Source organism: Musa acuminata, chromosome BXJ1-8 (genome assembly GCF_036884655.1).
Source record: "Musa acuminata AAA Group cultivar baxijiao chromosome BXJ1-8, Cavendish_Baxijiao_AAA, whole genome shotgun sequence".
In the NCBI taxonomy this organism is placed as follows: Eukaryota; Viridiplantae; Streptophyta; class Magnoliopsida; order Zingiberales; family Musaceae; genus Musa; species Musa acuminata.
In genome coordinates, this window is record NC_088334.1 from 11,389,582 (window position 1) to 11,531,376 (window position 141,795).

Here is a 141,795-nt window from a genome sequence, read left to right on the forward strand (position 1 = left end):
TCTTGTTGTAATGGAGATGACTTATAACGTAATGTGATGGGGCAGAGGGGACGAAGGCTAATGATAAGACGATGATAAGGGGTAATATCATCTCTAAAAGAATAATGAATACTATGCCAAAATAATACAAAGAATAAAAAAAGCTATGTTAGAAAAAAATTGAAAACTTAGAATTTTTGTTTTAGAATTTGCCCTTTACAATTTGTCTATTCCTCTATCCAGCAATATACATAGTTCTTGTATTATAAAATAAGGTTTCCTCTTGCATCACATAGTTCTTGTAATCGAGACATGCGAAGTATGAGATGTGATGGATAGAACTTGTATATTAAGAAGTCGGATAATGACAAGATAACTACCGATATAAGAATATAGCGCAAAATAATCGATTAGAATATGAAATTTTCCTTGAAAGAGAAAGAAAATATTAAAATTATATAACTACTTGTAGTGCTAATTCATTTTTCCGAATTAAGACATGGCGCATAGAGGCATAGAGCAGCAAACCATATTACGAGTTCTTTTACAGGAGTAATGATTTAGTTCTCGAATAAAGTCGTGAAGTTAGATGTTGGTTCCGAACAATGTGCATGTGTCTCATTATTAAACAAAGATCGATTCTCAATCAAAGTCATACATTAAAGTCCTTCACGTGATTGAAAGGCAAAGAAGAGATTACTCATATTCTAACTTAACCCATATCGTAACATCGATAAAGGAATGCCAAGGATACACGTTGAGTCTCACTCCGTAATTTTGATTGATAATTTAAACAGCGAGAGGCCATTTCTTTAAAATATTTTAAAATATTATTAAAATATATTTATTAATCTAGAGTATTTTGAAAATTATATGATATGATAAACCATATGATAACATCAACCGGTGGGATTGGAGCCAACTCCTAAGTGAAGGAATGCCAAGATCCATGTTGAGTCTCATTCAATAACTTCGATCGATACTTTGAACAGTGAGAGATTATTTCTTTAAAATATTTTAAATATTATTAAAATATATTTACTTATCCAGAGTATTTTGAAAATTATATGATATGCCATGTAAATAAATATTCTTCTTTCACATCTTTATACTTTATTTAGCTCCAATATCGAAAGGATTTTAGTTGACTGGTTAGCTAACTTTTCGAGATCATTTTGATCATTTTTACCTTTCGAGCTCATCTTTGGTGTGCTGATTTAATAATTACCACAAATGTTCGAATAAATAGTTTCAAACAAATAATATAATTCTTTTTTCGTATGGTTAAAAAAAAAAAGAAAAGAAAAAGGCTTAACCCTGGAGCACGACATCCAAACGACGAGAAGCAGACAAAGTCAAACAGCGCATCCTCCTCCATGTAACCGACGGCTGCGCAAAATGGAATCCTCAGCCGAAAACGACCGTTACGACTTACTTACCAATGGATAGTGGCATTGTCGTAAATAATCAGCAGATCGGTTCCCTTTTTTTTTTCTGTTGGCCTGCTCCTCACCACTCTCCCCTCCTCGCTGTCGGCGTCGTGCCTTTTTCTTTTTCCTACTCCTTTTTCCGTTCACCCCCTCTCCATCGTTTCCCTCAAAAAGAAAACCTCGGTAGCGTCAACTCACACCACATTCTCCACTCGCTTGCTCTGTCTGTGTGGAATTCTCAGATCCGCGATCGTCTTCCTCCGAAAAAGGAATCTGGTAATCTTTTGCTGGTTCTTGATGATGTTTCCTTTGGTTTCGGGTTTGACACTATGACGACTTTAATTGCTAGACATGGGGAAGCGGAAGCGGGAGTGAAGGCGCAAGCGAGACGGTGGGGATCGTTGTGATCGTCTTCCTCCAAGGGAAGAAATCGGTAAGCTCCCGCTCGATTTCGGGTTCGAGTCTCGTTCTTTTGAGTCCTTTCTTGCACTATGATGACTTTGATTGCTAGTCTTGGGTAAGCGGAAGCTGAAGCGAGGTGGTGGTGAGGGTTGGAGGAGATGGCTTCCTCTCGAAGAGGGGCGCAGCAGCCGCCAGCGCGGCAGATACTCCGGACGCAGACGGCCGGCAACCTTGGAGAGTCGATGTTCGACAGTGAGGTCGTGCCATCCTCCCTGGACGACATCGCCCCCATCCTCCGCGTGGCCAACGAGGTCGAGCAGGAAGACCGCCGAGTCGCTTATCTCTGTGAGTCCCCCACCTCGTGTTGCTCAATTTCTTGGAATCTTGGTCATCTTTATGGGCATCCGCTGATGGGCCTTTTAAGTTTTAACTGTTACTCTGCCTTGAAATAGCTATAGTTCCTTTGGTTTGTGCTTTGCGGTTTATGTGGGTTTACTGGTTCTGTGCTTGCTGCAAGCTTCTTGCCTGTTCTGGTGCACTACCTTAAAACAAAAAGATTGATTCGCAGGCCACCGAAAATTGCTTTTCCTTATTTCCAGAGCCTTACTGATTGTTGTAATAAATGAAGATTGATCTTGATAACTGCAGAAATCCATGTGTTTTAGGTTTCGTTGTTCGTACCCTTAATTACAAACCTTTCCTCTGAAGGTTTGATTTGGACTCCATGAAAGCAACCCATCTTAGTTTGGGACTTCACTAGTCAGAGGATTCTAAAGTGAAAATTACAATAAAAAGGAAGTGCTTGTAACAGCAAAAGTTAGCCAGATTGTTATCAGCATGGCCCTGATGATGCTGTGCACGCATGCTCTCAAGAAGCTAGAAACATTGATGTGCATTGTCAAATTTTGGGTGCCCTCCTGACATTAAAATTTTTGGCATGGTAATGCGTTTGTTTGGTAGGTGCTTAAGATGATTAGAAATGATGGAATTTTATCAGACCATGAGTGTAATCAACAACTTCTAGTCCTGGTAACTCTTGTACCAACCGATTCATTGTACACCACGAAACAATTAACTGAAATTTCAACTTTTTGACCTTTTAATCTCTTTCAGTATGTTGTTCTGCATGTCCCCCAACCCTCGAGTTAACCATCTTGTATGATGTAGTAGTTAAAAACAGACCTGTTTTTGACTGTCAAGGTTTGCATCACTGACTCATTGGTCTGACTGGTGGTTCAATTGGTCGAACTATAGATTTAATATAAAAAATTTCAAATAATATATTATATTCTTCATTTTTTTTGTTTTTCTTCTTCCTTCATATCTTTCCTTCTTGTCTTCTGTTCTTATCTCCTCTTTTTGTTCCTCTCAGACTCTTCTCCCTCCTTTCCTTCGCTCCCATCTTCTTTTTTCCTACTTTGTCTCCTTCCCATGTTTCTTTTTTCTCCTCCTCCTTTTCTTGCTTCCTTCACTCCTTTTCGCCTCCTTACTCTTCCTTTTTTTCCTTCCTTTGCTCTTCTTCTCTTCCTTCCCCACTGGTTGATTAAGGATTCGACCATGTTAACTGGTTCAAAATGTTTTTTTTTTTGACTTACCTAATCTATTGATAGGACCGGACAGGAGCGAACCCATGATTTCCCTTGTTACCTGCCACTTTGGTCTGGTTTTGATAATAATACTATGCAAGGCTGAATATTTTGTCCAAATTCTTTCATCTGCTGGTTTATGAGTAGATCTTGTTAGTAGATCATAGGAACATCTAAATCTTCATATCATTTTGGTTAAATTGGCTTAGCAAATTTGACCATGAACAAGAATAAGCTTATCTTAATAGCTTAACCAAAGGCTAATGTTTTCTCTAGGTTAGCATACATCCATGCTTTATTTCAGTATCATTAAAAGGCAATATTAGTGACAACATTCTAAGGAGGAAAACTGGATCCTCAAACATGGTTATGTAAAATGTTGTTTCCACTATCGTGAACAAAATAAAGAATGTAGACCAAGGGAACTTTTTTGGATGCTTTTTGATAAATAATAGGACTTGGAATAACTTCCAAGATATAATGGTTTCTCTTTTTTATTGTCATCTTTGCTTGTTGCTTAATTCCATTGCATTATAATTTCTTTTTATTTTTTTGACTTTTACCTTGCTAACTAAAAACCAAGCTATAGTTTTTACTGACATGAATATCATTGTCTTTTACTAAGTCACTTATTAGTCAAAAGGCTAATATTAATTTCACTGACATGAATATCATTGTCTTTTATTTTACTTTTTCATACCCTCGAGAAGAGTATTCAAAACATGTATTTTGGGGGAGGGTAGTAACTGATATACTATCTCTAATTATAGCCCACATCTGATGTGAGATTATTTTAGAGTATCACAAACTCCCTCTCTCAAATATTTGGTATCCTCATCTAGTTCGCAGACAATCACACAACAACATTAATCATTTCAATCCTGCAAGGTGTTGTGGGATCTTGGAGGTGTGATGACCTGTCATGTTGTCACCATTGTCTATAATGGTTCTCTACCATATTGGAGATTCACCAGGATGCACAATAAGTCCCGAGTGTCACATGGCAGAAATGGTTGTAAGCTTAGATATCATTATCGTCATGACTTATGCTTGGAAATCATGTAGGCCAAGCACAACATGGGAAAGAGGTACACAGAAGGTGTTCTTAGGTGTACTATCTCAAGTCATAACGCATACCTGGTGGGTCTATCTCTGGATATCACATTTTTGTGTCTAAAATCATTCTTTGAGAAAGAAATCAGAAATTTGAATTTTTGCCATTTTTCTTACATAATTTGATTGCATTTATTCTCCTCAATGAGATATATTTTGGCAACACCATCTGTACAAAACTCTCCTTTTAGAGTAGGTGTAAAAAACTACTTATAAAGGACAACTACAGTACATAGCCACTCCAAAAAAAAGGGACTCTGGGCTGACAGACATTCTCAATGTTTCAGGGAGAGCCAGTCCTTTTTGATGTGTTAAGTACCACAATCATTGACTTATTTACCTTTATTTATTAGTGGCCCAATAGAAAAGAAGACACAATCTTTTAAAGCATATTCCCTCCTTTGTCAAAATGGCATAAGAAGTCCAACAATTTCAGCTCAATTCTTGTAAGTGTTGCTTGTCTACTGTGAGAACTATTCTCAATCCTAGCTCTAGATTTTGCCATGTAAATAGAGTAATATACTCTTTTATCTTCCAAATATTTTCCTTCCCATCAGCTATCCATCTTCCACCATTAATATATTTTCCACCTTGCCACCAGGGTGCACACTTATTGGGTGTTGCTGTAATTTGTTGTCTTTCTTGTCTTTGGAACTTATATGGATTTGTCCATACTCTCCCCTTTAACGCTTCAGTATTCTTTTATTTCTATATATTATAAACATCACATGCAATTTTTTATGCATTTAGCAACTTCTATGATTTTTATGAAGGGCTGACATGGGCATAATAGAGGATACATTATGAAGCCTTTTCAAGGCTCAGGTTTCTCAAAACTCCTGAACGTCTGAAGTCTGAACCATATGCAAGCACCACAAGGTTGCCATTAGGTGTTTTTCTCAAGTTGGCCATGCCTCTGCTCTTGTAAGTTGCTAAGGTTTGAGGCAATATGATTGCATCATTGCCTTCAAGTCTTTGAAAACCCTTCAGCATTATATTTCAGCCTTTTCATAATGTATTAGCTATGTTGGAAGATCACTTCCTCTCTCTAGTTGAGCATATAGGTCTATATTTTCTACGTTCGAGAACTTGGGAATCCTTGCATATTGTACTTTCCTACTTGGTTTGCTTCCTACAAAGGGTTTTAAACTCTTAATTACCACAAGCTGTGAATTTCATCTTGTTAGGCATGAGTTCTTCCTAAGTCATGTCCATCCTTCCCATCAATAGGTATAATAATCACAGTGGTTATGACTACTAAAGTAACATATAACCACTCATTTGTTGACCTTTGCTGAGTTGTTATGGTTTGATCTTGTGAATTTATTAATTTCCCCCTATATTTTTAGATTTCACTTAAAAAATTGGCCACATATGTTCTTATATAGTTACAGGGACTCTTTCTCTTCTTCTTTGGCTGCATAGTAGGTGCTTCTAGCTTTGGTGTTTTCTATGTGATTCTTTTATTAAAAGAAAGTACTTTTTGTTTTTATTTATCAGTTTATTGAAGTACTCACTGTTCCGTTTAATATCACAATAGGAGAACTATTATCAATCCCTTCCATTCTATACTGACTACATCAGGTACTGGTTTTACGTTGGGTATCCCCGTAATGACAAAGAAGTGTGAATCTCACATGCTGATGTATCTCTTACTAGGAAATATGGCTGGACCATATGCATGAAGAACTTAAACAATCTGTTATGGGTGGTATGCCCATCAATTTTATGCATGCAGGTTGAACCAAATAACTTGTGATGCTCTCAAAATTCTCGCTACACAGACTTTCTTTCTTTGAATAATTTGGTAGGATTCATTTATTTATTGTATTTTATCTAGCAGATAACTCATGGAATAAAAATGAGGTGTAGGAACTTATAAGGTTCTTTTATCTCCTAATTAGGAACTCTACTAACTGCTTTACAGGATAAATCATTTTCCTTTTTCTTATTCTATGGTTGCTGCTCATTTTTTATGCAACGTCCCTGGATTTTGAGCAAGTTTTAACTTTATTTAGTCAATCATGTGGATTGTACATGAAGATATGCACATCATAATATTATATTTGTTCCTTACATTAATTTGAATTAACTGTCAATTATTATTTTTTTGTTGAATAGGTCGGTTCTATGCGTTTGAAAAGGCTCATAGACTAGATCCAACTTCAAGCGGACGTGGTGTTCGTCAATTCAAGACTGCTCTATTGCAGCGTCTAGAAAGGGTTCGTTTCTTATACATAATAATTGCTGATAATTCTTGTAATTAAAGAGTATTTTACTTTTCTGTCAAAAATTTATAGCTTACCTTTTTGCCAAAAATGTATGCTGATTACAAGCTCTGAGTTATATAGGAAACCGTAGAGTTGGCATCAATTAATCTGGTTTACTTCAAACTTTTCCATTCAAATATATTATGTTATATTAATTTATTGATTTAATGTCAATATGAAGATTGGATTCCTTTAGGAAAGTAATTTCTAAATTTAAAACAATTCCATCGAGACATATTAAAATAGATATATTATTTCTTTATTTACTGTCTTTATTTTCTTTTTTGGCCCATTTAGAGATGATTTTAATAGTAATAGTGCTACTGAAATTCCCAGTTTGCATTATTCATAATTTCATATATACTGTGAGGTTATCACTGTTGTGAGACCATGTCCTTTGGTTATGATTTCTAAGAATAGGAGAGACCGAGAGTCTAAGTAAACAACTTTCAACATGCTTATTTCTTACTTGATTCTTATCCCTGATTCCTGCTTCCTTTATATCCTGCCACGAGCTAGAGGAAACAACTGATCTATTGCATGATCAATCTGTAGTATCATGAAATTGTGTATCAAAACAACCATTAAGATGATGATGCATTATGTTTATAGTTTTGTGATATTTCTATCAAATGGAGCTTATATTCTAATTCTAGCTGCTGTAATGTCGTGACAGATCGTTTGAATCTACTTTAGATGCCACCAATAAACCCTTTTTCTTCTTCTGTTTCATCTTTTATATATTTTAAGAAGGCTTTAAGAATGGTATAGGTCTACCCTTGGCACCTTGTGACGTTTGCTTCACTGTGACATCAGTGTCAAAATCTTGAGTCATGAAACAACCTTCTGAACATCGCTATATGATTGCATGTCTTTCCCTTCGCAGACCTTCCACCAGGTTACTCTTTTTGTTAAGTTACAGGTTTGATGCATAGGTATTCACCTCCTTTTGATAATTGCAATTTCTCTAGAATTTTGTCACTTTCAGCTCATTCTTTTGCATGAGTTCAGAACAGCAACAGACATTCTTTGCTGTAATCTAGGTAGTAGCCCAAGTAACGTTTGCTTCACTCTGACTTCAGTGTCAAAATCTTGAGTCATGAAACAACCTTACTGAACATAGCTATATGATTGCATGTCTTTCCCTTGGCAGACCTTCCACCAGGTTGCTCATTTTGTTAAGTTACAGGTTTGATGCATAGGTATTCACCTCCTTTTGATAATTGCATTTTCTCTAGAATTTTGTCACTTTCAGCTCATTCTTCTGCATGAGTTCAGAACAGCAACAAACATTCTCTGCTGTAATCTAGGTCAGTGATTGCAAAAGGCGCTCGGGCGCTCGCCTAGGCGCTCGGGCGAGGCGAGGCGAGGCCCGAGCGCCTCGCTAATGTCCCAGGCGGCGCGCTTCAAACAGGCGCCGCCTGGGCGCTCGCCCGAGCCCAGGCGCTGGGCGCTTCGGGCGAGCGCCTGGGTAAACCAAGGCGACCGAACCAGAATTTTAGGTCTGGTTCGGTCCTGGTTCGGTTGTTAGTTGGTTCAATCGAACCAACTAAACCGATATAACCCCAACCCTAACCCTAACCCAACACTAACCTGCTGCCACTGCCGCTCTCGATCGCGATCGCGATCTCGTCGCTCGCTGCCGCTGCTCCCGCTGACGCTGCTCGCCGCTGTCGCTGCTCGCGCCTCCCGCGAGCCTTCCCGCTGCTCGCGCTTCCCGCAAGCCCTCTCGCTGCTCGCGCCTCCCTCGAGCCCTCCCGCGAGCCTTCCCTCTGCTCGCGACTCCCGTTGCTCGCGCCTCCCGCTAGCCCTCCCTCTGCTCGCGTGTTAGAACCCTTGCAGATTCTAAACTTGGGGTTGATCTCTTTAGGGGATCGGCCTCCTTGGAACTCTATAGGGGTTCCTCCCTCCAAGTTGCTGCTCAAAGGCTGCAGAAAAGATTCATCTATTGCTTATCAAAAGAGAAGGAATACATGACTATTTATAGGGCTTCTAAACCCTAACTCCTAATAGGGCTCCTACTTAAGACTCTTACTTCTAACCAACTCATAATAGGACTTCTAGTCAAGACTCCTATTCCCTTACAACTCCTAATTCTTCTCTAAGAAAACACCTCCTACATGAATGCCCCTCTCAATTAGGACTCTCCTAGCTAGAGTCCTAACAGAATGTCCCTCTCAATTAGGACTCTCCTAGCTAGAGTCCTAACAGTTTTACATGAATGTCCCTCTCAATTAGGACTCTCTAAGCTAGAGTCCTAACATACCCGCCCTCTTCAAATCAGCCTTGTCCTCGAGGCTGATGATTCGTGAATTCTGGGAATTTGATCTTCAAGTCGTCATAGTTCTCCCAAGTGGCATCTTCTATTGGTAGGTTCGTCCACTGTATTAGCACTTCATTAGTGGGTCGTCGTCGTCGAGTCACGATCCGTCGATCAATAATGACACTTGGCTGGGTCTGGAGTTCTCTTTGGGTAGTCATATTTGGTGGGTGGCTTTGGGCTGTCTCCAAGCACCTATTTAAAACTTCCGTCTGGCTGTTGGTTTGTGAGTGATATGTCGTACTCCTTTTCAATTTAGTACCCTGCATATGGAATAACTTTATCCAAAATCTGCTCTTGAAGATGCAAGTAGAATTTGTCACAAGCACAATGTGTCCCTTATAGCATAATTCTTTTGAGTCCGATTGTAATGAGCCACGGAGCTTGGTGCTTCCTCTAATTTTTTTGTATCTTACTGGTCTCCGAATCTTCCTGCCATTCCATCTTAATATCCTCAAGGAAGTCGCTGGTTGGAAGTAAAACGATCGAAAATTCAGCTTGCTCGGGTAGCTGCGAAAGCGCATCTGCAAGAACATTCTCTTTCCCCTTTTTGTAAGTTATTTCAAAATCAAATCTAAGAAGTTTTGTTACCCATTTTTGCTGCTCAGGGGATGGTATCTTTCGCTCTAAAAGGTACTTAAGGCTTTTATGGTCGGTTTTATTTTGAAATCGTCGACTAATCAAGTAGGGTCTCCACCTCGTTGCTGTGCGCACAATGGCGAGCATCTCCTTATCATATGTTGACTTATTTTGATGGGAGGGAGATAATGCCTTGCTAGTGTATGCGAGTGGTCGACCATCTTGCATGAGAATGGCTCCAATTCTGACTCCAGATGTGTCGGCCTCAATAATGAAGGGTCGGTTGAAATCTGGTAGTGTTAGCACCGGCGTTGTCGTCATGGCTGCCTTAAGTTTGTCGAAGGCCGTGGAGGCTCTGTCCAACCATTGGAGGACATCTTTTTTCAGTAAGGAAGTAAGTGGTGCACTGATCTTTCCATAGTTTTTCACGAAGTTACGGTAGTAGCCTGTTAAACCCAAAAAGCCATATAGCAATTTTATTTTTCTCGGGGTCAGCCAGTTTTGCATTGCTCCAATTTTGAAGGGGTCCACCGTTACACCTTCCTCTGATATGATATGCTCAAGATATCCCAACTTTTGTTGAAGAAAGTAAAAATTTCTAGTGGCCGTTGTGTGTTCGAAAGGCGGTTTTCGGTATGACTTCTTCGTACACTCGTATTTGATAATACCTGGATCAAAGGTCCATCTTTGTGAAGATTTGTGCTCCCTTTCATATAGCAATTCATCTAGTACTGGAATAGGGTATTTATCCTTGATGGTTATGCCATTGAGAGCTCGGTAATCAACGCATATTCGCCATGTTCCGTCCTTCTTGTGTACAAGTAGCACCGGTGAAGAGTAGAGGTTGCAACTCGGCCGAATAACTCCTGTTTCGAGCATCTCTTTTATAATCCTTTCTATTTCATCCTTCTGGAGATGTAGATACTGATATGGCCAAGTATTTACTAAAGATTTGCTTGGAAGAATCGTTATACAATGATCATGCCGACGGTTAAGAGGTAGGTTGCACGGTTCGTCAAATATATTTGAAAATTCAGCAAGCAAAGGAAGTAGATTTAGATCTTCAAATTCTATTGGCTCTCCCTTAGTTTGCTGCTCAAGTTGTACCAAAAAGCCACTGCATGCTTTATGCAAAACATTCTCCATTTGTTGTGTGCAAATCGTTGTTATGTCGCCCCCACGTTTCCCGTACAATGTCACCTGTTTCTCCTTACTGTAAAATTTCATAATTAGTTTCATAAAATTCCAGAAAATATCACCTAATGTCGTCAACCATTTAATTCTGAGCATGGCCTCATGATTGTTAAGAGGGAGAAGGAAGAAATATGCAATTATCTCTTGGTCCTTCAGCAATAGTTTCTCCTGCGGGCGCCTACGATCACAATTCAAAATCCGTCCGTTGATGACCTTAATATCAAACCTACAGCGATTCTCGTTAGGTAATGCTATCCGAACATCAAGCTTACTATACAGGAAGTTAGTAGTACTGCCCGTGTCGATGAGAACAGTGATCGGTTGTTGTTTGAGAAGGCCTCCAACTTTCATCGTTTGCGGGTTTGAGTAGCTGGCTAGTGCGTGTACTGTAACGTCAGTCGGTTGTGGCTCTTCTTCCGCATCTTCTTCTTCATGTTCAAGGCTCTCTTTTGGATGTTCAATGACCTCTTCTTCTATCGATTCAATCATAAGAAGTCCTCCTTTACTACAGCGATGCTCACGGCTCCACGGCTCGTCACAATGCCAACATAACCCCTTCGTATATCGCTCCCGAAGCTCTTCTCCTGTTATCCTCTTTGGTGCAGGGACTTGGTCGACAGTAGGGGGGGCTGAGGGCTTCAATATTACTGGTTGAGGAGTGACCCTAGTCCTCCGAGCTTCATGGTTCAATTGCTCCTCTTGATGTCGTGCGAAAGAGATGGCTGCCATAAGCGTATACGGTTGTCGCGCTTTAACTTCTCCTCGGATCTCCGGCTTCAAGCCCTCAATGAAGGTCCTCAATAGCTGTTTTTGAGACCAATCACGAGTTTGATTAGATAACCTTTCAAACCTGGTTTGGTACTCCTGAATGGTGGAGGTTTGTTGGATCTTTGCTAGTTGTTCGTCAATATTCTCGTAATCGGTTGGTCTGAAGCGAATCAGCAGTCCTTCTTTGAATTGACGCCATGAAAGGACTCCATAAGTATGTTCAAACCAGTCAAACCACTGTATAGCATCCCCTTCAAGATGTATAGCTGCAATTTTCACCATAGATACATCCGCGGTTTTGTGGTACCGAAAATATCGCTCCGCGCGCGAGATCCAACCAATCGGGTCTCCTTCTTCCCATCTAGGGAAGTCCACTCTCATGCATGGATAGTTGGGGTTGGTCATAGAGCCTGCCCTCCCTTGGAAGTCATCTCTTCGGGCTTGGTGTGATTGGGCAAAGCTCTCTCCTTCATAGATCCAACCAAGCTATGGCTAAAACTCACCATAGATTCATCTATTGCTTATCAAAAGAGAAGGAATACATGACTATTTATAGGGCTTCTAAACCCTAACTCCTAATAGGACTCCTACTTAAGACTCTTACTTCTAACCAACTCCTAATAGGACTCCTAGTCAAGACTCCTATTCCCTTACAACTCCTAATTCTTCTCTAAGAAAACACCTCCTACATGAATGCCCCTCTCAATTAGGACTCTCCTAGCTAGAGTCCTAACAGAATGTCCCTCTCAATTAGGACTCTCCTAGCTAGAGTCCTAACAGTTTTACATGAATGTCCCTCTCAATTAGGACTCTCCAAGCTAGAGTCCTAACATCGCGACTCCCGCGAGCCCTCCCGCTACTCGCGCCTCCCGCTCCCTTTCCTTTTCCCCTCGTCGCTCGCCGCTGCCGACGCTGCTTCCTTTCTCCGTCAAGCTCAGACTGCTCAGTATACTCTTAAATCTTAATATTAAGTTTATTTGAATTTTGAAATGATTAATTTTCATTAATAGATTAATAATATATTATTTTGATTTTAATGTTATTAATTTTGTGATTTTGTATCTTAGATTTTTTTAATTTAATAGCATATTTTTATTTAAAATTTTAAATAATTATATTTATTAATTATATTATATATTTTTATATTTTAGCGCCTCGCTTCGCTCGGACGAGCACCTAGCGCCTCGGGCGTTTTTGGACCTTGGCGCCTTTTGGCGCCTAGCGCTTTTTAAATCACTGATCTAGGTAGCCCAAGTACCATGCTGCTCCTTGTTATTGCTTTTGAGTTTTAGCCATTCCTCTTTAGTTTTCTTTTGCTTATCCTAGCTCCTCTAATCTGGACTGGCTCACTTCACCTCACTAGTGCATTTCAGATCTAAATCTAAATCTCAGTGGTTCTATTACTTCTCTCTTACCAGTTGAAGTTCTGATTCTGCCCTAGAAAACTTACATTGGTTCTTGTCCTACACATGGTAGACAACTGGTAGGTTCAAACAATTGCCAAATATTTACATATTTCAGACATCAAGGGTATAAAGCATATGGGGCCACTACATATTTACTTACTCTTAGGATTCGTATGGTGTATTATCCTGTAGTAAATGTATTTTTCAGAGTGCTGCTTATTGCAAAGTGTTTGTATGGATGAACGCAAAATTGCTTTGCCAATAATTTTTTTGACATTAACTAACTTCGCTGAACATAGTTTGCTTCACAACTGAGCAATCACTCTTTCTCTGCATTTTTGATGATAAAAGATGTTGCTTGATAAATGTCTATGACTCTATGCTTCACCACTGAACATACTTTGCTTCTCTTTCTCTTCATTTTTGATGATAAAAGATGTTGCTTGATAAAAGAGGTATCTAGGATCTATGTCTACTGTTTATTGTTATCAAATAATTTTTGTAGGAGAATGATCCCACTTTAGAGGGAAGGTTACAAAAAAGTGATGCACGCCAAATGCAGACCTTTTATCAACAATACTATAAAAGATATATTCAAGAGCTTCAAAATGCTGCTGATAAAGCTGACCGGTGAGTTTTAAACATTCAATGAGAGGTGACTAGATTGCAAGTGTGACTGATGTTTAGCCTGTTTTTCTTGTCAAAAGTTCCTGATTATTGTGATTTATCAGTGCTAAACTTTTCAAAGCATACCGAACTGCTGCTATATTATTTGAGGTCTTAAAAGCTGTCAATCTTACTCAATCTGTTGAAGTTGATCATGAGGTGATTGCTATTTCTTTTCTGTTTTTTTTACACACGCTGCTTTGTAGTCCACAATCCAAATTTTCAATAGCTAAATCTTTTTTAAATAAACCAAATGATTGGATTATTTTTAGATATTGGAAGCTGCCCATAAAGTCGAGGAAAAGAAACAGGCACTTGGACCTTACAATATTCTCCCTCTTGATCCTGATAGTGCAAGTCAGGCAATTATGCTGTATCCCGAGGTTCTGCTCCTATAATTGGTTGGATCTGCTTTTGATCTGAAGAAATAATCCAAGGATCCTCTAATTTTGCTTTAGATTTGTTCTGCAGATTCAAGCTGCTGTCAGAGCTCTTCGGAATACCAGGGGCTTACCATGGCCAAAGGGCCACACTAAGAAAGTAGATGAAGATCTTCTCGACTGGCTACAGTTAATGTTTGGTTTTCAGGTAGAGAAGCCATTGTTTCTTCTCATTTATTTTCATGCTGATTGTCTGCTATCAGGTATTGTTTAGTTTGAACATTGCAGTCAGTTATGTTGTCATATATGCAGAAGGATAATGTATCTAATCAAAGGGAGCATCTTGTTTTGTTACTGGCGAATGTCCACATACGCCAAAACCCGAATTCTGACCAACAACCAAAGGTTCACTTTGTCTTGTGCAAATTATAGAATGATGTGAAGTTGGTCTTTCTTTTAATATTTCTCTGGTCAATAACAAAAGTGTTTCATTTTCAGTTGGATGACCATGCATTAGATCATGTTATGAAAAGGTTGTTTAAGAATTACAAGAAGTGGTGCAAATACCTGGACCGCAATAGCAGCCTTTGGTGAGTTTGGAAATTCTCTACCAAAATATATTGTGTAGATTGTTCCTTTTCTTTTCTTGTCATCTATAGTTCTGCAAAATGTTAAGAAGTTTGCTTATGTTTACTACTACTATGCAATTACTCTCATCCTGAAGTTCAGGCTACCAAATATCCAACAAGAAGTGCAACAACGAAAGCTGCTATATATGGGCCTCTACCTTCTTATCTGGGGTGAAGCTGCAAACTTGCGATTCATGCCCGAGTGTCTCTGCTATATCTATCATCATGTGAGTTATCAGGCTACAAATTTTTGCTAGTTTCATGTTTCTGTTTGTAATAATACCTTTTCCCTGTCCTTCATTCTATTAATGTTCCTGAGATAGGTAAGTTTGCTATGGGATTGCCCTTGGTTCTTACTGCGACTTGTTTTATTAAATCCCTCATAAGATATTCCTTTTTGCAATATATGATCCATTTTCATTGGTCGTATACTATTATTTCTGTTGCCATAATATTTTCAAAGGCAAAGAAATGTATTATTGTTCAGATCAAAGTATCAGATATCGATATTGGACCAGTACTGGTCCCTAGTTAGACCAATACATAGCAGCATACCAATAAATGTTATGGCAGTGAACTCTTTGGCACAGACTAAGAGAAAGAGGGGAGAAAGGAGGGGCATAGGAGGAGAAAGAGGAGGAGAGGAGCAGAGTGGTAGGAGGAAGCGAAGGCAGAGTTTGACGAAGAGAAGCGAGATGGAAGAGGAGGAGACGAAGACAGGAGGAGGTGGAGTATCAAAGACAGATGAAGAAACAGTGGTAGTGAAGAAAAGGCTGCAATGAGGCAATAAGTGGCAGTGGCAAGGCAGCAAGCAGTGGTGACAAGGCACAGCGATAAAGATCGTAAGAGAGTGAGGAACGTGGGAGGAACAAAACAAAAAGACAATTGTCTGTATAAAAGAAAAAATTGATAGGTGTATTGGGCAGTAAGCTTACCTCTTGATATCCTCAGTTTTAACCTTTAAAATCGAGTAGTAAGTCTGGGTTTCGCCCAACTTGGGTGAAGTTTTGGTCTCTGGTTGTGGCGAAAAGAGGAGAAAAGGATACTGTTTAGGTGCAGGAGAAAAATGTTCTGGTGTTGGTGATAATGAATGTGGTGGAGCTGACATGGTAGAGGAGATGATGTATCAGGGAAAATGTCATGGTGGAGAAGGCAATACCGCATTGTTGAATAAATATCTGAAGCATCAGGAGCCCTGATAGGTGGATGTAGAGCTTTCTACCCCTCAGTACAAAATTTTTTATGCTAATCTTCTCTATATGGGTTAGATTAAGGTCTGACACTGTGAAAGTTCATAGAGGACAGAGATTAAAAACAAAATGATAGTATCCGCCCATTTACCCAAGAACTACATATATTGGTACAAAAGAACCTTATAACATAAAGAGTATTACAGAAAAAACACTAGTCAGTGGTTTAGTAATACTATCCTTTACATGATATTATGATGATTTTATGCCATTACAAACAATTGATAGTGGCTTTAACTGAACCTTATACAAGTACAGTTTAATAATATGATTGCTCATTCTTAATGGCCATTATGGACAACTTTTATTTAGTGCCATATGGGTTCTAGACTTTTAGGTGACTTTTACGAACAATTGATTAGTTTTAATAGGATAATTTACTTAGTCCCAAGCTTAGCTTCCCCATGTGTTCATAAAGCTAATCCAGTGGCATAATGCAGTTTACCCTTGGGTTTTGATTTCTCACTTCATCCCTCTTTCTCTTTGTATCTTGTTTATTGTCTCCCTTTACCTTCTCTCACCTAAATCCAGTGCATTTGGTGTTAAAAGCAATTTCATTACACTTTTCAAAATGTTAATTATAATATCCTTTACATGATATTATGATGATTTTATGCCATTACAAACAATTCATAGTGGCTTTAACAGAACCTTATACAAGTACAGTTTAATAATATGATTGCTCATTCTCAATGGCCATTATGGACAACTTTTATTTAGTGCCATATGGGTTCTAGACTTCTAGGTGACATTTATGAACAATTGCATAGTTTTAATAAGATAATTTACATAGTCCCAAACTTAGCTTCCCCATGTGTTCATAAAGCTAATCCAGTGGCATAATGCAGTTTACCCTTGGGTTTTGATTTCTCACTTCATCCCTCTTTCTCTTTGTATCTTGTATATTGTCTCCCTCTACCTTCTCTCACCTAAATCCAATGCATTTGGTGTTAAAAGCAATTTCATTACACTTTTCAAAATGTTAATTAACAAATATCAGTATGTAGAATATCCTTTTCTTGAAAGAGACTAGAAAGAAAGTGGTTTTGTTCTTCATGGATTTAAAATATATTCAGAGAAATACAGGTGAGTCATCTAAAGAAGGTTTGCACATTACAAGTACCATTAATATGCCATCTAGGATACTTGTGAGTAAGAAGGAGAGTTCACAGACATAACATTTTTGCGTTTCTAACCATTTAAAACATCAAAGCCAATAAATTTGATTGGTATTGGAATGTACTGCAATGAATGAATTTGCTGACTGAAAGCTATATGAGATGGGTCTTGTTTTTTAATTCTTTATTTTTCTAATTGTCTATACATATTCTTGTAGCTTTAGCACCTCCTGTTATATTTCTGAAAACTTTATGGTTGGTTGGTCTCTAGCTATAAGTTTTTTGAAGGATCAGCTCTTTAATAAGTGATAAATTATTCTTTATGATCATTCTTATTGTTTCTTTATTTTCTAGATGGCATTTGAATTATATGGCATGCTAGCTGGGAATGTGAGTCCAATGACTGGTGAGAACATAAGACCTGCTTATGGGGGTGATGAAGAAGCTTTTCTGAAAAAAATTGTGACTCCAATATATGAGATAATAGCAAAGGTGCTCAGGTTACTTGTTTCTAATTTCTTAATTGTTGTTATTATGCTGCATCTTGATTCTAGTGCACTTGCATTGGTATAGGAAGCTAAAAAGAGCAAGAGTGAAAGATCAAAACATTCACAATGGAGAAACTATGATGATTTAAATGAATATTTTTGGTAAGCACAGCATATAATGATCAGTTGCCAAAATACATATTGGGCATATGTCATTAATCTATACTTTATTTCCTCAGGTCTGTTGATTGTTTCCACTTGGGTTGGCCAATGCGGGCTGATGCTGATTTCTTTTGCAGTCCACAGAATTCACGTGATGAGAGAAACGAAGTAAGCTAGAATTTTCATATATCACATTTAGTATATGATCGCATCATATGCTTATAATATAGCAGATTATTATCTTTTTATTTTGTTTGCAATGGGATGTCACAAAACAAAATAGAGATGTTTAAAATAAATAATGCAAAAATGCCAATGTTAATTAAATGAGATTATTATTTAATTTTAAAAATATAAAATTGTTTACTTATACTGTTAAATGACTAAATGTTGATTTTATAACCTAATAGGTTTACTTGTAATCATTAATAATAAAATAGATGATTTAAAATAATACTAAATGAAATTGATGGTAGCTGTTATTTTGATAAAAAATAAATGTTGTATATCATGTAAATTTTGATTAAAATTTTAATATTTTTACTATTATATTCATTTCTTTATTTTCATGATTATTTATAAGAGATTTGGATTTTGCTGACCTGATCTAGCTGATATGCATTTTGTTTATGTGACTTATTTTTTTGCATAGGACCTAGTGATATTCTGGTTCAGAGTTGTTCAGGAGATCTAAATGACAATTTGGTTAACTAGTTTGTTTAATAAATTTTGAGGAAAAAAAAGCAGCCGATGAATTGAGAAGAATTTTGGTGTCGATTTATAAGAATAAGAGAGATGATGTTGCTCAAATTATAGATGAGCCACATTTTGAATCCTGGATAGAGAGTGACTGAACAAATACTGAAATTTGGAACTAGTATTTCTAAACTCAGTTTGATTTGATGTCTGGAAGATCAATAATAAAAGCTACTTATTTATTAAGATTGTTATTGGAGAAGAGGAAGAATAAAGACTTGCGCTTGGGTTTTTGGATTTAGAAAAATCGTTAATGTTAGATTTCATAGAGATTTATAATGTTTGGTGAAAGATAAAGGGGTATTTACTATTTAGTAGTCATTATTAGTGTGATAGAAGATATGTATGATTTTGTTGCCAGTTATTTTAGGACTCCAGAAGTGTCTTGCAAGTTCTCTATAAATATAGGCATACAGAAGGCATCCACTTTGAATTGGCATGTTTTTGCTTCTTTAATGAATAAATATACTTGCTACATTCAACATAAACTTCCATAGTATAACATTATATTTTGATGGTATTGTTTCAGTTAAAGAGAGTTCGGGTAGATTTATGTCTAAAATTAACTTTTTTGGAGTGAAATGCTCAAAAGTTGAGTATATGGAGAGAAGAGTATAGATGTAAATCACTTGTTATACTTTGGATTTATTATTCAGCAATAAGGGAATGCTGATCAAGATTTTGTTTAAAGAGCATTGGGAATCGTGTATGATAATTGTTTGCCCCAAGGTCTTTAATTTCGAATAATACTGCCCGTACCGAGTGGTACGTACTGGGTGGTACGTACCGGTCCGCCAATAGACCGGTACACGGATCTCCCGCAACCGGGTGATAGCATCGATTGAGGCTGTTTCCTCCCTGGATGGTGATTGAGGGAGAAGAAAGAAAGGGAGAAGGGTGGTATTAAGCGTGGGAAGAAAGAAAAGGGAGAAGAAGAGGAAAATCTGGAGATCGGCACCGCTCTCCCTCCTCGTCTGTCAGCAACTTCTCTCGGTGCAGGGAGAAGAGAGGCGATGTCACGGGCAGAAAAGAGGTGACATCACGGACAGATAATTTTTTTTTACTTATAAATATATATACATATATGTACATATAAAGGCGACGTCGCAGAATTTATTTTTACTTATATATATTTATAAATAAATAAATAAATAAATAAATATATATATATATATATATATATATATATACATATATATATATATATACATATATATACATATACATATATAAACATATACATATATATACATATACATATATATATACATACATATATATATACATACATATAGATACATATATATAAATATACATACATATATATAAATATACATACATATATATATACATACATATATATATACATATATATATATATATATAAAACAGTGATTTAAAAAGGCGCTCGGGCGCTCGCCTAGGCGCTCGGGCGAGGCGCTGTCGCTCCCGTGCCTGCTGCCAGCGCCCTCGTTGCCGCCGTCGCTCCCGTGCCCGCTGCTCGCAACCGCTGCCGCCGTCGCCGCTCCCGCTGCTCGTCGCTGCCGCTGCTGCTGCCGCTGTCGCCGCTCCCGCTTCCTCCTTACACTCCCGCTCCCGCTGCCTCCTTACACTCCCGCTCCCGCTGCCGCTGCCTCCTTACACTCCTGCTCCTGCTCCCGCTGCCTCTGTACATTCCCGCTCCCGCTACTGCTGCCTCCTTACACTCTCGCTCCCGCTGCCGCTGCCTCCTTACACTCCCGCTCCGACTCCCGCTGCCGTTGCCGCTTCCTCTTTTCTCAGTCAGCGGTCAGCACCCCCTTACACTCTTTCTTCTTCTCCTTCTGTATACTGTTAACAGTATACAACAGTATATTGTATACTGTTAATATTGTTTGGTTTATTTAAAATTATTAATTTTAAATAATTATATTATATATTTTTATATTTTAGCGCCTCGCTTCGCTCGGCCGAGCGCTTAGGCGAGTGCCTAGCGCCTCAGGCGTTTTTGGACCTTAACGCGTTTTGGGGCCTAGCACTTTTTAAATCACTGATATATAAACAAGGCGATGTCGCCTCGTTTTTCTACGATGTCGCCTCGGCTTTTTGTTCGCGTGGGGAGAAGAAGGTTAATTATATATATTGAGGCAAAAAGGGCGAAGAGGCCGTTGATTTTTTATTTTTTACTTTTATATATATCGAGCGGTATATCGAATTGTACCGCTCGGTATACAGTATCGTATCATACCGTATCGAGCGAGTCTCTGGTACAGTACGGAATTTCAATTCTTGGTTTGTCCCATTAAATTATTAGAGGGAATTTTATAGTGATATTGTAAGGCTAATTATATAGTATGAGTTGGAACATCTGGTAGCTAGGAAATATGTCCAAATAGTCATGAATAATCAAGTATAGGCTTTGTTATAAGATTTAAAAAGTGTGTATATATATACATATATACATATACATATATATATATATATATTTACATATATACATATATATGTATATACATGTATACATATATACATATATACATATATATACATACATATATACATATATATATATATATTCACATAAACATATACATATATACATATACATATATACATGTATATACACATATATATACATACATACATACATAATACATACATACATACATACATACATACATACATACATATATATATATATATATATATATATATATATATATATATATATATATATATATATATATATATATATATATATATATATATATATATATATATATGCCTCAATTAGACAAAGTGAGTTGATTATGCACAGTGGTGTAAGAAGTGATAGTTGGAAAACAAAGAAAACATATGTCGGAACAACAAAAATACTGCCTTTTGTGAATTTATCCATGTACACAAAGAGATAGTTGGAAAACATAGAAGGCATGCCTGTACCTGTACCAGTGACCCAGACTGGTATGGGTCCATTTGAACAAAAGTTTACACAAGGAAGAGTAGGCCTTTTGAAGTGTCCTTGTCCTTATCATTGCACACTATGCTGGCAAGTTCAACAGAGTTGTCCATGGTGTACTGTGGTGAGCAAGCTTCTTCTAAGGCAAAAGCAGCAAAGCTATGAACATAGTTCATTGAGCTGCAAACTCATTTCATTAAGCTCTGAATCTATTTCATTCTGCTGATGAAGCAAGTGCAGAGAAAAGCAAAGATAACAAGAAATATAAGGAGAACAGATAATCAACTAGGGACTGCAACTGTTTTTTTGACTCCCAGGAACCAGGGCATTGCTGCTTTCAAAAGGTTAAAGCCCATACAGAAGGTTCTTATGTTTTATCTATGTCTTCTAACATTTATTATGGTAGTTTGAATCAAGGTTCGTTGTACCGTACCATACTGGCGTTTCGACCCGGGCTTGGTACGGTATGGTACCGGTGTACCGAGTGGTACATCAGGGTGTACCGAGCGGTCGAGTAATTTTTTATTTTTTATTATACTGTAGCAGTGCTACAATATAATACTGTAGTACTGTAGCAGTACCGGGCGGTCCGCGTACCGGTAACCTGTCGGACCGGTATGTACTGCCCGGTACAGGCGGTACGCTTCGGTACGTCAGACCTTGGTTTGAATGGCCATTATTCATGACATAATTTGCATTGTATTTTTCACATGCAGTGTATATTTCAGTGTATTTTCGAAATTAAGCTTAGAATTAAACCACGGAAATGACAATTGTTGTTTTTGTTGAACATTTTTTCATGTTGCTAATGTTTTCTTCTGGTGGTTTCTTCTGTTTCTACTATGGAATATTTGGTATGGTGATACTTGACTTCTACATAATTAATTGTAACTTGAAGTTATGTAGCTTGTGTTGGATAGGTGACTATGCTTCCTCATTTTGTTTCTACTAATGATATAGTTATTAATGCTCCATGCCATTTTATATCAGGAATCCAAGCTTGCTAAAGGACAACAATGGATTGGGAAAGTTAATTTTGTCGAGATCCGTTCATTTTGGCATATTTTTCGTAGTTTCGATAGGATGTGGAGCTTCTTTATCTTATCCTTACAGGTTACATCTTAGCCATATACCATTTGTAGTTTCTGTCTAGTTCTCTAATTTATTTATTGCTATTTCTGGTCATGAATTCATTTATTTTCCCTTTGGGGTAAGGTCATGATAATTCTTGCCTGGAATGGTGGCTCACCAAGTGACATCTTCGATCCTGCAGTATTTAAAAAGGTGCTGAGCATCTTTATTAGTGCTGCCATACTGAAGTTAGGACAAGGTAAGACGAGAGTGTGCATGTTGTATTCTTATAATACTTTCTCTTCCTGGTTTGGTCAAGTAAATCTTATGTCTTGTTTGTTGATTTTGTTTCTATTCCACCACTTGTTTTTGTTTCTAATCAGGTTGTCCTTTAGAATTATCTATATGCTTTCTCCGTGATCCAACTCTCAAACACACATACATAATATGATATGCATGTGCACATATTGTATTTGACTGTGAAATATGTATAGAGTCACAGAAATATGTATGTGCATATATACCCCCCATTCATTCAAATGTGTTTGGACTTGAGCAGTAAAGTTGCAACTTGTTGGTACGTTATCATCTAATGTAGATAACTACAGGGGCTTGTAGAATTGTAGACAATTATGCAAATTTTTAACACTATATGCTTTCCGAATTGCTAACATAATGAAATAAGTATATTTTCTAGCCTCTTTCCTGATGGTCATGTTTTTCCAAAACTGTTAAACTTTATAATAAATGTTTTGCTCTAATTTTGGCTAGGGAGTGTTTAAAAGATTTATCCATCATTTTTCGTTCTAATTCTTTGGTAAATACAAGTCCGGTGAATGTCTTAGACAGGGTTCACTATTTCGGGTACTGGACCCATCTTGGAGATTTGTTGTGTTAGTATGCACTAGTCTGTACTGGTGTACTGACATGGTACACTAGGGTGTGCCAACAGAGACTCACAATCTGTCTTGGTTGCTAATTGAACTGGTCCGTACCATACTGACTCGAGCGGTACAACAAACTTCGGTCTTAGGTTATAAGTCTGCTGACTTTTAGGCAAGCAAGTGAAATCTTTTAGCATTGTCCATTTTATGGAACTTGGTGGATTGGTTAAGTATGAATGCAGGCAACATAAAATATCAAACTTAATTTCTTTATGTTAATAACATTGTACAATGTAAAATGCATCTTGTAATCATAATTTGCAGTTTGGTGGTGGCTATATTATGGTAAATTCTTATCATATTTTAAGAAAACTACAGTGCTCATTTTATTGAAAACCATATCATATATCAGTTGCAAGCAAAACTAGTCAACCTTCTTGATACACTAAAAAATTCACAATGTTTATAGAGCTAGTGCATATGTACTATAACATTTGTTTTAATCCAAGGATAAAGAATTTAAGAAGATTGAGGAAGATCCATTTTTCCAATTTGTTTATAATGATTCAGATACTCTGATGGACTAGTTATGCACAGCCATGGACAAGGTTAATCCACTTCTTGATAGGGCAAGTGATCCATCAAATCCAATGAAATTCAATTTTGAATAGGTTGTGGAGGACCAGCAATAATTCGAGGAGGATGACAAGATTGTTAGGATCAAGAGTGTCACTAAGAGGGGGGTGAATTAGTGCAGCGGAAAACTTTTGCGATTTCAGAAAAGTGTTCGTTTCGATTAAAACTTATTCCGACGAAAGTGGTTTCGATTCAATCCGTTTTGGAGAGATTATGAACTTGAAAGCTTTCGTAAAAAGTGCAAGAGAGGATTAAGGAGATTTACAGTAATGTAAATTGCTCAAATGAAAAGCAAACCAGGATTTAGAGTGGTTCGGTCAACGTGACCTACATCAACTTTCGGATTCCTCCTCCGACGAGGTCTCCGACGTCCACTAAAGGCCTTCCTTCAATAGGTGAAGACCAACCACCGCTTTTACAGCGCTTTCTCCTTTTCACGGGTTTAGGAGAGAACCCTTACAAGTCTCACACCTCTCTTGAATGCTCTCAACACTTAGAAAGGGAGGAGGAGAACTCTAGAACTTTTACAACTTTTTAACACTTCAAAGACTCAAGAATATACCAATACTTTCGTGCCCTTTCATGCAGAAAAGGGTGGGTATTTTATAGACCCCAATGGCTTCAAAATTGGAGCAAAAAGTATCACATCCCCGGAATCCGGGGTACTGGCGGTACCATCGTCGTTACTGGGCCGTACTACCGCCACTAATATGACACTCGGCGGTACCATCGTCGAACAGGGGCGGTACCACCGTTGGCAGCACTACTGCCGGCGGTACCACCGCCCAGAAAACTAGGGGCACTGCCTTCCAGGTGGTGCCACCATTGGCCCTGGCGATGCCACCGCCGGCCATGTTTTCAGGGGCTGAATTGGGTGCTCAATTCGGCCCAATTCAGCCCTGTTAAGGGCCCAGTTGGCCCATAATTAAGTTAGTGGGATTACCTTCCAATCCTAACTTAATTTACGCTCTAACTACGATAATTAAAACATAATTTACAGTGCTTCTTGTTCCGGTGCATCAATTGCTCTTCCGGCGTACTTCTGGCGAACATCCGACGAACTCTCGGCAATATTCCGGCTGACTCCCGGCAAGCTCCTGGACTTTACGACGATCTTTTTTCATACTTTTGGATGTTGTATAATTTTGTGGTATATCATTCATAATAAAGGTTGCAATATTAGTTCGGTACCACCAATATTTATCTACCCAACAGTCTAATTGGCATACGGACTAGGGTAAACTAGGTAATATGCGGGTATAGTACCAAATAATAACCTTTTTATTTTTCAGTCTTGTTTAAGGTCAATACTCAGTATGTACCGAAGTATCAACACATGGTACATTGGTATGGTTTCGGTCTGTACTAGTCCAAGCCAGGATTGATATGAGTCTGATAACCGAGATTAATGACCTTACTTAAAACTTAAAAGCAATGTTTGCTGTACCATTCGAGTTGGTATGGTATGGATGGCATGGGCTGGTCCGACTAGCAACCGAGACGTGGATTGCTCGAGTCTCCGTTGGCACGCTCAAGTATACTATGTGTCAGTACACCTGTATAGACCGATATGTACTGACCCGACAAATCTTCGAGATTGGTCCGGTACCCGAAATGGCGAACCCTGCTTAAAAGTATATTAAAGGACATAATTAAGGCGAAAATGCAATATAAAATTTATCTGACCAGTTCGGTATTGATATAAGTCATTTCAATTGGTTTTTAGATATGGTGCATGTTGATATCTAAACTCTTCTGCTGCAACAAAGAGCTGATATTGGTACTACTTGACTGAGATTTAAAACTGTGGTCTGGGCTGCATGTCAGTCTACTTTGTAATACTGAACATCCATATCATGCATATTTTTGAAGTGTGGTAATTTGTAATTGATTTAATAGGTTTGGTAAGGGTGCCTTGATGAGAATTGAGATACCATGGTTAGGGTTGTGTTTCAATCTATTTTCAATCATTGATATACATTTTCTTAAATTAGATTTTTTGCTGCATGTGATTTGGTAGTATGGGATTCAGCATGAAGGTATATGATTTTAAGCTGAGATTGTATAGGATGGTTTGGTGTTTCAGCCAAAAGATTTGATCTACATGTTGATGCAACACATCCAAGTTTGGTTGTTCTTGTTAGGATATTATAACTGTGGAGGGTATTCATTTTTTAGAATATCTTTTTTGGTATTATTTCAATAAACAAATTCTATATGTGTAGAAGATATAGTGAAAACTAGTTATTTCCCTGATTTCTTTCTCATCTTCTTTTGTGTTTCTGGTTAGTTTAACTGGATTGCCATAATATTTCTGTTCATGTCTATATGACTGGGATGATCAGCACTTGACTTGGATTATCAAATCTTGGGCAAATGTTCCAGTAAGTAGATATTTTAATCAAGAAACTCAAATATGTTGAGTCATGGGAAATGGTTAGCATAAATTATAATTTTCAATATGGCCTTTAAATGGAATATACTGGCAAATAGGACTCATATAAGTGCTAAGTATTTAGTTTAAATTGTCCCCTTTGAAATTTTCTCTAGACTTTCTTTGTTGTTATTAGTTTTTATATTTACTTTCTCTTGGACTCTTTAGGTTACTTGCTGTTTTTTAATTATACTATCCAGCTTGTATAATTGGCAGAGAAGTTCTTTAAAATATTCTTAAATTCTTTATTTTTTGCATTTTCATATTTTTCATATTTTATATATTCTGAGATTGTCGGTTCTTTCAGTAAACTTTTTCTTCAGGAATGTTGTGCTAAATTGATCTCCGAGAAACGGTTTCCTGTTTGTAACATACTGTAATTTATTTTGCAGCTATCCTGGATGTTATGCTTAGTTGGAAGGCAAGAAAAAGTATGTCATTACCAGTTAAGCTGAGATATATCTTAAAGGTAATTTCAGCTGTTTCATGGGTGATAATATTGCCGGTGACATATGCCTACACATTAGAAAGTCCTTCTGGACTTGGAAGGATTATGAAAGGTTGGGTTGGTCATGGACAAAGTCAGCCATCAATATACTTTTTGGCAGTTGTCATATACTTGTCACCAAATATGCTTACAGCTTTGTTGTTTCTGTTTCCATCACTGAGACGGTATCTTGAAAGTTCCAATTACAAAATTATCATGCTGATGATGTGGTGGTCTCAGGTACTTGAGCTAGTTATTACTTTGATTGTTGGTACTTGGTATGAGATGTTTTGACTTGTCACTATAATCTTTGAGATATCAGAAGATTTTGTACCTTTTCTTATATTCTTCTTTTCCCTTATGTGCCTCTCATTCAAAATGGCAGCCTCGTCTCTTTGTTGGGAGGGGAATGCATGAAGGACCTTTCTCACTTTTTATGTAAGACTGGATAAATCTTGATCAACCATTGTCCATCTTAAGGTGCACAAACAATGAATGGTTAGACATGTTTATATTGAGAAGCATTTACTTGTGTCATTGCCAGGTATACATTATTCTGGGTGTTGCTCATACTAACAAAGCTGGTGTTTAGTTACTATATTGAGGTACAATTTTGCATTGTTATTATTTTTTGATGGTCTGTCACTTTTTATTTGTATTACTTTTGAAATTCCAGATCAGAAACTATTGCCAGAGTTTATACTGTAATAGCATGTAATTCTATAGCTTGCCAGAGTTTGCACATCCTTTGTATGATATGAGGTAAGTTGTATAAACATGGACATAAGTGTGGGACATGGATTCAAAATGATATGGCACACTATTTAGAAAAACATAAACAAACTGAAATAACATTGGTCTTAAGACAACAATTTAAATCCGTGGTTTCTGTGTTTTGTTTTACTTTTATGTATCCATGTATTTTTCATTCAATTTATTAAACCAATTGTCCTTGTTTCCATAACCTATAATGACCATAGCAACATTCATATAAATAGCAAATCATTTACAAAAATACTATGCACATAGAAAATATTCATGTATGTTGTATGTAAAACAGTAAAAGTCCTACTATTTGTGCTTTTTGCTAAAGTTGTTCCTATTGGATATGCTGATAAGCTTTAAACAATATACCTATCTTGTGTGTATGGAATATTTAACATAAATATCTCTAGTTAGTGTGTTTTAAAGAATTTAATTCATGTTGATGGATATGACATATAGTTATAGGCACATCGACCATTTAGAAGCGCCCTTGCTTCATAAATGCTTGCATTTGTAGACAGGCTTTTACAGTGTATTTTATTAAATTTAATGCACTGGATGGATACTGTTCTGGAGGAAAACTTCATAGCTTTCTTGGTCTCTTTCCTTTGTTGACTTTTTGAGAGTTTGGCAAGCAAGAATGAATGCATTAATTTAGCAAATTAACAAGTCAATGCTGTTCTGAAGGAGGAAAACTTCATCGTTTTCTTGGTCCCTTTCCTTTGTTGACTTTTTGAGAGTTTGACAAGCAAGATTTAATGCATTAATTTAGCAAATTAATAAGTGCTTCGTTTTAGTTCGTGCACAAGGGCCCAGATTATATAAGAAAAACCTGAGTTCTCATTAGAATGAAATTATGAGGAAAATTTTGTAAACTTAAAAGATAAAAGGGAAATGAAAATTTAATTTAATTGTGGTTCTGGAAGATGAGTAGGTTAGCTGTTTGATACAAATCTTGAGATGCTAGTGGATGTTAACTTGTTAAGTCAAAAAGGTTGTTATGTTATTCTTCTATAACTTGAGATGCTAGTGGATGTTAACTTGTTAAGTCAAAAAGGTTGTTATGTTATTCTTCTATAATGAAAAGAGGAAAAGGGAAAAAATGAATAGGTTAGCTATGAATTGGAGATGATTATAGGAGAGAAGAATTTATAGGTTAGCTCTGAACTGCGATGAAGGTTGGGATGTGCCAAAATATGATGTTCTAAACTATATATTATCAAGTAGTTAAAAGAAGGTGAAACTTGGTACCAAGCTAAGCTTTATCCTCGACAACCTTGGCTACTAGTACTATGATTCAAGTCGTAGAAGGAGTCTCCTATTTAGGTGATTTGTCTATGTACATTAACCTTCCCTAGACCTTCTATTGGCGGAGCCTGTTGCACTAAGATGCTTCTTTTAGCTGACTTATAAAAAATTAAAAATGAGAATGTAAGAGAGGGAGTAGTGTTGAGTAAAAAATTTCTAAAATTCATGGCTGCAAATCAACGTGCCATAGAATGACAAGTAAGCAGTTCAAGATTAGAAAAAGGAGAAAGTCAACAGAATTGTAAGTATAAATATGGAAAGATTTTGGAGAAGACACTGACTTTAGAGGAGAGAAGTGCAGCATAAGAATTAATATTGACAGTGATTAACAGAAACTGGCTATGCAAAAGTTGGATGTTTTGGAAGACAGAATGGGAACATCCTTTTGATGAACAAAACTTTAAATTATTACTACGTGTGACAAACAAAATTTTGAAACCAAGTCAATCTTCTTGAGATGGGGAAAGGAGGTCCACAATCTTTGGGATAGACTTTAATGTTTTTATTGTTTGCTGAATGATACATTAAGAAAGATTGTAAGCACATCTGCTTGATTTGAAACTCTAATGCAAATTTAAAAAATGGTTACTTTTGCTTGTTATGTTCCAAGTTAGATGATATTTAGAGATTGGTGGTACTTCTAGAGTTTCTGCATTTTGAAGGTGTAAGACTATTTAGGGATTTCTTTTTGTTTTTATATACAGATTAAGCCTCTTGTTAGCCCGACAAAAGATATCATGAGAATTCCAATAAGAACTTTCCAGTGGCATGAGTTCTTTCCTCAAGGTAACAGCACAAACTGAATTGAATATGTGCTCTGGTTCGACTAAATGATTTGTGTTTGTGCCCTTTTCTTTTGCAGCAAAGAACAATATTGGTGTTGTAATTGCTCTTTGGGCTCCAATTATTCTTGTATGTTTTTTCTTTACCATTGTATGAAAGACACCATTTCTTTATTGTTATGATAACCATTTGGCTTGTAATTGTTATTGATCTTACATGTTTTGCTAGGTTTATTTCATGGATACTCAGATTTGGTATGCAATCTTCTCCACGTTAGTTGGTGGGATTTATGGTGCTTGTCGTCGTCTTGGCGAGGTTGGTGAAGCATCTCTCTTGATATTCTGTGCATATGTTTGTTCTTTATTTTTAGCCAGTTGCTTCATTTGGGTCGAATTTCGTATTTTACCCTTTATGATTATGATAATTAAATCGGTACAACAAGATTAGAAGACAAAGGTGTGATTGCTATGCTTGGTTGTTAATGTGAGATTTTCAAAGATTCATGATCCAAATTTTCATTTATTTTGATATTTTGAATCAAAATTAATCTAGTGCCACATAGCTTTAGCCTTGTAGCAAGATACAGACTTGACAGGTTGGTATATGCCTATGGGTTTAAAAGAACTAGCACATAAATCATTGAAATTTAATATGCTTTTTGTTAATGAACTAAGATAAACTATTTCATTTTTTATGTCTAGAGGATAATGCAAGAATTTTCTTTTCATTATTTTGTATATATAATATATGATATAACTACTTTGTGACCTAAGAGACTAGAGTTCGAGTCACGGAAACAACCTTATTATACTTAGAGAGGTAAGGTTGCATACATCGAAGCATTGTACCTCCATAGACCCTTCATTGGCGGGAGCCGGTATGCCCTTTTATTTTACCATATGTTCTATATATACTATATTGGGAGGGTTTATGAAATGTGAATTATGATATAATTCCATTTCTCCAAGCATCAACAATAACATCATGTTATAATGCCCCAACTATTTAGAGTCAATAATATGTATAAAGCAATATCCTTGGTGAAATTGTCTCACTGCAACTATTTAGAGTCAATAAAAGGTATTTAAATTTTTATTTAGATTTTTTCATTATATCCTTAATTTCTTATAAGGTCTCTCATTAGCTCTTCATATACTAAAAACACTTATTGTCTCACTGCTTCTAATTGCAGCATTTACAAGACTCCTTAGCATACATTCAGACATATGAATCAATTATTCCTCATTTTATCCTCTATTAAAGTTATACTTATTCCTATTAACTACACGCATCCATCTCAACATTCACAAATGAGTGAAACATATATTTTTATATATTTTATTTTTTAACCACCTAGTATTTAGATCCATATAGTATTATTAGCTTGACAAAAGGCTTGCAAGATCTACCTTTTAATTCAAAAGAAATCTAGTGATTACAAAATTTTTGGTGATCCTTTCCATTTTATTCATCCAATTTTTACTCTTTTTCAATAATATTTTTTACAATCCTTTCATCTTGTTAAATAATTAATTCACAATACCTAAAACTTTTAATACTAAAAATTTATTCATCTAACTTAACTGTAATCTTAGTTCATTTTCCCAAGCATAACATGAGTCTACCAATTGAAGGCTTGATATTTTATAATCTATCACATCGATATTGATCCCTCTCTAACAAATAATTGATATACTTTTTAAAATATCAGGAAACGAATCTATTAAAGATGGTGAAAAAGATATATATCAAATTGCTAAAACTAGGGAAAGAAAGTGTAATGATTTAGGTAATATTAGATGCATTAAAGACGAAGATCAAAGAACACTTATTAGTGATAGCAAAATTAAGAAAAGATGGAGAAATTATTTTTATAAATTATTTAATGAATATTCCACATAGGACTTAGTTTTAATTAAGGTTCATAAGTTCGTATCGTATCGGCGTTTCGAGCTTCGCTTGATACGATACGGTACAAGCACACCGAGCGGTATGCTAGGGTGTATCGCTCGGTACGTGTGTGTGTGTGTGTGTGTATTGTAGTGTGCTGCTCGGTACGTATCAGTGATTTAAATAGCGCTAGGCGCCAAGGCCCAAAAACGCCCGAGACGCTAGGCGCTCGCCCGAGCAAAGTGAGGCGCTAAAATATAAAAATATATAATATAATTAATAAATATAATTATTTAAAAATTTAAATTAAAATATGCTATTAAATTAAGAAAATCTAAGATACAAAATCACAATGTCACATTAACAAAAAGTTTTAAAATTCAAAACAATAAAATTTTATATCAAAGTCATTCATCATAATTAATATTATCGTCATTTTCACAGAAATTATTTTCATTGAATCTTTTTTTGATGCTATTGGAGACTCTATTGAGTTGTTCTGTCCACTTGCCATTTATCTTGAAACCTAGCAATAATTTCAAATAAATAAAAATTAACAGTATTAAAATTAAAATAATATATTATTAATCTATTAACAGTATTAAAAATTAATAATTTCAAATAAACCTAATAATATTAACAGTATACAGTATATTATTAACAGTATACTGTATAATGTTAACAGAAGGAGAAGGAAGTGTAAGGGGGTGTTGAGCCTGCTGACTAAGAAAAGAGAAATCAGTAGCAGCAACGGAGTGTAAGGAGGCAGCGGCAACGGCAACGGCAGCGGGAGCAGGAGCGGGAGCGGGAGCACGAGCGACAAGCAGCGGGAGGCGCGAGCGGCGACAGCGGCAGCATTTGCGAGCAACGACAACGGCAGCGTTTGCGAGTTGCAACAGCGGCGAGCAGCGGGATCGGGAGCGGCAGCGACAGCGAGGGTTAGGGTTGGGTTGTTACTGATATCGGTTTTAGTTGGTTCGATTGAACCAACTAACCACCGGAGACCGAACCAGGACCTCACCCGAAGCGCCCAGTGCTTGGGTCTGGTTCGGTCGCCTTGGTTAACCCAGGCGCTCGCTCGAAGCGCCCAGTGCTTGGGCTCGGGCGAGCGCCCAGGCGACGCCTCTTTGAAGTGCGCCGCCTGGAAGATTAGCGAGGCGCTCGGGCCTCGCCTTGCCTCGACCGAGCGCCTAGGCGAGCGCCCGAGCGCCTTTTTAAATCGCTGGTACGTATATATATATATATATATATATATATATATATATATATATATATATACATATATAATATAAAAATATAAAAATAATATAAAAAAAAGAAAAGGAGACGTCTGTTGCCTCGGCGATGTTGCCTCCTTTTCTTCTCCTCTTTGCATCAGGCGAGGAGGTCTTCTCCTCATTTGTGGTATTTGGTGAAGACGTCGAAGGCTGTAGATGTCTCCAGCCTTCGGCGAAGAACATGCCGAAGGCCACAGGCATCTTCGGCCTTAGGCGAAGACCGCGACGAAGAAGAAGTCGAGTCGTTACCTCTTTGTTACCTCCTGGATCGGGATCGTCAAGGGAGGGTAGCACCGGATCGGGAAGCGTCGAGGTTCTCCCGATTCTCCCCCTTCTTCACCCTCTTCTTCGAGTGCCTTCTCCCTCTTCTCCCTCGACGCTTCTTCTTCCCTCGTCGTAGCTAGACTGATACCGCCCAGTGGCGGGCAACGATAGTCGAAATCGACCGTTACCACCCGATACAACACTGTATCGGACCTAGGTCAACGGTACCACCCGATACGAGCGATATCATTCGGTATTATAATTCTTGGTTTTAATGATAAATAATAGTAGTAGATTTAATAATCATAGATTTGTTTGTGAAATTAGAGCTACTGAGGTAAAAGACATCTTAAAAAAGATTAAAATAGATAAGAGTGTGGGACCTAATGGTATCCCAATTGAGGTTTAAAAAAGTTTAGGGGATAAGGGAGTAGCTTAGTTAATTAGCTTATTTAATAAAATTATAAAATTAAAAGATGCTTAATGAACGGAGAAAGTGTTTTTTAGTGCTAATTTACAAGAAAAAAGTTGACATAAAATTGTTTAAATTGTAGAAGAATTAAAATCATGAGCCATACTATGAAACTTTGGTAAAGAGTTATCAAGAGTAGGATAAAGCTTGAAACAAATTTCTTTGTAAATCAATTTGATTTTATGCTTGGAAAATCAACTATAGAAGCTCTTATTAAGACAATTAGTATATTAATATATAGAAAAAAAAAGACTTGTGTATGGTTTTTATTGACTTAGAAAAATCCTATGATAGAGTTCCTAGAGATTTATTATGATGAGTTTTAGAAAAAAAAAGATATATCTACTAATTATATTGATATTATTAAGGATATGTATAATAATGTAGCTATTAGTGTTAGAACTTAGAAGTTAGAACTATAAGGAGTATGCCTAGTAAGTTTCCTATTAGTATAGGATTATATCAAGAATCTATTTTAAGTCCCTATCTTTTTACATTGATGATGAATGAATTTACTAGTCATTTATATGATAGACCTCTCTAGTGCATGTTATTTGTTAATAATATTGTCTTAGTTGATGAGAGCCTAAGTGAAATTAAATATAAACTTGAGCTATGAGGTAATCCTTCGAAACTAAAAGATTTAGATTAAGTAGGACTAAAACTGAATATATGAGATGTAAAATAATACCAGGAATAGGCAAGGGAATATAGTTAAGTTGAATGGACAAGTTCTGTTAAGTAAAAGCTTTAGGTATCTTAGATCAATTATTCAATAAAATGTAGAAATCAATGAATATATTATTTATAGAGGAAAAACATGATGGTTAAAATGATGAGGGGCATCACGAGTCTTGTGTAATCATCGGATACTTTTATGACTCAAGGAAAATTTGATAAGATAGTTGTGAGATCAGCAATGCTTTATGAATTTGAGTATTAGACAGTTGAAAAACAACATATACAAAAAGTTTGTTGCTGAGACGAAGATACTAAGATGGATGTGTGGAGTTACTAGGAAAGATAAAATAAAAAATATTTTTATTTATGAATAGCTAGGTATCGCTTCGATAGAGGACACGATGAGAGAGAGTTGTTTAAGATGACATGGACATATGCTTAGGAGACTTCCGGATGTGGTAGTTAGAAGAGATGAAATGATTAATATTAGTGGTACGTGAAGAGGTAGAGGAAGACCTAAATAGACTTTAATAGAAATTATAAATAAAGATTTAAGTATCATAAACTTAACTAAACACATGACTTTTTATAGATCCCACTGGCGGCAAAAGATCCATATGGCTAATCCTTAATAGTTGGGACTTGCGGTTTTATTATTATAGTAGAAAACATATCCATGGTTTATTAAAACTGAAGCTCGTAAAAATTTTTAAATGCTAATAGGGAAAATGAGTTAAGCTTTGACTAGTTAGAGGACTCCACACGTACAACATAAGAAGTTCTGCATGATTAGGTCCCTCTCCAGAAGTCATGTTAGAAATTTACCAAATTTCTGTATGAAGTTATCCATATTATGTTTGCAGGTGTGGGGAAACTGTGATGTGCAAGGTGCAGTGATGTGCCTGTCTTTAACCAGCGCGGGCCTGACACAGGAAACCTTTTTTCTTTTTTGGGCAATGGTTGAAAGCCTGCTAACTCATCTTTTTAAAAGGACTAAGTGGAGAGACAAAAAGGAAAAAGAAACATCATGGTTAAGGAAGTGGTTGAAGGAGCAGAGCAAGCTTCGAAGAATGATCACTGTGATACAGGCAGAATACCAAAGTTTTAGATTTAAGGATCTCCTTAGTTTCTCTCCCTCTATATTTGATCTAAGGTCCCGTAGTTTCCAAATTCCCCAGCAAATTAATCTTAATAGTCTATCTCAAAAAAGGCATACACACTTTAATTATGATACAAGTTGTTTGAGACACTGTAATTCTATATATATGGATCAATTTTTTAGCTATCATGTCTCTTTAATATAAAATGTGTTTAGATGTCCCAAGAACTTGCTGGTTTCGATTTGTTTTCTCTGTTCTGCTTTTCCAATACTTGCACACCATCATCTGAGCATGTAGAATAATGGCATATTGGGCTCTTATTTGGCCACATGCCAATGCATGCTAGAAGGGGCATAGCAACAAAATAAACATATCAGTAGTTGTGTTAGTTGACACACTAATGTGACCACTTGCCACTAATCTACTACCATCTAGTTTAAAGTAATTCATTTGGTTGCAGTACTGTTTAGGATAACGTTCATTGTGATATTAGGGATTCATCAGAAACCGGTATATGTGTTGGCATCACTAGATTAGGATAAAGTTATCATCTTATGTACTTTTACATGAATGATGGTGTGTGGGATAGAGATGTAACATGATTCTCAAAAACTATGCTATAGCTTTTTCATTATGGCATATGCCCAACAATTATGTCAATTAAATACTAAAGGAATCTTTTCTTTGTTTTGCTTATGATTGTTTCAATCTTAAATTCTTTGTTACATGAATCCATCTGATTTATTTGAGTATCTCAGTTCACTCTGTACAAATTGGGTTTTGTTCCTCCCAAAGGATGACATTGTTCATCTGTGGCTTATTCTTTTAGTCTTTATTAATTTTTTGTGTAATTAACTTTTGTTTGTTTTGGGCCCCATTACAGATTCGATCGTTGGAGTTGCTAAGATCCAGATTTGACTCACTTCCTGACCAATTTAATGCCCGTCTTATTCCAGTTAACAATTCTGAGAACAAAAAAAAGGGGCTAAAGGCTTCTTTATCCCGTCGGTTTGGTCAGGTTTCATCAATTTTTGGAAGCCTTTTTTCCCCAGAGCCCTTGTTCTTAATGTTTATCATATTCCTGATCACTTGTAACTCTATAATATTTGCTTGTTTCAGATGCCTAACATTGCTAAAGAGAAACAACCGTATGCTGATAAACAGATGCGAGCTAGATTTGCTCAAATATGGAACACAATTATCACAAGCTTCCGGAAAGAGGATCTTATAAGCAATAGGTAGCATTGACACTCTGACAATTATAGGTCCCTAAGTATTCTTTTTTTTCTGACAGACTTTAGTGTGGATCATTTAAATTCACACCTTGTGGTGAAGTTCCTGCAGCATGACTTGATGCTTAGGTATTTTTTTAAGCTAGGCATAAACCATGCTTTTGATGTACACGCTGCACATGGCCATTTGCTTGAAAATTTGGCTCCATGCGTGATCATCCTGCAACATTGTAAATCTTGGAAAAGTTAGCCTATCTGATCACTGTCCCTTAGCTTTCAGGTGCATGATATATGCCAAAAGAGAGAGAGAGGGATCAAATATTGATCAGGAGAGTTTGGAATAACGGAGCTAGTAAGGCTAGTGGACATGTTGGAAACAGTGATTAATAGATAGATAGAGATAGAGAGAGATTGTAGTAGATTACAAGGATTGCCATGTCAGATTGTGCAAGCTGGCATGTAGTGTACTGGAAAGGTACTAGGACTGACATGTACTAGCGCTAGTATTGGTAGTGTCTCTGAGTTATGGGCTTTTTTCAGTGACAATGCACATGAGCAACAGGAACAACACCGTAAGGCATGGTTAGCATGTGTCATATCATGTGCTTTGTTGACTTAGTAGTTAGTATCATCATGCCCGTTACATGTGGCATGTTAAATCATGGTTAATTGTACTCAACAGGAGAGTGGATGAAACAAAGAAAAAAATGATGGCTGATGGGAGAGAACAAGATGGAAAAAAGGACCATCGTTTTATGATCGGAGTTAGAGGGTAATATGTCTGGTATGTTTTGAAAACAAAGGACTAGTCAGTCTGGTTAATTGTACTCAACAGGAGAGTGGATGAAACAAAGAAAAAAATGACGGCTGATGGGAGAGAACAAGATGGAAAAAAGGACCATCGTTTTATGATCGGAGTTAGAGGGTAATATGTCTGGTATGTTTTGAAAACAAAGGACTAGTCAGTCTGGTTTAGTTCTAGCAAAACCTATGCTTAATCCGATTTTAGAGGGATGGATTAGGACTGTCCAATATTTGAGATTCTGAATGCCCATAATTTTCTGATAGGTGTAGAAAGATGATATGTCGAACTGGAGGGCACCAATATTTTTTGAGTAGGCTATTAGGAAGAGACCTTTTTCTATTTCATTACAAATTCTCCTATGTTTTGTCAATCCAAATTCCAAGGCTTTGCAATAGTCAGACCATACTTTTTTCTTTTGTATCTGTCTTGTAGGTCATGCTTGGATCTAAAAAAGTTGGTCTACTGGTGCTAATTTCCATCTATATTTATTAAGTTCTTGTATTTAAAATGATCACTACATTTGCAACATAGCATCTCCTGAATGGAGGTCCTTTTGATATCGGTCTCCACTGTGCCCAAAATGCATAATAGCATTGAATAGACAAGACTGCTTGGTAAAATATACATAAATATCTGAAACATAGTAAAATAATTAACTAAATTCAGTACTTTTCATATTGCTAAATTCCAACCTTCTTCAGTTACAAGTTCTTTTAAAGAAACTTGTATTAAAATGACCATCTAACGATGATTGATAAATTGAAAATCTAACTCCACATGTCAGGCCATTTTGTCACAGCAATGAATGCAAAAACTCTCCCTGCTAACCTGGTTGATGCTCTGTAAAGCATAACTGGTACGAATGAAACAAAGTAGGGGACAAATAAGTATAGGAACACAAAAACCTTTCTTATCTTATGTTGAACTAGTGTACAGATACATGGTATGTGGACATGTACTGCAGTGCCATTTTGCTTTGGGAGGGGAGGCTGCACCAGAGAAAAAGAAGGAAGAAAGGAATAAGGAGGATGGGTACCGATCCGTCAGCAGCAGGCGGACGAGCCCGTGATTCCCGTATCACGCATTTGCAACATGTGGCAAACTAGCAGACACATGTGAAACTCAAAGCACGGTTCTAAAATAAAATGTATATTGCAGTGGACCACTCGAAAAGGGGTGGTTCACATCCTGATTCATGCTCAGATTGATATTGTAGGTCGATGTGGACCAGTCCAGTCAAACTTGCATTTCTTGTTCTTAATTTCGATCAATCTTTGACTGGACTGATTGGTTTCCATCATGGCTTTTGATCAAAGGTATCTTTTATTTTTAAAATTGTTTTGCTATTGCCTACTAAAATTGTTAAATGTCCAGCCTTTAAATTTTCAATCTTTCGACCTTCTGCTGTATATGTGAGGATTAATTTGGACCACCTTTTAAGTCTTAGATTGTTCCTTTTTTGTGGATTTTTTGTTCTTTCATTGGTGATGAAGACTCAACATTTCAGATTTCTTTATTATAAATAATTTTGCTGTTGCCTTTTGGAAAAAATAATCATTGGTGAGAAACTATCTGGTAAATAAACATTACAATGAATAATGAAAAGTCAAAATGCTCAACCTCACTTGACAATTTTCTTATTCCAGAAATTAATTATGTTCAAGACTTCAAGGTAAAAGTGATTTATCATCAATCCAGTAGTATAAGTTAAATTTTCTTCTCCCGTTGATTATTTTGTACATGGAAAACACCTGGATTACTATCGATTACATGTGTCTAAATGATTTAACACAGGCCTCAATGTGTTTAGTATTTACAAAATATTTTTTATTTAGATCTACTGAAATTTCCATCTGGGATGGTCTACAGGGAGATGGATTTGTTGCTTGTTCCATACTGGGCAGATCGGGAACTTGACCTACCCCAATGGCCTCCTTTCTTGCTTGCTGGCAAGGTAAATGTTAAGCTCACTGAATGATCAACATTTTTTTAATATGTAATCATGTGGGCTTTTTTTGTTTTCAAGATTCCAGTGGCTGTGCACATGGCCAAAGATAGCAAGGGAAATGATCATGAACTTCGAAAAAGGCTCCAAACAGATGATTATATGCAATGTGCTGTTCATGAATGTTATTTGTCATGCAAAATTATTATTAGAAACATAGTTAAAGGTGTTCCTGAGGTGGAGTAAGCAATCATCCTTTGTTATATTTACATTTCATGCATAATATAATGTTTGGCAGTGCCATGCTTGGAATCAGTTTAACATTTTACTGTTTGTTACTAAATTCACATGTCTTTGTTTTTGGTTATTATAGGGTCATTACGAATATATTTGACATGATCGATTCACATATATCAGGGAAGACACTCATAAGTGAATTGCAAATGAAAGCTCTTCCAGATCTGTATGATCTATTTGTCAAGTTGATTAAATACCTGGTACTGATGCTTATTTTCTTCTCTCTTCAATTGTATTTAGCACTTTAGCGGAACCATTTTCAAGGTTGCCTTGCTTATAATTATTTCTTTCATATAGATGGATAATAATGCAGGAGACTTCAAGAATGTTATCCGTTGTTTCCAAGACATGCTTGAGGTTGTGACGAAGGACATAATGGAGGGAGAATTCCCTAGGTACTGAATTCTATCAGAGAACTTTGCATGGTTGATATTCTGTCATGCTATGCATGTTGAATTGGCATAAAACACGACATTGCACCTATGTTGTCCATCTTTCTATTGTAATTTGCAAATTATGTACCATGAGGATTGTTACATAGATTAAACACATTAAATTATAAAAGTGTCTTCGAGAACTACTAAATTTAGACCATGAACTTCAAAAATGATATATCCCAAAAGTGGCAAAAAACCTACCAGAAGTCTACCTATATTAAGCATTACACTTTGGACTTTCTTGAAATGATCTATATTATTTACAGTATGCCAATTGTCAAGAGATGTCAACACAGGAATTTAGCAATCTGATTACACCTATTTAACCACTTTTCACCAGAAGTGTCTTGATCCAGTTTGATAGGATAAGATAACTGGTTAGAACTTGATGAGTCAAGAATACCTTGGCCAAAGTCAATAGTTGTTCATCCACCCTGGCTCTCTATTCCAAGTTAATTTGCCTACCACATCCAACGTGGTACTAAACCTGGGGTTTCACAAGTAGTCAAGAAGTCTTGAATGGCCCAAGCTTCATAGCTTTCTTTTTTTAAAAATCCCTTAGCAACAGATTGTTAATAAATTGAACTCAGAGCTTTTGTCATCAGCACACCCATAAGAATGGGTTATCCAAATTGTATTGGATAATGTAACAAGCGCCCACCTGGTTATTAGGGTCAAGAAACATGTTCGTGTTTAATCCCCACCAGCCCAATTGGGATGCAGGGAATTCTGTACCAGTGCGAAATTAGTACCTGTGTGGTTAATTGCATAGTGTGTGACAAGTCATTTTCCATATGTTCCACAATATGGGCTTGTGGTTCTTATATGTTGGTTGGCATATATAAGGTGTTAAAGCTTGATGCAGTGGTTTACTTTCTCCAAACCAATCTAAAATTAAACTGCATTGGTTTACTTTCTGCACCTGGAAGCTGTAATCTTGTGATTTTAATGACAGTAGATCATCTCAAATATCGGCTATTCATCATCATTTCCTATGGTTGTCAAGAGTGCATTCCTCACCGCAGAAAGCATTAATAGTAATAAAATTTAATTTTACTTTCAGAGGTCTGATTTGTGCTATATCAAATTTGTTCCTAGTAATATTATTTTCCTATGTGATTATGCTTGACGCATCAAGTGTTCAGGTTGAAGCAAACTATGAAATTGACTTCAGGGAACAATTACACTATGAAAGGACAATACAACTAATTAAAAGGATAAAACCAATCTAAAATTAAACTTTGCACTGATGTGAACAATATGATCTGTATGATTTATTTAACTCATATATTGATTTAGATTGTAAGAAATGACTATATTGTCACTTTGAAATGAGCAGTTGTGGATTATGTCGGTATTCATCTATCTAATTGCTAAGTTGCACAATCTCAGAAAATCAGTCTCATGTTGCCTACCTCATGTGCCTGATTCTAGGTTGGTCTTTCAAGTTTAAATCTAAATCTAAATTTTGCCTAACACATTCATTGAACCTAAATCTGCATGTGTATGAATAGCTAAAATACATCAAACAATGACACAAAACAAAGGCAGTAGTTTTATCTAAGGTTGTTTAATTTGAACCGTCATTCTCTTTCCAGTTGTCGCATATATTCATGCAACTCTACATGTGTGTGACTAATTCACATACTTGAATTAATTTGAACTGCTATTGAATGTGATTAATTCACATTCTCTTTCCAGTTCTCCTTAATTTGAACTGCTATTGATTTGAATCATCATAAATTCAGACCATTACTGTCACTACACTCCTTTTGTAAGCACACATACATCAAACCTAAGTCTACATTTATGGGATTAATTCAGATACATCAAATGGCATACCATCAGCTTTAGTTTTCTTTCTAAGTCAACCAAGTCAAAGTTCACATTTTCTATTTCAACCATTTCTTTTGGGCTTCAATCAAGTGGCAATGATTTTCAAATTTTCCACACAATTATTTCAAGCTTAAAATGTTGCAGGTAATATGAACTTTTGAACCATGGACTATTTTCTGCATGCATTTTAAATTGTTTCAAGCTTGATGATGGCAGATTTATGAAAATTATAAGTCATGCCTACCTGGTTAAGCTACCAACACTAATGACAGGTAACCAATAAATTCTGCATAAATATGTAGATATTTGTTATTGAGGAACCTAAGAGTCGCGATGCTGGCCAAAGATCTCCAAAAGTAGTAACTCAGAACAATCATTTTCATAATTTTAGGAAAACAACTAAATTTAATGAAGTAGGCATAACAAAATTATTTCAAGTTTCCAGCCTACGAAAATGGCCTAATCTGGTTGACAGGTGTCCATTTTGCAATATTTTATTGATATTGCGAAACCTTAAATTCGAGTGGAAGCACGAGATCACTTTTCTTGACATGCAAGTTTGTGCTTTCAAATTTTTTTAATGTCATGATGAATTAGAATCATAATTTGGTATGTAATAATATGTTGTATTCCGGTCATCGGCCATGAGATTTCTTGAGAATGATTTAACTGATCAAATAGAAGTTCTCTTTTGAACCACTTGTGGTTTCACTAATTGTTAAGCTTCCTTCACTAGTCATCTGATCTTAAACAGAAACCAGTGCTAAAGCAAAAAAGATGTCCTTTTTGTTAGTTTGGTACATCTTAACTTTCTTTTTTCTTTTCTATTTTTCATGGTTGATATCAGGATACCATGGAATAATTAGTTAATTCTATTTAGATCATTGTCCTTAGCTGTGATATTTTCTTCTTTCCTGAAAATTGAGGCTATGTTGAGCATTAGGTTTTAATTCTGTCATGTTGCTCTTTCATAGTATGTTAGATTCTAGTAATGGAGGTTCAAATGGAATTCATGAAGGCATTGCTCCACTGGATAATCAGGCTCCATTGTTTGCATCAACTGGAGCTATTATATTTCCTTACCCAGTGTCAGATTTTTGGACAGAGAAGGTACTACTTGGTCGAGCAACAATGTACTTTCTTACTCTTGACTGAAAAATCAAAAGTAAGTTTTTTCTCTTTTGAATATCAGATCAAAAGGCTATATCTGCTGCTTACTGTTATGGAGTCTGCAATGGATGTACCAACTAACCTAGAAGCCAGACGGCGTATTACTTTCTTTAGTAACTCTCTTTTTATGGATATGCCTGATGCACCAAAAGCTCATAACATGCTTTCATTCTCGTGAGTATTGAGAACTCCATCCTAAAAGCACTGTTGTTGATTCAGCATTGATTTGCTTCATTGGTTTTGTTGCACAACACTTAGTCATTTAAACAATTTTTCTCATTTTTATGGCTTGTAAAGCATGATACATTTATGTGCACAAAATGTTCTCTTTGTATATAACTGCTTGGTTTATGTGTTTTTTTGCCGCTTGTAAATTTGATAGTGTTCTTTTTCTTGCAATGAAAAATGAATAATCTGATGTAGGGCAACCTTTAAGGATTTCTAAGATGCAAGGGAATTGGTTAGAAGAAAACTGAGTGAAAGCATATTTTGAAGAAAAAAAAATTCGACCATGAAAAGTACTATCAGAGAAATGTACAAACATTTACCAGAATTTGAGAAAACAGAATCGACCCTTCCATAGTAGTTCCAGTTGGTTGTGTTAAGCTATCTGTTTGCCTCCAATGTAGTAGAAATGCAGCAGCTTCCTGGCACTAAATATTTGGCAGTTTGGGGATCCAATTGGTGGTTGAAGAGCAAGGTTTTTTGTTAGAGAGTAAGGCTATTGTTTGGTTGTAATTTGGAGGGAAGGTTAAAAGATTTAAATCTTGGTTCAATGCCAGTTTTTGTAATTGGTTGGGCTGCTACTTTACCAGTGTACCAGATGGTATACCAATTCATACTGCTTGGTATCATCAGAAAAAATAATAAAAAAATCCAGCCATTATGGACCTGTATGATCTGGTATCATTCCTTGGTTGGACTGGTAAATACCAATTGGTAATTGGTAATATCAGTCCGGTCAGTGTTTGGACGGTAAACCATAAGACAAGTTTCTTGGGCTTCATGGCTTGTATAAAGAGGAAAAGTATAGACAATATAATTTGAATTTGAATGGTGATGCCAAGTGTGGTCACTTTGGGCTGATATTATCTTCGAAACTCATTTGAGGGGTTGATACTTGATAGTGACCTCCCACCAGTCACACACGATACAGAAAAGTGAAACTTTATTCATTCAGTCATCTCACTGATTACAATACTTCTTTATATAGAGCCCAAGTACAAGAAGAAAATTAAAACTAAAAAAATAAGGCAGAAACATTCTAGAAATCTTATTCCTTGAGTCAAGGTTAATCCACCGCAAAATGCGTCAAGGTGCCAAAACCCTCGACGTGCTAGTTGAGCGAAGTGAGGTACTCTCAAACATTAAAATATAGAAAAATACATATCGTGACTGATAAATATGATCACTAAAATAAAAATGACATCAAATTGTATTCATTTGAAGTACCAAATTACATTGTTCAATTCCAATAATAAAAATGATAAAACAAAACAAGATTGTGCTTCCATATAGGATCCTTTTTTGAGTTTCTTATTGATGATTCATGAAGGATTGCCTATTGTAGCCATGATCTAACATCCTAAAGCTGCAGTGACAATCCAAAACACTAGGAAATAGCAATGAGCCAATTACATATTCAATTGTTTACATAATTCATTGGTTATATTAAAAAAAATACAGCCAATCAGTTGGAAGGGGAGCACGAAGCAAGGAGGGGGTTGGTGGGGTATAGGAGGTGGGTTGGTGGGATATTCTTGGAGAAGGGGTTGGTGGGGGTATGGGAGGTGGATTGTTGTCAGTTAGAGGGGAGTGAGGAGGAGGAGGGGGCTATTGAATTTCGGGAAGGTCGGGGAGTTGTGCTACTAGGGGAGAATTAGAGGATGAGGCAATCGGGGTTCGAGTGACAAGTGTGTGGAGGAGATGGTCATGGTGAAGGAGGGAAGTGGTGATGTCGGGTCCGAGGAGGGGCAGAGTGCGAGGGAGTTATTGAGGATGAGGTGGAAGGTCAAGGGGAAGAGGGAGGGGAAGACACTAGTGAGAGAGAAGGCGACTATTTTGGAGAAAAGAAAGGAGTGTTGTCAAGGTCCGAGGAGGGGGAAGGTGCAATGAAGAGAGAATTACCGAGGATGAGGTGGAAGGTTAAAAGTTGCAGTAAAGGAGTGAGAGGAGACTCTAACAGGGGGAGGGAGGAGAGGCAGGGGATGGCGCTGGGCCGTGGGGAGGCAATTGGGGTTCAGGCTGTTGTGATATAGGAGAAGGGAAAGGGGTGTTTTCGGGATCTAAGGAGGGGGAGGGGTCAACGACAGAGGAGAGAGAGTGTGTGTATTATCGAGGAAGTGCTTGCCAAAGATCGCACAAAAACCCCTCGTTAGAGAAAGATACCGCTATTAGTTGTCGATGGAGAGGAAGACATCGTTGTTTGTTGATAGGGAGAAAGATGCTAATTGTGCACCCTTATATTTTTCAAGGAGGCAAGGGATCATGCATGCAACGAGGGATTAATGAGTCCAATTAATTTAGGCTCAAACCATACCACATTTGGCTCCATCAGGGTTCGCGTCGCTCGACGCCTACCTAGGCCACGCCCAATTAAAGGTGCTCGGGCCTCGCCTCATTTGGCGCCTTGACGAGCGCTTGAGTGCTTGGTGACTTTATTGGGTTAATCAATTGCTTATCTTTTTTTTTTCTTTGGAGAAGATCTACTTTTTATTTGTTTGACATATAGTCTTCCCTTCTTGGACAAAATCTTCAATCAAACTCAAAATCTTTTCATTTTTGCTTATCTCCTTGGAAAAATCTTCGTAATTAATGTAGTGACTAGTGATACATAATATGTTGTCTTATCATTTGACAACTTATTACATTTGAAAAAGGAAACCCTTCAGTAGAGAGAATACATTAGAAAAATAATAAATAAATAATTCCAAAGACAAACGAAACAGAATAGCTACTGTATATATAAACATCTATCATGCAAAAATTATTACTTCAGGTAACAGATATATAAACAACTTGATGGCATCCCTACTGGGGTTTGAAAGAGTTTGAGTGATCAAGGAATAGTTTGGTTTGGAAGAGTTTGAGAGATCTAGGAATAGTTTGGGTTCACTAGTTTATTTAACAAAATCTTGACGTCAAGAAGAATGCCTAATCAGGAGAGAAAGTATCTTAGTACCAATTTATAAGAATAAGGTTGATATCCAAAACTGTTCTAATTATAGAGGAATTAAGATTATGAGCCACACTATGAAACTAAGGGAAAGAGTGATTGAAAATCTGATAGCTATCTTTTTATGGAGGCAACTAATGGAGAAGGGAAGAGAAGGGGCTGGGCACGCATTAGACTTATCATCCAATATAGCTAGGTACTGCTCAGCAAACTGGTTTAGCTTACAACATTGTAAACCTGGGACATTAGGCTTACCGGCATGGTAAGGACTGTTTCAAACCAAATGGTGTGAAATTGCTAGGTATGTATACCAACCACCCAACTGTATTACGTCTAGTGAAAGAATCTTTCAGATTGGTTTCCACAAATATCTTTATTTGTTCTCGCTGTTTGGAATGTGACATCCAAGATACATGATAATAATGCATGGCAGTTTCTTTATATGTGCTTCTAGCCTTCTTGTTTTCTTTTGTTCATAAAATGCCAACTTAAAGTCCTTGTGCAGCTTTTGACTGGTGTCGATCACTGTGGTTTCACCGGATTTGTCTATCAGAACTAGCATGATTAGAAATCTCTCTTTCCTTAGACAAAAAGGAGTTATACCATATTAATTCTGTCAGAAATCAATCTTTAGATACTTCTTGTCTGCAGAGTTTTGACACCTTATTACAATGAAGATGTTCTGTTCTCTCTAAGTAATCTCGAAGAACCAAATGAGGATGGAGTATCTATTCTATTTTATCTGCAGAAAATATATCCAGGTTTCCCTTTATCTTCCACTGCTAGGAAATTGAGGATTATTCTAGATATCTATAGGTAGTCAGCAAACATTTAATGGTATTGAGTCAAAGATTTGCTGTTATGCATCACCAGAACAATGGACCAACTTCCTTGAGAGGGTAGATTGCAAAACAGAAGAGGAGCTAAAAGCTTCTGAAGAGCTGGAAGAGGAACTTCGCCTTTGGGCTGCATATAGGGGCCAGACCTTAACTCGGACAGGTATAGTATCAAGTCAACTGCTGCAGCAGTGCTAAGAGATGTTTCTCCATTTTACATGCCAACAATTGTTTACCTTATTCAGTTACAAGTCAAATTTAGGATTCCATTCAAAAATATTTGTTACTAAAGATTGATTACATGATCACTACTCACTAGTTAGAGGAATGATGTACAATCGGAAAGCCTTGGAACTTCAAGCTTTTCTGGATATGGCTAAAGAAGAAGGTACTATAATAGCATTTTCAGTATGTGACATGATATTTTTCTACAACTATTGTGATTTTTCATTCTCGATCATCTTCATTTTTCATTCTCGATCATCTTCATAAGCAGATCTTATGGAAGGTTATAAAGCGGCTGAATTGATGTCTGAGAAGCATTCAAAATTAGAAAGATCTTTATGGGCAAAATGCCAAGCTGTAGCTGATATGAAGTTCACATATGTGGTTTCTTGCCAGCAGTATGGGATTGACAAAAGATCTGGTCACCAACGTGCACAAGATATTTTAAAACTCATGAGAGTGTATGTGTCCAATTCCTTTTGTTTCTGGTTTATAGGTTTTATGTATAATCTATGAGTTTCATCTTTTTATTAACATTTTGCACAGCTAAGTTAGATTATATAACAACCAACTTTTCAGGTTTTTGTGTCAGATTTATTTTCTGGGTTAGCTTTGTCTTTTGGGATATGAACTAAAGGATGTTAGTAATATACTTCATGGATGTATGAACTAAACCTGTTGAAGCACTTATATATTGCAGGTATCCATCTCTTCGTGTGGCTTATATTGATGAGGTTGAGGTAACTAGTACTACTGAAAGTAGGAAAACATATAAAGACTACTATTCTGTTCTGGTGAAGGCTTCCTTGTCTAAGACTGATGATCCATCCGAGCAAGTACAAAATCTTGACCAGGTGATGCCTTTTCACATATTTGTCATGAATTCTGTTTGTTTTTAAATGCAGAAATGAAAATACAGTTAACAACTTTACTATACTTATATGGTCTATTTGTCCATTAGTAATAGGTCAGTACAAAGCATCTACAGCTCAGTGTGTCATGAATCCACTTAGTGTAAATAAATGTTGGTGCAAAAGGGGTCTTAACTGCAAGACCCACCCGTCTAGCAGGGATGAAAGTCGGCCTTAGTGATCTGATGGTGCCAAGTGGAAGGGCTGTTGCTCCACAAATAATAGTTACTCTAGGCTCAACAAATAAAAGTGACTCTAGGAATAACAGGCTGATCTTCCCTAAGAGTTCATATCGACAGCAAGGTTTGGCACCTCAATGTCGGCTCTTTTCCACCTAATAGAACTTTTGAGTAGTAAAAACATTAAAAAAAACTGAAGTATCCATATAGAAGCTAAATGATCTTTTTTCATTGAGGCAAGAAAAGGTGACAGTCTACCCAATCTTAGTTATTTAGAAATTGAAAGAAATGAAGAAATAGAGGTTAGGGAAACACTGAGTTTACAAGAGATTGTTTAGTAATCAACAGATTCTTAAAGAAAACAAAAAAAAAAGAAAAAGACATGGTATGTTTGACACTTTAACTCTTCTATTATGTGTCCCAAACATCTAGTAACAGTGGAGATTTGACAGTCTTGCAACACCCATGATTAGTCTAGAATTCAAGAACCAAAGGATAAGAAATAGAAATGTGGCTAGTATGTAACACCCATGATTCAACCATTGCAGAAGTAGCTTAACTGAGTGGAGTCTGCTTTTAATTGCCAGCTATACAGATAGCTGGGCCTTAATGGACTCAAGAAGTCCTAAGGAATTAGAAATCAAATATTTCTCCTGGAATTCATTAGAAATAGTATTTCCATGAAATCAAGTCACTTCTAACCCTAGCTGGTTCGTAAGCAATTCAAGAAATTTTTTTTTCTTGACTGGGTCAAAGGTAGAGACCAAGAATGAAGGCAAGCTAAATATTCTGTTAAGAAGTTGCAATTTGTTTGATAGCTTCCATGGTTCAAAATTTTGATACCAGACCTGTACCAATCGCTGTTTGGACAGTACAAGTCTGCTATGTACTGCAATACCGGCAATAGTATGTTGGCATACCAGTTGATGCCATGAAGGAGAAGAGAAGAGTCGTAATAGTAATAGCAGTAGGAGGAGATTGGAGGATGAGGAAAGGAGGTGGAGAAGTGCCTGGAGGATGGGCCAGCTAGAAATAGTGAGCTGGCCATATGTTGTAAGAGTGCATTAAAAATCCTAAGCATGTCAACCTTTAAAAAAATTGTTCAGAACCAGATCGAGCAAAAAGCCTTGGTCTGCATGTTAGTTCCGTTGGGAAATCATGGGGGTGACATCACATGCGCAGCGGAAGAACAAGAGAAACAAAATCCCAATTTCCCAAAAAGATGTTCGTCGTCGTGCGAAGATTGGTGCGCAAAAAATCGCGAAACTTAAAACTGCGTATAGAGTAGATTGTTACCTAGGGAGATCGTATATCCCTGAATCCTTACAGATCTCTAGGAGAGGGTGAAGGAGGTCAAGCGTCCTCCTCTCTAGCTGTGATCCACACAGTAGGGTTGCGATGACGCTCCTCAAAACTCCAGACCTGCTCTGAGGTGGAGAGGGGGAGGAGAATAAGAGAGGCAAGCAAAAGCTCTAGTCTATGAACCACTGAATCCCTCCTATTTATAGAGGTCTCCTGTCAAACCCTAATGGATCCTTCCCTATTGGGTATTGGATCTGCATCCAATTACCCAAGCTTTTTAGATTAGTGGATCTCTATCCAATAATCTCTCATGAGCTCTTATTGGATCTCGTCCATGGGATCCAATAATTCAATGGCTTATTGGATATCCAATAAGATAGGGGCTCCGGCGGATATCTCATATCCGAACCTCTACCCATCGAAACGCCTACCATATGTGTGTGACCCTCTAGGCCCAATATCGAGCTGGCCGTGAGTCATACTTATCAGAACTCTTTCTGACTCAGTAAATTATTATCTCTATAATAATTCACTCGACTCATCGACTACGGACGTACTAGGCCACTACGCCGTAGTCCCCAGACGATACAAGGGAATCCAATCCATTGGACCTGTCTGTCCTTAGTTACCGTCCCTCATCCATCTAATATCCAGAGACCGTATATGACATAGTGCTGTCAAACCCATACGGTTTCTACTCGAGTCTCGCTCTAATCGGATTCTCCCGGAGAACTCTTTCTCTCTCAATCCAAATGACCCTGGCTAGGGATTTGTCTGAGCAAGAACACATGTGATATTCCTCTCATGACGTCGAGAGTGGATGATCCTCTATCGACACTCAATAGCCCTCGTAAGGTCGACTGTCACTCCCAATGACCAGCTGTACTAGATCTGGGACTTCCAAACCTATAAGTCTGGTATCAAAGAGTGGAGCACTCATACAGGACATCCTTGGTGTCTCAAGTCTAAGGACCAGATACACCATTGGGACTACGGAATCGTTGTTTGACAATAAGGCATCATCAACCATCCAGCATTCCGTAAGAGGATCAATCAGTGAACTCATTCTCCAATGAGCACCTGTACTGTATCCCTAGTGTCCTCACACGAGCAGTTATGAGACTAGCTGTATCCATCATATGGACGGGTATATAGCACACAGTCTGTCCTGTTATCTCGATGTCCTTCTCGAGTAACCTATGATTGAGATTATTTAGGATCTTTGTTTAAAGGTGAACCGATCTCATTATTGTGATCTCATCACGATCCGATTCTCATTGCATAGATCCAAGGACATCACAATATATACTGCTCAGTACATTTTTTTTTTTTAAAAGAAAAAACTGCTTAGTACATGATAGTCTGAGTGAAATTTAAAACCATGATACCATTATATGATGTTAAGTCGCTAACGACTGTAAGGATGTAATGTAATATGATTGGGAATGTTGTTAGTGCAGTGGGCTAATGGTGAAAAAATTATTATCTTAGGAACATAAAAGAGCTAACCATAGTAGCATAATGGCATATGTTAAGCTTATGGGTTTTCCAAGTCAAGCTTTGGATTGTTCAAATAATCAGTTAATTTGATAAACAAATGAAAAATTAATGCGAACAAGATCGACTGATTTCAAATTAAAATATGATAAAGACATCTAATATTGTGAACAGAATGTGATTATCTTTAATGATAACATTGTAGTGTATTATGGAGCTCACGAAGAACATTAAAAATCATATAAAGACTGTGCTAATAAATTTAAGAGCAGAGTTTTTTTTATCAAGTTTCAACTAAATAAAATGGATATTTCAAGTATACTATTTCAAGTATTGGACACTAAATTATTTTAAAATATTCACAATTATATTTAATTGTGGAAACTTAATTGTATAACATTATGATAATCATGTTTATGTAGCTATTGCTAAAACATAATCTTCTATGGCTTAGGTAGTGATGATTTTCTGACGAATGGGGGTGGCAATATACTATTGCCGTATAGGATTGGCTAGATACTATAGAAGGCGTTTGGAAAGACCTTTTGAATATTATAGGGTTTCCGTGACCTACAACTGGGCATCAACATTGTTTTGTACCACCTTAAATTTCTAATTGTTTAACAACAACAAGAATGCCTTTACCATGTGGGTTCAGTTGCATCAATCTTACCATGTCATTGAGCTGTGTGATTAAACCCTAATTAAATCTCTCTATCTCTTCTCACATCATGACTAATCAACTCACCTGGTGTTGCCATTGCATCTATAGTTTTTTTTATGTATTCATATTATTTTAATCTATTTTTCCTTATTTAATCCTCTCGAAGCTATATTTAATTGTTCTTAAATGACAATACTTTTGTTTTTTTTATTTTTTTGTAGGAATCCTGAACATCCACTTCAATTTTAAAATTTAGCTAGACTAAATTTTGTACACGTTTCTTGACTTCTGATCACTTCGATACTAAAGCATGGATAGCTTTACATTTCTCTTATAAAAAATTCATTTCAATTAAAAGGACACACAATCGGCACATGAAACTTATAACATCCTTCTCTTGTTTTAACCATCCTATTTTACTGTATGAATATTATCTTCATGAATCTTTCCTTATTGAATAACAAATATGATATATCTAAATTTTTATTTAGTATAACTTTTTACCATTTATCTTAATTAGTTAATTTAACTTTCAGTTCTTAATAAGATTTTAAATATTACTAGTGTTTGCCAATTTGATCAGGTAATTTCATCAAAATGTATATTTTCAGATATACATACAGTCCATTTTATTTTTATTATTTTATTCAATGATACAAATTAACATCCCATCCATGTATTGGTGTTAGTCTAAAAGGTTATTGAAACTAGTATTGAATTTGTCTTTACAGTATTGCTTTTAAAAGCAAGGACTGTTGTACTGCCAGAAATGATATGGTATGGACGGTACATATTGGTCTGGGCATGGGCTGATATGTCACGGACTTAGCTGGAATTGCCTAAGTCATGAGGCACCCTTGCGGCCAAAATGAGAACTTAGCTTGCGTTGCCTAAGTCGCGAAGCAACCTTGCGCCAACTTCTCGGACTTGGCTGGGATTGCCTAAGTCTTGATACGCCCTTGCAATATGCGTCCGCAAAGGTCAACCAATTTGAAACCTCACTCAGGTCCCGAAGGATCTGTAAAAGAGAAAGTTGATTAATTCGAAGCAAGGTATGCAATACCGTACCGTACCGGTGTTTCGAGGTTGGCTCGATATAATACGGTACCATGTACTGAGCAGTACACCAGGGCGTACCGAGCGGTTTTAAATATTTCTTCCTCTTACTATAGCACTGCAGCACGTCTCATCCGGTAGCGGGCGGCCCGCGTACCGGTATGCCGTCGGACCGGTACGTACTGCCCGTACCGGGCGGTACCATTCGAAATTGCATACCATGGTTTGAAGAACGAGCGACGGACAAGTCCCGACGCCTCACGAAGAGGGAAGCTTTACAAGCAATTCAGCGAGCACCTTGCATACATGATCGAAAACAGAGAAAGGAGGAAAACAAGGACTTTAGAAGGTTGAACGAATAGCTGCAAGTCCACAAACAGCTGCTCACCGGGTGCTGGGCGCGAAGGCAAGTTCCCATCAAGAAAACGTGCGAACTTGTGAAGATTGTTCATCGCCCGACAATATACCGAAGCCCCATCCAGCCCTGTGCCACCCGGGAGGTTCCAAGGTGCTGAGATGGTTGACATTTCGCGCGATGCAGCGGGCTACAAAAAACAGCTTGTGGCACATGAAAACAGAGCCATTTGGAGCTTTTGGCCCGGTGCGGTGAGCGGTCGGACTGTGCACTACAACCTGTTCGAACATGTATTTTTACAAGTAAAAACATACAAAACCAAGGCAAAATAGGCTGCCATGTCTTTGTTCAAGCATGCAAAAGCGACGAACGGTTCGTTGAACGAAGTTGTCGCGAGTGCGCAACGACCGTTGGTGACATTCTCCCCCACTTAAACTATCGATGCCCTCGTCGACGCTTGTTAGTAGTTGTTGATGATTGCTTCTTCATGTCGTAGGGCGTCTTCGGACTCCTAACTGGTTTAAGTTCGGGGAAGCTTTCGCCACTTCACCAAGTATTCGGTATGCTCAGCTCCATTGGGTAGCTTTATCTTGCGATCCGCCAAAATTGTTTCAACTCGCTTCTCGTGGGAGACTCTGGTGGGGTGTAGCCGAGTTGGAACATTTCGGGAAGCATCTTGCGGATCTGAGTGGTAGGCTTTCAAGCTGCTAGCATGAAAATCATTGTGAATTTTGAGCCACGCCGGCAGCTGCAACCTGTAGGAGACGTTGCCCACCCTACTGATAATTGAGAAGGGCCCTTTATACTTGTGTACTAATCCTTTGTGTACGTTGTTCCTAAAGAATTGGAGTGATGTTGGTTGAAGCTTCACCAACACCAAATCGCTGACTTTGAACTCTTGTGGTTGCCTTCCCAAGTCGGCCCACTTCATCTTTTTGGCCGCCTTCTCCAAGTAAGCCTGCGCAATATCTGCATTTCGGTGCCATTCTTTGGCAAAGTGATATGCTGACGGACGACTCCCAGTGTATCTGATAGCCAGGGTGTGAGGAGTCGACGATTGTTGTCCTGTAATGATCTCGAAGGGGCTCTTGTTGGACGCAGATACACTGGTTGACACTCACGTAGTGCCGAAGCCAATTGGGCTATGTCCAACAGCTTCACCCAATCTCGTTGGTTGACACTCACGTAGTGCCGAAGACATTGCTCCAGGAGTGAGTTTTTCCTTTCAGTTTGGCTATCTGTTTAGGGGTGGAGGCTTGTGGAGAAGTATAACTTAGACCCTAACAATTTGAATAACTGGGTCCAAAATCGTCCCATGAACCGGGCGTCTCGATCACTGATAATATTGTGTGGGACTCCCCAATACTTCACCACATTCTTCATCATCAGCTTGGCCGCCTCCTCTACTGAACAGTGTAGGGGCGTAGCAATAAAAGTTGCAAACTTTGAAAATCGATCGACCATTACCGAGTATCGATCCCAGTCCCTCTACTGTCGGCAAGCTTGATATGAAGTCTAAGGAAATGCTCTCCCACGACCATTCTGGTACGGGCAACGGCTCCAAAATCCCCACCGGCTTCCGCTACTCCACCTTGTCTTGTTGGCAAGTGAGACACGCTCGAACATACTCCTCCACATCAGTCCCCATATTCGGCCAGTAGAAGGCCCTCTCCACGAGAACCAAAGTTCTATGAATGCCCGGATGTCCAGCCCAAAGGGAATCGTGACACTCTCTTAAGAGTTCACGCCTCAAATTGTCCACTCGAGGAACATAAACCCTATTCCCTTTTGTGTAAACGAGTCCCTCCTAGATCCAAAATCGTCATGTCTTGCCTTCTTTAATGAGCTGCATCAGGGTTACTGCTTGGGGATCACTATACAGTCAATCCCTGATCCTGGAAAGGAAGTTGTAGTGCAACTGACTTGCTTGGCCTCTGCCCTCCAACTGTATGGCATTCACTCGCTCCACCTTCTGGTTCAATGCATCGGCCACGACATTTGCTTTTCTGGGCTTGTACTCCATTGTCATATCAAACTCAGCTAGGAAGTCCTGTTATTATGCTTGCTTTGGGGAGAGTTTCTTCTGAGTTTGGAAATAGCTCAAAATGATGTTGTTTGTCCTCAGCACAAATCGCGATCCAAGAAGGTAGTGCCGCCAAACTCGTAGACAGTGGACCACCGTTGTCATCTCCTTCTTGTGCACCGAATACCGCCGCTCGGTGTCGTTGAGGCTGTAGCTCTCGTATGCCACCGGATGACCCTCCTGCATAAGTACTCCCCCAATAGCGAAGTCTAAAGCATCTGTATGGACTTCGAAGGGCTCCCCATAGTCCGGCAATTTGAGCACCGGTTCTTCCAACACAGCAGCCTTCAGATCTAGGAATGCAGCTTCATATTTGTCAGACCACCTCCAAGGCTGCTCTTTCTTCAGTAACTCCGTCAGTGGAGTTGCTTGCTTCGAATGCCCCGCTACGAGCGTCGATAGTAGTTGACGAAACCAAGAAAGGATCTCAACTCTGGCAGCTTCTTTGGAGTTCGCCATTTCGCAACTGCTTTCACCTTTGATTAGTCCATCCGAATGGAGCCATCACCAATTCGATGCCCCAAAAACAAGATCTTCGTTTGAGCAAAGTAGCACTTCTCCCTATCCACGAACAAAGTGTTCTCCCTAAGAACCTTGAAAATTATCCGAAGGTGCTCGATATGCTCCTCGAGCATTTGGTTGTAGACGACGATATCGTCCAAGTAGACGACCACAAACTTATCCAAATACTCTTTGAATAATTGGTTCATAAGAGTGCAGAACGTGACCGGAATGTTGGTTAAGCCGAAAGGCATCACTAAGAACTCAAAGGCTCCATACTTGGTCACACAGGTAGTTTTCGCTTCGTCGCCTTCAGCAATGCACACCTGCCAATATCCCGACCGAAGGTCAAGTTTTGAGATATACTTGGCCTTGCCCAATTGATAGAACAAGTTTGCGATGAGTGGGATTTGATACTTGTTCTTCATCGTCACTTTGTTGAGGGCTCGATAATCGACGCATAGTCGGAGGCTCCCATCTTGTTTCTTTTGGAAGAGAACTGGAGCTCTGAATGGTGATTTAGAACTGCGGATGAGACCACCGCTTAACAGTTCATTTAACTGCTTTCTGAGTTCTGCCAACTCAGGAGGGGGCATGCGGTATGGTGGTCTCGCTGGAGGCTTCACTCTTGGCTCCAGCTCAATATGATGATCCACGCCTCTGCGTGGCAGTAGAGTCTTTGGCAACTCGAGTGGCATAAGGTCTGTGAACTCCTTCAGCACTTTAGCCACCAACCACAGTAGGTTCCTGAATGGCCTTCTCGTCGAGTGGCTCTAGCTTCATAGCAGCCACGAATGTTAATTCGCCTTTTCGTACCCCTTTCTTTAGTTGTAATGCTGATATCTGTTGGGGTTCCCTGGTTCCCCTCCGAGAGACAAGAACCACACAGGGGTCGTCACCTCCCATCATACATAGGGAGTTTAGGAACGACATTGGTACCGACTTCGCTGCGTGCATGAATTTCATTTCAAGAATCACTTGGAAGTCGTCCAATGGCACTGCCATCATGTTAATACTCCCGCTCCACGTTTCGATCTTGATGGGAACTCCCTTTGCCAACCCGGAGATTCGCTTGGCCTTCGAGTTCACCGCCTTCATTCGACTTGGGTTCTTGTCCAAGAACAGCCCAAGTCGCTTTGCTTCTTGATCGGCAATAAAGTTATGGGTAGCACCCGTATCCACCATTGCACGGGTTGTTCGGCCATTGAGCTTAATGTCCACATACATCAGCTCGCTACTCCCTGCTTTCAATGGCTTTGCCTTTATGTTCTCCCTCACTTGACCCCGCAATGCATTTAACAAACACATTGCTTCCATTCGGGGACCTTGCGACTCCTCATCGTCGCTGCTAGATTCTGAACCGCTTGAACTAAGGGTGACGACTTTACCCTTGTCTGATTTGGGGGGGATGGATGGAAGCTGATTTAGAACTGCGGATGAGACCACCGCTTAACAGTTCATTTAACTGCTTTCTGAGTTCTGCCAACTCAGGAGAGGGCATGCGGTATGGTGGTCTCGCTGGAGGCTTCACTCTTGGCTCCAGCTCGATATGATGATCCACGCCTCTGCGTGGCAGTAGAGTCTTTGGCAACTCGAGTGGCATAACGTCTGTGAACTCCTTCAGCACTTTAGCCACCAACCACAGTAGGTTCCTGAATGACCTTCTCGTCGAGTGGCTCTAGCTTCATAGCAGCCACGAATGTTAATTCGCCTTTTCGTACCCCTTTCTTTAGTTGTAATGCTGATATCTGTTGGGGTTCCCTGGTTCCCCTCCGAGAGACAAGAACCACACAGGGGTCGTCACCTCCCATCATACATAGGGAGTTTAGGAACGACATTGGTACCGACTTCGCTGCGTGCATGAATTTCATTTCAAGAATCACTTGGAAGTCGTCCAATGGCACTGCCATCATGTTAATACTCTCGCTCCACGTTTCGATCTTGATGGGAACTCCCTTTGCCAACCCGGAGATTCGCTTGGCCTTCGAGTTCACCGCCTTCATTCGACTTGGGTTCTTGTCCAAGAACAGCCCAAGTCGCTTTGCTTCTTGATCGGCAATAAAGTTATGGGTAGCACCCGTATCCATCATTGCACGGGTTGTTCGGCCATTGAGCTTAATGTCCACATACATCAGCTCGCTACTCCCTGCTTTCAATGGCTTTGCCTTTATGTTCTCCCCCACTTGACCCCGTAATGCATTTAACAAACGCATTGCTTCCATTCGGGGACCTTGCGACTCCTCATCGTCGCTGCTAGATTCTGAACCGCTTGAACTAAGGGTGACGACTTTACCCTTGTCTGATTTGGGGGGGATGGATGGAAGCTGTTAAAGCATTGAGTGCATGTTTCTATAGGCACTCCCTCACCATGTGCGGCCCTCCGCACAAGAAGCATCCTTCAGGTTTCGGGGCCTTGTCTTTTAAGCTTGGCCCTTTGTGGGAACTCTTCTTCCTCTATTCGCCTCCAGGCTCCTTCCCTTGAGAATATTTTGGAGAGCGGTTTCCTGAAGATTGCTTTCTTTTTTCTAGGTCCTCAGAGGAAACAAAGTCGGCAGCAATTGCCCCGATCACATCAGAGACATTCCTTCGATGTAGTTCTTGTTGAGCCTATGGCTTCAAACCATCGAGGAAGCTGAATAGCTTATCCTTTTCGGACATGTCCTGTATGTCCAGCATTAGCGTAGAAAATTGCTTCACGTAGTCTCCGATGGAAGTACTTTAGTGGAGCTGTCTCAACTTCCTCCTTGCGACGAACTCTGTGTTCTTGGGTAGAAACTGAGTTCTCAACTCTCGCTTTAAGTCCTCCCATCCACCCGACACTGACCTTGTTGGATCTCCTCCTAACGGGTTCGCCACCAAAGTTTTGCATCCCCATTCAAATATATGGTTGCTATCGAAACTTTCTTCAGAATTATACCTCATAGCTCGAAGGTATTGTTCCATGTCGAACAGGAAATTCTCGAGCTCTTTAGCATCTCGAGCACTTCCATAACAATGCAGCTCGGGTGCCCTCAAGTTTTGTGGCGGCGCAACGCGGGTGTTGCTTCCTCCCGCATTCAGTGCCCTTGAGAGCATGGTCACCTTGGAAGTGAGTTCTGCCACGACTTCCTGCAGATATTGCACGGAGTCTTTGGTGTTGTCCGACAGTCGATCGACTAGGGCCTCGACCTTGTCGATTCGGGATTCAGCTTCTTACGAGCTCTTTACCCCAAGAAGCCTTCGCTAGCCTTGGTAAAGTTCCTCCAAGCTCGCTTCAAGAACATCTAAGCGGGGTTTCCGTCGTTGTGAGTCTCTCCTTATTGTCATGGACTTAGCTGGTTTTGCCAAAGTCATGCGACACTCTTGTGTGTCCGTCCGCAAAGGTTAGCCTCCCCGAAACCTCCCATAGTCCCTTAGGACCTACAAAAGAGAAAATGGATTAGAGAAAGCGCCTCACTCGGGATCCACAAGCAAATATTCCAGGAAACACTTTATAGACAATACAAATTATAAACAGACTTTACAAGCCCTGAATGGTTGCACAACAAAGGGTCAAAATTGTCCACTATAGATCGAATATCTCTCACAAGTGTCTACATGACACGACCTTTATTTACAAGCCTAAGAAGGCCACCAAACCCAACTAAAATGGGGCTGTTAAGCCTTCAACCATTCCTCTACATGCTGTGCAAAGCATGAACAAACAGAAAAACACGGACATACATAAGTACTACATCAAACATCCTGTTTAGAACTTTGTCTGTGACATTCTCCCCCACTTATTCCTTCGACATCCTCGTCGAAGCCTTTGCCGACACTGCAGCTCCTCGCCTTTGCTGAGTCTTCAATCTTCTGCTCCAGCTGCAATGCACCTCTTGGCTCCCAACTGCTCTCCACTGCTGTTGTTGAGTAGTCGAACTTTTGATCCGCTATGCTGTTTCAACTCACCAATTACTTTGACTCTAGTGTTGAGAAATGAAGCGGATAATCTACTCTCAATAACGCTGATCACCATTGGTGAGGATTTGATAACTATTGTCTTCCATTATTTTCGAAAGGTCTTTGAACCTGTGCAGTGCTCCTCTACTGGATAGATAAGAGCATTGGGGTACTCGGTTTCGCCCATTCTCTTAAGAGTTGAGAAGGCAATGGTTACTTGACTTCGCCCGTCTCCTCAAGGGTTGTACTCCATGCATCGAGCTGGTTACTGACCTTCGCCTGCTCTTTGCTCACACTTCTGAAGCACTCGAAGTGTTTGTACTCCTTGCATTGAGTTAGTTACTGTGATTCACCTTCTCAATGCCATCGAACTTCTGGAATGCAGGAAGTTTTCACCCCAACTTGGAGTAATTCTCTAATAGATTTGGTCGCCTCTAGGATTGTACCGTCTTCTCCATCAACCCTATCGCCTACTCCACTAAGTAGCAAAGGTACAGCACCGCGTACTGCCTGCTTCGTTCCTTGGTCGTGTACTCTTGCATGACCCGAAGTCCTTCACTTTCGGCTATCTTGATGAGAAGCTCGTTGACACCGGTCTTACGAAGTTCCTTGGCCTCTATCCTTCAGTTTTTCCCGATACTTAGATTTTGCCTCTGCATGCTCTACCTCCTCAGCCCCTTTCACGACCAAGTACTCTCCCTCCATGAGACCAAGGGATCAATGACTTTCACGAAAGTCCCGCCTCTGCGGTACCATAGCGCTGCTATGCCCATGGCCCTACTATCCGTCGCCTCGCATTTGCATCCCTTTTCTTCACGATCAGTAGATATGTCTCTGTAGCACTCCTCCAAGTCCACCTCCATTCTAACTGATGCTTGATTTTGAGTAGCTAAGTCCCTCTGGACTCGTCGTCGCTTCCTCGCTCTTTTCGACCCCCTGCTTCAATACCTCTGTGTTCTCCAAGCAGCTCCTTTTGGTCAATGGAAAGACAGACTATAACTCTCATGCATGGCCTCTGGCATCACGTTGTAGGGTTTGCACCGATTCTGTTCTCCTTAGCTTCCTTGGTAGCAACATTCGCTTACTCGACCTTGTCCTCTGACTTGCCGGGCTCTCTTAAGCGAATATGGGCTCTGGAGTAGTCCAACTCTCCAGCTGCTTCGATCATACCTCTGCATTATCAAGTCCCTCCCATGAGACTCACTGGTATTTGCATTCGAACTTTTCCCTCGGTGGAACATAGCCCCCATATGTTGATAACCAAGGCTTTCATCTGATGCAAGATTCGATGCACGCACGGAAGACCCGCCTCTGCGGTACCATGGCCTTCAATCCTTGAATCCATAGCCATTCTTGTTGTCGTGTTGTTCACCGAAGTGGAACTTCCAGTAGCTCCTGATCATACCTCCGTATGATATAGTCCCTTACGGGACTATGTCGTGTGTATCGCATTGCCACGAACTGTTCCACCACGATCGGCTGTACCATGTCGCCTCCTGGTGACATCTCTATTGCATTCTGATCCTTGTGGGATGAACTCGAATTGTGATCCCTTAATGTGTGGCCTCTGCCAATACATCGCAAGGTCTCTTTCACCTTCGATTTTGTTCGCTCCTTTGGTAATCGACCTTCATCCACCCGCTCTTGGGTCACACCTAGATGAAGCACCGCTCTAGGACAGTCCGTTGCCTAGTAGCTCCCAAAGTCCATCGACTTCGCTGAAAGTGGTGCACCATTGTCTGGATCCTGGGCCTCTGCCCCTACCAGCACATTCTCCGCTGCGCACCGCTTCCTTCATGACAACTTGAATGGCAACACTATGGCATATTCTTCAAGAGTACTTGCCTCCGCGTCCTCTTACCCCGTGCCAAGGCCTTCTGAACCCAATTTCGCCTCCGCAAGTTGAGTCGCCTTAGTTCCTCCATCAAATGCTTCTCCGAGATAAGGTGCATGTGCCCATAAGCTTCCTTTGTCTTTGGCACAATGCAAGATGAGTCCGCTCCATCAGAATGAAGGACCCATGGAACAACATGATCTTGCTCTTGCCTCTGCAAGAGTTTATGTCCTTGACCTCTGTCCAAGGAAAGCATTGTGCCTTCGCTCCATGTTCCATCTTCTATACTGGCTCTCTTCATGCAGCTTGGGTACTTCGCCAAGTTACACCCAAGTTGCTCTGCTCCTCGTTTTTGCATTGAGTTGATGGTGGCACTCGCGCCCACCATTCCACGGGTCAGCCCTCTCTTGAGTCTGCTCTCCATATCGACTTCAAGTGTGCCTTCATTTGTGTTGCTTTGGGTCGCTCCCCCACTTGATCTCGCAATGCATCCACCAATGCATCCTCTCAAGCAAGATTATGCGACAACTCCTCGCCGCTTGCTCGGTCCATTGAGCTTCGTGGAGTTGGTGTTTGTTGAGGTACTCCTCATCAACATGTGCGGTCTGTTGCACATAATTCTCCCTCTGGAGAAACCGAGATTTATCCCTTCTGGATAATTGTCCCGATAGAGCAACATCCCTCTTCGCTTCTTTTTCTCTGAAAATTTCGGACCACCATCCCCTTCGGACTACTCTGATTTGCTGAACAAACTGTACATTGTTCTATCTCTTGCAAACGCACTTGTTAGATTGTGACTCCACGTCAATACAGCCCCCACTGCACCACTCAAGGCCTAGCAACATGCTGAACTCGCTGCACACTTCAACCTCCTACGTACGTATCCTTCACATGCTGAAGAGAAAGTTTCAATGCTCCATGGCGCCGAGTTTCGGTCGCCTTGGGATGGCCGCGAACATTCCATCGTCCGCATACAAGCACCATCAAGTATAGTTGTCAACGTTGAGTTGTAGCTCAAACTCAACCATCTCAACCTTTGTGCGCTCCGCATTCTTCCCAGCTTGCTTGTCCTCGTGGTGTCTCTTGCGCGAAGGGTTGGTCATTCCCCTGAATGCCACTCTCAAATGCCCGCTCCTCTGAGTGACTCCTTTTCCCTACATCTCCATGCCCGTTTTCCCCCAAACGGTCGCGCGTGCTAGCTGCCCTCAACGTAGCCCCGCTAGGTCCCCTACGTTTGCATCCCAAGTGTTTCTATGAATGCTTGTCCCGCTCTGATACCATCTGTCATGGACTTAGTTGGTTTTGCCTAAGTTGTGCGGCACCCTTGCGTGTCCGTCCGCAAAGATCAGCCTCCCCGAAACCTCCCATGGTCCCTTATGACCTACAAAAGAGAAAACGGATTAGAGAAAGCGCCTCACTCGGGATCCACAAGCAAACATTCCGGGAAACACTTCATAGACAATGCAAATTATAAACAGATTTTACAAGCTCTGAACGGTTGTACAACAAAGAGTCAAAATGATCCACTACAGATTTAATATCTCTCGCAAGTGTCTACATGACACGACCTTTATTTACAAGCCTAAGAAGGCCACCAAACCCAACTAAAATGGGGTTAAGCTTTTGACCGTTCCTCTATATGCTATGCAAAGCATGAACAAACAGAAAGATACGGATATACATAAGTACTACATCAAACATCTTGTTTAGAACTTTGGCTGTGACATTATGGCTCTTCTTCCCGGTTGGTGCTCCATATTGCGCCTCCTCCACTTGCGGAGAGTAGCCAATTTCTCACTCATCATGTTCGCTACCACGATCCTCTAAAGTGGCTCCAACGACATGAGAGCGAGTTTGCACTTGCAGCCTACCTGCGGCTGCTTGGGGTAAAGGTCCAACTTGCCCCGCCTTGCTTGATTCGCCATGATGCTTTGCCATGGCGAAATTGCGAAATTCCTTCGTTGCTTGCTCGAATTGCTTGCCCGCTCTGATACCACAATGTCACGGACTTAGCTGGAATTGCCTAAGTCGTGATGCACTCTTGTGGCCAAGACGCGAACTTAGCTTGCGTTGCCTAAGTCGCGAAGCACCCTTGCACCAACTTCTCGGACTTAACTGGGATTGCTTAAGTCTTGACGCGCCCTTGCGATATGCGTCCGCAAAAGTCAGCCAATTTGCAACCTCACTCGGGTCCCGAAGGACCTGTAAAAGAGAAAGTTGATTAGTTCGAAGAACGAGTGACGGACAAGTCCCGACGTCTCGCGAAGAGGGAAGCTTTACAAGCAATTCAACGAGCACCTTGCGTGCATAAAAGAAAACAGAGAAAGGAGGAAAACAAGGACTTTAGAAGGTTGAACGAACAGCTGCAAGTCCACAAACAGCTGCTCACTGGGTGTCAGGCGCGAAGGCAAGTTCCTGTCCGAAGCCCCATCCAGCCCTGTGCCACCCGGGGGGTTCCAGGGTGCTGAGATGGCTGACATTTCACGGGCTGCAGAAAACAGCCTGCGACACGCGAAAACGCAGTCATTTTGGCCTGGCACGGTGAGCGGTCGCACTGTGCACTGCAACCTGTTTAAACATGTATTTTTACAAGCAAAAACATACAAAACCAAGGCAAAACAGACTGCCACGTCTCTATTCAAGCATGCAAAACCGACGAACGATTCGTTGAACGAAGTTGTTGCGAGTGCGCGACGACCGTTCATGACAGATAGGCGGACCACCCTCGTTTCGGGCAGTCCAGTTAAAATTAAAAAAAAATGGTGGGCCGCTGTCCAACTCAGTGTTAAAAAAATGGTGAACACTATGACAGAACTGACCAAATTTGGTGAGTCAGTTTGACTCTGGGTGCTTGTCTATTCGTCTGTGAATTACAAAACTTCAGTTGCAAACCATCTAAACATCAGTTTGGGGCCAGATAGATGAGATCAGTTGCACAACATGGCTGATCTTTTAAGGATTTGGAAGCTAGATTTAGTTTTTTCGCAATGGATGAGAATGTCTGAACATTGATAGTGATTCATTCTGATTCTCATAAGTCATAATTATAAAATTTTCTTGTTTTGTTTGAGCAAAATGGTTCTGGTTATATACTTGAGAAAAAAAGCAAAAAAAGAACTGGTTTCAAAGCTCTGATTGTTGGGCTGGTTTTCTGGCTTCCTTTATTCAAATGTTTAGTGTGGTATGGTGCATATTTCTAAGTTATAAAAAACCATATGCCTCATAGTACACATCAAAGGGTTTCCCACTCATATGCTTTCTATTCACAGGAGATCTATCGAATAAAACTTCCAGGCCCTGCAATTCTGGGTGAAGGGAAGCCAGAAAACCAAAACCATGCTATTATCTTCACACGTGGTGAAGGTCTACAAACTATAGATATGAACCAGGTATATTGCAATTTGCTAATCTTGGATAAGGGGAATTTATATCCGCTGGCTAATATCATCCATCTACTAGGATAACTACATGGAAGAGGCCTTTAAAATGAGAAACTTGCTGCAAGAATTTTTGAAAAAGCATGATGGTGGCAGATATCCTTCTATCCTAGGAGTTAGAGAGCATATATTTACAGGAAGGTTTGTACTTTATCTGAGTCAGATTGACAAAGTAATATCTCGTTTAATTATTTTTCCTTCTGGAGATGGCTTACATATTTTCTTTGTTGTAATTTTGGCAGTGTTTCATCTCTTGCATGGTTCATGTCAAATCAGGAGCATAGTTTTGTAACTATTGGACAACGGTTGCTTGCAAACCCCTTAAAGTGAGCTTCCTAATCTTGGAATTTCCATTTTCAACAACAGCTATTCCTGATAGAATGCTGTGAAATATGATTGTCACAGTATTAGTTGTTTGGATAGATTGTATTTTTATTTGGTTTATATATGTATCTCCTCTACTTTGCTGGCCTTGCTGTTCAGTCAAGATGTAATGTATGTGAGATCAAGGAATAATCAAGAAATAGTCCTTTTGGCAGAGAGAAACCCATTTATGTCTGCTTATTCATCTAAAATTAGACCAGAAAATTGGAATCTTAATTTGACACTATAATTTAAAGTGCACAGAGTGCACAGTTCAAGAATTGAATATGCCTGCATGGGCACTGTTATTACTCTAATGTGCCAATGGCTCAAAGCTCATGTGGCTAGATTCACATGGATCCGACTTAGATCCATGCATATCCAGCTTAGATCCATGTGTATCCACCCTATATTTGTGTAGATTTAAGTGTAGGTCTTATTTTCATTAATTTGTTTGTAATTTGTAGTAAAATGATATCAAAGAAATTATTTATATCAAGTTAACATGGTGGTGAGCTCATCGCTTGGATAACCACCATCCATTGTGATTATATGAGTAGGGGTGAAAGAGTAATCCATCTGAAGTAGCATTAGAATGGTGGATTCCACAATGTGACCAAATGGTCCAAATGTATAAAGGTTCACGGGAGATCAACAAGACTTTCAGGGCAGAGCTGGATGCATGAAAAACTGTAATGTTGCAGCAAAAAATATAGAGTAAGGAGTAAGGACATGGATAAGAATAACTACGTCAAACATCTATAATGAGGGTCAAGACAATGTTGATGATGATCTTGAGCTTACAATGGGGATCTCTACATCCTTGGGCCATCGGTACATACACAAGGAGGCCATGAGATATTGGCATGGATTTGGAGAAGACTATTAGTGTGAAGTGTGAACATCACAATGGCAGTTATCATAGCAATGGTGTTGGATCTCAGTCAGTTGGTCTTCTGCCATAGAGGCCCAGTGGTGGCAATGCATACGGTTTAGCCATGTGCACTAGGATGAGGAAGTCAAATTGTGCACGAGTTAGATGATGCTTCTAGTTTGAGGTAGCCTTACAAAGTTCATTCACAGGAGGCCAGTTCTTGATACTATTAATCTGGATTCTGTGGCTTTATTATGTCAGAGTGCAAAACTAACCAAGATTAATGATTCTTACACTAAAGAGATGATATAGGAAAGGTAATTTAACTTCAGCTACATCAACATAACTACAATCACTTATAGGAAAGGTAATTTATTACCGGTCATGGTGTCAATCATGTAGTGGCATAGTCCTTGTTTGCAATCTTAAATCAATATGAGATTATTTTAGTTATCTTGATGAAAAGGTTGATAAGATCAGAGATTGGATCATCTTTGACCTATACAATGTGATCCTTGTGTGCATCAGGGTTCGATGAAGACTGTGGTAGATGTGACTATACCTCAATTCATACCGTTACTTGTCGATAATGGGTTTAATTTTAAGGTTGTTGATCAATAATTGATAGATAGTAGAGCACATGTTTTCTGGACACCATGTGTAGCCAACTGTGATGTAGATGACAATTGCAAAGGTGCGAAGCATCACCCGTTTCATTTATAATCATAATTTGGGATATATATTGATGTATAAATTCACATAGGGAGACCACCTATAGCCTGGTGTCACTCATTGTGGCACCCACTTCGTCACTTTAAAGTCCATCCAATACTTAAAGACCAAACACAATATGATTCTCACTTTGAGTGATCAGCCTAGCTCCCATTATGGTAGCTCATCAGAAGAAAGACCATGGAGAAGCATATTGTATCCTCCGTATTTTGGGATGCAATGGTTAATGTCATTTTAGTATGTAGGAAGGCTTGCAGTTTTGATTACCAAACCTATGCCGGTCCATGGTCGGACTGGTATGGGCCCGTCTGTTCTGGTGTACCCTTATCAACATATCAGAATGTACCACGAACCATTAGGGGAGAGAGAGGAGGGGAGGAAGAAGAGGAGACGTATGAGCTTTTGACGGGTGGCAGCCATGTGAGCAATGAGTGACAACGTGTGGGGCCTTCTCGTGAGTGCAAGGAGTTAAGCTGCTGGAACCTTAACTAAAAGGGTAAAAGAAATATGTTGCATATAATATTTTGAACTGGACCACCCAGTTTGGGTTGGTATATGTACTGATCGATGGTTGAACCAGTAAGTACCGGTCAAATCATACTAAACTGGCCCATGTTAAGTTAGAATGAAAACTAGATCATAGATAAACTACGTATATCATTATATATGCACTTTAACAAACGAGATTAGGAAGGCACTTTGTAGCATGGAGAGAATTGAGTGATTGATTGATACCACCACTGCTCAAAGATGAACATGGGACACTCAGATGTCTAGAGATTTTCACATGATGGACAAAAAATTTTGGTTGCATCATGTAAGGTTGTCATGATGGATCATAGAATGAGGCTACTCAATTATCTACGTATATCATAGAATGAGGCTACTCCAGGGTTGCATCATTATCGATGGTTGAACCAGTAAGTACCGGTCAAATCATACTAAACTGGCCCATGTTAAGTTAGAATGAAAACTAGATCATAGATAAACTACGTATATCATTTTATATGCACTTTAACAAACGAGATTAGGAAGGCACTTTGTAGCATGGAGAGAATTGAGTGATTGATTGATACCACCACTGCTCAAAGATGAACATGGGACACTCAGATGTCTAGAGATTTTCACATGATGGACAAATAATTTTGGTTGCATCATGTAAGGTTGTCATGATGGATCATAGAATGAGGCTAATCAATTATCTACGTATATCATAGAATGAGGCTACTCCAGGGTTGCATCATGATCGATGGTTGAACCAGTAAGTACCGGTCAAATCATACTAAACTGGCCCATGTTAAGTTAGAATGAAAAATAGATCATAGATAAACTACATATATCATTTTATATGCACTTTAACAAATGAGATTAGGAAGGCACTTTGTAGCATGGAGAGAATTGAGTGATTGATTGATACCACCACTGCTCCAAGATGAACATGGGACACTCAGATGTCTAGAGATTTTCACATGATGGACAAAAAATTTTGGTTGCATCATGTAAGGTTGTCATGATGGATCATAGAATGATGCTACTCAATTATCAGGAGCAAAGCTTGAATTTAAGATAAGAAAAAGTCATTTTATCCTCCATAAGTCATTGCACAGGACATCAAAGTCAGTCATCTGGCTGTTGCAACAAGGGGAACGTTTAGTCATTGCAATCATAATCAATGTGAAAAAAGATGAGCATGGGACACTCAGATGTCTAGAGATTTTCACATGATGGACAAAAAATTTTGGTTGCATCATGTAAGTTGTCACGATGGATCATAGAATGAGGCTACTCAATTATCAGGAGCAAAGATTGATGTTAAGATAAGCAAAAGTCATTTTATCTTCCATAAGTCATTACACAGGACATCAAAGTCAGTCATCTGGCTGTTGCAACAAGGGGAAAGTTTAGTCATTGCAATCATAATCAATGTGCAACAAGTACAGTTGGATGACAAGATCTTTTTTGCCTCATGAATTCTTGGTACGTAAAGGTAAAAGGTGTTTGTGAACTCGTGAGTGTTTTCCTTGCCAACACCCGGGGAACTCTCAAGGGTTTCTGGTATCTCTCTATATGACAATTCCCTGGTGATAATTGTTGAACATGATCAGTGATTTCCTTGGAACACTTTATTTTCTTTTTAGCCCCTAAAATTATCAGTTTCTAAATGTTTTATATTATATATTTGTCATCCATGTGCTTAGGGTGCTACAACATATCTTAAGTGATTGGTTTTCTTATCTGCAGGGTTCGTTTTCACTATGGTCATCCAGATGTATTTGATAGACTTTTCCACCTCACAAGGGGTGGTGTGAGTAAAGCATCAAAGATCATTAATTTAAGTGAAGACATATTTGCAGGCATGTTTTTTTGTCCATGCAATGTTCTGCTTTTGGTTAATTTTCCATTGTCAGTGCATGCTCATTGTTTCTTGGCTTACTGTAATTGCAGGATTTAATTCCACTCTTCGTGAGGGCATTGTAACTCATCATGAATACATGCAAGTTGGCAAAGGAAGAGATGTCGGTCTTAACCAGATCTCACTTTTTGAGGCAAAGATAGCAAATGGAAATGGGGAGCAGACACTGAGTCGTGATATATATAGGCTTGGGCACCGATTTGACTTCTTTAGGATGCTTTCATGTTATTTCACAACCGTGGGCTTCTATTTTAGTACCTTGGTATGAGTATCATTTAATCTAATGTCTTTAAGAATAAATATTTTCATGTAGTAAATTCAACTGAATTTTATTATGCCTGGTAGGTAACCGTCCTTACAGTTTATGTCTTCCTATATGGTCGTCTTTATCTAGTCCTTAGTGGTCTCGAGGAAGGGCTAGCAACTGGCAGAAGGTTTATCCATAACCAACCACTTCAGGTTGCTCTTGCATCACAATCGCTGGTGCAGCTTGGATTTCTAATGGCTCTACCAATGATGATGGAAATTGGCCTGGAACAGGGATTCCGCACTGCATTAAGTGAATTCATTCTGATGCAGTTGCAACTGGCTTCAGTGTTCTTTACATTTTCTCTTGGAACTAAGACTCACTATTATGGAAGGACATTGCTGCATGGAGGTGCAGAATATAGAGGTACAGGCCGTGGTTTTGTGGTCTTCCATGCAAAGTTTGCAGACAACTATAGGCTATATTCTCGAAGTCATTTTGTGAAGGGGATTGAATTGCTGATTTTGCTTGTTGTTTACCAAATCTTTGGCCAGTCATATAGATCTGTAGTTGCTTATATTTTTATAACAATTTCAATGTGGTTCATGGTGGGTACATGGCTTTTTGCTCCTTTCTTATTCAATCCATCGGGCTTTGAGTGGCAAAAGATTGTTGATGACTGGACTGATTGGAGCAAGTGGATTAGTAATCGCGGAGGCATCGGTGTTTCACCAGTGAAAAGCTGGGAATCATGGTGGGACAAGGAGCAAGAGCATCTTAAATATTCTGGAACACGTGGGATCATCACTGAGATAGTGCTTGCGTTGCGCTTCTTTATCTACCAATATGGGCTTGTCTATCACTTGAATATTACCAAAAAGACTAAAAGTGTTCTGGTATGTTTTCTTCCTTTCTGGTGTTTTGATCAATATTCTAATGTTTCTGTTGTATTATATTAATTGATTGCATTGTCAAGAAAGTTGAAATGGACAGTAATGTCATCTTTTCTGCAGGTATATGGCCTTTCATGGCTAGTTATATTTGTTGTCCTGCTTGTCATGAAGGTCAGTAATGTAATATGATCTTAGTATGACATAAATTATTTCAATGTTTAGTTTGTCATCCTTGTATGAATTATGTTGGTTCATAAGTCGTAATTTAGCACAACTGGACCATGACTGTAAACAAAACGATCACTGTGGTAATATGAAGCGTACTTAAAATAACCTAGCATGAGGTAAACACGCTTTACATGCATCATGACCATTGTGCATGTCAATTTTCATCATTATCTTTGTACGAACCATTTTAAGTCGTAAGGCCTTGTAATTTATAACTTTACCATGACTGCAAAATCAAATTGATCATTTTAGGCAATCTGAAGTGCCCGCCCTGAAATAACCTGACATGCGGAAAACATGTTTTACCTTCATGGTCATTGTGCATCGTAGATATATACATTTCTTATCCGTTTTCTGATTTTCTCTTCAGACTGTATCAGTGGGAAGGTACAGATTCAGCGTAAGCTAGTCATTGTGCATTTGTAGATATACATTTCTTATCTGTTTTCTTATTTTCTTTTCAGACTGTATCAGTGGGAAGGCGCAGATTCAGCGCAAGCTTTCAGCTTGTTTTTCGGTTGATCAAGTTTCTAATTTTTTTAACATTCGTTTCCATTTTGATCACTTTAATTGCCCTGCCTCACATGACAATCCAAGACATCGTGGTGTGCTTCCTAGCTTTCCTGCCGACTGGATGGGGAATGCTTTTGGTTTGTTTAACTGCTTCTCACTAAACATCATTTGTTGTTGCTGCTTTTATCTCGGTCATGTGAATATGATCATTTAACTGTTACTTTTTCCAGATTGCCCAAGCTTGTAAACCTCTTGTCAAATGGATTGGTTTGTGGAGCTCAGTGCGTGCATTAGCTCGAGGCTATGAGATCATGATGGGACTGCTCCTCTTCACCCCAATTGCTTTCTTGGCCTGGTTTCCATTTGTGTCCGAGTTTCAAACACGTATGCTCTTTAATCAGGCCTTCAGTAGGGGTCTGCAGATTTCTCGTATTCTTGGTGGGCACAAGAAGGATCGCTCCTCAAAGAATAAGGAGTAAATCAGCTTCCTCAATTGAATGGTGAGAGTAACTATCTTCTTAATCCTAGTAAATGTTGGAAAGACTACATATCTTTTTTCCTTTTTTTTCTTGCCACTGTATTCATTACCTAATCAAGTACACACTGGTCAGGGGCTGGAGTAGGTGGTACATATGACAACCATCATGTTACATGCTTAATTTGCATCCATCTTCTGTTCTCTGTCGCAGGGAATTTATATCTTTTTACTGAAATTGTTATACAAGATTGGTTAGTGGTTTGCACAACTGGTTTGGCTCTGCATTACCTGATTTTTGGATTCTGCTTCATTGTCTTCTTTTTGTTTTGATACACTAAGCTCCATATTACCCTAAGAAAACTTAACAGGGACAATTTGTCTTAGTGGACTGTTCAGTCTACTGACAATCTTCGTCTGCATATATGTAGCATATGTAGTTTTCTTAGTGAAGTCCTATCATGTACTAGTGTCTCCGTCTCCACTGAATCTGCCACTTGATCAGGTAATCATTCTTGGTTACTACCTAACAGTGTTAATCTTTGTAAATCTTTTCTCCTACTTTTTTCCCTCTCAGTAACAGGAGTTGCAATGTTCTTTGAGGATTCTTTATGTTTATGAAAAAATATATACAAAAAATTTGTGTTGTTGAGATAAAAATATTGAGATGGATATATATAATTACTAGAAAAAAAAAAATTTATCAATGAACAATTAAATATCATTTCAATAAAAGATAAGATGAGAGAAAATCATCTAAGATGGTATGAGCATGTGTTTAGGAGACCTCCGGATATAATAATTAGAAAAGATGAAATGATTAGTGATAAGAGGAAAGGTAAAGAAATATCTAAAAAGATTTTAATAGACTATAAATAAAAATTTTAAGTATTTGAATTTAATTAAATATATTTTTTTATAAATCTTAATGGTGATAAAAGATTCATATGACTGACCTCATTTAAGTTGTGATTAATTTATGGTATGAGCATGTGTTTAGGAGGCCTCCGGATATAATAATTAGAAAAGATGAAATGATTAGTGATAAGAGGAAAGGTAAAGAAATATCTAAAAAGATTTTAATAGACTATAAATAAAAATTTTAAGTATTTGAATTTAATTAAATATAATTTTTTATAAATCTTAATGGTGATAAAAGATTCATATGACTGACCTCATTTAAGTTGTGATTAATTTATGGTTTTATTGTTGTTGTTGTTGTAGTAGTAGTAGTAGTAGTATGTTGATGAAAAAGACTTGGTTAAAGTGTTAGATTTATAAGTGGTTGAACTTTTTACCTGCTTTAGATATGTTTCTTATACTGCTTGCTTTTTGCTCACAAAACTCACTCTTCTCTGCACGTCTTCATCAATCTTTCCATCTGCCAGATTATAGTTTTGCGCATCATTATTACTTGTTGAATGCTAAAGTTCCATGCTCGTTGTTGAATTCCAGATGATCCTATTTGAAGATGATGGACCATAAAGCGAGGGGAAGAAAGAGTCATATGAGCCTTTGGAGATGATGATAGGTTCTTCTAGAGTTGCTGATGGATCATTTATCGGTGCCCAGATGCCATGCGAAAGATGAGATGTGAGAGAGAGAGAGAGAGAAGGGGTTGTAATCCACATTTTCTGGAAGCCTTTGGTGGATAAATGTCTTGTCTCGCATCACGGATTCTTCTATTTTGCTCACCCACCATTCACAGTATGTTGGAGAGAGCAGGGGAAAAGGGAACCCATTGATAGTGACCATCGACCTCCACGATGATGATGGTAATGATGAAGATGACTGTTTTAGGTTGATGAAACAATTTATAAGCTTACACGTTGAGTTCCTTAATGTCTTTTGTTTCCTCGCTTATGTCTCGGCTGCCACCCGACGTTTAGTTTATATTAACAGCCTTTACGCCTGTCATATTTAGTATTGCTTGCTTTATGAATCAATGTGTGCTGTGCTCTCTTTGTTAGTTTAATAAACCTATACATGCAAATCAACGTGTGCTGTGATCTTGTGAATTCTTCTTCCGTGAGGTGATAATTACTTTCTTATTGTTATTTTGGTCCATTTATTAATCTTGTACATGGAACTCTCTACGTTCTCATTGGAACTAATAGTTGAACTGATCACCTTTTTTAAGTCATACGTCCTAATTGCTGTACGTACAGTCATCGCCAAATGATTATTAAATTTTGAAGCAATTAAAAATCAAAATTAAATCAAAAAACATTTTCGTGCATGTGGGCCCCACCATTCTTTTTTTTTTAATGTTATTTTAATTATTAGGTGTTACCAAACCTGTGGGTGCCCAAAAAAAGCAATTGTTTTCACCCCTCCCCCCCTCCCAACGTACCCCCTCCCCCTCCCTCCGACTATGACATCACCTTGTCCGTCTCGTCGTCGCTCTCGGTGCCGGGCACAGCGCATTCAAGGGCCCAAACGCCCGGCATCCTCCGCCCTACGCTCCGATCCCAACCGTTTTCCTTTTGATACCCCGCTCGCGGCTTATCTGCGGACCCCGCGGTTCTTCCGATGGACGTTTAGGTATTCTCGTGGGTACGTGGTGGTGCCCCTTCCTTCGTGATGACGCCCCCCAGCGAGAACTTTACGAGTAAGTCAACCCTCTCCTCTCACGGCTCTGAAGTTGACCCGTTATCAACCCAACCGCCGTTATCCATCGCTTCTCTTTTTCGTAGCATCCTCGTAAATAAATCCCAACTGCAGTGTCGTTTCCCCAAGCCTCCGTCTATAACACTGCCCTAATGCCCTCGCCGCTTCTCTCGGACTCTTTCTCCCTCCCTCCGTCCAAAACCTTGCTTATCCGTCTCGGAACCCTAATTCTTGATCTCCTGAATTCTTCCAAGAGCCTTAATAATTTCTTGGACATCTGCGCCCGCTTGCGAGGTTGAGGGCCGATTGCGTGTTGGATTTGGGATCAGGAGTGGCTCTTGGTGGGGGAGACCTCGGACTCGCAGGAACTGCAGAGGCGATCTCGGGCGGGGGAGTAGCACCTAAGGGATCCTCCGAGGAGGAAATGAGGGATGTTCTCGTGGATGGGGAGGTTTGTGGCGGCGTGTTGGGCCCCGGTCCGGCGGTACGCGCGTATGAGGAAGGATGAGGAGGAGGAGGACGACGATGCGCTGCTGTGGTCGCGGGACATCGGGCAGCACGCGGCCGGGGATTTCTCCTTCGCGGTCGTCCAGGCGAACGAGGTCCTCGAGGACCACAGCCAGGTGGAGACCGGGCGAGATGCCACCTTCGTCGGTGTCTACGATGGCCATGGAGGAGCCGACGCATCTCGCTTTATCTCCAATCACCTCTTCCTTCATCTCATGAGTAAGTCTCTCGTTTGAGATAATATAGGGATGTAATTATTTTTCCTTTTTCTAATGATTCCTTGTTCATGGGTGTGCCGTTTTATGCCAAGATTTTCTATCATGGTGTCTTCTTGGAATGTTCTGCGTCTCAATGGGGGCATGTATCTTTCTGGTTGTAGTCTCAATGATGTTATTATAGGTTATGAAAGCACAGAATTGTAGATGAAAAGTATCAATTCCGTGTAGACCTATCTTTTGTTGAAGGAAAGGTCTACATGGAATTTGTTAGAAGTTTCCTTTAGAGCAACTGTAACTCTGGTTAAACCATAAGTCCATTGATATCCCAGTAACTTGGGAGCTCTTTTTCTTGGAAAGGACATCTCAGTAAGTTGGAAAGCTATTTTTTTCTGTTTCCAATACCATGCACCGAGTTTCCATGGAATTATAAGAAAGTCTAACTAGTTGTTCTTGAGGGGGCAAGCCTTGCTGTTTGCAATCAGAAAATATTATAATTTTATTTATTTTTAGAAGTTAGGATCTTCTTCATTGTATATTGTTCCGAGAATCTACCACCTGTAGGTTCCGTAAGACAACTAGAGGTAAAGCAAGTGATTCTCAAGATGGCCGTAAGTCAGGCTTATTAGACACTCAGTTTACCTCTCATGAAATCAATTTGTTCAAAAGAGGTTTGTTGTTCGAACTGAACCATTGGATATTTGGTGTTCATGTTATGGTGGGAACTATATGGTTCAATAAGTTGACTCTGGCATATCCCATGGTAGCACGAGCAAATTTTTCTTTGTGCTCTCCACGGTAGTAAGAATGACCCCTGTCTAGGGTGACACATAAATTGAGAAATGGTCCAAACTTTTTTTTAGGGGTTTTATAGGTTTATTGTTGTTGTTGCCGTCTAGGGTATCAAGAGTAGAATTAAGTAAATTCGAACCTAAGGTGGAATGATTATGTGGGATCTAGTTGTCTTTTGGAAAAGAAAAGCAGCTGCCAGCATCCTTGTATTTGGTAAGTTTACTTGCTCTTATTTGATAATATCTTAATTTGATTGTGTTCTTTTATCAGCATTATTGTTTTTAGTTAACACTGAGCGAGCTTTGTTTTTTGTAACTGTTTTCACTTTTAACTTCGTATTAATTACCTGTGCAACTCTGGTTCTACTGCCCTGTTTAGATTATTAACTTTCGTCAAAGTTCAGCTTTGACATTGTGGGTCAATTCTGGGTCTTTATCCTCAGTCATCAATTGTTTTTTTTTTCTGGTATTGGCCATGCATCTAGATTCATTATTTTTGCAATTATTATATATTATTTTTCTTGGATGCAGATGGCATCAAATTCTTTTATTGCTTGCTGGTCACAACCTCCTTGATACACTTGTCTAGTCTGCTGATTTTGTTTCCATCTGGGTTCTTAATTCGGTTCGAAGTAATCTCCATATAATTGAAGCTAAATAGATTTTTTTAAGTGTTAGTTTCTTACATGGTGACATTCTTGAATTAATGGACCTTCCTTGCTTTTTAGTCAAATGCATTGTTTTGTTTTAATATGTCAAGTTAATGGTCTTCCAATTTTGCTTCATGGCCTCTTTTGTTTCAAACTCATGTCTTAATGGTCCAAGCAATCTGCAAATGGATCAGTGACTTCTCCATGTTGGCCCTTTCCATTTCAAGAAAACTTCAGATGATTGCTCTCTGTCGCCTGAGCTTGAACTTTGGCACAAATAAAAGCAGGTCTCCCTACTTACCAATTTACCTTTTAGGTTTCAGTGGCAGGCCTTTCTTTTAGGTGGAGAATCTATATAGAGGATTGACAACAGGTTGGGAGCAAATTCTTTATTGTACTGAAGTTGGCTTGAGAGGCAAGCGGATATTATTAGTTCTTTTTTACTTTTCTCTTATTTTCTCTGTTGCATCTTGTTCCATATCATCACAGTGGTTTGGTTTTGCCATATATATATATACTAACTCTGCAAGCAGGGGATCTGCTCCAACCTCAATGTGTAATATGTTGATCAACATTTTACAGGGTTGGCTCAAGAAAGTGGAACAATCAGTGAGGATGTTGTCAGGAGTGCATTTTCTGCAACCGAGGAAGGGTTTCTGGCTCATGTGCGGAGAACACATCAAATAAAACCTTTGATTTCTGCAATTGGGTCATGCTGTTTGGTGGGTGTAATCTGGAGAGGAACACTCTATCTGGCCAATCTGGGAGACTCAAGGGCTGTCATTGGTTATTTAGGAAGGTCAAATAACATCATCGCAGAGCAACTGACAAGAGACCATAATGCTTGTATGGAAGAGGTGAGGCAAGAACTTAGATCTCTTCATCCAGATGATTCAAACATTGTGGTTCTTAAGCATGGAGTATGGCGGATTAAAGGCATAATCCAGGTGAGTATCTCTGGTTGCTAGCAGCTCTGTTGATTGTATGTCTTTTTAGTTTGAACTTTTAATGTAGTTTAGGTGCTACAATTGTTTATGTGCTTCATCTGAGGAGGCTCAATTGCTTTATTTCCTGATAATTAAAGTTTAGATTTGAATGTTTCCTGTGTAGTTGGAGTTGCATTGAGAACCATGATCAAACTAGATATATGGAAGTTTTCTCTCATAAGACCGACTGATAGATGGAATGAAATTAGTCTTCTTAACATTCTCTCAGCTATGCAAGGTTGTTTCAACTTTTGCTAAGTGTAGCAAGATTTATTTGATTAGTTTCTTTTGGGTGTAGATGAATTTCATTGCCAAGTTACACTATTTCTTGTTTTGTTAGTTTGAAGTAAGTAATGCTTTGGGTTATACTGAAGAAGGAAATAGACACTTTCCATGCCACACATGTAGCAGCATGGTAGTTGTATCTTGTAAATTTTCAATCACTCTAAATCTATTTATTCAGAGTGATCCTTATCTTTCTATAAATGTCAGAACTTATGTATCTTTCTTTTTATACAATCGGCACATCTTGTTCTTAGGTTTCAAGAACAATAGGCGATGCATACTTGAAGAAGCCAGAATTTGCTATAGATCCATCTGTCACTCGATTCCGGCTCACTGAACCTCTACGCCGGCCTGTTTTAACTGCAGAGCCATCAATACACATGCGAGTACTTCGTCCTCAAGATAAGTTCTTAGTATTTGCTTCTGATGGACTGTGGGAGCACCTGAGTAATCAACAAGCAGTTGAGATTGTCTATAATCATCCAAGAGAAGTATGCTTCCTCTACCACTTTTTTCTTTTGGTCTATGGTCTTTTTATTGTCAAGCCCCTTTGTCCTGCTACTTAACAATTCTTCCCCCCCTTTGGTAGGGAATAGCAAGGAGACTGGTCAGAACAGCTTTGCAGGAAGCTGCTCGGAAGAGGGAAATGAGGTATGCAGATCTCAAGAAAGTTGAGAAGGGAATACGTCGGTTCTTCCACGATGACATTACAGTCATTGTAATCTACATAGACCATGAGTTTTTGCGGGAACCAAATGCATCTGTAGCAGAATTATCAATTCGTGGTTTTGTCGATGCAGTTGGACCTTCAAATTTTTCAATGTTGGATGGGCAAAATTGAAATGCTTTTAATGTTTTATAGTAGTATCACATTGTCTTTAATTTAATATACATTTATGTTGCTTTGTTGTGCTGGTTTACTGGAACAATAGACTCAATTCAATTTTCGTTAGTTCAATTTTCCTTAATTCAATAGACTTGATTCATATTTTATGCAAGTTGAAAAATGATCATTAAATCAATTGGCATTATTCCATTTCTCTTTTTATTTTTCTCAGGGTGGTTTGGTCACCAAAAATGTATTGGAAAAAGAGTTGTTTGTATCAGATTTCTTGTTTAGAGGACTGGCAATGAGGTTTGATGAGAACCTGTATTATGGGAAAATCTCTTCATCTTTTCAAGGAAGATGATCTTGTCCAACCAATGATGTGGTTTGGTGATGACTTGAATTAACCTTGGAACATTTGATTTCAGTTTGTTTTTTTCTAGCAACTCATTGAGTCCGAATATTGATTCTTTCAATACCTTTTCTTTTTTAAAGGTTGATTTTGTTAACCAGTCCCTCCATTCGTATTTAGTATCAGTTTTTCCTACTTAACACTTGGTATGATTATGATAGCTGCAATGACAGTTATCTCCTCATATGAAAAAGAATGAATGAGCTTTTAATGGTATAGTTTGTTTTTCATCATCAATCATCACAGTTTTTGTTGTTATCTCATTCTTCAAACACATTCTTTTAAAGCCTCAATGATGGCCAACTGAAATTTTAGGATTTGGAATGGAACTTAGAGCCTAGAGGATGTAAAAGATTTAAAGATTTAGAGATCGGTTTGCTGTTGGGTTGAGGACTTAGATTTAGGAAGATTATGAAAACCAAACGAACTTTGAGGAAATCAGGTTTTAAGAAAAAGTGATTGCTGAATGCTATACATCAGTAATATGTCTAAGCTTTATTAAAAGAACAACATTTTGACTATTCCTTTTATCATTGTTAAATTTTCTGAATTTTCTGTGTAGATGAACCCTAGTGGTCTGTGAGAGCAAAATAAGGCATAAGTAGTTTGAATAATGTAGCAAGTAGATGGAATAGATGTTGCATAGGGCCTATTGAGCATGTTAAAGTTGATTCAGGATTTAGTGGTGACTTTTCTTTTTTTTCTTTTTCTTTTTTTTTTTCAGTGGTGACTTTTCTTGAGTGCTTGTCTTATGAACACAATTTCCATTGGGGTATCAGGATAGTAGTATTCTCAACTTGCAGTACAACAGAAAAGACCTTCAAGGAATGTACACTTACTTCAGTTTCTTGTCACTTATCCGTAATGGGATCTGCTCCTCACTATAAATGGCTTGTAAAATAGATAAACTTTCTGAGAGGAAAAGTAATTCCTAGATAACAACTAGGTTTATAACAGCGATATTGATTGAAGATGGATTTAACTATGTCAAAGAAAGGAAAGAGTTTGGTGCAATGAATGAAATATTGATCTACAATTCTTCATGAAATTGAGATAATTAGAACATTTTCAGGATTTGACCGGAGAGAGAGAGAGAGAGAGTGGTAGAATTGTGTGATTACTAGTGACTGACAAGAATCCAATTGACCCATGGAGCTGAATTCCAGCTCCATGTAATATTAAGAATATGGAAGCCTTGTAGATAGTATCAGTTTCAGATCACGGAGATGGGAGTGACACACAAAGATGGGAGTTGCATGTTGCTGTGCAAATATTATTTGATCACAACATGGTAGAAATGACCAACAGGACAATGGCAGTCTGGTGAAGTTCTTATTGGATGTAGGGAGTGTATCATTCATAGGTATTGTAATCAGTATACGAGCTTACTGCCTCTTAGGGAGACTTACCAGAAGTCATTATGAATTCAACTAATTATCTGGGTCCGTCAAATCCTGTGTCTAAAGTTTGAACCATTAAGCTTCTTGTCTCATGCTGATGTTCATATAATGTTCACATCAGTTTTTTCTTCTTTTCAATTTGAGGGTTTTGTTCATGGAATTACTGTTCATGTTTGTGACAGAAACAGTTTATACTCGTGTTTGATGTACTGGGAATTCGACCTCCTTTTTTATCTTACTTGCAGATAAAATGATGAATTCTTTAGCTTACATTGCTATTCTGAGTTGCAGTCTTTTTTATTATGACAATCTCAAGTCCTATGCTTTTATAGGAATGTTATCCGAAGTCTGAATTTTCCTATTGAATAGTTTCAAACAGTAGACCATGCTAAATCTATATCCATGTTGGAAAATTTTGCTGCCCCTAAAGAAGTTTTACTTGTTGTTGAAGTGGATCTTTTTATCTGATCCTAGTGATGTGCCTCCTGATTCCTGACTTCATACATCAGGATCACTTCTTGTGTGTGTCCTTTTTTCTAATTACTACTGGTTTATCCTTGCTGTTAACTCAATGCTTTCTGTGTTTTAGTGAATAGTCATGAGTTCAAAACAGAACTCTGCTTTAGTTATTTATACATCAGTAGAAGCATAACTATAAAGCCCAAGCAAAGTTCTCTATATCTTATTAAATACAGTATTCTGAATCCAACTGAATCATACTCTCTTTAATTGCCTACAAAGTTCTCTATATCTTCATTCAAAAAATTGTGAGTCAATTTGTGAGATATATAGTTGATGAACAAGGTGTTAAATGATTGTCGTTACTTGTTTTCTTGATGCAGTTTAACATTCTCCTGTCCTGTTCATAAGTTATTAAACAATTGCCCTATCATATGTCAGTCAAATGGCTGACTTGCATGCAGATGAATTCAGGTAAATTTGCTTGTCTCAAGATTTTTCTCAAACTCTCCATATTTTTCTCAACTGTGACCACATTATTTATCTAAGATGTGTTTAGCTAAAATATTTAGTTCCATGTAGTTATTCTTATGAAGTAGATTTTATGGTATCTACTACGCTATAATGTCTGATAGTATGAACTCTTTTTTATATAGACTATGTTCTCACTATGAAATCTCTTCTTCTCTTAGTCTTTAGGGTGGGATACAATTTGCCATACTGCTGCTACATGCTAATTTTTATTACATCTCAAAGATTTGCATGCTAGTTAGTACTTCTTTGGAGTGGGATACACTTGCTTAGAGGCAGACATGAACATGGGGTTAGGATTGGTGATAACTATCTATATATGCTAAAACTCAAATATGGTATAGCAGTCATAGAAGAAAAAGTATGCAGAACTCGAATAGATTATGTACAACATATCTGCTGCAGAAGATCCTATTGAAGCAAGTAATCTTTGGAAAAAGAGAGATACATATCAGTAGACTTCCACATTCCACTGTTCTGCTCTCTTCAGTTCCCTTTTGTAAGATAACCAGTCGATGCCTGCAAATTTGTGACACAGATTTTAGTGGATGCTTGTCAGGTGGAGTTTCAAGTGGAACGAACGTTCGACGACATGCCCTGTGCCTTACCGTCGTTAGCAGCCAAAGAGACCATGATATCATCGATACCCTTCTCCATCCCTTTCAACCCACACATGTACACGAAGGTGTTGTCCTTCTTGAGCAGCTCCCACAGTTCACCTGCATACTCCGCCATGCGAGTCTGGATGTACATCTTCTCTCCCTTCTCGTTCGCCTGCTCTCTGCTGACAGCGTAATCCACCCGGAAATTGTCCGGTGCTCTCTCCTTCATCTTCTCGAACTCCTGTACGCCCACATTGCAGACACACACAACCTAGTCGTCAAGCAGTAGTGATACATGGAACCACAGGGAAATGGAGTTACTACAAGCTGACCTCCTTGTAGAGCAGCGAGCTACTCGTGGGAACTCCCAAGAACAGCCATGCGAGTCCATTGAACTGCAATTTAGTTTCGGTGATCAACCCGACGTTGCAAACTGCTTTCAAATCATCAGCAGTCACCCAACTTACCTCGTAGTCATCGTGCTTCTCGAAGAACATCTTCCACAAGAACGAGCGGAAAGGAGCGATTCCAGTTCCGGTGCCGAGCTGCAATGTACATTGTCCGGGGGTCAAAGGCGAAGCCAAAGTTACGAAGCACCGGTCAGTGCCGTGTTACCATGATGACGGTTGCATTGGGATCTTTGGGCATCAGCATCTCCTTTCCTACCGGTCCTGTTATCTTCACTTCTGCGCCAGGCTTCAGGTCACCTGACGGACATGCGAGCGAGCATCACATTTGGAGGATCAAAGCTTGCAACCCTGTTCTAATGGATGTCAGATTTCTTACACAGGAAATTTGAGCAGACTCCTTTCACGACCTCCCCTTGCTCGTTGGTGTAAACCAGCCTCTTCACACACAGAGAAACCTACAGAAAGAAGAGGTGTGGCAACTGATAAGCATGTAGATCGAGTGCAGAGAGAGCTGTAGCCGTGGGAACTTACGGTCTTGGCGTCACCGAAGTCACCGAGAGCACTGCTGGCGATGGAGTAGAGTCTCAGCTTGTGTGGCTTCCCGTTCTTGTCGATGCCGTCGGCGATCACACCGATCGATTGCCCCTCTCTGTAGGGAACCTCTCCTGCGGACGTGCACACGATCAAATTACACCTGATTTCTGAGGCCGACGGATCCAAGGACGGAAGTCAGCTTCTTGTTTCTGAGAGCAACTTTACCCTCTGTGCTGAAGACCATGTGCCATGTCTCGCCGGGCGCGTCGTCGCCGGTGATCTTGGTGTTGAGGAGGCATGTCCCGACGTAGGGCTCCTTGGGCTTGTACTTGTTGGTGACGACACCCTCGTCGTTCTTCTTGGAGACCTTCGCTACCTTGGCAGGAGCTTCGGTGGTTACCTGGGCTCGAACGGCGACCAGCTTCTTCCTGGCATTGGCTATGGAGACGCTTCTCGAGTACAAGCATGCCTGCCGGAGTTCATCATCAAAGATACGACTCATGCAACCAGGGACAAGGGATTCAACAACACGGCCTCACCTTGTGGAAGCTGGTCCTCTCGAGAGTAGCAGGAGAGATGGACGGGGTCTTGCTGAGGGATGAGGACTTGGAGGAAGGAAGGGAGCCGACTGCAGCAGTCACTGCAGCAGAGGCCATTGCCCAAGTTTTCTGTGGAAGCAGCAGCAGAGCTTAGGTGAAAGGGAGGCGGGTAAGAGGGGAAGAAAAGGGTGGGGGGGGGAGGATAGGGAGATTTAAATGGTTGGTGGAGATTGGTGATGGGAATGAAGTGGTGGGCGTACATTTGGAGTGGATCATAGAAACTAGTGAGATAGTATATATGTGTGGTTGAAGACCTGTTGCTTGCATCGACCCAAGTAATCAAGCAAACCACACATCTGGATTCCTCGAGGATATCCCAAAATCTCAGCTTTCTACTTATAAAGATAGGATTAGGTACGTTAATCCTCTCCAGATGCTGCATCTGTCTGAGCAAGCCTGCAACAATTGGTGGAACTCATCTAGGACTCTCTCAGCTTCAGTGCAATGGATTTCCGGATCTTGTTGGCCAACTCAAGAATCTATCACTCGAACATCAATATCTAACTGGAAAACCTTTTATTTCGATAGATTTGGCACGCCTAAACAAGGCCGTCAATGAGTTCTTGATGTTTAACTACTACATAGCATCAACGGGACACAGGAGGCGAACTCTCTTCTCTCCGGTGTGACTCCTATGACAGAGTGGATGTGTTCCCAGCAGAACTTGCCACATCTCCACCAGCCGGACCACCACCACCACCACCAGTCTTCTGATCGTTCAGAGATAACAATGCCAGATTGTTCATCACCATTGAATCGGCCATGCCAGCGTACTGGCTCGGTAGCAGCGCCGAATTATAGTAAACGTACTCTCGAGGTCCTCCCGTCAACGCCACCGCGTTCCTCCCCGTCTGCGGCATCGTGTCTGCCATGAACATCTGAGCCATCAGCTTCTGCTGCATCCCGGACAGCGCCGCCGCCGGATCGATCTGTCGTTGGGCAGCGGTGGCCTGTTCCGCGGGCTTCGTCCCCGACACGAAGCAGCTGATGTGGCCGCCGAAATCGCAAGCCCTGCAGATGTAAAGCCACTCAGACGAGGCGTCGAAAGCGCCTCGGCACAGGTCGCACAAGTAGCCCCGCCCACTGGTGGGATCCTGGTGGACCAGCGTCACCGGGTGGGGATGGGACGGGTGGCTCAGCTTCTCAGCGAGACCGTCGCAGGGGAGGTGTCGGTCGAACTGACAGCGAGCGCAGTGGAAGCAGAAGGCGGCTCCGTTCTGGCCGCACGCGTTGCAAAGGAAGGCGCCGGTGGAGTACGCCGGCAAGAGATGGAGGGTGAGCGGGTGGGAGGGATGGGCGGGGTGGGGTGGCGGAGGACTTGCGGCAGCCGAGCGCAGGTCGGGTCGAGAACGTAGCGGCACCGCTCGCACCGGTAGGCCGAGGCGGCGCAAGGATGGCGGCACGCGTGGCAGACGGGCTTCGCTTCGTCTCCTTGCAGATCGGTGAGCTTCAAGGGGTGGAGATGGGTGATGTGGTGAATGGTCTTCTCCGGCTTGTTCTCCCTGTCCATGATCTCACACCCTAAGTTGTCATCTCCCCTGCTTCTGTGGACATTAATATGAGACTCTCAGCTCCAGAGGTGGCAAGCAAGTCAACGGAGCTCCATTATCAAAGATGCCATGGACTCCATGGGAGAGACACAAGTCAAAGAAAGTCGTCGCTAAACGTGATCACAAAGGCTCTGTTCGCTGCAACTCCGTCAGCTGCTACAGCACAAAGTCAATGTATCGCTTCCTCTGCGTTTGACTATGACTTGAGACCACGGAATAATATCAGTGTCTTAAAACGATACGTTACAATCATTATTAAAGATCATAACGGTTTCGGAGCGCGCGCTACAGATGATAATAACGGGCTTTTATAACCATTGGGCAACGACCTTCGCCAAGCATGTCCGTTCCAATGCCTCCGGGGCTTCGAATTGGCTCGCTTCGAAGAACCCTAATCTCGTTTCGAGCCCCTAAACCCCATCCCGACCGCTTCTGCCCCCTTTCTTCTTCCTCCCAATCCTCTTCTTGCTCTAGTCGTTCTCTTCTAAGCGGCTTCATCCGCGCCACCCTTCCTTCCCGCAGATCGCTCTCCTCCTCTTCTCAGGTGCCACGGCGTCCCCACACGAGCAGAATGAGCCCAACGCCTCGCCTTCGTCGTGTCGATCCATGTGTGGTCTCTGAGATCGTTGCATTGATCAGCGGAGACTCAGATGATCTGGAGTCGAAGTTGCGCCTCCTGAATCTGAGCCCTTCGCATGCCCTTGTTTCGGAGACTCTTCGCGTGTTGAACGATCGTGGCGTCTCGGCATTGCGGTTCTTCGGCTGGGTTTTGGGTTCTTACCCCGATTTCAGGCCTAATTCTGAAGCCTACAATCTGATTGTATTGAACCTCGGCCTCTTCGACGATTATAGCACCATGCATCGCGTGTTCCACGAGATATCCTCGAAGGGGCATTGCTTAACAGGAAAGGCCTTCTCTTTTCTTGCGGCTCGCGGCGCTGATGTGATCAAGGATTCTGTCAGAGAACTCGTTGAGTTGCTAAGTAGAGTCGGCGGATCTTGCCGAGGATCGGGAATCTTTTCGTTGATCAAATTGCTTTGCTCTATGAATGCCTTTGATCTTGCTATCTCGGTGATGGAGGAGATGGCGAGGAGGACTTCATATTACAATGTGCTTATCGCTGCAAAGTGCAGGAACCTTGACTTTCAAGGCGCACGTGATGTGTTCGACAAAATGCGAAGGTTTGGTTGTGACCCGAACACGAAATCGTACAATTATTTGCTTGGGAGCCTCTTTAAGAACAAGAGAGTTGTTGAAGCATGCGAGTTGCTCCAAGCAATGGAAGAGTTGGGATACCTTCCGGATTCGGTAACTTTTGAGGTCATTCTGGTTCATGCGTGTAAGGCTAACAGGATGAGTTTCGCCGTCAAGTTCGTCGATCAGATGTTGTCTGAAGGGTCTAAGCCAAGCCTAGCAACACATGCGGCATTCATAAAAGGATACTTCTGGTCAGGGCATGCGGAAGACGCTTACCAGTATGTGGTGGATATGAGCATGAAAGATAAATGTTCGGTCAATATGAATTTTAGCTTACTTGCCAAACTTTACTGTGTGTCGGGAAGGATAGAAGAGGCAGGCAGAATTCTTTATGAGATGATGGGTGAGGGCTTAAAACCCAATTTTCCTGTTTATATGAGGGTGATGAAGGATCTCCATAAAATATCGAGGGGAGATTTGGCATTAGAACTTAAAACCAAGTTTCAACAATTCAGCTTACGTACAGATGGCAGATGATCTTATTCTCAATATGAGCTATGTGGCAATATCAATCTCAGTTCATAAGTTCAGAGAATTCTCAGCAATTTTTTCATGAGTTTAGCTGGGAAGACTGGTTCTATGAAATTTGTAACTCTGAATGGAGGTATATTCTTTGGACAGCTGGATGAATTAACATGCTGCTTATTCTTAACCAAGAAATTGCATTTCATTGGATCGAAATGTTGATTGATGTTCAAAGCTTTGCTCTGTATATTGGATAACAAAGAAACTGTCATGTTGTATGTATGCAGCAACTAACAAGTGCCATTGGGTCCTGTTCTGTATAATAGTCAACCCTTCACTAGGAATGAGCATACATATATTAATGCATGTATACAATTGTGTACATATTTTGATATGTATATTACATAACAAAGTTTGTTATGCTCTAATTGACCTGATGCCTAATTATCGATTATGTCATCCATCAAACTCCAATATAGCAATAATGGTATTGATAAATATTCATAACAATACAGTGAGATTCAAGCAAAGAGAATGTGAGTTCTCCCTCTTACAATATTGGCTTTGTGCTCTTTACATCGCAAACCATTTTCTACTTCAAAATATCCTCTGACGTAATGTCATAGGATCCTGACATATCCCTTGTTTCCATTCTGTTGTGCAGGTCTCATCCTAGAACACATCTTAACTCCTGGAGCACATCTTAATTTCTCTTCAGAACACCTTGGTCACGGCCATCTTGGATTGGATCACCTCAGTTCCTCTTCATTCAGCTACCTCGGCCTGATGGCTGCCTCGGTCATAATCATTTTGGTAATCTTTTGGTACGTTAACTTATTTACTTCAGCAAAAAGGTTGAATCGGCTCAGCATACATGAACAAATTTAACTGCATCATAAAACGAAGCACTAATACCATTTATGATATGTCCTTTGTTTACTTTGTTTATGTGACTTCTTGTACATTGCATGTGTGATGGATGATCTATTGCATGTGCCAGGCCCCCTGTTGGAAAACCAACGTACAAGACTGCATTGCGCCTGTGTTCGAAGTCTCCACAGCGCTATATCGGTTGTCAGCACTTGGTCTTTCTCCTGTCCTTGTTGGGAATTTTCCTTAGATTTTACATTTAAGTGGATCCCATATTATCACTCTAATTACAAGAGAGAGTTTATCATCCAAAGGTTCCTTGGTGCACTTGAATGGGTGCATACTTCCAAAAACGTATCCACTAATGTAACAGAAAAAATTGTCGGGGGACAGTGAAGAGCCATCATCTTTCCTTTGTACCTGATGTAATCTTCCCAGAGAAGGTAAATAAATCTTCAGGGACAGGGTTTCTCATCTTACCCACCAAGCTGGAGTAGATCTCAAGAGGAGCAGAACGAGCACATGCAGTTGGATATAGGCAAGAAAAGTTCTGGTAGAGTCACACTGGGGTGGGGCTGTTCTTCTCATCCACAATATGCTGGTCTCCAACACATGAGCATCATTCAGCTGCCATTGTCTGACCTGCCAAACAAAAACAGAGTGAATGTGGACTGCTCTCAAGATTCTTGACCGGGGCACAGCTTTTTTGGCCCCTTTCAAATCCTTCCTTGTTTGTAGAGAGAGAGAATACACTGACGAGTAGCATTTTGGCTCTCCTGTCCCCTCTCTTTTGGTTGCCCCAAGTCTGTTCAATGGTGGTGAGCCAGTGGATTTCTTTTCCTTGTAGATATCAGAAAGCAGCTGCCGAATGCTGGCTTTGCCATGGTAAAAGAATTCACTCTCTTTCTGGAGTAGTATTCCCCTGCAACTGCTTGAAATATACAGGAATTATAGGTTCAGGTAGGAAAACTTGGTATGATTACATGAATGAAAGTTTGGCGAGCATAGCGAATGACTGATGTCTAAATGCTTTGGATTGCAATTCTAATTTTGGTTGACTGGCCTTTCAAAAAAGAAAAAGTTGTAAGACAAGGAAAGAAGGAAGGCTAATATCAATCCGGAGTCTTTAAGACTTTTGACATGTAATGCTAGTCTCCGACACAGTCACATGGGTTGCGCTACATTTCAATTATACTCATAGATGAGACACAATCCATTATCAGCAAGAAAAAAAGGAAGAACGATGAATGGATCAGTCGAGAGTATCGTGAAGAATGGCAATTCTAAACTTGTGAGATCTACTAAATTGCTTGATCACGAGGAATTGTAGTTGCTTGTAAAGCCATATTGCCGATCATACCGATTATTATATCTGTAATCACGTATGTTCCAATAAGTGGCCAATATTAGTTTTAAGGTCTTTATGATATAAGAAAGAGAGAGCAGTTCTGTGACGAACATTACGGTTAATGCAGCATCTATGTACCGGACGTGGTGGTTTACTTGCCATCAGATCCTCATCAAGCGGCCATCATGATGCCTTGCACTCTGGGCTGCTGCTGTCCTCGTCTCTCCAAATCTTATACCCCTACTTTTTCCAGTGGTGGAGACGCGTCAATGTGGTTGGGATCTTTTGCAGCCATTATCCACAACCTTCCGCTTCCATCTCAAATCGGTGGGACACGTGTCTTCGGATGATCGGACAAACGGCCGAGGAGTACCACGTGTCTTAAGTCAAGGTGAAGTGCACGCTTCATGTTACAGGCATCCTCGAACCTGATCCTTCAAGTTTTCAGATGTCAAAGTATATAAATAATAGTATTTATCCATTAAAATTTTTTGATATTATACATATTCCTTCAAATATTAGAATATATATTCCAAAAGCGTAAACTCTAATCTTAATTTAGGTTTTTAAAAATAATAAATAAAATAATTATTAATACTAATTACTAACCATCATTATTAATATTATATATCACATGTTTTTTATCTTGCCTTTTTAACCTCACAACGTGAGGTCACAACCAGAGGTGGGGATTAAATTGAGGGAGCGCCACGTGTAAGTGGCTCCTGGCCACATGTATAGAGCGGCTTCTGGAACCATCCCCTGTGTGAATTTTTTTTAAAGGGCAAAAAAATCTCCCCGTCCTACGTGGCATCACCTCCTCTCCTTTTGCCTGCGTGTTTGCATTCTTCCTCCGACCGTGGCTTCCATTCTTAGTCCCGTCTCCCCCTCTCTCTCTTTTCCTCTTCTTCTTCCTCCTTTTCCTCTTGATCAGCACCGGTATCTTGAAAGAAGGATTGTTTGGTGAATCATGACGTGTTCGACTTCTTGAAGATTCCGTCAGATATCGAAGGAGATCGGCGGCGGCAGCTTTGGATGAGAGCAGTTCTTGCGGGGATGGAGAGTCAGGTAGACGAATATTTCTTACCTTTTTGGGTTCTCTGCTTTGTTTTGGGAGTTTTGGAAAAAGTTCGGGAGGCAAAAAATTGTTCTTGTGTGGGGTTGGGTGCGGTTTGATTTGTCGTGCTTCCCATTTCATTTTGCTGTTTTGAAGCTCGATGCTCGTGTGATTGAGGGTTTGTGGTGAAGGATTGTTTTGATCGATTAGGGCTGTGTCCAAATGCCTGTGGATTTGATGGACTCGTGTCCCAAAAAACTGGTTTTTTTTTTTTTTTGCCCCCTTGAACTTCTGAACTCACCTCTCTGTATGTGGGGGAAGATTTACCCATAAGGATTTGCAATCAAGAGGTTATAGAATAATATGAGATTTGAAGGAAAGAATGTTTGCTTTATTTCTTTTCATTGATAGGCATCTTATTCTCGCCATCTGAATGTGAGGATACTGGTTAAAAGTAGGAATTTTCCTAGCTGGTCATGTTAGTGTTCTTAGATCCATCACACACTATTAGATGCTATATATATATATATATATATACATGGCCAAGAAACATATCTATCTCAAGTTAGTTGCTGAATTGGGATTTGTATAACCAGGAGCTACACGAAGTCACGAGTCCGAAACCTGTTTGTGATTCCTACAATCAAATGGATGTGGATGCGAAAACATCATCGATGAGTATTCCTCGCTCGAAGGAGATTGATTCACCTGTGGCGGAACAGGCTCCCAGGGTATCTTCTATCGTCAATTGTTCTCTTCGAGCTTCGACTTGGTTGTTTCCTAATGAAATTTCTTCTGGGTTTTGTTAATTAGGTGAGGAAACCTTATACAATAACAAAGCAGCGAGAGAGGTGGACGGAGGAAGAACACAACAAGTTTCTTGAAGCTTTGCAGCAGTACGGGCGTGCTTGGCGCCGTATAGAAGGTTATTATGATGCTTTCTTTTTTCTTCTTGTTTTCGGTTCGGACATTCTTAGCCTGTATCTGTATTCACACTTGGGAATTTAATTTGCAGAACATATAGGTACAAAGACAGCAGTTCAGATCAGGAGTCATGCCCAGAAGTTCTTTTCTAAGGTTAATTGCTGCTTCAGTAACTATTTGTCTGTCATAATGTGGTGCCCATGGGTGGTCTTGCTCAACTGATAAAGTCAGTCATTCATGGAGATGAGCACCGAAAGCTTTTCTTTCCAGCTCAATATTTCTCTTTCTCATCCACTTAGGTGGTTCGCGAGTCTGGCAGCAATGACAACACAGGCACGTCGAAGGGCATCGAGATTCCTCCCCCTCGGCCAAAGAGGAAACCAGTGCACCCGTATCCGCGTAAATTGTCTCACTCATCCAACAAGGAGATTCCTGCTCTGAAACAACTTGAGAGGCCTCGTTTGCAGAGTCCTATAATCTGTGAGCAGGACAACAGATCGCCTACATCAGTTCTATCGGCTGTTGGATCGGAAACCATGGGTTCCGTGTTCTCAATTGGCCAAAATGGTTGCTCATCTCCGGTTTCATCTGCTGCTGGTTCAAATGATCAAGATGATCGAGGACAGTCACCTACTATGATGGTTCAAGAAGAGCATAAGCTTCGAGGTTTTGACCCGGCAGTTCCTGCTTCGACTAGGCAAGATCAGCTTCCAGAGGTAATCTTTCAAATAAGCATCAAAACCTGTCGGAGTGATCGCAAAGCTTATTTTTCTGACTGGCCTACTTAAAAATGCTTCAGGTGATAGACCATTGCCCTAATGCATACACCTCATCCGAAGTGCCATTACCAACTCTCAAGCTGTTTGGAAAGATGGTAGTCGTGACTGATTCAAACATTTCATCTGCTTCCGGTGCTGCTAACATCGCACAGCCCCAGCCAACCTCATCCGTTGACATCAAAGGTCTCCAAGAGAACAAAGCTCTTAATTTGCATTCCAAGGCTGAAATGTGGTTGCAAAGAGCAAGACATGGAGCTTTTACTGGGGATTCGATCAGAAGTACATGCGATGCTTACCCTGGTCAGCCACCCCCCTTGTTGTATCGCTTTCCATTGGTCGGAGGCCACTCTGTAGAGCCTACGTTTCTTTCTACACCATGGTGGTCCATTTATGGCAACTTGCCTTTCTCGTATATCCATCTGCAACCACAGTATCCTCTGCAATTCGGGATGGAAGCCGCAGGCAATGAAGACATGCAGAGGGAGGGTTCTTGGACTGGTTCTAACACTGCATCGACCAGCGGAGCTGGACTAACCGATCCAAATGCTGTTGCGGTGAACTCAAATAAAGCAGAAAATGTGGCAGAGAGTGATTCAATGCCTTGCACGAGTCTAAAGCCGAGCAGTATCCCGGCTTCCCTAAGAGGGAGCGGGGGCTCCGGAAGGGGATTTGTGCCTTACAACAGGTGTGCAGTAGAGAGTGAAGTGCAGCAGTCAGTGACGGCCAGTGAAGATGGTGAAAGCCAGGCAATAAGGTTGTGTTTGTAGCCGGCACGGCCTCAAATACGATACTATATATACCTCATCCTACTCACTTCAAATATGATACTAGATATACCTCATCAAGCTTTTCGTCTGCAGAGATGGTTCTTTAACAAGAAGGGAAGACTGTTGAACTGTGAATTGTGGTAACAGTTGGAGGAGCGTTAGTTAGGTCTGCCATCTCTGTTGCTTGTTGTATGTAGATCACTTCGTGGACTGATGAAGCTTCAGTTCAGTTGTAGCAACTCTAACTCTCTCTCTCTCTCTCTCTCGCCATTGTCATACAACAGTCGTCTGTGTCGTATGTTGTACAACATGTTGATGTTGGTAAATCCTGCCGTTGTTCCTTTAGCTGAGTTCGTCTGATCTACATAAATCACATGATCTCTCGTTTGGCAACACAAGCATGAATGAACAATCCTTTGCCCCGAAACCCATGCGGCAGATGATGGGAGTCTACTCGGAGTTAATTGTTGATCTTTGTAAAAGTGGAAGATGAAGTGGACAAACCTTTCGGTCACAATGATTCCAAGCTTCCTTCGCCCTAGTTTGGCACAGTGATGAATCAAAGAACTCTGCTTTGCCGCCTGCCGACGCCATCCATCGCCCTCAGGCAGGCATTCATGGATCGATCCCAACACCGCCTCCATTGTCTTTCTTGTTTTGTACTATAAAAATTAAAGGGTAAGTTTCTCAAATAAAATTATTTTTTTATTTTTTTTTCTTCATAGCATTTTTTTATTTCAACCCTTCGTTCTTTATTTTCTAAAAAATAATATTATCTCCGATCTCCATCATCGTCTATCGCTATCGTCGGTTTTTCGTTCGTCATATTTATCCTCACTCTCATTCATCGTCCGTAAGTTTATTTTTACCTTTATTTATTATTATCATCGTGTTCTAATTATGATTAGCTTTACCCTATCGAGGCTCTACCTAGACTTATGCTCATGAGGCCAAAGACAACCACAACGAGATGATCGAGCAAAAGCAACGACTAATTTAAAAATATTTTATAATAAAAAAAAAGTGAAAGCTTATAATTTTTTTAAAGAATTTGCTCAAAATTAAATACTAATAATAAATAAAATAATAATATAGTGAGATAAAATGAGGTGGTGGTGGTGGAGAGAGACTAAACCTTCGAAGGGCAAAGCACCCACCGATGGTGGGTTGGATTGACGAAAAGGAAAAGGTGGGAGAACACAAGATGCAGAACAAAAGGGATGGGGTCCAGCGCGGCTGATCCTGTACCGCCACGTGGGTGCTTTCCCGGCACGTGCAGAAAGAGCACGGTGCCACTAAGGGGACGAGCTCCTCGTTGGCCGCCGCGGAGTCGCCCCCTCCTGGCCCGACTTTTTGGACTTCGTCGGCGAGGCTGTGCTTTTACGAGGAATTGCCACCTCACTCGTCATACGATACTAATTGAAATATACTTTTTATCTTTATATTTCTTTGTTTAATTCTAACATGATACAAGAGCTTTTGCGTTAAGCAAATTTGTTTTTCTTTTCTTCTTCTTTGCTGTCCAGCAATAGTGTTGAACAAAATCGCGCTTCACATCGAGGAGTGGACCGACAAGATCCTCCGCATCCAACACCTTAAGTCATTCCCACACACTCTTCAACTAATTAGAACGCAAACATCGATATATCGTAGAAACCGATCTCACACTTCTACATCAAGTCTCCATGCCAGCAACCTTTTGGTCTATAGCCTTTCAAACTATCGTCACCTTATTAATCGTCTACTCATTCTAGTTCTGTAATACCAGTCACCATTTGAAAAACTATTTTTCAAATTCCCAAACTTTTAAAAACTCAGAATATTTGATTATTTATGTTATCCATAGTTACGTCCCTATGCCCCACATAAGATAACATCAAGATCTAAGCATTACATCTTCATAGGATATTCTCTTGAACATAATGCCTTTCGGTACTACGAACCCAAAACTCAAAAAATATTTATTTCACGTCATGTTATTTTTACAGAGTCTTGCTTTCCATTTTAAAACCTCTACTATGCAGGCCACTTCACCAAATATACATCATTGGAGTATACCATCGATCCTCTCAAATGAATCTCTTACCACATCATCTAATCCCTCTCTTAAAGATCGACACTCTTCTGTTTTCCCGGTTCAATAGCTCCTCACTCCCTTCATTACTTCTCTTTCTTCTTCACAAGCCTTACCTACTACTGAAACAATATCCTTATAAACACAACAACCTTCTTTATTTAGTCCCCCTATGTATCTCAGCCTGCCCTGACCCATGTCAATGCCTCTTCACCACTTATACCAATAACACAACCTACAGCTCCTAAACATCCAATGACAACACGCTCAAAAAGTAGTATCTTTAAACCACGTCAAGTTCTCGACCTACATGCTATCACCAAATCCTCTCCTGAGATCAATCAACCTACCACAAAGCTAAAAAATCTCCACACTAGCATAAAGTTATGTGTGAAGAATATGATGCTCTACTTCATAACTCCACATGGACTCTTGGACATTTTCATCCTATACAAAACATCATCGAGTGTAAATGAGTCTTTCGAATTAAGCGGAACTCAAACGGGTCCGTTGCTCGATATAAAGCACGTTTAGTAGCCAAAGGGTTTCATCAACGATATGGCGTTGACTTCACATATACCTTCAGTCTCGTAGTTAAACCCATAATAATTCGGTTTGTTTTAAGTTTGGTCATCTCCAAAGGCTAGCACTTATGACAACTGGACGTTAATAATGTCTTTTTACAAGGGACTCTAACTGAAGATGTCTTTATGTAGTAACCCCTTGGCTTCGTTCATCACCGGTATCCGGACCTTGTCTGCAAACTATAAAAAGTCATTTATGGACTCCGTCAAGCTACAAGAGCTTGGTACATTGAACTTAGATCGTTTCTGATATCAACTGGCTTCATTAACTCCAAGTCTGATACCTCTTTATTCCTACGACAACAACATGGAAATACAATATACTTCTAGTATATGTAGATGATATTATTGTCATAGGCAATGATCCGTTGAAGATTCAGACATTTCTAAAACAATCGATTCTCCCTCAAAGATTTAGGACCCTTGAGTTACTTTTTAGGAATGGAAGTAATATTTACATCCTCATGTCTCCTCCTCTCACAGAGAAAGTATATTCAAGACTTATTATCAAAGATAAATATGCAGGATGCAAAAGAAATTGCTACTCCTCTCTCTACTAGTGAATCACTCAAATTATATGATGGTAGCTTGGCTCCTTACAGTACTTGCCTCTCACCCGTTTAGATATCTCATTTGCAATCAATAAATCATTTCAATACATGCACTAACCTTCTGCTATGCATTGGTCTGTGGTTAAACAAATTTTGCGATATCTTAAAGGGATCCTTAATCATGGTCTCTTTCTACGTAAAACCACTCCACTTCATCATGCTGATAGGCAAGAAACTTTGATGATAGAACCTCCATGTTAGGATATGTCATATTTCTTGGATCTAATCCAATTAGTTTGAGTTCTAAGAAATAAAAGATAATTGTCTGGTCTTCAACTGAAGCTAAATATTGTGTCATTACTATCATTGCTACTGAACTCAATTGGGTTACAAATCTCCTCAAAGAACTCAAAGTCAACTCTACCCTTACTCCTACAATATATTGTGACAATGTTGGAACTACCTACGTATGTGTCAATCCAGTATTCCATTGTCAGATATCAACTTCGTGTCTCTCATGTCCATACAACTGATCAACTAGCAAACTCACTCACGAAGCCTCTAGTCGTAAACTATTTTTATTGCATTGGTCCAAGTATCCTTGACAGGAGCTCAATGGGTATGATAATAGAAAGATTTCCTTGACTGCATAACAGATGAGATTTCTGAAAATCTTTGCTTTTTACGAGATCCACTTGGGCCTCATGAAGGGTTAGGAGGAGGTGGTGTCGAAGTAAAGGGACGAAAACTATAAACTCTCGTGATGAGACTAAAACTACTACGACTGGACGACGAGGGAGTCCGGATGGGGCGCAATAGGTAAAGGTAACATGATGGACGAGATAACCAATTGGAAGAGGGAACCGACAGGCTTTGGCGAGGAAAAGAGAAGAAGACAAGCTTGTGATCCATTGTGGCCGTCGATGCAGATCCAGCAAACCAAAAGGAAGCAAAAGCCAAAGCTGTGAGCTTCTCCCGAACGCCGACGATAATCCACGCTAAAAAGCCATCGCATCAACCTCAACCACAGCCAGAAAAGCCATGGAGATGGGGGGCCGCCCATCTCCCCTTGCTTCCCTTGATCCAAAAGCTATTCCAGAACTCACTATAAAGCCATCGACGAGGCTTGCCCTCCCCTCCCCTCCCCTTCCCTTGCTTTCTACGTTCCTCTTCCCCGTTCTTGCTTCCCCTTGTCCTCCTCTCTCTCTCTCTCTCTCTCTCTCTCTCTCTCTCTCTCTGTATATCTAACTGTTAGGTTGTGTGATTAGCGTTTTGTCGATTAGCTGAGGAGAGTAGCAGGTTGCTCCTTGAGGCAAAAAGTTAGCAAGAGCTTCTTGGTGTTGCGGTGTTGAGGATTAGCAATGGCGTCGATGAGTCTCCCTCCTGGTTTCCGGTTTCATCCCACCGACGAGGAGCTCGTGGTGTACTATCTCAAGAGAAAGATCAACGGACGTGAACTCGAGTTGGAGATCATCCCAGAGGTTGACCTCTACAAGTGTGAGCCATGGGATCTACCAGGTGATATTTCTCTTTGCTTTATTAACCGCTTTTGTTAATCATGTGAACCCTTCCATATCTCATATCAAACAATGCAATCTGTAAGCAAATACATCAACAAAATGATGTTGATATGGAACAAGAAGCTTGCCTTGCCTTGCCTTGCCTTGCACTCAATTCTTCATCTCCTTCAACTTGGCACATTGATCAAGTCCATATCCCTACTCCACTTCTTCAAGAAAAGACTCCTAGTATTTGATTCCTCGATTACTTGTTGGGGAGAGCCTTCCTAGTTCCCAATTATATATATTCTATATACATGTATGCATACATAATATGGCAGACAAACTCTCATTACTTGGACCTTTGGTCTCATCCCGATCCTTCTTTTACACACTAGACTGGCGATTGCTGATGAGTTAGATGGGCCTCTCATCTTCCAAATTAAGGTGAAGGTCCAAAAGAACCACAGGATATCAATTGTTTTGAACCAAAAGGTCAAAAGGTCACTTTGACTTCAGCTACAAGAGAGAACACGATCCTCCTTCCCCCCATCCATTCCAAACACTCGAGCTTTCCTAGAATATCTTCGATAGCTTGCGAGAACAGTAGCACATGGCACTCCAAGACAAAAAGGAAAGCATGGATAGAGATCACAGTGTCGTGTTCATATATATGGATTCTACTGATGACGCACCTAAACCAGTCATGGAACGTAATCCAAGGTAGAAGATGCAGGGAAGTAGAGAGAAAGTTGGCGTCATCTTATACTTGTTACCTTATCCTTACCTTTCAGAGAAATCTTTTCTACCGGGCAAAGACCTCGAGTGGTACTTCTTCAGCCCACGAGATCGCAAGTACCCCAATGGGTCGAGGACTAACCGAGCAACTCAGGCCGGCTACTGGAAGGCCACCGGGAAGGATCGGAGGGTGAGCTCCCAACGCCGCGCGGTCGGGACGAAGAAAACCCTCGTCTACTACCGAGGCCGAGCTCCGCATGGCTCTCGGACCGACTGGGTCATGCACGAATACCGCCTCGACGAGAAGGAATGCGAGAATGCCGCCGCAGGTTTACAGGTACGTCAACGTCCTCTTCTTCTTTCTCTCCTTGTTGATGACGAGTTCATGGCCATGGGCGTCTGTGCGTCGATGAAGGATGCGTATGCACTGTGCCGCGTGTTCAAGAAGACCGCACCGGGCCCACAGATCGTCGTGGATCACTCGCAGTGGATGTCGACAGACCGATCCCCGACTGTTGATCTCTCCTCCGATGGAAGAGGGGACGAGTTCGAGAGCCGTGAGATGATGCAGGGGGCGTCTCTCGATGGCAGTGCTTGTGAGGACGGCAAGTGGATGCAGTATCTAACCGAAGAGGCATTCGGTGGTGGAGTTCCGTGTCATGATCCGGGAAGCTTCACTTACATGCCATCCAAGGTTAAGGATCATCCACTCCGATGCTTCCCTGATACCCCCACCCCATCTACTCTGCTCAACCGGTGTTCGTGTTCAGGTGGATGTGGCGTTGGAGTGTGCGAGGCTTCAACACAGGCTCTCCTTGCCGCCATTGGAGGTGGAGGACTTCCCTCGTATGGATCTCACCCAGTCGAAGGCCATGCGTTCCGGCAGTTTCCAAGAAGGCAGTAACCAGGTGGACATCCTGCAGGAGATCTTATCGGTCGCCTCCGCCTCTAATGAACTGATCGACGACTCCAGCTACGCTGACATGTGGGTTGGAACTACTAATCCTCATCTTGACGAATTTGCTTCTTTCTTGGAGCCCACAAAACTTATCGAGATAAGCGATCTGGAAGAGGAGTTGAAGGAGGAGGAGAAGAAGAAAGTGGAGAATCTGCGAGGGGTGAGTTGTGGAGCCAACATATATACATAGCTTAAAACGATGTCACTGTTTCGATTTGATTTGCTTTTACTTGATTCACAGATAGTTGTGGAAAGCGAAGAGAGGAGTGTAAGAGTGGGAAGCATTCCAACCTACCAATTCGGGGAGGCTGTAGGCATTGAAGGTACGTCGTCTTCAAGCCGTGACTCCAAAGTCGAACGCTTGGGATACAGGCCATCGTATTAACTAAAAGCTAGATCGCCAGGAGAAGCTGATGGCCGCACCAGATCGAATGACGTAGATGATGATGACACGAAACCTATATTTCCGGAGCCTGGAACAGATGATCTTACCGTTGGTTTTCTCGGCGTCCACCACCGGCATGGCGGCGACGAAGGCCGAGCCGACCATGAGTACGAGAAGGTGGAATTCCAGCGCGGGCTATTTGTGTCGCATGCCGGCATGATCGAAACATTCTTCCACCGCATCGAGCCATCGAAGAAGGTCAGCTTCCATTTGAGTCCAGTGGCGAGAGGAGACATGGCTGCCGAGACGCATGGGGATGCGGCGAGAAGTAGAGGAAGGTTTCCATTCTTCGGCAGGGTTAAGGCATTCATACAAGACAAACTCATAAGAAACGAGGCATGTCAGGGCAATGGAAGAGCGAGTGAAGTGATAGAAATCGCGGCACTCGTGTTGTCATCCCGAACCAATCAGAGTGATGAGGCGAAGGGGCAAGTCATGGAACAGGAAAGAGAAGGTGGATGCACTACTTGGAAGAAAAAAGAGGAGACTAAGAAGAACCGCAGAGGGGGTGACTGTGAGAGCAACGTCTGGTTTCCAGACATGAGGGCGGGGAGAGGCATTTGCAGAATGTTTTTGCTTGGGAAGTTGCCATTCCTCCTATCTTCTGCGTTGCCTCCCCACGGCTTCAGGAGTTGATCATATATATACTCACTCTTGTCACTGTGGAATCAGAGTCGCTTGTCACCCACAGAAGGAGACGAGTTCGTATTATACTGGACGCCGATGCAATTGTAACATTCATATGATTTCGAATACAGAAATTGCATTACTGGCAGAATTGCCTCGACAAGGTTAATCGGACATGCCGATCCGACACAGGAATCATAATCCTGACAAGATGAACATTCCATACAGAAATTGCATTACTGGCAGAATCGCCTCGACAAGATTAATCGGACATGCCGATCCGACACAGGAATCATAATCCTGACAAGATGAACATTCCGCTCCATCAGTCGTCATATCAATCCGTGATTGCGATCTGCCCAAGAACGACAACAACAATAAGCTCACATCTACTGCCACATATAAAATTCACCCACACCCACCGGCACCATATACAAAAAGAAAATGCGACATGGAGCAATCCATTCATTATACACAGTCATTCTTGAAGAATCTCCTACGAATATGATCGTCTTCTCTCATTGTCCCACGAGACTTGATAGATCAAAAAATAAAAAGCCATGAGGTACAAAATTATCCAGTGGCAGAAGCCTTCAAAAACTGTTCGACAGAAGTGAACACACACACACACACACACACACAAAAGAAAAGTGCCTTCCGACGCTCTGATTACATACAAAGAATAACCCAACATATAAAGAATGTCCAGTAGATAATATAAGACAAACTCATACATATATGGTGGAGAAAAAAAATATATAATATTCCAACTTTCAACCCCAACTAAGAAAACATTGGGAAACAACGAATATTATATATACTGCACACACGAGAACACAAGCCTAAGCATACACCCAAACTTACAATGAATTTAAAGAAACCAACGTTTTCCTTTGAAAAGCACATCTCTGCACTTAAACAGAAAGCCCAAAGCTTTTCCTCATAATGTACCCCTTCTAGAAAGCCCTCCAATTATCAGAATCTTGTCTCGGGGAATGCCCACCTGAAGACTTAAAAGGTCCAGTTGAGCCAAAGGGATCGGCATCATCGAAAGATTCAAAACCCCTTCTGTTGCCAACTTCTCTCTTGCTGCTAATTGAGTCAAACCTCGCCAAGGTTTCAGGCCGAGACATACTGACGTTGGAGTCAAACCTAGAAAGGCTCTCTCGTGCAGTGAAAGAACCACTCTCATGTGTAGCAAAAGAATCAAATCTGCCAAAACTATTGAAACTGTAGTCTTCTCGCCCACTATTGAACTTTGATGATGAAGCAGAGTTGAACATTGGAGAACTTGGAACAGAATCATCAAAGAATGAACTCTTCTCCTTCTCAAATACACTGCTAGCACTTGGAGAGTTTGATTTTATGGAACCAAAGTCAGACATGAAGAAAGTATTCTGAGCGCCACCCCCATACTCAGTCTCCTGTAAGGATTAGCAACTATAAGAAATGCATCCAGTGACAACAATTTCCTCTCCAATCTAAAAGAGGCAATATAAATGCAGAAAAGAAGAACAAGAGAATACAAAGCATCATTCTTTACCTTCCACACCGAATCAGTATCATCAAAGGTCCACGGTTCATCCATATACTTGTCTCCAGAGACAGTAGATTCAGCATCAACTTGATCACTACTGCAAAAGCAAATGTTTTAAATGAGATTTTTTTATCAGGAATAACATAATACAGATTTCAGTAAAATTCAAAAAATATACAAGTTCATACAACCAAAATTTTGTTTAGTGACCTCAACCAATGAAAGAACAAAATGATTGCAACAGACATTCACAACTTGTTCAGCACATTGGCTGCTAAAAGTCATAATTCTGTCAACATAGACTCACATCAGATAAAGAAAAAAAATGAAGATTTAAGAGAACACAAATACCTATGACTTTCTTTAGTGCGTGAGGAATTATCATGTATTCCAAATTGGGTAGAGTTAAATGGGCTTTCCAAGGTACTTCCAGGACTACCAGGACTTCTTGTTAACCCTTCTTCACTGTTATCATAGGTTGATCCATTCATACGTTCATGTGTATCATAAAGCTTTTCATTCTTGCCATCAACATTTCTAGAAGATGCATAAGGGGAAGTCTCATCCATGGAAGCCTTATCGCTCCAGATTGAGGGGGATTTGGGGTATTCACCGGAAGCAGTATCAACAACTGACATTAGATCTTTAACAACTGTAAATCCTGGAAGCAGATAATTACCGCTTTAGATTCATCAAGGAAGCTCCACAGATATATCAATCACAAGTTACAAAAACTCCAATGAACAGAAAATCGTACATTCAGACAAGAATATGAAAAAATCAGTAATGCTAAACATAAATTGTTAACAGTCTCATAATATTGTAAAAGTTCTCAATGAAGAATAGCTAATAAATTAGGCAACTCCAGCCCAACAAGCTCAGAAATAGAAAGCAAGAAGTGAAAATTCCATCAAGGCATCGACAACCCTCAATTTTGATATTCAGATGTATCTTTTACGTGAAATCAAGAAAACTTGAACGAGTTAACATATTGTTTTAGACAAGCTCCAATGCATTAAGCTCATAAATATGTTTGAAGCAACAACTATAACATTCAGTGTTATGAAATATATAAAATAACCAAAAAACCTATCTTTGACTTGATTAACTTGGACCTAATGCCACAAGAGTACGACCCTTGCTAGAGGCAAGTAGTCTTGAGCAATAAATTGATTAAGCTGGTGACAATTATAGGCAAAAACTTTCTCATGCAAAGAAAAAAAAAGAGCAAAATCAGCTAAATAAATGTAAACACAACATAATGTGATTTTTATCTTAAAAATTTTGCGATCAAGTGAATGTCCAATGTATTCATACAAAAGTGTCAAAAAACCAGGTTCGACAGGGGTTGGAAAACAAAAGGTTCAAGAAAAAGCTAAGACAAAGGCTAATAGGAATTTGTATAAACATATATCTTTGTGAACAGCTAAGTCAATCCCAAATACAAAAGATAACAAAAAGGTTATTGTTTTAGCAGACATAAAATTAACATGGAACATTAAAACAAATGCTGAATGCACTTGATTCTTTTCAACAAGACATGCAGTCATACACTTCACAGCAAATGGTCACAGAAGTACAAAGCTTTAGAGAGGTTGGCTTGTCAAGTTGGAAGCTATGCCATTGGCACAGTTGACCTAGCAATACGGTGGCACTTCTACGATGACTCAACATGGCATGCGCCAGTGTCTTTGTAGCCTGGAATGTTTTTGACTCATGCCAACACATATTGATCAGCAAGACAATCTCAAAATGAAAACACACATAAAGGAGACATTGTAGAAGGACAAGTTTCTCAAAAGAAAAGCCTTAAAAACTTGAATTGTAGGTGCCTCTTGATGCATTGACAATCTTATGGAATGTGCATGACTCACACATTGTCTTTTCTTCCTTCCACCTCAAATCTACTGTATGGAGGTTGGTCCCAAAGCTCGCATGGCTAGCACATACATCAGGGTTACTATATGTGTGTATGGCAGAATATATGACAGTGTTGGCAATATTACACCATTTCCATGTAACTTGTGCTAACACTTGTAATGTAGCATCAGTCACATTCCAGAAAGTTGCAAATGAGAGGTACTTATACAAAGAAGGCAAACAAAGATACCTTCATCCTCAAATTTATCCCAGTCTTCATCCCAATCAGCCACCCCTTCTGTTGGTCCGGATTCCCAGCCTTCAGAAAAATAAACAAGAAATGACCTTAGAACTGATAGGAAGAGATGAAAATGAAGGGAAAAAATTTAAGAAACAGACTATACACATGCACAATATCAAGGAAAAAAGATCAACTGCTTTGCATGTTGAGATCAATACTAGGAGAGTGTTTTGTTTGCTATAGTATGAACCAAGATTCGTTGTAGTGTACCACTCATACTGGTTTGTTGGTACACCCCACTGTACCATGTATCGGTATAACAGTACAGTTTGGTATGTACCATACCAATGGCCGGTCGGTACACTGGTAAGGCGAACCATGGTATCAACAGCTCGTTTCTCTAAATACAGCAAACAAACAATATGATATATACAATATCATCACTGTTTTCTGAGTAAATTAAACTCATTCGTCAAGAATCTTCTAACATAATCAGGCTACTCAGCTATGTATGTAAAAATTGTTTTGAGAAAAGAAAATTTAGAGAGATCATATAATACGATGAAATTATGCCAATTACCAGATATTTAGTCAGGTATAGCCCATTGTTTCCCAACCACAGCAAAAAATATTAATTGCAATCAAGCTAAAGTTTGGTAGCTGTGCTCCTTTCATCCCAGGAATTCTAATATGTCGACAGTTAATAAAGCAAAGCGCAACTAAAACATAACAATAAGTGTGTACTTCTAAATCTAAAACCATAGCAAAAAATTTAATTGCAATCAAGCTAAAGTTTAGTAGTTGTGCTCCTTTCATCCCAAGAATTCTAATTTGTCGACAATTCATTAAAGCAAAGCACAACTAAAACATTACAATAAGTGTGCTTCTAACATGTCATCCTTTGACTAGGATCACCAAGAACTTAAAATTCTATTCTTACCAATTTAGAGAATAACAAATTCTATACAAGTGCAGATTAGACAATCTAAAAGAACCACCCCATTGTCACGAACGGTCGTCGCGCACCCGCAACAACTTCGTTCAACGAACCGTTCGTCGCTTTTGTTTACATGTACCGATGCTTGGCAGCATGTTTTGCCTTGGTTTTGTTTTCTTTTGCTTGTAAAAATGTAAGTTCGAACAGGTTGTAGCGCTACAGTGCGATTGCTCACCGCACCGAGCAAAACAGGCCAAAAGGCTCTGTTTTCGTGTGCCACAGGTTGTTTTCTGCAGCCCGCTGCTGCACGCGAAACGTCAACCATCTCAACACCTTGGAACCACCCGGGTGGCACCATGGGGGATGGGACTTCGGTATAGTGTCAGGCATTGAACAATCTTTCACAAGTTCGCACGTTAACTTGATGGGAACTTGTCTTCACGCTCGGCACCCGGTGAGCAGCTGTTTGTGGACTTGCAGTTGTTCGTTTAACCTTCTAAAATCCTTGTTTGCCTCTTTTCTCTCTTTTCTCTCATACACGCAAGATGCTCGCTGAATTGCTTGTAAAGCTTCCCCTTTCGCGAGACGTCAGGACTTATCCGTCGCTCGTTCTTCGAACTAATCAACTTTCTCTTTTACAGGTCCTTCAGGACCTGAGTAAGGTTGCAAATTGGCTGACCCTTTGCGAACGCATATCGCAAGGATGCGTCACAACTTAGGCAATCTCAGCTAAGTCCAGGAAGTTGGCGCAAGGGTGCTTCACGACTTAGGCAACTCAAGCTAAGTTCGTATCTTTACCGCAAGGATGCCTCACGACTTAGGCAATTCCAGCTAAGTCCATGACACCATGGTAATCTTATTTCAATTAACATCAGATACATAAGAGGATAAGATCTTATTTTGCAAATGTGAGCCAATTATTCATTTATAATGCCTTTGGTCAATTTACTTGATACAAAACACCAATACTACTTCAAAAAACACTACATGTTTTTATATGGTCCAAGCAATACCTTATGCACATGAAACACAAAAGGCACAAACAATTAGTTAACCAGAGAAAAAAACACTGATCTTGCACTTCCAGTCCTAACCTAGGTGCCTAAGTTAATTAGGATTGGCCAACCAACATACGAAAACTGAAAATCCAAACCACAATGAAAGTTTTACAAACTGTCTAGCCACATGTAAATCCAATTTCTTGAGATCCTACAAACCCACTAAACATCAAATGCAACGGATCATCTTTTTGTTACTTCCTATTACCATCTTCTTGTTTTAATTCCCGGCCCGATCTCATCCAAAGAGATTATAAGAGAGAGAGTCTACTCACCCTTAGCAACCGTAACCTCATCTCTCTCAACTCTCTATGGAAACAACACCCCACTTCCCTCCTCTCTCATCTCTCCCCTTTTTCAAAACTGTCCAGGGAAAATGAATCTTCTAGCACTTGCGAGCTTTTCCGACTATCTAGAAAATTCAATGGCTAAAATTTGAAAATATTAGCATCTGCATATTTATGGTTAGTCGAATTATATATGAATTTCTACATTTCATATATTAGCATCCGCATGAAAAACAACTTGATGAACTATTATGCACAAAAAACCTTCAATGGCTACAATTTGAAAATATTAGCATCCACGTATTGATGGTTAGTCAAATTTTATATGAATTTCTACATTTCATGGGAAAAATAACTTGGTGAACTAAAAGTAATACTTAGCAAGGGTAAAACCTATTTAAAGATGTTTCGGACTCTGTCTTCTGATAGTCGTATTTAGTGCATTATAGAAACTCTTACTGCAAGCAACTTTTCTTTCATTCAGGGACATTCTTTGAAAGATGACCATAACAATGATTGCCATATTACAGAACTGATAAGTGCTAGCAATAACTGGAACATCAAACCATGCTAGTGCCAGAAAACCCAAGTCCAGAAACAGATAAAAGCACTTCAATGCATCCAATGTTTCAGCATCTCCGATTTTCCAACTTATGCTGGTCGCTAAGGAGTACCACTATGCCGTTCTAAGTTGGGTAGGGACAACCCCCTTACAAGATAGTCATCATGCATAGGAACTTTGAAACTCTCCTTTTCCTAGAACCTGGTCAGAACTTATTCTTCTTCTGAAAACTTTAAATCCAGGATGAATTTACATAATTTCCTTTTCCGTGACTTTTTTTTCATAATCCCAAAAAATTTTATTTTCCACATTATTATTTTGACAAAATTTTAGTCCTCGTTAGGCATGTACAACGAACTGAAATAAATACTAGAAGATAAACGACAGGGTTATTCATATATCATAGATCTGAAGTGCTAGTGTTTAATTTCATTTATCACTACTACAACCTAAAATATTAAAAACCGATACTTATACAACAATCATCAAGCATGAAATTGAAGAGGAAAATTGACTTGTTAATTCTTAGTTATGTACAGAGACCACGGACTCAGAATATACACATTAGACTTCGCAAATGTCCACAATCAAAATAAACAGCACCAAGAATAACATGAGCAAAAGGAAGTTTGGGCTTTGGAGTACCAAAAGGAAGCTCAATTGATGTAGTTGCCTTAACATGAACATCATATTGTTTGCAACGTTCATTAAGAGCTTTCTCTAACCCCTCAAGATCAGATTGTATTCTATCAACACGAACCTGTAAAGTAAAATAAATCAGGTATGTGTAAAAAATCAAGTAAATGCAAAAGCCTACCTGAAGCAGACCATCAGCACTGCCACCTTGTTCCATCTTAACTATTGCATTATGCAATTCCATCTTTCTTTCCTACAAAACCAATCACATGGATAACAAAAAAATCACCAAGAAAATATCACCTCCGGAAGTTGAGAGATATGGAGATTGCCTTCCCATGTCCATTTTAGCATATCCTATGGTATACCTGTATATCACGGTGCTTAGCCTCTTCGACTGCCAATTTTGAAGCTAACTCTCCAACTTGCTTGTATTTCTCTTCATATTTTTTTGCCAACAACTCAACCTAAGTACATCAAATACATAAAATTTTCAAAGGAGAGAGAAAGACATGTAGAAGGTGATCTGAGATCAGAAGTGTCTAAAAGAAACCAGCATAAGATTATCATGGTTCAGTGACCATGGAAGTTGGAACTCTCAGCAATTCACCCTGGCAAACATCTACAGTTTAGCAAAATAAGAAGTCAATATCCTACTAAAAGTACCCTTTTATTGATAAAAAGATGATCCTATTGAATCCAACTACAGAAGGTGACATATCAAAAAAGTGGAGGACAATACACCTTGACATCATTTAAATGTCACTCAAAGAAACTTTTTAACATATAAAGATTAAGAGGAACTGCAATAAAAATGATAATAATAGTCTTTGTGATATGAAAATCTTAAACATCAGTGACAGTGACTGTGGAGATTTGCTAGCATAATATGGCTCAGCACCATACCGCCAACATGCCCCTTGTGCTGGTCAAAGCGAGCCAAAAAATAGCCTGGTCAGTTGTTAAATTGCCAGCTCCGCACATGTTATTCTCTCCCAAAGAGAACTTCATTCCATGGTAATGTGAAGTTGTGAACTATCTCCATCATTTTTTATTTAAAAAAGAGGCAAAGGTCATATTTTACATGGTTAAATAAAGGCTCTTTAGTTGTATAATGTTGATGGATAAATGCACTAGATACTACTAGTAATAGAATTTGTAAATGGCCTAAAATATGTTATTGTCACCAACTGAATGAAAGAATCATGCATACTACAATTATCCAGTGATCTGGTATGCAAAGCATCATGAATCACAGTATGCATAAGTATTATAATGGAGATAAAAATCCCCAAATCACAATACAAGAGAATAGAGGGTTCTTGAATCACAATTAAAAGAATGGAGGGATCCCAAATACTGTGATTTCCAGACCCCAAAAATTAAAATATTCATCTATTGGTTATTGGCGAAGAAGCAATATAAAATGACTCTGACCAGAATCCATGAGCAACAGTTTCAAATAAACATTAAGCTAAAGGCAACACAATAAGCCTTTTAAGAGCATTTTCTAAGCTAATGCTTCTTATGGAACAATTTTAAGACATAGTATTCAGAAAATAGTTATAAAGCATAAACATAAAGAGCACAACAAAAAGGCAAGTGAAGTCATAATTATCAAAATTTTCTAGTATGAGCACCAAAGTTATTGAGTCAGTAAAATTGTGGTACCTCACGCCTATCAGCAGATGCTCTTTCAGTGATCTCATTTAGTCTATTGTCACATCTACTCTTGTAAAGAACCTAAAACACAAAGAAAAAAGATGTAACAGATAATTTGAATATTAATAAAAAATCTCAATCAGGTATGACCAAGCTAGGTTATAGAGCAAAAGGACGGGTTTAGCTTACAAAAGCTTGATTTGTAAGGACAATTGATTCAATTAGCGAAGCTACCACAAACGTGAGAAGATAAATGATACGCTTCGCAAGGCAAATAATGATCTTTTTCATGCTGAATTATACAAATACCATACCAAATCAGAAATGTCATGCACAAGATTTTAAGTTTTTCTATAGTTCAATTGTGTAACTTTTCTTTCTTTGTCTAATACTTCCAGGGAAATTGTGTAGTTACGAATTTTTAAAGTTTGGCTTAGATATTCCACATATCTAGCCTCTATCATAAACTAGAAATCATGTTTTTTAACGTTTTTGTCTCTCACAGATACAGGTAACTATAGATATCAAATTGTAATCGACGTCATCATTGATAGAATACTACTTCACCTTCATTTAGAAACTTTTACATCAAGGACAATGTCAACCACCTAATATATTTATCTGAACGGTGATAAAGTGGAATGAATTAGAATTTATGTTACTACCATTAAAATAACTTATCACTATGAGCATATGAAATAACTTTCTTTCTGTCAAAAGAACAATGACCACCTTCGACTAGATATAAAATGTAATATATTGGTAAAAAGAATCATGCAGAGAATAATCATTAGACTCACAAGTTCTTGCATTTTGGTGCGATAGAACTCAATCTTCTCCCTTGAATCCATGATCTGTTTTTCCACTTCTTGAACCTGAAACCAGAAGAAAGAGAAACTCAATCTTATGTCCCATAGAAAACTAGCAGATTATTAAATACTTCAAAATATAAGTCAGTAGTGATCTACATGAGAGAATTTACTTCATTAGGAAAAAATACTTCAACAAACAAGAAGGTCAACAGACAGTATCAAGCATCATGCTAAGACATTAAACATGGTGTCTGAACTCCAAACAACATCACCCAATTGTTACTGAAATTTGTCCTTGAAGTCCACGTTGATGTACTCTACCTTGCATGCCTTGTCAAAGTATTTTCCTAGCAGTACATGGGTGCACACCATCATGCAAAAAGATGTCGCATAAGATAGACATTAAATTCTCAAATGGTCATGCACTAACATCCAGATCTAATGAAACACAACTGCTACCCCTGAACAAATTTCCATATATGACAATAGTATGATTCTGCAATGTAAATAACAGATTATTGTAACATTCAGAGGATGAAAGACCTATTTCCTATTTTAAATGGTGGTCTTAACAGAATAAGAAATTAAGTATGTGACCTTTTTTATCAAACAAGGAGAAACAGACACAAGGAAAAGACAGAAGACATTTTATAATGTATGAACCTGATAACTCCACCTGATGAAGCAAAAAAAGGTGCAAGGAACATCTGTGATGGATAGATAATAAAACTAAACAAGGTGAAAAAAGGAGCATAGGACTACTAAAATATGATTGCAGGAAATAGAAGTGATACTAAGGAATTAACAATATCTATAAGGATATTGAATCAATCATCTAGGATATCCTAGAAACAAGACAAGAAAACAGAGAAAAGGAAGCTACCAAGATCCGAATGATTGCAGATCATAAATGATTGTAGTTTACATGCTGTTGCTACTGAAACATCAGAGTATTCTTGCATGGTTCAAAGCTAAATTTGCCCACGAAGGAAGCTCAAGAATAGACACAAGATCACCATCTAAGTGATTACACAAATATATAAAACACTAGATTGTCAATAAACAATGAAACATCACATCTTATCCATTATGATGTGGGACAGTATTTCCAGAAGACTTCATTTAAACTGGATATCAGAACGTTTGATGAGACAATTTTATAGCTACATCTTTTTTATGCCAAACGGAAACATAAATCATGTTAAATTCCTCCATAGTCCAAGTACCCCAAAAAAAAAAGGCTTTCAGAACAAAAGAGAAATCACCTTATTGTCCACATTTGTTGCTTCCTGGTTCTTCAAGTTCACTGTAGTCTGTCTATCGTTGCCGAGGTTTTTTAGCATGTGATTATCCAGTCCAGGTTTTCCTAAGGTTTGCTGCATTGGTTGTGCTGCACTAAAAGCCTGTGATGGGTTAGAATTCTGTATCGGGGCCCTTATTCCAGTTGTTGGCATGACAGGATGAGATCCACGAAGAGATTGTTGTGGTAATCCTAATCCAGAATAGCAATTAGCACAAGGATGATGTAAAAATCTGCAAAATTAAGAAAAGGTGCTAAGAAATATCAGTACCTGGTTGCCAAGTTGGAACACCATAAGCAGCTGAAGGCATGCCTGTGGATCGCAGTAACGTCTCATCGTACATAATATTACTTGGAAGCACTGATGGCAAAGGAAACCCTTCTCGGGATCTTTCCATTAGATAGAGGGCAATACAGAACTCTCTCAAAGAAAGCATGCTATCATTATCTTGGTCAGATAGGTCCCACACCTGCTTTAAGACCTCTGGAAAACAAAAATAATAAACAATATAAATAATAAGACACGAGAGAAACATGTAATTTAATAGTTCCCAATGTTCATTCTTGGTGCAATACCCAGGCCTTACCCAAAAACGGCTAGAAAAAAATGAGTATACTAACATCCTGCATGGAATGACTACGTGTAAATGCAGATTTACTCATATGCAGACATAGGACCCCCCGGTTTGCTCGGGTATCACTTATAATGGCCAAGTGCGAACCTAGTAAAGCAAACAATCTTCCCTAAATCAGATGTCCAAGAGAAAGATACTTGGGTATTAGTTAACTTATGGATGGGAAGCCATTATAGGTGAGATCCCGTTTGTTATAAGTGACTCTTTTACACCTTAAGCATTTACTTTTCTCATCTAAATAATGCAAAAAAGACAATGAAAACATGCAAAGAAAGAGACAAGCTGAAGTAGTTGTCAATATCATGTTGAATATCATGGAAAATTTGACTTCAATAGTAACAAGAAAAACAAAACCACAGTGATGTTAGAAAATAGTGGTCCTACAGCTACTCATGTTTAAAAAAGAGACATTTTGCTAACTTACATGTGTAACTTTATTTGCTCTTTGCAAAAGAATTTTTTAAAGAAACATTTAACTGTGATCTAGTGGCTACCTCTAGGAAGTTTCCAACTCAAGAACAAGGTTCGTGCCTGTTCACCCGTAATTTTTCCATCTCTGTCCTTGTCTACATTGACAAAAACATTAGTGTACTTCTTAATATCAGCTTGAGTTATCTTTGGCCATTGAATCTGAGGCTGATTTGGAGCTGAACTTGCAAGTCCAGCTGCACCATTGGATGCAGTCGGAGCTGAACTAGTCTTTCGGTTATCAAGTTGATTTTGTTTGACGTTGGACTGAGCCTGTTGCAGCTGGCTACCAGCAGGAAGAAGCAACCCAGCATTCTGAAAAGGATCAAGCTGTCCAGGCCTAATGAAACTTTGAGGACCAGCAGCCACTGAAGCAACACTGGATGAGTTGGCCATATTTTTCACTGATAAATCAAGTATATTAGAATCTGATTTTTCCTGCGAAGCAGCAGAAGAAACATTCGCTCCAAAAAATGAGTCAGAAGAAAAATCATTTCCAGATACAACCGGAGTATTCGGCTCATTGGGTTTAGATGGTGGTAAGTTCGGCTCAAGACGTTTTGGCGAAACTGTGGATGATAGTGCAGATTTCATTTGTGGTTTAGAAGGCACTCCAGTCGTGCCTGAAAGTGTTAAGCCAAAACCATCCAGGCTCTGAGAGGGGATACTGCCTCTATTAGGAGTCTGAGGTGTTCCACCAACCGAAGATCCACTTGACTTGCCACCAAGCCAATCAGTTGATAGGCTCAAATTGCTTGAGCTTGGCAAACGTGGACCTGCAACACTACCTCCTGTGGTTGATCCTAGATTACCTCCCTGCATTTGAGTTGGAGCAGCAGCAGCAGCAGGTGTTGCTTGAGGTGGCCTCATGAAATTGCTGTTTGCTGTGGGGAACTGTTGATTCATCACTGCATTTTGAGGCGATTGTGTTGGCCTGAAACCAACATTTTGAGGTGTGTTTGGTGCTACAGTGCCCAACGGATTAGAAGAAAGTGGCAAAGAATTTGTTGGGACCATAGATGTTGCTGCAGAATTTAACTGTGTTGTAGCACCAAACTGATTAGGTGAACGCGAAGAATTTGTTGGAGCTGTAGGTGTAGCTGCAGAATTCAACTGAGGTGCAGGAGACGATACTGGATTTATCTTTGGTGCAGGAATCTTTGCTGAAGCTGGACCATATAGTGCTGACTTTACAATTTCAGGTGTCAGTTGACGACCAGTTTGTGCCACAGTGACAAGTTTCAGGGCATTATAGAACTCTGGGCGTCCAAGGAAGCCAATTCGGTTCTGATCAGCATACATCCATACCTGCATAAAACCCGCATCACATATAAGGAGAGAAATATGCTCATCATCATTTGCATGACACATGCTTCAATGGTGAGCAAACCATGGGCTAAAATATAGCTGCCACAATGCTTGAAGCATTACATTGAATCCAATTCGGTTATCATTGACCAATCTGACATGTTAACATGTAAAACCATGAAGCACCATAAAGGAAAACTTATTGTAGTCATAAGGACTTGAAGACACCGTTGCAAGTACCTCGTTCACTGCCCAATTCAGAGTAGTACTTATAGTTGACAAAGATCAAATGTACAGAATGCATCAACCAAGGAATGTTGTTTCACCCAGGCTGATATGAAATGGACAGTATGTATTGGTCCAAGCATAAACCAGCATGTGGACCACATCGGTTCTGTGTGTTTCGATCCACAACAACAACAATAACAAAGCCGTAAGTCCCAACAAATCCATTTCAATCCCACCAATAAAAATAACAATAATAATAATTTAACAGGTTAGGGCCTGAGTTTGTGAGCCCTCTTCTTGACACAGACATGTTGCTGCTACCCGCCACCTACCGTTGTTTCAAGTATGTTTCCTCCTCTTCTCCTCCATGCTTTCTCAACCTCCTTCCTCTTCATGCTCCTTTCTCCTCCACCACCTCCTCTTATTCCTCTTCCTCCTCCTTTCCCTTCTTTTTTTCTTCATACTTCTCTCATCCTCTTTTCCCTCCACTGTGTCACGGACAAAACTGTAAACAGGGTGTTTGATGTAATGCTCATGTATGTCCGTGTTTTTCGGTTTTGTTCATGCTTTGTACAGCATGTAAAGGGCTGATAATAGGCTTAGCAGTCCCATTTTCTTTGGTTTTGGTGGTCGTCTAAGGCTTGCGAACAAAGGTTGTGTCATGTGGGCACTTGTGGGGATTTTGGTCTGTAGTGGACCATTTTGGACCCTTTGTTGTGCGACCGTTTAGAACTTGTGAAGTCTGTTTGTAATTTGTATTGGCTATGAAGTATTTGCTGAAATGATTCCTTTGAATCCCGAGTGAGACTCTTACTCTAATCCATTTTCTCTTTTGTAGGTCCCAAGGGACCATAGGAGGTTTCGGGGAGGCTGACCTTTGCGGACAGATACGCAAGGGTGCTGCACGACTTAGGCAAAACCAACTAAGTATGTGACATATAGTATCGGAGCGGGACAAGCACTCATAGAAACACTTGGCATGTAAACGTGTGAGACCTAGCGGGGCTGCGTTGAAGGCAGCTAGCACGTGCGACCGTTTGGGGGAAACGGGCATGGAGATGTAAAGAAAAAAAATCGCTCAGAGGAGCAAGCATATGAGATTAGCATCTAGAGGAATGGTCAGCCCTTCGCACAACAAGCACCACGAGGACAAGCAAGCTGGGAAGAATGCATAGCGCATAAAGGTTGGGATGGCTGAGTTCGAGCTATGGCTCGACGTTGGCAACCATACTTGATGGTGCTCAAGGCAAGCGAGGCGCTTGGTAAAGGATGAGACCGTGCAAAGTGGAATGGGTTGTTCAACAACCGAAAGAGTTATGCAAAGCTCACAGAGGTGAGGGGAATTGCTAACTCGACGAATTCAATACTCATGCAAGGGCTTGTATGCGAACGATGGAATGTTCGTGGCCATCCCAAGGCGATTGAAACTCGGCGCCATGGAGCATTGAAACTTTATCTTCAACATGAGAAGGATACGTTCGTAGGAGGCTGAAGTGTACAGCGAGTTTCAGCATGTTGCTAGGACTTAAGGGGTGCAACAGGGGCTGTATTGGCGAGGAGTCCCAATCTTGCAAGTGCATTTGCGAGGGCAAAGCAATGCACAGTTTGTTCAGCAAGGCGGAGTAGTCCAAGGGGATGGTGGTCTCCGAAACTTTCAAAGGGAATGATGCGAAGAGAGAAGTTGCTCCAACGGGGTAGATACCTTGGAGGGATAAGTCTCGGTTCTCCAGAGGAAGAATCATGTGCAACGGACTGCACATGTTGAGGAGGAGTACGTCAAGACAACAACCCCACAAAACTCAACGGACCGAGCGAGTGACGAGAAGTTATCGCATGATCTCGCATGAGGTAATGCATTGAAGGATACATTGTGAGATCAAGTGAGGGGAGTGACCCAAGGCAACACAAAATGAAAGCACACTTGGAGCCGATATGGAGATCAGACTCAATGGAGGGCTAACCCGTGGAATGGTGGGCGCGAGGGCCACCACCAACTCAATGCAAATCAAGGAGCGGAGCCACTTGGGTGTAACTTGGTGAAGTACCCAAGCCGCATACAGGGAGTCGGCATAGAAGATGGAATATAGAGCGAAGACATAAAGCTTTCCTTGGATAGAGGTCAAGGAAATGAACTCTTACAGAGGCAAGAGCAGGATCATGTCGTTCCATGGGTCCTTCATTCTGATAGAGCGGACTCATCTTGTATGGTGTCAAAGACGAATGGAGCTTCGAGGCACATACACCCCATCTTAGAGAAGCATTTAACGGAGAAACCAAGACGACTCAACTTACGAAGGCGAAGTTGGGTTCAAAAAGCCTTGGCACGAGGCAAAAGGAAGCTAAGACAGGTACTCTTGAAGAATATGTCATAGTGTTGCCATTCGAGTTGCCATGAAGGAAGCAATGCGCAACGGAGATTATGCTAGTGGGGGCAGAGGCCTAAGATCCAGACAATGATGCACTAATTTCAGCGAAGTCGGTGGACTTCGAGAGCTACTAGGCGATGGACTGTCCTAGAGCGAACCCATCCTTAGGTCCTTCATTATGATAGAGCGGACTCATCCTGTATGGTGTCAAAGACGAAGGGAGCTTCGAGGCACATACACCTTATCTTGGAGAAGCATTTAACGGAGGAACCAAGGCGACTCAACTTGCGGAGGCAAAGTTGGGTTCAGAAGGCCTTGGCACGGGACAAGAGGACGCGGAGGCAGGTATTCTTGAAAAATATACTACAGTGCTGCCATTCGAGTTGCCATGAAGGAAGCAGTGCGCAACAAAGATTGTGTTGGTGGGGGCAAAGGCCTAGGATCCAGACAATGGTGCATCAATTTCAACGAAGTCGGTGGACTTCGGGAGCTACTAGGCGTTGGACTATCCTAGAGTTGTGCTTCGTCTGGGTGCAACCTAGAGAGCGAGTGGACGAAAGTCGATTACCAAAGGAGCGAAGACAATCGAAGGCAGAAGAGGCCTTGTGATGTGTTGGCAGAGGCCACACATGGAGGGATCACAATCCGAGTTCATCACACCATGATCAGAATACAATGGAGATGTTACCAAAAGGCGACATGGTGCAGCGGATTGTGGTGGAACAATTCGTGGCAATGCGATACACACGAAACTGGTCCCATAAGGGAGTAGATCATATGGAGGTATGATCGGAAGCTACTAGGAGCTCCACTTCGGTGAACAACATGACAGTAAGAAAGGCTATGGATTCAATGAGTGAATGTCATGGTATCGTAGAGGCGGGTCTTCCGTGCGTGCATCGAATTTTGCATCAAATAAAAACCTTGGTCATCAGCATATGGGGGTTGTGTACCACCGTGGGAGAATTTCGAATACAAGTACCAATGAGTCTCATAGGTGGGACTTGATCATGTAGAGGTATGATCGGAGCGGCTAGAGATTTGGACTGATCCAGAACTCATATTCACTTAAGGGAGCTCGACAAGTCAGAGGACAAGGCCGAGTAAGCGAACGTTGCTACCAAGGAAGCTAAGGAGAACATAATCGGTGCGAACCCTACAACATGATGGCGGAGGTCATGCATGGGAGTTGCAGTTTGTCTTTCCATCAACCAAGGAGAACTGCTCAGAGAACACAAAGGCATTGAAGCAGGGTGTCGAAAGGGGCAAGGAAGCGACGAGTCCATAGAGAGTTAGCTACCCAAACAAAGCATCGGTTAAAATGAAGGTGGATTTGAAGGAGTGTCACAGTACCATAAAGGCAGATCTACCGATCGCGAAGAAAGGGACGTAGATGCGAGGCGACGGATAGTAGCGTCATGGGCATGGCAACGCCATGGTACTACAGAGGCTGGACTTCCATGAAGTCATCAATCCCTTATTCTCCCGAAGGGAGAGTGCTTGGTCATGAAAGGGGCTGAGGAGGTGGAGAATGTAAAGGCAAACTCCAAGTACCGAGACAAGGCTGAAGGGTAGAGGCCAAGGAACGTCGTAAGACCGATGTCAACAAGCTTCTCATCAAGATAGCAGAAAGTGGAAGACTTCGAGTCGATACAAGAGTGCTCAACCAAGGAACAAAGTAGGCAGTACGTGGTGTTGTACCTTTACAACTCAGAGGAGTAGGCGGCAAAGATGATGAAGAAGATGGTACAATCCCGAAGGCGACCAAAACTATTAGAGACTTGCTCCAAGTTGGGGTGAAAACTTCTTACATTCAAGAAGTTCGATGGCATTGAGAAGGTGAATCACAGTAACTAACTCAACGCAACGAGTACAAACACTTCGAGTGCTTCAGAAGTGTGAGCAAAAGAGAAGACGAAGGCTAGTAACCGGCTCGATGCATGGAGTACAATCATCGAGGAGGCGAGTGAAGTCAAGTAACCTTTGTCTTCTCAACTCTTAAGAGAATGGACGAAACTGAGTACCCAAATTCTCTTATCTATCCAGTAGAGGAGCTCTACACAGGTTTAAAGACCCTTCGACGAAACCTAGTGGAAGACAATAGTTGTCAAACCCTCACCAATAGTGATCGGTGATACTGAAAGTAGATTATCCGCTTCATTTCCCAACAGAATGTCAATCGAAAGTAGAAGTGATGCGAACCTACTTGGAAGTAACGACTAAGTGGAAGAAGAATCAATGGGCAAATTTTACGATGTGAGACGATGCTCGTTAAAGCTCCAACAAGCATCCACCTAGTTCAAGCAACATAAGGCATTTGAGAGACTAGAGCATACCAAGGATGGTCTTTTTCTTCATCTGAGAGATCCGCAGAAAACAACCAGGATCAGCACAACTCAGTCGACCCCACACCAGAGTCAGAGTCATTAGCGAGTTGAAGCAGCATGGCAGATCAAAGTTCGACTACTCAACAACAACGACGGAGTCCAGCTAGGAGCCAAGAGGCGCATTGCAACTGGAGCAAAAGATTAAAAACTCAGCAAAGGCGAGGAGATACAGCGTTTGCAAAGGCTTCGACGAGGATGACAAAGGAATAAGTGGGAGAGAATGTCACGGACAAAACTGTAAACGGGAGTGTTTGATGTAATGTCATGTATGTCCGTGTCTTTCAGTTTTGTTCATGCTTTGCACAGCATGTAAAGGGCTGACAGTAGGCTTAGCAGCCCTATTTTTCTTTGGTTTCGATAGTCGTCTTAGGCTTGCAAACAAAGATTGTGTCATGTGGGCACTTATGAGGATTTCGGTCTATAGCGAGCATTTTGGACCTTTTGTTTTGTGACCGTTCAGAACTTGTGAAGTCTGTTTGTAATTTGCATTAGCTATCAAGTGTTTGCTGAAATGATTGCTTGTGGATCCCGAGTGAAACGCTTTCTCTAACCTGTTTTCTCTTTTGTAGATCCTAAAGGACCATAGGAGATTTCGGTGAGGCCGACCTTTGCGGACGGACTCGCAAGGGTGCCGCACGACTTAGGCAAAACCAGCTGAGTGCGTGACAATTGTCTCCTCTTCTTCTTCTTTATTCTTTCTTCTTCTTCCTCCACAAGCATCTGTCTCATTGATTCATATTTCAATATGAAATTAGTGGTATGTACCAGCGAACATGACCCAATATATGGACTACCCCATTTCAAGCAGTCCAGTCGGACCAACTATTAGAAAAAAAAAGAAGAAAATTATTTCACCTATATGGTTGAGTGCTCACTTTTGCAAGCCCTAAAAAACGAGTCATCTTCCCCGTACACACAGAGCCCACAAGCCGTTGTTGTAACTCGCCCATTGATCTCAGGTATTCTACCTCCTCTTTCTCCTCCTCTCACCACTTCCTCTTCCTCCTTTCTCTTCCTCCATTGCATCCTCTTCTTCGTTCCTCTTTCTTCCTCCCTACTCCTTCCTCCCCTTTTCCTACACTGCCATCTATTCCTTCCTCTTATCCTTCTTCTTCCTCTTCATGTACCATGTGTTGGCACATACCGATTCGGCTAGGACAGGATCGGTACGCATGGTTGGTATGAGATGGCAATCCATCCATGGATAGAACTTTTTCTTGGATATGTGACCATATCAGATTTGAATACTCCTGACTAACTAATGACATTGGTTTATCCAAAACTTAATGGCCATAAGACATCCATGTCACTGACTACAAATGGTTAAGACATTATTGCTCGTTGTTGTGGTTGTGTTGGTTTGTTTGAATAGTTCAAACGATCATTGATTCATGCAGCAAGCTTAGCATCCTCTTCTTATAGGCTCTTATAAAATCTAGATAAACTTGAAAGGGTAAGGCATATTAATCCAATTTCCACCATATTAACCTCAATTGGTTCCACTCATCAACTTATCAGAAAGACCATCATCTTGTATTGTAACCTTCCTAGTTATTCCATTGTGAGCTCATCGTAAATTGCTCTACCTATTGTGTCATACCCTTCCCAAAACCAGGCAAAAATAGGAGAAAGGAGTATGATTGTACTAGGCACCTAACAGCAAGGCAAAACTTTCTTCAAAGTTGAAACAATATGGTTATAGGAATAAAAACGCCAGAAATGGCACTGGTAATTAGCACAAATATGAGAAGGAAAGAAAGCAATAACAATCAGACAAGCAGCGACCAAGAAGAACAAGATTGATTCAAGAAAATCTCAGTCATCAATAGCTTTATCAGCCTTCAACTTAAGAAACTCCAACTTTGTTGACAAACATGAACATGAACAAAAAGTAAATTTCGAAAGCAAAGAGGAGAAGAGAACTACCAAGTACCGAACACATGAAATCAAAAAAAAGAAATCCTACATAAAAATTCTTAACTAATAGAACCATTTCATTTCAAAGCAAAGTCGACCTCACAGATAGGATTTGACAGAAAGACAAAAGGCAGGCATATCAGACTTGCTAATGTGGAAAATTTGTTCAAAAATGCGGACGAGAAACAGTGTTATAAAGCTTAGATCACAAAAATACGAAACAATATTGCTGGTGCACCTCTCTCAGGTTTTGAATGTCAGCATCAGTATAGCATGGGTAGACAATTTGGAACTCATAATTATACAGAAAAAGATTTAAATGCAACGATACAATGGTTAAGAAGTTTCTTACTCTAAGCTAAATCGCGAGGCAGTCCAAATAAAATAAACGACATAGGTTTCACATCACCAGTTAAGAGAAAAGTAAATCTGATGGGAGAAGTGAATTTTGATGGTCGAGCAAAAGTAAAATGACTTTCTGGATTTGGCAAACGAACGTTCCGGTCATCGTAGCCATATAGTTTCAGATCTGGGTTTGGCATCTAGTTTACAGATTTATGGGAACTGGATAAACTTTCAGCTATTTTCTACCCAAAACAATGACTTTCTAGAATCGTTTGAGATTGCCACATCTGGAATGACTTTGACGGAAGAATAGAGGCAGATTCTAAGAAAGCAAGAAATCATGAACAAGATCCGAATTTAAAAAAAGCAGCTACGGACCAAGATCCCCGCCACAAATCCAACCCATTCGAAACCCTCGTCTGAATTTCAACCAAAACAATCAGGTAAAATCTTCCAAGAAACACCGAAAGATCCAGAAAAGAGATAGCAACGGGGGCAACCTGAGCTAAGACGTTCTTAGGCAAATTGGACCCCTGGAAGAACGCGACCGCCTCAGGGCCGCTAATCTTCCCATCCCGATCCAAGTCCGCCCGCTTGAAGTACTCGTCAAATACGTCCATTGAAGCCGAGAATTCCCAGATCAGGTCCGCGCGGGATCTGCCGCGAAGCAACCCAAGAACATCGATTCGGGCGCGAAACGACGGAGGGCGATCGAAAGCAAACAGCGAGGAGGTAACGGGAGGAGGATCGTAAGTTAGGGTTCTTTCTCCGGCTGCATTCGAAGGGGTCGGCCTCTCCTCGCGAGATGCGGAGAGTCCCTCGGCTCTCGATCTATCGAAGGGGTGAGGAGGTGGGTTGCGATTTCATTTTCCTCTCGCTAGTTCCTGGTAACAGTCTCGTGATGTTGGGTCGGTGGAACCCTAGTTATTCTTACCTCTGTTATTTTAATGAACACTCTAATATTGTACGTATTGGATCCCGACAAACGTGACGTTCGGGAACGGGTAAAGAAACAAGTCACCCGTTCTCTTCTCTTGGCCCCACTTAATCTGATAGAACCGGTGGGTCCGGAAAAGACCCACTCCGTGCCCTCCCATCGACGCGAAGGTCGGCCGGCGGGGAAGATGGAGCAGGTAGGAACACTAGGTGGCAAGAACCATGCGGACCGGTTCAAGTGATCCTAAGCGACATCAATGCATCCGCACGTTAATTTTGCGGCCGAGTCGACTCGGATGACGCTGAATGGGTGAGTCCGGCCCAGGTTAATGGGCACGAATCTTGATGTGTTGATCCGTGGGCCTTGAGGACGACGGAGTTAAGCCCGAGAGAAGCCTAATTCTGTCGTGCCAGCATCTCCTTATATATCTTTTGATTTTGTGAACAGATCTTAAAGCATCAAATCGAGGGACATTGATATGATTAAGTTTCCAATAAGGGACTACAATCGATCCATCTAATTAATGATTCGAACTCGGTGGTGGTGGTGTTGCGGTTGATGCATTAATGACGTGTGCTACAATGTTTGACATCAACATCATATGAAAGCTGAGCTGGCAAAGCGCACGAGACAATAGTCCAGAATAAATGAGGCCCTCCCAGTCAACTTCTTTAATGGAGAGGTGTCGCGTAAATGTGTCGCTCGGTACATACGCATCGATTTTTTCCACTCTCGTCTCTGTGATCTCCGATAATTACGGATCGATTTTTTTGGCACAATATCGTCAAATCGGATCGATTATTAAATTGGATCGTATTACGTATGCATACTATGAACAAGTAATGATGAAATATTTGTCCGTCTCAACTGCCTACCTGCCTGCGGGTAACGACGAGAGTCCAGCCTTGCGGGGCGTACCGAAGTGGCCCCCGTAGCCAATTAGCCTCTCGGAGGCGCTTTTGATTTGCGATCCGTCCCAACCACCCCAATCCGACCGCACCAACCATCGCCTGATTGCTTGATCTGATTTAATCGTAATGCTGTTTCATGATTCTTAGAGCGATCGGAGACACGATTTTGGGTGGTTTCACTCGGTTCCAATTATGTTGAAATCACAAGGCAACCACCACCAAAGCGAGCCAAGCGTGGTCTACTCCATCACGATTCTTCCTATGATTTGACTTGTGGTCGTGGAATCGGCATTGTGAATTTATGATTGGATGGATACACGTACCCAAATTCCAATCTCCCGTTACTTTGCATGCCTTCACGATCGAGCTATGAGAGGGATTTGGGAACAAATCTTTGCTGTGGAATGTGTCTTCTCAGTTCAAAATCAATCGCACATCCACGCAATAATTGTACGTCATGTTGTTATCGCTCGGCGCATATCTCCTTCGCTGGTACTCTTAAAACACTTTCGGAAATATGACGTGGTGTTTCCGTGACGATACGGACAGAAAACATTTTCTGTTTTACGGGTCCCTGTGCTGCAATTACTCGGCGTCAACGCGAGGAGTTGTAATGCCGTCTCCTGTGCACGAACTTTTGAGGACGCCGTCCATTCTTCGACGGCATTTATTCCTGCTCTAAAGCGAGGGATTTGAATTGCTCGGTGCCCCCACCGCAGCTGTCTCCAGCTCTCCCCTCCATTGCCAGCCCACACCTTTCTCCATCTCTCCCTCTCACTCCATGTCTTCTTCCTTCTCCTCTGCTACCTCTCTCTCACTCCATGTCTTCTTCCTTCTCCTCTGCTACCTCTCTCTCTCGCTCTCTAAATACATATATATGTAGACGCCTTCCCGACTTCTCTCTACCACCGTAGCAGCGAGAGCTCCATAGACCATTGAAGATGATATCTAAGCTCTCCTTCCTTCTCCTCCTCCTTCCCACTCTTCTTCTTGCTGCATCACCTTTTCCTCGTGGCAGCAAAATCAAAGCAGCAACAGCCGATTTTCAGGCGGCAAGGATGAGATCAGCACAGGGAGCAGGCTCCGGCGCGCTGCTGTCGTCGTCCAAGCGCTACGAAGGGTCGTCCGACCTCGTCCACCTGCGCTACCACATGGGCCCCGTCCTCTCCTCCCCCATCAACCTCTATCTCATCTGGTACGGCCCCTGGCCCGCCGCCCACCGGGCCACACTCCGCGACTTCTTGCTCTCCCTCTCCGACCCCTCCCCGCCGCCGCCCTCCGCCGCGCAGTGGTGGTCCACCGTCGCGCTCTACTCCGACCAGACCGGCGCCAACGTCTCCCGCCGCGTCTCCGTCGCGGCCGAGGCCCACCTCCGGGGCCTCCCCCGCGGCGCCTCCCTCACCCGCCTCGGCGTGCAGCTCGTCATCGCCGACGCCCTCGCTTCCGGCTCTCTCCCCGTCGACCACGGCCGCGGCGCCTACCTCGTCCTGACATCCCCCGGGGTCGCCGTCCAGGACTTCTGCCGCGCCGCCTGCGGCTTCCACTACTTCACCTTCCCTTCCCTGGTCGGCCACACCCTCCCCTACGCCTGGGTCGGCCACAGCGGCGTGCAGTGCCCCGACGTGTGCGCTTACCCCTTCGCCGTGCCCACCTACATGACCGGCGTCGGGGCCATGCGCCCGCCCAACGGGGACGTCGGGGTGGACGGCATGGTCAGCGTGCTGGCGCACGAGCTCGCCGAGCTCTCCACCAACCCCCTGGTGAACGCCTGGTACGCCGGGGAGGACCCGACGGCGCCGACCGAGATCGCCGACCTCTGCGAGGGTGTCTACGGCACCGGCGGCGGAGGCGGGTACACCGGGATGGTGAGCAAGGACGAGCTGGGGAGAAGCTACAACCTCAATGGGAGAAACGGGAGGAAGTTCTTGGTGCAGTGGGTGTGGAGCCCTATCGTGAAGGCTTGCAGAGGCCCCAATGCCATGGACTAGAGAACATATTACCGCACTAGATTTACTGCATCCTCATACGATGCAGGCCTGCAATCGATGGAATCCCATTCACTCTATCTCTGTATACTTTTTGTACACATAAGCTGCTGTATCAATAAGAGCTACTGTGTTGTGAGTTTGCATCGCACGTACGGGTCTCCAACATGATTTGGTGTGTTGTTTCTTGCTCTCATATGCTGCCAACTAAATTATTGCTGACAGCAGTGGACTGTTGCTCATTTCATGCATGATCCAAACTAAGCTGGATAGAGCAGGCCATCGAACTGTTCATTTGCCGCCTACATGTTCTACCAGAGCAGACATGCATGAAAGCCCCCATGATCAACTTCGAACAAACTGTATGACATATTCTATATTCTGGTGGCCCTATTAGCATTGTTTTTTTGTTATTTTAGATTTTTGGCTTATGTTTTCGGAAGGCTAACCCAATAGTTGGTCGAAAATTAAAGTAATAGCTGGCAGGATAAGGTGGGGTGAGCAGTGACACCAACATAGGAAGATGATGATGCAACAAGTAGATGTGGCAACCATTAACAATCCGAGGTGGAAATGTTCCACGTAGTTAAAGATCCATTCCACGTGAGTTATATCGGTGGGCGTCAGTCACCATGAGGTTACACTCATAACCTTTCACATTAAATCATTTGGGCATATAATTTATCTGATAATTTCTCGATTCCGAGTTCTTCATAATTGTGGCAAGTTGCGGTTTAAGCGATCCAAGTATTTCCACGTCTAAGCAAAGCATTCATGAACAAGAAAGATGGAGACAAGAAATCTAACGAATGAAAAGGGTGAATTGATGCATGGAAGACCCGAGTAAGAAGAAGAGGTCTGCCTGCCAAAATTGACGCCGCCGCCTGAGATCAAACGCCGGGCATCCATACGTCGTTGAGGCGTCGCTGTCCCGCCTTGTCGTTGGCGCTGCTCAAATACCGCTGCACCGGATCTGGTTTCGGGCTCTCCTGCGCCGCCGTCGACTCCATTGCGACCACGGCCTCCCCGCTCACGTACTGCTGCACCACCAGCACCGACGCCTGCGTCCCGAAGTCGGCCGACACAAGCATGTCCCCGATCGGCCCCAGTTCTGGGTACTCGCTCCACAGCGTCAACCCGGCGAGCAGCGGCGAAGACTCCATCCCTTTCCCTCTCCCCACCACGTACATGCTGTGGACTCCGTTCATCGCGCGGACCGCCGTCACCGTCTCCTCTATGTTGTTGATGACCAGCTCGGTGTACGTGACCGAGTCGTTGGTCACGTGCCTGAGCCGGAACAGGTTCGTGCACTCGTCGTCCAGCTGCCGCTGCATGTTGGCCTCCGCTACCGCGGTCATGGCCGCCCTCTCGCCGGACGCGCATGAGGGAGCGGGGCTCGGCGGCACCATGGCCTCCTCTCCCGGCTGGAACCGGATAACGGTGAGGATGACACCGGGATGCTCCGCCATCCGCGACGAGTACGTCAGCGCCTCGCGGTCGTCGGGCCCGCCGAAGAAGAGGACCGCCACGTGGTGCTGCGCGAGCTGACCCGTGGAGGACCTTCCGACCCCACTAATCCCGCGGTCGACGAGGATGCACACGGTGCAAGGCGAGTGGGCCAGGACGTTCATGTTGACGCTGCGGATGGCCGGGTCGGCCTCCTCGAAGTCCCCGGCCACCGATTGCATCCTGTGGAAGGGGAGGACGATGATGGTGGTGTGGCGGTCCTCGGCGATGTTGAAGATGTCCTCGTGCATAGTGGAGTAAGGGGAGACGGCGGTGACCCACTGGACGGAGACGCCACCGGCCTGCTGCTCGTAGCTCTGGAAGGGTGCTACGATATGATCCGCCTGCAGGGCGCATCCCGATGATTTGGACCCGACCTTCTCCTGGGTGTGCTTTGAGCTGGCCTGGTGGACGATCATCATCGCCGCGCCACGGCCAGTGAGCTCCAAGAGGTGGACGACGTAGACGAAGACCGGGGAGCGCTTGGTGGGGTTGGACATCTGGAGAAGGCTGATGATGGAGGGGACATTGCGGGCTGTATACACGCACGCCACCATCCGCAGCTCCGAGTCCGGCCGGCACTGCTGCAGGTTCCGCCGCTTGTACGCGGCGCGGCTCCGCGAGGTCTTGTGAAAGATCTCCAACGCCGGACCTATGACCGCGGTCGTCAAGATGTATCCAAGCACCATCATGGTGTACGTTCGCTCATCCAAGATCTGCATGCATCATCATCATCATCGACCCACCATCATAATCGGCCCATTGGATCGACGAGCGAGGCGCGGTAATCGATTAGAAACAGTACCGCGATGTCGAAGTCAGAGTAGGCGATGGCGTACCCCTTTTTGTTTGCCGATGTTGAGGATGATCATATCGATGGAGCCTTTGGTGTTCATGAGGAGTCCGAGAGACAAGCCCCGGGAAGCCGGCATGGAATAGTACTGAGCAATGAGCAAGTTGCTGCCCAGCTTGGCCACGAAGCAGAGCACCATGATTACGGTCAGTGCGGCGACAAACGCCGCGCCCTGCTCGTCGTCCATCGTGATGACGGACACGTTAGCCTTGAAGCCGCTGCCGCCGAAGTAGATCGGCAACAGGAGGCCGACCACGAAGTCCTCCAGCTTGTTCCTCAACTCCGTGGTGAGCGCCCCTTGCGGCATCAACAGACCAAAGACGAAGGCGCCGAAGACGGATGGGAAGCCGATGACGTCCGCGATCAGCCCGGCCGCCAGCACTCCGGTGGCGACGATGGTGATGTGGGCGTCGCTGACGGCCTCGCCCTCCGGCGTCCTCTGCACAGTCCAATTCATGATCGGCAGCACCACCAACCAGCAGATCAGCCCTAAGCCAATGCCCGACAGCATGATCCACAGAGGCGCGAACGCCGAAGACCTGTATAGGTCTACGACGTCGGGACTAACGCCGTATGAGGGGAGAAGGACGCTTCCCGCGAGGAAGACCCAGGCCGTCAATTCAGAGAGGACGGCGGGGGGCACGACGAGCTGGCCGAGTTCGTCGTTCAGGAGCTTGAGTTCCGCTAGGAGCCGGACGAGAACCGGGAACGCCGTGACACCCATGGCAGCGCCGATGAAGGCGACGTGCGCCAAGTAGCTGACGTACTCCGGGGGCTGCAGGTTCATCGCGTGGGCTACTAGGACGGTGATGACGATGGGAACGGCCATGTTGACCGTCGCGATCGCTACCACCTTCTTCTTCATTGCCGCCACCATTTGAATGTCGAACTCGGCGCCGATCAGGAAGAGGTAGTAGGTGATGCCAAGCGTCGACATCGCCTCCAGCTGACGGTAGCTCGCCGGCGGAAATAGTATATCACCCAACGGGAGCGGCTTGCCTCCCTCGCCCCCGCTGAAAGTGATATTCCGGAGCCCCGTTGGCCCCAGGAGGACGCCAGCCTGCCCATGACACACAAAAACATGTCAGAGCTACATCAAATAATCGTCGGAGAATCCTCCATCGTGCATCGCACGCCGTCATCGCAAGAATTCTTGCATTAACGGACAGCGAAATCGGAAATGGAATTCACGGGGAGATGCCCACGAGGATCTCGGCGATAACTCTGGGTTGTCGGAGGGGTTTCAGCAGGAAGGCCAAGCCGCGTGAGATCGCCACCACCAGGACCATCTGCCAGAGCAGGACAGGCAAGGAGTAGCTGTAGAAGGGCTTCGATTGCCAGACTCCGCCGCCGACTATGTTGTCTGGGCGATAGCAGAACGTGATGGGCTCCGTTGTATTGTCCCCGTCCATCGAATTCCAGACGACAAAGAAGACAACAAGCTCTCTCCTCCTCCTCCTTGTGGTTGCAGAGCCACCGCCACGGGGAAATGGAACAATTCGAGGGGTCGGAAGCCGTCCATGTCTTCTTAATGGGAAAGTGAAGAAGACGGTTGGATTACTGTTGCTCGGCTTGTAATTAGGCAGCTGATCGCAACTTTTGCCTCGAAGTCAAACTGGTTAGATTCCGTCCGTCGACGGAATGGCGGTTAAGATCAACGGACGGGCGGCCGTTTGGTCGTGACAGTAGTTATGCCCGGGTGGCAGCCTCCTTTTCCTCCGCCATTCCCCGCAACCGCGAGGCTGCCGCGCCGTAATAAGCAAGAAGACAACTGTAACTTGGAGCCACCTGTCCAGAATAACGGTACAAATATTATTAACCGAGCTTGTTGGCTATTTACTTGTGTTCCTAATGTGATGGGATTAGAACCAATAACGACGTGTCCGGGTCGAATTCAGATCAGGGCTAACTAAATAGATCCGATTATCAAGATCCGTATCTGCGCCGCTCATGGTCTCGCGTCGCCCGCCAATTGACACCCGTGCGCCTGGCCTTCGTACGTGCTCGTAGCAGCGAGTCTCCGGGCAGCTAAGGCATCGCGGTCGGTGGTCGGACGGGCGGCGTGCACGTGCGGACCGGCTTGCACCTGCGTGCTGTGTTCGACGTGAGCCTGCAGCAGCAGTCTCTGCCTGAGCCGTGTCATACATGTTTGCTAGGGTAGCAGTCAGTGATGGAATAATTGGAGAAACGTGTGTCGGTACTTTGTGTATGTAAAGCATGCCGAAGATGAAGTCAAAGCATCCGGTTTATGTTAATAGTGTTAGATTTTGTGATCCGGATAAGATAGATATAATATAATTAATTAAATTCTGAATATATATTGGTTAAAAAGTTTACTAAAGTAAGATTTTTCAGTAGATAATTTTGATAAAAGAATTTTTTTTAATTATTTATTTTAGGTCTTCTATTTTTATCTATAAATAGATATGACTTTTAGGGATTAAACACGGACGGAATACGAGAAACAAAGATTATACTTGAGAGATTAAAATTTATTTTTTAAATTTTTAAATTATTAATTTAAGTAGTTGTATGAAAAGATAATAATAGAGAAGAATCATCTAGTTCTTTTCGTAGATTCGTATTGACCTGGATGATGATATTTTTATAAATGATTTTTTTCATATGATTATATAATTAAATTTAATTTTAATTTTAATATAAAAAATTAATATTATATTTAATATAATATATTATAGATTTTATGTTTATAATTGGTATCGGAATTAGGTTCTTAGGATCAAATATATTATATTTATTATTTTTTATTTATGATATATGAATGATTCTTATTCTTCAATGATTGTGAAGCAGTAATGATCATAGTCGATCGTATTGCATACAATCAACGATTATACTATATTCGGTAATGTGCACGTCACAACGTAGCAGGCGACAATACCGCACCTATGCGATGGTCGCATAAGGGCAAACAATCACATCAGGTGGTGGTCGTGAGCGAGTAGGCTGTGCACAGGTGGCTATCACGCACTAACAGTAGCCATGACTAGTTGTGCATAGGCAACAGCTATGCATGAGCAACAGCGCTCAGGTAGCAGCCACTTACTAGCGGGAACCGTAGTAGTAGCCATGCACAGGCAGGGACAACGCTATGCACGGGCAACGGTAGCACCACACACGTAGGCGACAGCGGTGCTGTAGATTAGGTTATTGGTAAAAATTATAGTTTTGTTATAGGGTTTCTTTTTGGTCAAATTATAGTTTTACCCTTATGTATTTTATTAATATCCTTTATTTTTTTTTACAATTCTACCCTTTAAAAATCTCATAATTTCAATTTATATCATGTCAAATATTTATAGTTTTACCCTAAGAATTTCTAATTTATATTCTTAATTATAAAATTGATAAATATGATTTATTATAATTATGATTAAATTTAATCATGATTATATTTTGATTATTTGATTGGATTTAATTTTGATTAAAAAAATATAAATTATGATTTATTTTTATAGTTTTCTCATATAAATTATTGATTATATTTTTATATGTGGTAAATAAAATTTAATTATTATTCTTATATCTTCATTTGGTTATTCATATATATATATATATTTGAAATTGTAAAATAATATTCATCTTTCATAAAGGTATGATTTATATGTTATCATGATTATCATTCGAGTTTTTTTTTTACTGATTAATGTTAAATAATTATTATAGTTATTATTCTATTATTGAACTGCTTAGTATAAATTAAATTGAAGAAATTTGATAAATATTATTTGTAACTTATCTCCTTAAGTTTTTTCTGACTTGTAGTTGTCAATGTGGTTTGGGATAATAGGCTTTTATGATGTACATTACAATAAAAGTTTTATTATTTATAAGATATTTTAAATTATATTTTATATTATTGTATTGGTCTAGTAGTCACCAAAGTGACTTAGACTAATAACTTATAAAAGAATATTAAGGAATCAGTCCTAAATGATATTAAGGAAATAAGATTCACAATGACACATATAATTATGAGATTTAGATAATTCGAAAGGAGAAACTACATCAAATAATTATGTGATGGGGTAGGATGATACTATTTTGGATATCCTTATAGTTTAGGTTATATACTCAAAAGGTAACAATACTATTCCATAAGGATAGTATCAATCCTCCATTGATGATCTTGAGTGAACACTAGATATATCAATATTTCACCCAAAGGTATAATATAGATGATATCAATAGTTTATCAATTTTTTTAAAAAAATTCAAAGTATTAATATTATTTTATATTTTATATTTTTGTAGTGGTACTTTTGTCCATACATTCTTATACTTCTAGTGTCCTTCTATTATCTGGATCAAATTATTCAGAATAGTTAAAGCATATGCAATTTACACTTGGTGTTTTAGATCTTGATTTAGTATTATTTGTTGAAAAGCTTGTAAACTTGTGTTGGTGTAAACAACTTCTTAGCTGTGGCCTCGGGGTCGACGTGGCTCGGTTCAGGTCCGGATGATAGGTCGCCGTTTCCTTCAGGAAGGGGCTCCTTGCCGACGCGCCCAAAGAGGGGTGCTTCGCCTTCGTCCTTGCACGCAAGTCGGGTCGGGATGCTCGACCCGACCCCTCTGATGGTTAAGTTAGACGTTGATCGTGGAAGTCCCCCTCCTCCCGTTTAGAATGCAAGGATCTTTATAGGCGAGTTCGGTGTTACCTAATGTGCCTGCTCGCAGGGGGTAGGATCGTACCTTCTAATGACGTCTGACATCGCTGTTGGCGTGACATGCGGGATCGAGCCTGAGCGGTCATTAATGGGCCTCGGTTGGCGTTACGACCCATGTCAGCTACGCGCTGTCAGTCCGACATGGGTGCCTGGCGTTAGCGGGCGTCACGCAAGTCTTATCGTAATTATCACCCTCATCATACTCCCCCCCCCCAAAGGAAGCTATGCGTCAGTTGCCGAAATGGGGGGGTCTGAGGCATGGCTTCAGTTTTAAAGAACTTTCTCCGTCGGTCGAAGGCTGGTTCGCCGCCCTGGGCGCATAGATCGTGGCGCTTAGCCATCGAGGAAGGTTGGGCGTGCCGTTACGGTGCTGGGTAGTAAGTGGCCGAGGAACCTCGAAGAACGACTCGTAGGTCAGATCGGGCTCGGCCGTAGGGGTGGTGGCCCTCTCAGGCAAGCAGGTTGCGTAGGCATGGCCTCGGTTAACATGCAACTGAGGAGCACGACTCAGGCGGGTGGGCCGAGGAGCTGAACTCGGGCGAGCAGGCCGCGCATGCGTGGTTTCGGGTGATGCGAGGCCGAAGAGCACGATACAGGCGGTTGTTGCCGAGGAGCTGAGCTTGGGCGAGCGAGCCACGCAGATGTGGTTTCGGGCGACTTGAGGCCGAAGAGCACGACACAGGCGGTTGCTGCCGAGGAGCTGAACTCGGGCGAGCAAGCCGCGCAGATGTGGTTTCGGGCGATGTGAGGCCGAAGAGCACGATACAGGCGGCTGCTGCCGAGGAGCTACTTCGAGTAGATTTGTTTATGCTATGCTGCAAGAGGTGCGGGTGGCCGGGTAATCTTTGGTCTGTTCGGAAGTCCAGGGGACGAACCTTTTCGTGAATCGCCAGTTTTCGAGAAGACCGGCGACTCAAGCCCGTTGTTTGCCATGTGTAAAGCACCCGTTGGTCATTTTGTCAAGCTGTATTTATGACGGAATGACGTTTGCGTCATCCCGATGCGACATGTCCGGGAAGGGAAAGAGTCGGTGTTTTTGGCGGGATTTTGTCTATAAATAGTGTGCGGCTAGCCCCTCGAATGTCTCCTCACTTGTTTCTATTCTACCTCTTCGTACTTCATCATTTCGTTTGCGCCGATCGCTCTTCTTCTTTTTCAAAAGGTCGGTAAGGATGGTGCCTTCTTCCCCTTCCTCTTCGTCCTCTTCCTCGGCTAAAGGCGAGCAAACGGCGGTTGTGTCGAACCCCGACTCGTCTTCCGATGAACAGGCGGCCCAGGCCCTTGAGGCCCTGATGTGGCCACATGACCTCAACTCCACCGTGAGCGAGTCATCGCTCAGTCACCTCCGGGACCTCTACGGCATCCCGGAGGAGTTTTCCCTCCATGCTCCCGAGCCCGGCCAATGGGCGTATGACCCGATTCCTAGGGGTTTCGCCCTTACCCTTGATGCCTTTGAGGTCGGGTTACGCCTCCCCTTGCACCCCATCATAACTTTGTGTATCTCATGGTGGCGTATCTCCCCATCCCAGATGGCGCCCAACTCTTGGTGCTATCTGGTGGCATTCCTGGGGGAGTGCCACTACGCTAACATCACCCCGACCCGATCCCTCTTCCTTTCTTGTTTCCGGCTTTCCAAGAGGTCGGGGGGTTACTATCTGTCCGCCCGGGTGGGTTTTCGAGTGAGCGGGGCTCCTTCCAGTAATAAAGGATGGAAGGGGCGCTTCTTTTTTGTCAGCCGCTCGGAGGACTGGGGGTTCGGGCTTCGATGGGTGGCGCGCGTAATAGATAACACCACCCTGGGTCTGGACGATGGGGAGCGCCGAGAGCTCCAGAGGCTTAAAGAGATCCTTCCAGCCTCAAGAGCCATTCGGAATATGTCCGAGCAGTGGTTGGTCGAGGCGGGTCTTAGCCCGATGCCTCGAGGTATGCCCTAAGGGGTAGCTTTAGGGTTTCTTTTAGGGATTAACTAGTCAGCTGACCACTGTTGGTGCTCTTGTGCAGAGATGGTGGTCCTCTGAGATCTTCGTGGGGGGAAGACCCCGACGGCCCCGTCCACTCATTAGCCGACTGAGGCGAGGGCTGGCTCGAGAGAGGCCCCAGTGGATGTTGAGGCCGGTCGTCCTCGGAAGAAGGCGAAGACCTCCTCGGCAAAAGCCGCTGGGGAGTCAACGGCTCGGCCAGCGGGGGCCGTCGTTACCCCGGCCGAACGCGCCAAGAGAAGCCTCGGGCGGGGTGAAGCCAGCACAAGCAAGGAGGCGGCGAGGAAGGCCCCTCGAGAGCCCTCCATCCGTGAGCTTTGCCGCCTCCAAGCCCGGGGGGGAGACGAGCCCTACCTGGCGCGGTCAATGGGTGATCTTCCTCCGGGCGAGCCCTTTGACCCACTGACGGCCCGCTGGGAAGGCCTTTCTCGGGGCTGCCGGGTGTGGGCCGACGGGGATTCTGCGGTCGGGTTCGTCCGCGGAGGGCTGCATCCCGACATAGCTCGGGATCTGTACACCCTGCCCTCGGAGGTTCTCCTTGTTAGGTCTGCTAAGTCGCTGCTGTGGGTAAGTGTCATTCCGCTGGTTTGGTTGCGTGTGTTCGGTTAGCTCTCGTTTTAACTTGTTTGTCTGTAGGGCACTCACTATGCCGCGGCACTGATGGACCGCGTTCGCGACGCGGGGCGGGTCATCGACATTTTGAGTGATCGCAACGCTGACCTCCGGAAGCAGGTGGAGGAGGTCCGCGCCGGGGCGACTCCTGAGGCGGTTGCAGCAGCCGAGCAGCGCGCCTCGGATTTGGACGCGGAGGCGACGCGCCTTCGGTCTGAGCTCAAGGCATCCGAGGAGCGGAATAAGGAGCTTCAGATGCATCTGAAGGCGTCGGTGGCCGAGGCTCGTTCGACAAGGGGGGAGTCGATTGAGCTAATCCGACGGTTAGAGGAAGTGCGTGCTAAGGCGCGGGGGGCTACCGAGGCCCTTGCCGTCGAGATCCGTAAAAGGCCAGAGAAGGATAAGAAATTGATCGAGGACTACAAAGATTCCTTGGGCTTTTAGCTTGGCCTTGTCCGGACCGGGCGGGTCTCGTATGAATTCGGGTACTGGATCGCCCTTGCCCATTTCAAGGCGTGCCACCTTGGCCTGGAGGTCGCGGAGGATCCTTTCGACTCCTTCCCCGAGGACATGAGCGTCGATATGCCGGACGAAGTCCCTTTCGACAACAGCCCCGACGCCCCTGAGGAATAAACGTAGGAGTCCCTATATTTTTCTTTTTTCCACTGATGTAATGCGTTTCTCGAAAAATAACATAGTTGCTTTTATCCTCATCATACTCGTGTGTCTTTTTCCCTACTTGTGGTTTGCCGATCACTGATGCGATGTGTTATCTGATGTCGTAATATTTATGGAAAGAACTTTTTGAGATTTTGTGAGTTCCAAGTCCTTGGCAAAGCGTGGCCCTGCATCGTCGCAAGTCGGTACGTACCAACCCTAACAACTTCGATCACCCTATAAGGGCCCTCCCAATTGGGAGCTAACTTACCACGTGCTCGGGTTGGGTTGCTAACTTCAGCCTTGCGTAAGACCAAGTCACCCAGCCTAATTGGTCGAGGTCGCACCCTGCGGTTATAGATTCTTGCGACGGCCCTTTTATAAGAGAGGTCTTTCAGGTGCGCGTCAGCGCGCCGCTCCTCGAGTAGATCGAGATCAGCTCGCAGTCCCGAAGCCGATACTCCTTCGTCAAATCCTACCGTCCTCGGGGTAGGGAAAACCATTTCGGGAGGCAAGACTGCCTTGGTCCCAAATGAGAGGCTGTAAGGGGATTCTCCGGTCGCGATCTTGGGGGTGGTCCGCAAGGACCACGGGATACTGGGGAGCTCGTCCACCCAAGCTGATTGGGCCGCAGACACTCTCCTCTTGAGTCCATTTAGAATAGACCGGTTAGTGACTTCGGCTAACCCGATTGTCTGGGGATGGGCCACAGAGCTGAACCTCAGCTCAATCCCGTAGTTCGCACAGAACTCCTGGAACCGAGCACTGGTGAACTGGGATCCGTTGTCCGTGATGACGGCTTTAGGCAAGCCAAATCGAGTCACGATGTTTTTCCAAACGAATTTCTCCACTTGCCGCTCCGTGATCGTTGCTAGTGGCTCGGCTTCGACCCATTTGGTGAAGTAATCCACGCCCACGACGATGTATCGTCATTGCCCAGACGCCGGGGGAAAAGGACCGAGGAGATCCAATCCCCATTGCGCGAACGCCCACGCGCAGTCGATGGGGGACAGAGGGACCGCCGGCTGCTTGGGCGTGCGGGCATGCCTCTGGCAGGGCCCGCACCGCTGCACGTAGATTCTGGCGTCGTGGGACATGGTGGGCTAGTAGTACCCTTGATGGAGGATTTTGTAGGCCAGGGTCCGAGCAGCAATATGCTCCCCGCAGATCCCCTCATGGACCTCAGCGAGGACCGCCTTCGCTTCGTTAGGCTCGAGGCATCGCAGCAGGGGCTGTGAGAAGGATCGCTTGTAGAGCCGTCCGTTCACCTCAGAATACCATGCTTGCGTTCGGCGAATGCGGCGCGCCGCGGCTTCGTCGTCGGGAAGAATCCCATTGCGTTTGAAGAGCAACATCTCCTGTACCCACGTGGCGCGTGCTTCGGCCGGAGTTACAGCCGAAACCGAGATGGCGCGGAAGGGGAGATCTTTAACCTCGGAGCGGTTTCCGTGGTCTGGTCCTGAAGCCATTTTCGCCAACTCATCGGCTCGTTCATTTTGGCTCCTCGGCACCCTGGATAACGTGAAGTGGGAGAATTTGGAGGCTAGGCTTTTTACCTCTGCCAAGTACCTCGCCATGGTCGGTTCTCTGGCTTCGTACCCACCGCTAAGTTGCTCAGCGACGAGCTGCGAGTCAGTGAAGACGTGGATGGCGTCCACCTGCATTTCAAGGGCCAGCTTGAGTCCTGCTAAGAGCGCCTCGTATTCGGCTTCATTGTTGGTTGCCCGGAACCCGAAGCGGAAGGACCATTCAAACGAGCGTCCGTCGAGGGCCGAGAGAACCAACCCCGCACCGGCGCTGCAGGAGGTAGCCGAGCCGTCCACGCGTAGGTCCCACGCCTCCATTGACTGCTCGGGGCTTCCATTCCCATCTTCAACCAGTTCCGCGATGAAGTCGGCCATGGACTGGGCTTTGATAGCGGTCCTCAGAACGTAACGTATTGTCACGGACTTAGCTGGTTTTGCCTAAGTCGTGCGGCACCCTTGCGTGTCCGTCCGCAAATGTCAGCCTCCCCGAAGCCTCCCATTGTCCCTTAGGACCACCAAAAGAGAGAACGGGTTAGAGAGAACGCCTCAATCGGGATCCACAAGCAAACATCTCCGAAAAATACTTCATAGACAATGCAAATTACAAACAGACTTTTACAAGCTCTGAACAGTGGCACAACAAAGGGTAAAATGGTCCATTATAGACCGAGAATCTCTCGCACGTGTCCACATGACACAACCTTTATTTACAAGCCTAAAGAGGCTACCAACTCAACTAAAATGGGACTATTAAGCCTTCGGCCGCCCCTCTACATGTTGTACAAGGCATGAACATGCTAAAAGACACGGACATACATAAGCATTACATCAAACATCTTGTTTAGAAGTTTGTCCGTGACATTCTCCCCCACTTATTCCTTCGACGTCCTCATTGAAGCCTTTGTCGACATTGCAACTCCTCGCCTTTGCTGAGTCTTCAATCTCCTGCTCCAGCTACAATGCGCCTCTTAGCTCCTAGCTGCTCTCCGCTGCTATTTTTGAGTAGTCGAACCTTTGATCTGCCATGCTGCATCAACTCACCAATGACTCTGACTCTGGTGTGGGGTTGGCTGAGTTGTGTTGATCCCTGTTGGTTCCTGCGGATCCTCCAGATGAAGGAAAAGACCATCCTTACTACGCCAGTCTCTTAAATGCCTCATGCTGCTTGAACTGGGTGGATGCTTGTTGGAGCTTTAATGAGCATCGTCTCGTAAACTTATGAAGTTTTGGGTCCTTCCTCCACCAAATTTGCTCATTGACTCTTCTTTCACTTAGTTGTCACATCCAAGTAGGTTCGCATCACTTCCGCTTTCGATTGGCATTTCATTGGGAAATGAAGCGGACAATCTACTCTCAGTAACACTGATCACCGTTGGTGAGGATTTGACAACTATTGTCTTCCATTATCTTCGAATGGTCTTTGAACATGTGCAGAGCTCCTCTGCTAGATAGATAAGAGAATTGGGGTACTCGGTTTCGCCCATTCTCTTAAGAGTTGAGAAGGCAAAGGTTACTTGACTTCGCCCGCCTCCTCGAGGTTGTACTCCATGCATCGAGCTGGTTACTAGCCTTCGCCTGCTCTTTGCTCACACTTCTGAAGCACTTGAAGTGTTTTCACTCCTTGCGTTGAGTTAGTTACTATGATTCACCTTCTCAATGCCATCGAACTTCTGGAATGCAGGAAGTTTTCACCCCAACTTGGAGTAATTCTCTCATAGGTTTGGTCGCCTCTGGGATTGTACCGTCTTCTCCATCAACCCTACCGCCTACTCCACTGAGTAGCTAAGGTACAGCACTGCGTACTGCCTGCTTCGTTCCTTGGTTATGCACTCTTGCATGACCCGAAGTCCTTCACTTTCGGCTAACTTGATGAGAAGCTCATTGACACCGGTCTGACGAAGTTCCTCGGCCTCTGCCCTTCAGCCTTGTCTCGGTACTTGGAGATTGCCTCTGCATGCTCCACCTCCTCGGCCCCTTTCACGACCAAGCGCTCTCCCTCATGAGAGCAAGGGATCAATGACTTTCACGGAAGTCCCGCCTCTACGGTACCATGGCGCTACCATGCCCATGGCCCTACTATCCGTCGCCTCGCATCTGCATCCCTTTTCTTTATGATCAGTAGATATGTCTTCATGGCACTCCTCTGAGTCCACCTCCATTCTAACTGATGCTTGATTTTGTGTAGCTAAGTCCCTCTGGACTTGTCGTCGCTTCCTCGCCCCTTTCAACCCCCTGCTTCAACACCTCTGTGTTCTCCAAGCAGTCCGTTTGGTCGATGGAAAGATAGACTGCAACTCCCATGCATGGCTTCTGCCATCACGTTGTCGGGTTTGCACCAATTCTGTTCTCTTTAGCTTCCTTGGTAGCAACGTTCGCTTACTCGACCTTGTCCTCTAACTTGCCGGGCTCCCTTAAGCGAATATGAGCTCTGGAGCAGTCCAACTCTCCAACTACTTCGATCATACCTCTGCATAATCAAGTCCCTCCCATGGAACTCACTGGTACTTACATCCGAACTTTTCCCTTGGTGGAACCTGTTATGATCAAGAGCACTAAGAGGGGGTGGTGAATTAGTGCAGCGGAAATCTTACAACGATAAAGCACGTTCGAACGATAAAAATGATTTCGGTGTGAAAGCCGATTCTAAGATTACTTTAACTTAAGATTAAGCAAGATGATGTTAAAATCAATCTATGAAGGCAGTTTGCAGTTATGATGAAAACCAGAGTGTAAGTGCAAACTGAAATACGACGTTCGTACGAAGAAGCTGATTTACGTCTAAATGCTGATTCGTAAATCACTTGATTAGGCGAGATGCAGTTTAAGCAAGTATATAAAGGCAGTTTGCAGTTATGATTGAAATCAAAACGTAAATGCAAACTGAAATATGATGATCGTACGAAAAAATAGATTTACGTCTAAACGCTGATTCGAAAGTGCAAAGCTTGAAACCCGATCGTATATACGCAGAAAGCAGTAAGCTTTAGAGGAGGTTTGCAGTAAAGATAATATGCTCAAAGTAAATGCAAACCGAGATTTAGAGTGGTTCGGTCAATCTTGACCTACTCCACTTTTGGCTTCCTCCACCGACGAGGTTACCGACGTCAACTAGATGCCTTCCTTCAATAGGCGAAGGCCAACCACCCTTTTACAGTTTCACTCCTTTTGACGGGCTTAGGAGACAACCCTTACAGAATTTTCTCTCCTCCCTTTACAACTCAGAACTTGGAAGAACAGAGGGAGAAGAACTTTTGGCATTTACAACAATTTTGAGCTCTAAGAATCACAGAAAAAGATCAAGATTTCGGTGTTAGTTCCTTGCTCTTTCAGTGCTAAATGGGTGGGGTATTTATAGGCCCTAACCCAGTTCAAATTTCGAGCTCAAAACTGTCAATTCCCGGAATTCCGGGATCAGGCGGTTGCACCTCCTGACTGGAGCGGTTGCACCGCCAGGCAGAGCTCGAAGACTGAGCCTCTAGGCGGTGCTACCTCCTGTCAGGGGCGGTTGCACCTACTGACAGAGCTCGAAGACCGAGCTTAGGCAGTTGCACCTCCTGACTGAGGCGGTTGCACCGCCTGGCAGAGCTCGAAGACCGAGCTCAGGCGGTGCCACCTCCTATCAGGGGAGGTTGCACCGCCCAGTCTCGCTCGGAGACTGAGCCCCAGGCGGTGCCGCCGCCTGGCTGGAGCGGTTGCACCTCCCAGTCTCGCTCGGAGACTGAGCCCAAGCGATGCAACCTCCTACCTTGGGCGGTTCAACCGCATGGCAGAAATCAGGGTCCGAATGGGTTGATCCATTCGGCCCAATTTGGGTTTTTCAGGGGCCCAATTGCCCCAAGATTAAGTTAATGGGATCACCTCCCATTTCCAACTTAATCATTGTGCTAACTATGATTTTTACTAAGACATTTACTGCAACTTGCTCCGGTGCATCAATCGCTTCTTCCGGCGAACTTCCGTCGATCATCCGATGATCCCTCGGTGATGCTCCTGCGGACTTCCGGCAAACTCCTGGACTTGCGACGATTCACTTGGCGAGTTCCAACGAGCTTCTTTGGCAAGCTTGTGGACTTCTCGGATTTGTTCCTGCAGAACCTCCGACGACTGTCCGAACTTTCGTCAAACTCTCGAACTCCCAACATGATCATTGTCTTGACTCCGGCGCAACTCCTGCTGCATGTCTTACTTTCATCATAGTTAATCCTGCACACTTATCTCAACATATAGATTAGATAACAAATGACAATTGACTTCATCATCAAAATCTGAGATTCAACAATCTCCCGCTTTTTGATGATGACAATCAATTGATAATGGAGTTAACCTTAACTCCCCCTGTCTATATGCCATACTTGAGATAAGTCATTCTTGAATTCAAAACCTAAGAATTCAAGAGACATATTGATAAGTTAAAATCATTTGAACTTATCAATACTCCCATCATGATTTTCATCATGATGTATCTCTTTGAAGATGATGTCAAGGCTTGACATTCATTTTCAAATATAACAAGTTTGAATGATGGTAATAGTAGCAATTCATCATATTGTACGATATCAACATGTAAAGCTGCGAAGTAAGATTTTGATATCATTACATGATGTACACATTTCAAATATTGTAGCAAGTATTGCATTTCATCACATGGTAAGATATCAACTCGTAGAATTTCGATGCAAGTTTTTTGTTTGATATCTTGACACGATACAAATCATAGCATCTGTTCATATATCTCTTGGTGATGCAAGCATGGCATAATCATAGCATCAGTGCTTATAGTATCAATTCATATATTTCTCCCCCTTTGTCATCAACAAAAAGCATGGTAGTTGTGATACCAGGGGAACAATATAAGCAAATTATCAAGCATATAAAGGAAGGCATGATACGTAGATTGCTTTGAATACTTCTTCCTTTTTTTTTATTATAATCTTTTTGCAAGAAGGAGGAAAGCCATCTGTGATACTAGCTATTTGTGAGTTTACTTTGAGTCAAGATATGCGTGTGAAACAGCTTTTTGCAAGTAAAAATACTATCATCCATATTTCAAGATGGAATTCATAAGCAGGAATTATTTCATCAAATTCATTTCAGAAGAAATATTTTTCATAAGAGTGTATGAGAAAATCCTATTTTTAGCATTCCAATTGTTAAGCGAATCCGAAAATGAAATGAACTCTTTCATGCATTCAGACAAGACTATGCTACAGATTTTCAAATACAATCATGAAGACAAAACATTTTTGTATTCAACACATAATTTCCAACATGTTATTTAGGCATGTAATGGCAATCAAGTGATTTGATCATTCAATAAAGTCCGAAAAATAATTTTAACTAGTTTATGTATTCGGACACATCA

The 141,795-nt window shown here is 41.4% G+C and overlaps 10 protein-coding genes across 18 annotated transcripts; 6 read left to right on the forward strand and 4 right to left on the reverse strand.

Annotated features, from left to right (window-relative positions):
- The first annotated feature begins 1,489 nt into the window (after positions 1-1,489).
- LOC135583435 (callose synthase 3-like) lies at positions 1,490-73,841 on the forward strand. Of its 5 annotated transcripts, none has more exons than XM_009414795.3 (45): positions 1,490-1,685; positions 1,759-1,842; positions 1,921-2,156; positions 6,632-6,732; positions 13,553-13,677; positions 13,779-13,872; positions 13,986-14,096; positions 14,185-14,301; positions 14,406-14,498; positions 14,592-14,683; positions 14,823-14,949; positions 17,445-17,582; positions 17,664-17,740; positions 17,818-17,908; positions 22,425-22,547; positions 22,650-22,764; positions 26,852-27,186; positions 27,332-27,384; positions 27,491-27,551; positions 29,724-29,805; positions 29,882-29,931; positions 30,031-30,117; positions 36,370-36,504; positions 36,606-36,724; positions 39,393-39,477; positions 39,550-39,710; positions 39,842-39,965; positions 40,063-40,160; positions 43,013-43,148; positions 43,231-43,382; positions 47,035-47,144; positions 47,257-47,382; positions 47,539-47,607; positions 47,716-47,905; positions 48,145-48,298; positions 65,014-65,133; positions 65,204-65,322; positions 65,424-65,507; positions 69,392-69,504; positions 69,596-69,825; positions 69,909-70,706; positions 70,824-70,874; positions 71,396-71,581; positions 71,675-71,944; positions 73,375-73,841. In XM_009414795.3, the coding sequence occupies exons 3-44, from the start codon at positions 1,970-1,972 to the stop codon at positions 71,921-71,923; spliced, it is 5,868 nt and encodes a 1,955-aa protein (XP_009413070.2). In that variant the 5' UTR covers positions 1,490-1,685; positions 1,759-1,842; positions 1,921-1,969; the 3' UTR covers positions 71,924-71,944; positions 73,375-73,841. The 5 variants fall into 5 exon arrangements, with proteins under 5 accessions (XP_009413070.2, XP_064935116.1, XP_064935117.1 ...); XM_065079044.1 differs by having other exon boundaries at positions 1,528-1,685; positions 14,382-14,498; XM_065079045.1 differs by having other exon boundaries at positions 1,528-1,685; positions 1,932-2,156; positions 14,382-14,498.
- Positions 73,842-74,693: 852 nt separating this feature from the next.
- LOC135587522 (probable protein phosphatase 2C 25) lies at positions 74,694-78,871 on the forward strand. Its single transcript, XM_065079047.1, has 4 exons — positions 74,694-75,255; positions 77,275-77,639; positions 78,218-78,454; positions 78,553-78,871. The coding sequence occupies exons 1-4, from the start codon at positions 74,961-74,963 to the stop codon at positions 78,802-78,804; spliced, it is 1,149 nt and encodes a 382-aa protein (XP_064935119.1). The 5' UTR covers positions 74,694-74,960; the 3' UTR covers positions 78,805-78,871.
- Positions 78,872-81,941: 3,070 nt separating this feature from the next.
- LOC135587523 (ferredoxin--NADP reductase, leaf isozyme, chloroplastic-like) lies at positions 81,942-83,814 on the reverse strand. 2 transcript variants are annotated; one of them, XM_065079049.1, is made up of 9 exons: positions 83,677-83,814; positions 83,363-83,606; positions 83,135-83,268; positions 82,980-83,058; positions 82,809-82,900; positions 82,661-82,738; positions 82,526-82,588; positions 82,200-82,434; positions 81,942-82,110 (listed from the first exon to the last, which is right to left on the reverse strand). In XM_065079049.1, exons 1-9 carry the CDS (start codon positions 83,791-83,793, stop codon positions 82,043-82,045), a joined length of 1,110 nt encoding a protein of 369 aa, XP_064935121.1. In that variant the 5' UTR covers positions 83,794-83,814; the 3' UTR covers positions 81,942-82,042. The 2 variants fall into 2 exon arrangements, with proteins under 2 accessions (XP_064935121.1, XP_064935120.1); XM_065079048.1 differs by having other exon boundaries at positions 82,200-82,464.
- Positions 83,815-84,368: 554 nt separating this feature from the next.
- On the reverse strand, positions 84,369-85,246 carry LOC103994535 (uncharacterized). The gene is made up of 2 exons (XM_065194160.1): positions 85,055-85,246; positions 84,369-84,914 (listed from the first exon to the last, which is right to left on the reverse strand). Exons 1-2 carry the CDS (start codon positions 85,244-85,246, stop codon positions 84,369-84,371), a joined length of 738 nt encoding a protein of 245 aa, XP_065050232.1.
- Positions 85,247-85,610: 364 nt separating this feature from the next.
- On the forward strand, positions 85,611-89,250 carry LOC103994534 (pentatricopeptide repeat-containing protein At2g40240, mitochondrial-like). Of its 2 annotated transcripts, none has more exons than XM_018829942.2 (3): positions 85,611-87,148; positions 87,674-87,833; positions 88,010-89,250. In XM_018829942.2, the coding sequence occupies exon 1, from the start codon at positions 85,627-85,629 to the stop codon at positions 87,019-87,021; it is 1,395 nt and encodes a 464-aa protein (XP_018685487.2). In that variant the 5' UTR covers positions 85,611-85,626; the 3' UTR covers positions 87,022-87,148; positions 87,674-87,833; positions 88,010-89,250. The 2 variants fall into 2 exon arrangements, with proteins under 2 accessions (XP_018685487.2, XP_009413173.3); XM_009414898.3 differs by having other exon boundaries at positions 87,674-87,822.
- Positions 89,251-90,050: 800 nt separating this feature from the next.
- On the forward strand, positions 90,051-93,099 carry LOC103994454 (uncharacterized). The gene is made up of 6 exons (XM_009414789.3): positions 90,051-90,295; positions 90,881-91,015; positions 91,098-91,209; positions 91,300-91,361; positions 91,508-91,924; positions 92,008-93,099. The coding sequence occupies exons 1-6, from the start codon at positions 90,263-90,265 to the stop codon at positions 92,752-92,754; spliced, it is 1,506 nt and encodes a 501-aa protein (XP_009413064.2). The 5' UTR covers positions 90,051-90,262; the 3' UTR covers positions 92,755-93,099.
- A 3,677-nt stretch (positions 93,100-96,776) lies between these two features.
- Positions 96,777-100,334, forward strand: LOC135587524 (NAC domain-containing protein 54-like). 2 transcript variants are annotated; one of them, XM_065079051.1, is made up of 6 exons: positions 96,777-97,481; positions 98,257-98,537; positions 98,616-98,894; positions 98,971-99,318; positions 99,400-99,481; positions 99,563-100,334. In XM_065079051.1, exons 1-6 carry the CDS (start codon positions 97,325-97,327, stop codon positions 100,237-100,239), a joined length of 1,824 nt encoding a protein of 607 aa, XP_064935123.1. In that variant the 5' UTR covers positions 96,777-97,324; the 3' UTR covers positions 100,240-100,334. The 2 variants fall into 2 exon arrangements, with proteins under 2 accessions (XP_064935123.1, XP_064935122.1); XM_065079050.1 differs by having other exon boundaries at positions 98,257-98,894.
- A 538-nt stretch (positions 100,335-100,872) lies between these two features.
- LOC135587526 (uncharacterized) lies at positions 100,873-121,693 on the reverse strand. 2 transcript variants are annotated; one of them, XM_065079053.1, is made up of 13 exons: positions 121,277-121,693; positions 112,252-113,533; positions 111,394-111,606; positions 111,088-111,314; positions 109,811-109,885; positions 109,020-109,091; positions 107,717-107,815; positions 107,530-107,601; positions 107,358-107,472; positions 103,878-103,946; positions 102,119-102,428; positions 101,774-101,861; positions 100,873-101,654 (listed from the first exon to the last, which is right to left on the reverse strand). In XM_065079053.1, exons 1-13 carry the CDS (start codon positions 121,394-121,396, stop codon positions 101,187-101,189), a joined length of 3,210 nt encoding a protein of 1,069 aa, XP_064935125.1. In that variant the 5' UTR covers positions 121,397-121,693; the 3' UTR covers positions 100,873-101,186. The 2 variants fall into 2 exon arrangements, with proteins under 2 accessions (XP_064935125.1, XP_064935124.1); XM_065079052.1 differs by having other exon boundaries at positions 101,774-101,864; positions 121,277-121,692.
- A 1,642-nt stretch (positions 121,694-123,335) lies between these two features.
- LOC135587527 (protein EXORDIUM-like 5) lies at positions 123,336-124,760 on the forward strand. The gene has a single exon (XM_065079055.1). It carries the CDS (start codon positions 123,566-123,568, stop codon positions 124,610-124,612), a length of 1,047 nt encoding a protein of 348 aa, XP_064935127.1. The 5' UTR covers positions 123,336-123,565; the 3' UTR covers positions 124,613-124,760.
- Positions 124,761-125,499: 739 nt separating this feature from the next.
- Positions 125,500-128,380, reverse strand: LOC135680281 (cation/H(+) antiporter 15-like). The gene is made up of 3 exons (XM_065194161.1): positions 128,174-128,380; positions 126,955-128,028; positions 125,500-126,831 (listed from the first exon to the last, which is right to left on the reverse strand). Exons 1-3 carry the CDS (start codon positions 128,378-128,380, stop codon positions 125,500-125,502), a joined length of 2,613 nt encoding a protein of 870 aa, XP_065050233.1.
- Between the last annotated feature and the right edge of the window lie 13,415 nt (positions 128,381-141,795).

What these genes read in the sequence shown, in the direction of transcription:
- LOC135583435 (XM_065079044.1), top strand. Translation starts at nt 1,970, where the DNA reads ATGGCTTCCTCTCGAAGAGGGGCGCAGCAGCCGCCAGCGCGGCAGATA. An exon ending in TCTGCAGAAAATATATCCAG is followed by an intron (nt 47,145 to 47,256) that starts GTTTCCCTTTAT and finishes ATGCATCACCAG; the next exon opens with AACAATGGACCAACTTCCTT. An exon ending in AAGTGAAGACATATTTGCAG is followed by an intron (nt 69,505 to 69,595) that starts GCATGTTTTTTT and finishes CTGTAATTGCAG; the next exon opens with GATTTAATTCCACTCTTCGT.
- LOC135587522 (XM_065079047.1), top strand. Translation starts at nt 74,961, where the DNA reads ATGTTCTCGTGGATGGGGAGGTTTGTGGCGGCGTGTTGGGCCCCGGTC. An exon ending in GGATTAAAGGCATAATCCAG is followed by an intron (nt 77,640 to 78,217) that starts GTGAGTATCTCT and finishes TCTTGTTCTTAG; the next exon opens with GTTTCAAGAACAATAGGCGA. An exon ending in TCTATAATCATCCAAGAGAA is followed by an intron (nt 78,455 to 78,552) that starts GTATGCTTCCTC and finishes CCCCTTTGGTAG; the next exon opens with GGAATAGCAAGGAGACTGGT.
- LOC135587523 (XM_065079048.1), bottom strand. Translation starts at nt 83,793, where the DNA reads ATGGCCTCTGCTGCAGTGACTGCTGCAGTCGGCTCCCTTCCTTCCTCC. An exon ending in AGTCTGCTCAAATTTCCTGT is followed by an intron (nt 82,901 to 82,979) that starts GTAAGAAATCTG and finishes CATGTCCGTCAG; the next exon opens with GTGACCTGAAGCCTGGCGCA. An exon ending in AGAAGCACGATGACTACGAG is followed by an intron (nt 82,589 to 82,660) that starts GTAAGTTGGGTG and finishes ACTAAATTGCAG; the next exon opens with TTCAATGGACTCGCATGGCT.
- LOC103994535 (XM_065194160.1), bottom strand. Translation starts at nt 85,246, where the DNA reads ATGGACAGGGAGAACAAGCCGGAGAAGACCATTCACCACATCACCCAT. An exon ending in CCTGCGCTCGGCTGCCGCAA is followed by an intron (nt 84,915 to 85,054) that starts GTCCTCCGCCAC and finishes GCTCGCTGTCAG; the next exon opens with TTCGACCGACACCTCCCCTG.
- LOC103994534 (XM_018829942.2), top strand. Translation starts at nt 85,627, where the DNA reads ATGTCCGTTCCAATGCCTCCGGGGCTTCGAATTGGCTCGCTTCGAAGA.
- LOC103994454 (XM_009414789.3), top strand. Translation starts at nt 90,263, where the DNA reads ATGAGAGCAGTTCTTGCGGGGATGGAGAGTCAG. An exon ending in TGCTTGGCGCCGTATAGAAG is followed by an intron (nt 91,210 to 91,299) that starts GTTATTATGATG and finishes TTTAATTTGCAG; the next exon opens with AACATATAGGTACAAAGACA. An exon ending in GGCAAGATCAGCTTCCAGAG is followed by an intron (nt 91,925 to 92,007) that starts GTAATCTTTCAA and finishes AAAATGCTTCAG; the next exon opens with GTGATAGACCATTGCCCTAA.
- LOC135587524 (XM_065079050.1), top strand. Translation starts at nt 97,325, where the DNA reads ATGGCGTCGATGAGTCTCCCTCCTGGTTTCCGGTTTCATCCCACCGAC. An exon ending in TCACTTACATGCCATCCAAG is followed by an intron (nt 98,895 to 98,970) that starts GTTAAGGATCAT and finishes GTTCGTGTTCAG; the next exon opens with GTGGATGTGGCGTTGGAGTG. An exon ending in GGAGGCTGTAGGCATTGAAG is followed by an intron (nt 99,482 to 99,562) that starts GTACGTCGTCTT and finishes CTAGATCGCCAG; the next exon opens with GAGAAGCTGATGGCCGCACC.
- LOC135587526 (XM_065079052.1), bottom strand. Translation starts at nt 121,396, where the DNA reads ATGGACGTATTTGACGAGTACTTCAAGCGGGCGGACTTGGATCGGGAT. An exon ending in CATCTGCTGATAGGCGTGAG is followed by an intron (nt 107,816 to 109,019) that starts GTACCACAATTT and finishes TGATGTACTTAG; the next exon opens with GTTGAGTTGTTGGCAAAAAA. An exon ending in CGCACTAAAGAAAGTCATAG is followed by an intron (nt 101,865 to 102,118) that starts GTATTTGTGTTC and finishes TTGCTTTTGCAG; the next exon opens with TAGTGATCAAGTTGATGCTG.
- LOC135587527 (XM_065079055.1), top strand. Translation starts at nt 123,566, where the DNA reads ATGATATCTAAGCTCTCCTTCCTTCTCCTCCTCCTTCCCACTCTTCTT.
- LOC135680281 (XM_065194161.1), bottom strand. Translation starts at nt 128,380, where the DNA reads ATGGACGGGGACAATACAACGGAGCCCATCACGTTCTGCTATCGCCCA. An exon ending in GAGTTATCGCCGAGATCCTC is followed by an intron (nt 128,029 to 128,173) that starts GTGGGCATCTCC and finishes TGTCATGGGCAG; the next exon opens with GCTGGCGTCCTCCTGGGGCC. An exon ending in ACATCGGCAAACAAAAAGGG is followed by an intron (nt 126,832 to 126,954) that starts GTACGCCATCGC and finishes TGATGCATGCAG; the next exon opens with ATCTTGGATGAGCGAACGTA.